Consider the following 144,179-nt stretch of genomic DNA (forward strand, 5'->3'; position numbering starts at 1 on the left):
GTGATTAAAATGTGAGTCATAGGGTCGACTTGATATGCAGCACTGACAAACAGACACTCATCAGTAGCGTGAGCTGCTCATGTGTTTAACAAGACATTAGCTAACATAACTGGCAGCCTACCTGGGAATTTCAGTGATTTAATGCTTTATCTTCAAAGGTGGCATAAATTCCCTCGGGCTGCTGATGTTAATGAATGTGAAAGAGCCAGTGGAAACTAGTGTTGACTTTAATATAGTCTGGTGCGGTTTCTAAAAAGCATCTCAAAGCACTAAATATGTCATGCAACAGCAGCAACACCTCGTTATGCATTGAATGGATTTCACACAGCCCAGCATGCGGGCTCTAATTTAATGCTTTGTGTTTCCTTTCCTGCTGTTAATATAATCTCATTGTTAACTAATTCATTCAGCTGTGATTACTGGAGAGTGTAATTCTGACACAATAACACCCACTTTGCTGCAACGCCTACCTGCAGCATGCCTTCTGGAACATGACACAGTAAATCTAATTATTCAGAGGCCTGTCATTCGATTTTGTGATTTGTCTTCAAGTCAGAACCTTCAAGTTTATATTTCCTGCACATCAAAAAAAAAAAAAAAAAGAGAGAGAAATTTAGTTTACTTGAGGGATTCGATTGCGTGCTGGTCCTCAGCAGGCCAGAGGCCACAACAATAAAGTAGAAGGAAACTGAGCCTGGATTATGTGAGCTGTGGGCCTTTGGATTTACAGCCTGTGCTGGACTTGGCTCCAAAAGCCAAACCATGTGTGCGTCTAAATTATCCTGGTGCTGAAATACTCCAGTGCCTCTTCACCTGCCTTGTGTCACTTTATTTGGATTGAAATGTTTAATCTGGGCAAACAACACAGTCAGTATACAGGAGGAGACTGTAAAACATCGCAGGGATCTTTGGAGGAGCAGGGAGCTGACAAGATGACTTGTCGAAATGTTAGCTGTCTGAATGTTTGGCTTGAATCTTTCAATCATTCTGCTGAATTGACAGTAAAAAGCTAAATTCCTTAGTGTGTCAGGAAGGGCACAGGAGACCAGATACACAATGTCTCTCTAAACCTTACACAGCTCAAAGCCCTGCGTGGCTAGCATCAGAAAACTAGCGCTCCCTACTGGTGCCAAATGTTCTGTGGTGTGATGCAACAAGCCAGCACTCATGCTTGTTTCCCCACATTTGTGTGCCATAGCTTGTTTTTATGCTCGAGTTTATTCAAAACTCTCTGACAAATGACACCTTTATTAGAGTGCATTTGAAGCATATACTAATCTACTGCTACATGCCCTAACGTTCGTAAAAATTATGAGAGGAATAAACAAGGAGCTCTCCATCGCCAAGGAATACCAGAAATATTTCAGTTTTTTCAACAGATTTGATACATATAAATAAAATAAAAAAAAAATGTTTATTTTATTTTCTACTTCTGATAACAGAGGAGCACACCTCAAACTGCTGCAATATCAGTACATGAAGAAAAGATGGAAGGTGTCCAACCACACAGCACAACTTACTGTATAACTTCATTAAAAAAAAAGAATAAAGGAAACTGCTCAGAATGAGATTAACTGTGGCAGACATGCCCAGCCTTAGTCTGCGAAACTTCAAAGACTTCCCTTATGCATGGACATACACGTACACACCCTGGTATATCCATATTGACGTGTTTCATGTCCTTTGATTTATTTATTTTTTAATCTGATTTAGTCATTAATATGGGCTTAAGCTGCCAAGCAGAGTGAGGCTGAGATTAGTCAAAAACCTGAAATGCACAGGGTTCAGTTACACAGCCTGGAGATGAGATTTAGTTTAAACCTTCCTATGTTTAGTTTAGCCAACAGGCGCAGCACGCAGATACCCAAACTAAATGCTTTCCATTTCATGCAGCAGACTTCCTAACATCAAGATATAGTCGTGGTTTCTAACAATGTAAACGGGCTTCAAATTAGATAAAATGTTAAAATTTTGTCTAAAGCAGTTGCTTGTGCTCAGATGAGGACCTGCCTATAGATTTGGAGGCTCAAATCTTTCATGGCGGGAATAAAAATGACAGATTGGTAAAACGCCGAAATTAAATAGAAATTCACTGATTTGCCAAAAGTAATGGTGATGTTAAACTGTGCATTTAGTCTTCTGCTTGTAGCCTACAGTTTTCAATCAGCCAGGTCATAGGTCAGAGATTACAGTGTCAAGGCTCACAGACGGAGCTCGAAGTGGCCCTGCAGCGCACATAAAGGAGGCTGATGAATAACCTGCAGTACATGGAAAAACGGCAGATAAAAGAGCATATCAATTACCAGAAAACAAACAAAGAGCCAGTGACATATGCACACATAATGAAATACAGTGACACGCTGTCCTACACTGCACCTTAATAACCTCGGCTTAATTTACCTACTAGTGATTTGTGTCAGCCTGGCGAGGTGGATAAAATATGGCCTCAACATCAAGCCGTGTAATTCTGCAAGCATCACCATTCTCACTGAGTAAAGTAGTTTTACTCTATAAACTACAACTCAAACGGAAACACCGTCCATTTACGAAGGTGTGCATGCAGCAATCACAAACTCTAACCTACAGGTTGAAAATTACTTAACCACCATGCGCTTCACACGTAAGTGCAATCATTTTAACAATTAGCGCTGGATAGTTACGCACGGCGCAAACCGTTCTCAGAAGTGAGGGCTGAAGTGACAGGGCGGCGTGGTTAAACTTACTAATCGGGGTGCAGTGAGGACGCTGCTCCTCCAGCGAAATAAGGAAGACGTAAATGTGCCACAGTCATCATACAGTGTGCACAGGTGGAACATTTTTAGCAAACATAACTTTAAGGAGGAAATCAGGTTTGCCATTTGGCAACCAAATCAAGCCACATCACAGCGTCAAAGGAAGGAAGGACGCGGCACCCAGGCGACTTGATCCCGCTGTCACTTATATCCTGTAATTAGTCGGAAACACGTCCCCTCGGTTTATTCAAATACAACGCAAACTTGTTACAAATAAAAATCGTGCCAGATCTATACGGTTTTCCGGTTACTCGAGAGCAGGAGAAACAAGTCCCGCTGCGTAAGCCGCAGATTAAACTATTTATTCCGGAAAACCAACGAACAGACAAACAAAAAACATCTACTTACTTTTGACTTCTTCATATGGAATAACAGGAGCAAATCCAGTGTGTCCGAAAGCCTATTTTATTTTACTTCTACGGGGAGGAAAGGGGTTGTCATCATCCTGTGTGCACATATCCAATGCCTAAGTCAGCAGTATCCAAGTGGAGGAGAAAAGGAAAAGCCCAAAAGGAGAAGATCGGCAAAACAACGTGATATTTAACTTTTAAAATGTGCAGCCTCTAGGCTAATAATGTGTGGCATATAGCCCAGCTATCTACAACATAGATCCAGACACTGGGCGCTTGCAGCACAGGAGCAGGACAACGCGCAGAGGGAGGGAGTTAAGCCTTTATAATGATACGTAAAAAAACAGTCCAAGAGCCGCCCTCTGACGAGTTACAGTGTGAAGAGGTGCTCTCCAAACCACTACTGCCACTTTAAACATATCTGCTATGAAAACAGTCTCGGCGCTTCTGTAAGGTGTTTTCCTAATAGTGCGTTTCTTGAGTGCTAAATGGCAATTATTTTACGCTTGAAGCCGTGCTTGGCCTGTTCAGTGTTGATAATATAATGGCAATAGTAATTATTATTTGAATATACGTTTTTTTCTATGCGGTTTTATTACTTAAGCCTACCTCCTGCTCTCGACTATGTCATATGCTATGCAGACGTCGCATCGTTATATATAGCAGACACACGTTTAAGCAATCAGACTGTTAGACTTTAAAGTGAAAGCATGGGCGTTGTAACCAAAAAAAAAATCTCTTTGACATATTAATTCAGTCTTCTCCCTTCTGTGATGAGTGGAGTGACTCAGTTCAAGAATGAGTCAAAGTGTTTGTCATGGGTTCTCTGGAATATTGTCACTGGACTGTGCCAAAAAAAAGTATTTTCTCAAGCAATCAACAGAGTGAGCAATTACGGCATTGCAGCTTTCACTTGGTTTTAGTATGACATGTTTATGACACTGAGGATGGAATTCTAAATAGTTACTGCTGGTACTTTAAAGCAAAGCTTTGTTAGAGTATGTTTCTTTATCTGCCATGCCTATCAAAATGTCAATAGCCAAATGCCTGTGTAGAGATTTATCAGTGAGTCAAACTGAAAGTCTACCTTTTGTTACGTAGATTTTGTCTGATAAGAAACTTATGTGTAAGATTGGTTGTGTAATTAGCAAGGGTGGGATCTTTTGCAAAGTTATTTACATTGTTTTAAGTGTGATTTTAGAATGACCTATTGACATTTAATGCTATTTCCTGTTGGTGTCCTCTGTGATTATTTGAGGGTTTTTTTTTTCCTGGTGGTCATTCAGGACGGTTTTAGTGCTGTGATATTTTTATCCATGACTTCCTTAGCAGTAAACATACAAACAATAACTGTGTGCTGTCCTATTTCAAAAGAGCATTCTTGTCCTGTATTAGGACTGTCTTCTTAAAGCCGACCATTAATTTTCATTTTAGTTTATTTCAAACTGTTATTTTTTCAGTTGTTTTGACAGACTGACAAAAAAGCTTCATGAATCTTCATGAATGCTTTTCTGTCCTCATCTAACAATAAGCAAAATAAGGCTTTTTTCATGGTGGCTTCAGCGCAAACTGTCTTGGATGTCTACTTAGTCCTTGCCAAAAGAAAAGTGCCAAAACCAGTTTAAAAAAACACCAGAGTAATTAAAAAATGTCAGCTAGCCTCGCACACTTTGTTTTTAAACTCCTCAAGACATGACAAAAGTTCAACATAGCACTATTTAATTAGACCTACATGGTGACAGACAAGAAAGTACATAAAACAATAAAACACAGGTTGTTTTAAAAGTTGAAATCAGTTGCCTAATTAAAAATAAAAGTATTCTAAAAAAAAGACTGGACACATGTCCACTGTGGTGCCCTCTAGGACATCTCATTTCAGAGAAATTTACATAAGAAAATATCAGTTAAAAATATGTACTTCTTATTTTAAAATATTTTCCCAGTTGTTTGTTTTCTGCAGTGGAAATGCATTGCTTAAAAAAAATCAAATGAAAAGGAAGGGTATTTCGAGAGGTGAGAAAAACTGTAAATCAGTTCGAGCCTTCATTCTTAACATTTTGGCTAACACTAACAGTCTGTTTAGGTTGCACTGCATTTTCCTTAAATACGTTCATCTAAACGTGTGTCAGAATGTCTATGTGGAGAGATGTTTCACGCATGACAAAGACAGGGAAGACCCTGGGGCAAATGCAGGCACAACGTTTTTCCAAAATAATTGTGATTTAAATGGGATGTAAAAAAGATACCCTGGGGAGATTATGTCTCCTGGTTGGCCTGGAAAATCCTTGCTATCCCCATGGAAGGGCTCTGTTGGAGGAAAGGGAGGCCTAGGCAGCTATGTTTTAAGCCAGTGTGGACATGTGAAAAACTGCACTTCCTCTAATGGCCACTTAAGATGAGCCCAGAAAATGAATCAAGTCCCACAGACTCCTATGTTTAAAATGCCCTACTTCATACGATAAATGTTTGCAGTCTATAAAAGCTACCGTTGGTTATTCCTGGACCAAAAGAAAACAGAAGAAAACAAATCTAGTTTTAGTTGGAACTAACAAGTATCAGTGTTCATGTACTGCACTCTTACAGCATATAAACACATATACAAGCTCCAAAATTTAGCTTTTACCCTTTCATCCAAATATGGTCACTTCTGACGACAAGCAAAAGTTAAGACAATTTTATCTTTAAACGAGCTGGTGTGACAAATTATATTTATTGTGGTCAAAGGAGCTTGCAAAGAAAAGCGTCTGGACTTCTTTAAGTTTACTTAAACTTAAAGAAGTCCAGACGCTTTTCTTTGCAAGCTCCTTTGACTACGATGACCTGGATGACTGAGAACCTTCACAGACATATATTTATTGTGCATAGTGAGAAAGGTCTAATTGAAGCACACAGACTTCTGTCAGTCTGTCGGAGGCATGGTGACTGCCTTCAGGGATAAACAAACTGGTTTGACAGTTCTGGAGAATCTGACAGTTCTTGAGAATCGCATTTAAAGTTTTCAGCCCTTTCACTGCCTGTGTGAGACTTCTGTGCACTGACTGAATGCAGACATATTTCACAGTCAGCTTTCAAAATCTTTTTTAGATGCAGAATGTTAAGTAGCAGAGAGGATTAAAAGGATACGATGGGATCAGTAATCATTGTTGTTTGCTGAATAACCACAAACTCAGCCCGCCTCCTTCTCGTGTTGAATGGCTGTCTGAGAGGCATAATTACATAAGGTGCTTATTTTGCTAATCTGTCTGTGAAATACCATGACTTCATGGATATTTGTCAATAAATGTAATCCACAGTTGCAAGAAACAGGATTTCCTGTATTTATGAAATACAGGAAGTCTTCTGTGGAATGGCTGGACAATCTGGAGACCAGTGTTGGTCAAGTTACTTGAAAAAAGTAATCAGTAACTAATTACTGATTATTTCCCCAAAAAAGTAATCCCGTTACTTTACTGATTACTTATTTTCAAAAGTAATTAATTACTTAGTTACTTAGTTACTTTTTAAAAACACGATTTACAACCTGAATAGGTAATAAAGCGATAGATCTTTCAGCCCAATTCTACTTTTTCTGCATAATCCATCATACAAAATGTAATCAAATGGAAAGGTCCCTTTTTAAAACTTGTTTTGTTAGTTTTAATCTTTTAACTTTATGCATCAAGCAAAAATGTAATTATATGCAACATTCTCTGACTTGAATAAATTAGTTTAACATTTAAACCTATTTTCTGCACATTCCAGCACATAAAATATTTTTTTGTGTGTGTTTACACTCACTCTTTCAAATAGATGCAAGTAAAACACAGCAGAAAATAAATAAAGTCACAGACTAGCGGTCCTGTTGCTCTATTTTCACCTGTAAAGCAGGAGTAGGGTAGGGGGAAGTTTACCCTGGTGCAGGTGAGCCGCAGCGGTCAGTGGAAGAATCCGCGAGTTTCTCCGTAAATTTCCCATTACGTCATAGCGCACTCGGTGCTTGCTTGGAAGTTTAGGGGTTTTTTTCGCTGTAAAAAGAAGTTTTCTTCCCACGCACAATGGACACTAATGTTTTTGTCACTTTTTATGGAATCAAACTCAAAATAAGGTCAGTACTTCCACGCTTTAAACGCTGCATGCTCATACTCTCTCCTGCACTCGATATATGATCCATTGTTGATCTGCACACAGCTGTTGCCACGAACGTCGCGCTTGCTTATGTCACTGTCATGAGACATTCTCGCAAAAAAATCACGGTTTTAGTAACGCAGCAGTAATGCAGCGTTCCTACGGGAAAGTAACGGTAATCTAATTACCGTTTTTGCAATAGTAATCCCTTACTTTACTCGTTACTTGAAAAAAGTAATCGGATTACAGTAACGCGTTACAAGTAACGTTACAAGTAACGCGTTACTGCCCATCTCTGCTGGAGACTGTACTAATTGATTTTTGGTTAATATTGATGGCTACAGGAGCTCACTCTGCAGGTGGGGGGAGAGATATAGGAGAGGGGGAGAATGAACTCAACCTGGGTGTCTATTGTCTTGTGTAGTTTGGGAGATGATTGGATGATGGGGTGGGTGCAGTTTTCTCTGGGGTGGAGTCGGGTGGGCTGCCCCGGACTCTGTGGGGCTGGGCGGTGCTGCTGCTGCGGGCCCCGGTCCGGATGGGCCTGGGCCCCCTTGCCCTGGTGGGTTCCAGAGCGTGGGGGTGCCTACTGGGGTCAGCGGGGGAGCTGGCCCCAGGGAGGGGCCGCTTGCCCCTCCCTTTCTTCCCTCCCCATCCTCAGCTGCCTCCCTATTCCCGTTCCACCACACCCACCCACACACGCAGGGCTTGGGGTGCAGGTATGTCACCAGGGTGCAGGGGAGGCACTCCCCCTCTGTCCCCTTCTGGCCGCCTGTGCCTCAATTTTATTCTGCAACCTAGACATCCACATTACTCACACTCTCACATAACACATACATATAGGGCCTTGGGGGTGGGCACGTTTTACAGCATCCAGAGGATGGTCGTTGTACTCCAACCCACCTCTGGCGCTGGTGCCCTACCCTCAATTTTAAATGCATTTAGACACTGAGGGTTTTCGGGAGGAGCCGTGCTGCTCTCTGAGAGGAAGCTAGTACCATGCTCTCCTGAGTTTTAAATGCACTTTAGAACAGCACACAGCAACACTACATATGAGCGGGCGTAGGGAGGTTTGAGGTCTTCACTCACCCCGGTTCTGTTAGCCGTCAGGGCTGGGGGGCTGGGAGGAGGTGCTGGCCGTCAGACTGGGGTCTGGGATGCGGGGCCTCCCTGCTACTGCAGATAAGGAGGTGGTCCGCTTGCCTCCACCCCAGAGAGAAGGGTTACATCTCCTGGGTCTAGGTGCGGCTTGCCCCTCTGGGGGCGGGGGTACCTGGACCTGGGATATAGAGTATGTTTGGGGAGTGCGACTGTCTGTGCAGTGTCTATTTGTGTCTGTCTACACGTTGGGTGAGTGCCGAGTATTTGGTTGTGCATATGGGGGTGGGAATGCACGTCTGTGTCCGTGTGCGCCTGTTCGTCTGTGTCTATATGTCAGGTTGGGTCCTAGACTCAACCTCTCTGGGTACATCTCAGGCCCTCTAAAGTACAGAGGCCTATCTCCCTTCACCACACTCCCTGCCGGTGGCTGATGCCCTCAGACGTTGGTGTGTTGGTGGTCCTTGTCGTCTGGGGCTGGGTGCTCATGCATGTACCGGCTCACTCCTGGTGGCCGATTGGCGGGGCCGGGCGCCTGTGGCCCGGCTGGGCTCCTTCCGGGGGGTGGGATGCCCTCAGGCCTCTGGCCTCTGGGCCTGAAGCTCGGTCCTCTCTGGCACAGCTGGCTGCCGGCGGAGCCCGCGGGCACGCCACTGCAACCCCCTCTGGCCTCTGCTCCATAGCTGCGGGGTGACCTCTCCTTTGGGGCTATACTCAGCTCTTCCCAGGAGGGTGGCACGGTTCCCCCCCCCTTTGGTGGTCCTCCTCGGGTCCTTGTACTCTGGGGCCTCTAGATATCTGGGGCCTGGATCTCCTCCATACCTGCTTCATACCCTGGTGGACGGGGCTATGGCTCCCCACACTCCCTAGCAGATCGTTACATGGAGAAACCTTTGGAATACAAGCATGCTGATCCACACAGGTATGCACACAGGTGTACACACGGGTGTTCACAGACGCGGACTACACCTTTCTTGGCTGCTGCCTCAAAGCACATTGTGCGCTGTCTATCTTGCGTGCTGCACAATATCGTTTATTATTTAGTATCTACTGTTATCTACTGCTAGCTAGTTTATTGTGATGGTGCTGTTTTTATTATGTTGCTCTTTGTTGTTTGCTTTCTCTTCTGTTTTTTTTTCTCCATACAGGTGATCCAGGTGTTTTGTTTGTTTGTTTGTTTGTTTGTTTTTTCCTTTCTTCCCCCCCTTCTCACCATCTTTTCTCCCCTTTGGTTTTCTTTCTCTCCCTCTCTTTCTTTCATTCTTTCTCCCTGTCCTATCCCCCAGTCACGTCTGTCCCGTTTGTAGCAACCGAAAATAAAATAAATTCATAATTATAATAAAGGTCAATCAAATGGACCAATATGGCAAGGCCATGATGATCCACTTGGTAAAATAAATCCGCTTGGCATCTTTCTTGGCCTTAAGACAACAATTCTGATGGCTAAAGATCCAAACGGGACACAAAAAAAAAAAAAAAAATATTGATGAGGAAAAAAAGCACATAAACACACAGTCCTGCACCGTCATCATGTTGTAGAGTTAATGTACCTGAACCTGAGACTGAATCTTTGCATAAATGTGTCATACAAACCAAATTAATGTGCTAAATGAGGCTCATTTGCTAATTATTCTCTACAAACTTTCTTGAGTTCCATTTCATTTTTTATGATAATTTGGTTTTATCTGAGCTAGTCTCATATCTAGTACCAAGTAACTAGTATCTAGTCAAGAGGCATACAGAATATGTCAGAAAGCAAAAGATCAGAAAAGATCCCAATTTTCATATAAACCTGATTTTGCTGCTACAAAAGTAAAGTGCAAAGCTGCTGTAACATAATTTAATTTATTTACAGGTCTTTAAGATTAGTGTAAAATAGCAAGGGATAGTAAGTAAAAGGGTGTCATGATATAATCCATTAATTTCCACTTTGAAAGTGAAAATTTAGGAGATTAATTTCACTTTTCACAGCAATCTTTTTAATTTTGATAGCAATACTTGTTTTGTTTTACTCAGGTAATGCCTCTAAATACCACTTACTCACAGTTCATTAGTTTTCAAAATTTGAACTCCATCAAATCAAAGATAAGCACTACCAGTGGCTACATTTTTGCGTTCACGCTAGGGGTGCAACAATACTCGTATCGATATTGAACCGTTCGATACAGTGCTTTCGGTTCGGTATGCATATGTATCGAACAATACAAAATTTTTAATTTATTTTATCAACTTTCCTTCTGACGATGCTGTCTGTGTTGAGCGCTCAGTGAATCTGCGCTCCACAGTGCAGCCTAGGCGGAGTAGTCGAACACAGATTCACTGAGCGCAAAGCTAGTTGCAACATGGCAAATTGAACCTCCCCCACCCTAATTCAGATCTGGCGTTTGGAACTATTTTGGTTTTCATGTGACGTATGACCCTGAAGGTAAGCGCGTCATGGACAAAAGTAAAACAGTATGTATGATGTGCCACGCAATGCTCAATTACATTGGTGGGAACTAGTGTGTTAGCGCAGTTAGCTCGTTAACGTGTTGGCCGTCCAGCCCCAGGCACGGGGCAATCCGCGGTAGCTCGTTAACGGAGATTTGCCGTGTTGTGGCGTTAACGTCATTTTAACGAGATTAACGCTGACAGCACTAGTGGGAACACAACGAATATGACTGCACATTTAACCGACATCATCCTAGTGCAAAGACAAGTGGAAGCAGACAAAAACAACAAGCACGCATGCTACAAACTTTACCCGAGTCATTTAGACAGCCGTTAGCACATGATTCTCCTTATGGGGACCTGATATGTTTAATATGCTGCTGAGAATATAGCTCAGAAGAAGCGTACAGTATAGCTTTTATTTTGGAAAGAGACATTTCTCTGTAATAAACTCTCTTTTCCAAAGATGAGTGATTTCTCAATCAGATAGATTTATTTTTTTATTACTTTGTTGTTTCAGCAACATTAAATTTAAAAACTGTACTTATGAGTTAAAATATATATTTATAATTTTACTAAATGACAAATTAAAAAGGCATGAACATTTTTTTTGTATCGAAAAAAAATCGAACCGTGACACCAAAGTATCGAACCGAACCGTGAATTTTGTGGATCGTTGCACCCCTAGTTCACGCTGAATGAAGGAATTTACAAGGTGCACACACGCCACAGATAAATTGTTTGCTAGGAGAGCATTTAAAATGTCAGTGTAAATAACAAGCTTGAGTGCACAGCAAACATAAAACAGTTTCAGAAACAAAATTACATCTGTACCTCAGAAGTTTTCAACCATTCAAACTTCAAAACTCTGTATCGTTCATCAATTTTGACGTTGTTGTTGCAGAGGAAAATATGACCTGTAAGACTACCCATGTTATTTCAAATAAATTTACAATGGGGGAAATAATTATTTGATCACCTGCTGAATTTAAGTCTTCTCACTTACAAAGAAAGAACAGTCTGGAGAGAAACAGAAAATATGAAAGTTGATTTGCATGTCATTGTATGAATTCAGAATTGCCTTAATTCTTTTTGGCGTCGATTGAACAAGCTACTTTTACATGCCGATACAAATCACCCTTCTTTTACAGCTGGTGATAAATTGCATACATTTATCTGATGGATTATGTTCATCATAGTGAACAAAAAGATATCATGTGGAAAGTTTCATACAAGTTTTGGCAGGCAATGCCTCGTATCTTTTGCTTGTAAACTAGTTAGGAGGTGCAAAAAAATGCAGATGATAGCTCTGTACAATTTCCCCCTTACGCCTTAGGCTGTTGTTTGATATTTCTAACAGACAACTGTTTTTCATGTGAATATAAAAACATAATGTTGTGGAGGTAGAGACAGTTAAGGTTACTGACCTCTTTGGGTCATGGTAAGCCATTAGTAAGTGGACCATTGGGTTGAGCTTCTCCTTGCCATATTCTTAAATTTCAAGGATAAACATTTGTGCAGAATCACACTCACATTTTAACAATAATCTGAAGCCCATTAAAGAAGCCAAAAGGAAAAACAAGTTAATTCGAGAGACGTTAACCATTCATTATAAAGTTCTACCACACTAATGATTTGAATGAAACATTTCCTCCTTTCAGTCACTGCTCAGTGATGAAAGAAGTGAATAACACAAATCTCTTTGCCATTTGCAGCCACAGTTTACCTTGCAAGTCTTTTTTTTTTTTTTTAACAATGGCTCAGTAAATTATGTATAAACAGAAATATCAGCAATTCATTGACAAAATGGAAGGGAAAAATGTTTTCCTTCATATAGAGAAGTGAGAACATGCAATCCAAAAAACACTTTCATGTAACATACTTCTGTGATAACAGTAACATGATACATTAAAGGCAGGTTTGTGGTTTATTGAAGCTTAATGTTGGATATTCTCTGGGTTTAACTGTGACATTAGCTAGTCATACATTTCTCAACAGTCCAACGTAACTATATTTTCAGAAATAGTCGAGTAGTTTTCAGAAACCTACACTTTCCTGTCATTTGTTGGGTCGCCACACCTGAATGCATTGCTAAGACATTTTCTAACCCAACCCTGTGTATCCCACCTTCTTTCTTCCTCATACCAGAAGCATGAAATCAAAATATGCTCAAATGACTTCCTCATAGCATAAGCTTCAAATCAAAACATGCTCCACTGATTATTTTGTTACACAGATTACCAGTAGAATGTTTTGTGAGCTAGCACCCACATGAATACTATGTTTTCCTTGATTGCCTTGACTGAAAGTATTTCATAAACATTTGCTCTGCCCACTTCAAAGTTAGCAAAATTGCACACTGCTCAAAATTTTCAGTACTTTTCTCCTCTCCCCAACAAGCCTTTAAGACCTTCTTTGTAGGATGGCTTTCATTATGTCCCCTTAAACTGATCCAGTAATTTGCTGCAAGCTGCCTCCTTTGAATCCAAAGTGGCATTTCACCTACCTCCACTTGAAGAGGAGATCTCCCGAATGTACCTTTGTAGCACCTTTCTACTCTAAGTGAGCAATCAAAGCACTTTTTACTACAAGCCTCACTCACCCAATCACACACATAATCACACATATGCTGTGCAAACACAAATCATAAGAGCTAGGGATTGAATATTGTTCAGCTCTGTCAATAAAGATTTGGCTGCTGATCCATACACAAAACACTCATAAGTCAAAATCAACCTGATTAGGGCAACATATACAGTATTTGTCTCACTGAAGCCATATCAGTTCCTCACCCCATAGCTGTTTAACACCTGATAACACTGGTAGATGACTCACACCTTTTTCCTATAGTTTAGACACGATTGCTCCAAGCTACTCTACCGTCAAAGTGCAGTCCAAGAAAACCCAAAAGCTTTCAAGGTTATATCCATGTAGCTTTAGAACCGTTCCTTCTCTAACTTTCTTATTCAAAAATGACATTGCCTTTTTTCTATTTACAATGTAAAATCTCACTTTTCCCCTCCTTAGTTGATTCTGTCTTGCAACTCTTTTCTATATATTCACCACTTTTTCCCAATTTTAATCTGAATTGTTCTTACACTTAGGAAGCTCATAATTCCACTGACTTCAGTTTGATGCAGTTTTATCATGAAACCTTCTCTCCTAACCCTGACCCTGTTACTTCCAGTGGGTCTCTGCTCACCAAGTCACGATCACTCACAATTCTTGAGACTTTGACTTTGACTATAAATGTAAGCTTTCTTGACGTTTCGACCTGCGTGTCCTTCATATGCCTAAGCATCAGGTCATCCTCCAACATCCAGGGATACTTAGCCTCACCAACTTTGGCTTTGATTTTTTTGTTTTTGTGTGTGTGAAATTTAGCAGCTCCATTATCTTTATCCCACCATCACCTTCCATCCTCACCACAACATGAAGGGATTCCACTTTAGACTTCATCTCACCTTCACAACTCTCACTGTCTAATCCTTCCAAGTTAGCCTCCTCATCCCACATAGCAAGCAAGTCTGGTGTCAAATCGGCACTGCTGGCTGACTTCTGGCATGGTAAGTGGTATGTAGAGTTGGATGTCTCGTGACCACTTTTACGTGGTCTTGGTCTTGTCTTGGTCTCGACGGACTTTGGTCTTGGTCTTGGATCCCTCGGTCTTGTCTTGGTCTCACTGTCTCGGCCTTGCTGTCTCAGATCGACATAGTGGTCGGGAGATTTGGAGTCAACAGTATCCATGACACACAATGTAACGTTCGATAATGTGTCGTGTGCAAAAGCATCAGCTCTAAGAGCCGTGCTTAGAGAGTGCTTTGTAGTGAATCAGAAGAGTCGACTCCCATTGAGCGAGAGCCGGCTCCTCACTTAATTTCCTTTCGCTGCTCAGCTCTCACACAGTGGCTCAGCTATGCTCCAATCCCTCCATATTATAGCCAATCACATGCGAGGATATAGGATAATATCATTATGTGACAAACAGAGAGGGTGAGAGACGCGGCAGTCAAGTGGAGCGTGCATCTGTCCTCTCAGTAAGTGAGTGAGAGAGTAGACAGCGATGAGGAGGGCTGTGCGAGTGCATCTCATAAACACATAAATATGCCTGACACCCGTAAACGAAGCAGCATCTGGCTGCAGTTTAAAGACTTTTTTGTCTCGGTCTCGTCTCAACTTTGTCTTGGTCTTGACTCAGTCTGTCATGGTCTTGGTATTGGTCTCGATACCCTCTGGTCTTGGTATTGTCTTGGTCTTGGTTTAGGCGGTCTTGACTACAAATCTAGGGGTATGTCATCCAGATATGGGCGTAGATGGCACTGTTTATGTGATGGCATGCCACATCTGGCCCGATTGTGGTTTGGTTTATGTGGCCCATGCTCATAGAAAACAGGAAGACCCAAATGCCATGTTGCAATACTATACTGCTATGGTAGCCAACATTTCAAATGCAGGTTTGACAGGTTTGTGAGTGTACACTTTATCCAAAACCTAGTGAGGGTTTACTGTTTACCACTGAGTGGCTGTAGCTCAGGAGGTAGAGCAGGTCACCTACTGATCGGAAGGTTAGTGGTTCTAACTCTGCATGTCAGGAGTGTGAATGTGTATGAATGCAGTGAGGAAGCACTTAGTTAAGAGAAAGTGTGTGATTGGGTGAGTATGACATGTTGTATAGAGCTCTTTGAGTAATCCGGGAAAGCAGAAAAGCTCTATAAAAGAATCAATTCATTCACTGTCTGAACAGAGTTTTGTCATGTTACTTTTGCACTATTATGTTCTGGCGCATGTTGTTATTACATGGCTTGATTAAGGTACATATTAGGCTGACATCTGGGGCCAGAGCTGAAACTGTTCTGGGCCAGCATAGGACCACCAGTGTGTCTGCAACCGGCCTTGTGCTGGCCCATGTGTGGGCCACCTCTGGCCAACCACATCTGGGCCACCAAAGGGCCGTCATTCTTTGCGGTATGTGGGCCATGTGTAAGCACACTGTATGGGCCAGATTCGGGCGATACCAGTTTGGCTATGTGGGATGCTTCTTATTCTTCTGACCTCTCTCCGCCTGCTGCCATTTACTTTCCTCTCTTTCCTTTTCACTACCTCCGTACTTACCTCCATGCTATTGCAGCTATCGGTGTTCCCACCATGGCCTTCATGAAAAAGCAATGAAGAGTATTGCTATTGGATTTATACAGGCACCTTCTGCCCACACTAAATGTATTACTTGACCCAACTGTTGCCAAGTTCAAATATGGAAGTTTTTTTCTGCCAATAAAAAAAAGAATATCCCCCAACTATAAATATATAAGTAAATACATTTGCCAACCATAAGTCACAATTTCAGGTCATATAAATTTTGACTTAATTACCTAAAATTTCCTGTCAGTTTTGATTTAATTTCATAGGATTATGAGTTAATAAGTCTCAGGAACCCTAAAACCTTAAGCCCTAATCTTAACCCCTAATCTCAACCCTTATTTCAGGTTAGTAAGTCAAAATTGCAAGTCACTTCACTTGAAATTTTGGTAAAAACCGAAAATTGAAAGACAATAACCAAAAACTGACTCATGGATGGTGAAAAAAAAAAAAAATCAGTGGCAGACAGAAGCTTCTGTATCCACAGTCTGCAATCCAAAGTCAAAGTCTGTTAATCCATTCAATCCATTTCAGACCAAAATGATCCTAATTACTTGCACCTGTACTTATAAAAGGAGAAAAAACATTTACCTAACAGTAACCAAGCCCTTCAAAGGGGTGGCGCTTATTCCTAGGTTCTACCACTCAAAAAATGACAACTTAGAGGTCTCTTCCGACTTCTGAAGAGAGTCTATGTTAAGTTATTTTTCTTTTTTTTTTTGTCCTGTCAACACATACGCTCGTGTTTAAGTAAATGCCACTTTTTTGCATCTATACATTATTGATTTTTGTCTAGATACAAATGGTATTTTAGGTAAAAAAAAACAAAACAAAAACAAAACCCATCATTGTGGGTGTCCCCCCCCCCCAAATTCTGCAATTCTTTACATGTGGACAAGGAAGCACCGGTTTTTATTTCTGAACTGCAAAGGTGCATGGCTTAATTTCTTTGGATAGAGATTTTTTTTTAAAGTCTAAGAAGTAAAAAAAAATTCCAGCATACTTGTGGATGTAGGCTTAATATATGTAATGTAATTGTGTTTTCAAAAAGTTCTATTGGTCCTTTTAATAGTCAAAACACATCAAAGCAAGATGGTGTGTTATACTGAGTTTATATCTGCTGTAAGATGTGTAGAGTGGAGTTGGGTTGTAACTAAAAAGCTAGCACCCAAAATCCCAACATCCAGCTCTCACACACACACACACGTGTTTTCGTGATATATCAGTACGTATGACAAAAATGTGACAAATGGGAACGTGCCTTTCCGAAGGTCCTAGAGGCATGGGAATCACAAAAAGTTTGACCCATGCTTCCAGGAACACGCCCATCTGTTGAGATTTTGGCTAGGGCTAAATTTTGGTCAAACCTGAATTTAATGCTACTTGTGAGGACACTGTCAGGTTTATGTGACTTATGAGTACCATAAGGTCACACACAGATATTTCACGTTTAGGTGAATTGTGAAGCCCATGGAAACACATAATTTTCAAGTATACATGACTTATAAGGACCAGGTAAGGGTAGGTTCTGTATTTTTAGCTTAGCTCCTTTTGAGATTACAATATAATAGACATGGATGCACAATAGTAATGCTCACCAGTCGGGTAACTTCTGACAGAAATATCAGACATTTATGTGTTAATAAAACAGTAAATCTGAGCTGTGTAAAGACTTAAAAAAAAAAAGACATGGGTCAAATGTGGTCAGTCTACTTTTTAAGTCTTGATATTGTAATGCATTAATTCATTTTGCAGTGAATGTTCATGTGAATAAAAACGTGGAACATTATCTGCCTTTCTTATCATTTAATTGCAAAAAGCACCCAGCATAAACCACAGATTTATGAGTAAGAACAATGCAATACAGAAAACTGCAATACTGACATAACTGTGGAAGTAACAAAGTATCTCTCTTGCTTGTTTCTTTTTTTCTTGCATCTTTCTTTTAATGCTATGATCCTGTTGTGGATGTAGTACCTTATGACAACCCAGTCTCTGCCTTTCAGAGCTGCCGGCTCTGCTTGGAGGCAGCAGTCACATTCCTTTTTACCTGGTACTTTGCAGCTTTTTATGAAGTGAAACGTGCCGCTCAGCAACCTTCACTTCATCATTTGTCCACTTGCTTCTCACCGTCCCAGCTGTCATAAATGGAAACAAAAGAAAATATCTTAATGCAAATACAAGAAAAGATAGAAAATATTCTAGTTTATAATGTGAATACAAAATGTTCTTAAACCTTGCTTTCTACTGGAGCACTTTAAAGGAGCAATAAGCACAATTCATCATACTTAGGTTGAAGGAATTAAAAATGACTATGTGAAGAACTAGAGGTGTAATTACATCTGGAGTACAGCATGAAGTCACAATCCCTCTCTCTGTGTTGATCTCCAGCCATAGACTTTGGTTTGGTTTACAGGCAGTGCAAAACAGCACACCTAGCAGTGAAAAGATATTGCTTATTGCTCCTTTAAGGATGCTTGGAATGAACCATTTGAAGTGCTGTGTTCTGCTGGGAATCAAATAAGATGAAATGATTTATGATAAAAGCTCTCAATAGTGTCATGTCTGAAAACAAACTTGTCCTTTGATCACAAGTATATTCACCTAAAACATTTTGTATTTGGGTGCCTTTACCCCTTCTTGGTGAAGTGTTGCTAATGTTTTTGTTGTCCAGGGTGATTGAGGCAGAGGTGCCCTTCATCTTGTCCAGGGCAGCTGAGTAAAGCGTGTGGCTTGGAACCCCCGGAATACTTGGTCCTTGAGCCTTTGAAAAGTAACAGTGAAATATGAGAATCAATGCATGCAATAGGTATGTTTGCTTTTTTCTCTGCATTGTAGGCAATGTCAGCGTTGGGCAGTGTGTAATTCTACATTAAGGGGCTAAGGGGCGATCGTGGCCCAAGAGTTGTAATCGGAAGGTTGCCGGTTCGAGCCCCGGCTCCGACAGTCTCGGTCGTTGTGTCCTTGGGAAAGACACTTCACCTGTTGCCTACTGGTGGTGGTCAGAGGGCTCGGTGGCGCCAGTGTCCGGCAGTCTCGCCTCTGTCAGTGCGCCCCAGGGTGGCTGTGGCTACAATGTAGCTGCCATCACCAGTGTGTGAATGTCTGTGTGAATGGGTGAATGACTGAATGTGTAAAGCGCTTTGGGGTCCTTAGGGACTAGTAAAGCGCTATACAAATACAGGCCATTTACCATTTGATATGAATATTTTACATGTGAACATAATCTACTAATAATACTCATCACAGTGTGATTGTTTGAAATCGGATAGTGTGTTATTATCATCATGACAAACATCCCTGCTGTTCAGTTTCAATGTAACACACACTAGAGTTGTTGGTTCTACCAATTGAGAAAGGCTAAAAAAAACAAATTCATGTCCTTCACAGCTTAAAACAATCTGAGGACAATGTAACACAAAAACATCAAGTTTAGTAGGAATAAAGATCAAGCTGATGCTTTAAAGGGAAAGTTAGGACTAACAAATGATACACCAATTTCTTTCTCCTAAGATGTTCACAAACAAGTAATGCTAATGTTGAATATGGGAAACTTTAACTCAAACTGATTATTTTAATACAATCAAACGGCATTTCATTTATACACTAGGACCAACTGACACAAATACTAGATACCAAATACAAAAAAATAATGTGTAACCTGTTGGAAGAATGAAGTGGGTATGTCACTCACCAATTGGTCTGAAGGAGGTTGAGACAGGATCTCAGCACTTGGTCTCTGCAACAAAAGACAACAATATAACGTCAGAAACATTCTCTAGTATAAATCCCGACTACTTAATTAACTACAGATCATATTTGTATCAGTGAATATTATTACAGAAGGATCTGACTTCCTTATACCAGATTCTATAGAAACTTAACACTTTACGGTTCTGCTACCCAACAATATGAGGACAGTGTAACACACACTAGAGTTGTTGGTCCTACCACATGAGGAAGGCAACTGAAACACAGTCATGTCCTTCACAGCTTAAAACAATATGAGGACAATGTAACACACACTATAATCACTGGTCCTACCATATGAGGACTTCTACTTAAACACACTCATGTCCTTCACAGCTTAAAACAATATGAGGACATGACGACTGAACACATGTAGAATTCATGTTCCTGACTTCTAACTTGCCCTGCTGTTGTCAATAAAAGCTCTGAACCCAACACTGATGTAAAGCCATCTATTTCCCCAGAAATTAAATCATGTAAACTGATCAGCGGGAGCTTATTTGGACAAAAACATGTGTAAAAGGACAAAAATATCAAATTTAGTCAGAATAAAGATCAAGCTGATGCTTTAAGGGAAAAGTTTGGACTAACAAATGGTATAGACAATTACTTTATCCTAATGCCAATGGTGATTTTGGTTAACTTTAACTCAAACTGATTGTTTTAGTACAATCAAAGTGCATTTCATTTATGCACTAGGCCCAACTGACACATATACTTGATACCAAATACAAAAAAATAATGTGTAACCTGTTGGAAGAATGAAGTGGGTATGTCACTCACCAATTGGTCTGAAGGAGGTTGAGACAGGATCTCAGCACTTGGTCTCTGCAACAAAAGACAACAATATAACGTCAGAAACATTCTCTAGTATAAATCCCGACTATTTAATTAACTACAGATCATATTTGTATCAGTGAACATTGTTACAGAAGGATCTGACTTCCTTATACCAGATTCTATAGAAACTTAACACTGTACGGTTCTGCTACCCAACGATATGAGGACAGTGTAACACACTAGAGTTGTTGGTCCTACCACATGAGGAAGGCAACTGAAACACAGTCATGTCCTTCACAGCTTAAAACAATATGAGGACAATGTAACACACACTATAATCACTGGTCCTACCATATGAGGACTTCTACTTTCCTGTTGGAGGTTGAGACAGGATAGAGGGACAGCAGGGTAGTAGCTCGCACAAATGATTCTATTGATACAACAGGGAAGTGAGATTAATGAACTGAACGCAACAGACTCTTTCAAAATAAAACAGGAAACATGGCATGAAAATACAAATGTGGTAATATACAGCCCTAACATAAACTCCTTAAAACGATATTAATAACGTTAAGCTAAACTCAACTAACCCGCCATTAAACATAAGATACTCAAAAACCTTAGAATAACATCAGAAACGCTGGGCCAGATACCCAGACCGTGAGCAAATAACTATAATATTATTGATTTGTGCTGAATACGAAAACATTAATATTATCATTTAAATCCCCCCAAGCATATCTTGTGTTGAAAAAAAATGTGTGTTGCAGTTAGCTACACTGAGCTTAGACTGACTGTCTCTGCAGTTGAAGATGCAGAGCACATGCAAGGCCGCAGGTACCTTTAACTCCGGTGGGAATTTAAAAACAGTTAAATTTAACTTCTAATATCTATTGTTAAAGATAAATCTTAAGTAATTTTTTAACATTTATCATCATTCACCACTTTCAATTTGTTCAAATCGATTGTGTATTGTTTTAATTCCGTTTAACTAACCTTAATTAGCTTGTTAAACATACAACTTTACCTTGCAAGTGTGCGTCGAAGCATGGATATCAAAGGTAAATACATACGTCAAGATAAATCTCTCCTGAGTGCTGAAGGTCCCGGATGTGCCGTTCACGCAGAGCTCCGGCGAGTTTGTATCTTGCCGTGACCAGCAGCTCTTTGGTTGAGGCTTTCGAACAATCAGATGCATCTTTACTCACTTGTTGACCAATCAGAGACGTCGTTCTATGCTCCACTGACGAAATGCTGTATCCTCTCACCAGCCACGGTCTCTCCTCGTCCATTTAACAACAAAAACACAGCAACACGTGCTGTATTTGAGGTAGGAACACTTGAGAACTGTCACAATGTTTTGCAAACTGCTGTTACAGTTAATTTCGTTCCGTTAATTTGTTTGGTTCCTATTCTTAAGTAACACTTAATACACATGTGGTTAGCTTGCCTGTCTAGTTTAAGTTAGCATGGGCATGTTGTTCACTGATAGAGTAAGGCCAAAATTGTCCTGATATTGTCAGTGTGTTATCATAAACATGTCCTAATTTGTCATGAAAAGAAGAGCAGCACCCCTAGACCCCCAGGTGAAAATACAGATAATAGATAAGCAATTTAAGAAAATAAGTATAATGTGTATAATAAATGATTTTACTGTCACTTTCCTGGGTCTGTTGACCCAGCGTTTTAAGTTTTAGTTTGTTTGGATGTCGATGTTTATTTATAAGTTCTTTAGGTTTGCTAAGTTCATTTGTTTATTAGATTACCCTTGTGATGTCTGTTTTATTGGGAAAGTCCTTGTCCTATATGCAGTGAGTCTAGTTTTGTTTCCCCTTGTCCCAGCTGTTCCTCATCCCCTCATTATCTCTCTGTGTACTTACAGTGGCTTGCAAAAGTATTCGTCCCTCTTTTCCACATTTTGTCACATTACTGCCACAAACACGAATCAATTTTAATGGAATCCAATTGCAGCAAAAGGTGGTCCTACAAAGTATTGACTCAGGGGGCTGAATAATTACGCACACCCCACTTTTCAGTTATTTATTTGTAAAAAATGTTTGGAATCATGTATGATTTTCGTTCCACTTCTCACGTGTACACCACTTTGTATTGGTCTTTCACGTGGAATTTCAATAAAATTGATTCATGTTTGTGGCTGTAATGTGACAAAATGTGGGAAAGTTAAAGGGGGCCGAATACTTTTGCAAGCTACTGTAAGTCCTGTCCTCATTTGTTCAGTGTCAGGTCATCGGTTGTCTTTGGTGCCACGTTTCCATGTTCCAGGTATCTTTGTATCCATGTCAGGTTTCATGGTTTGTTTGTTTTTTAATAAAAAATATTTTCCCCAGGTTAGGTTATTGTTTAGCTTCACCTCTGCCTTTTGTTTTGTAATCTTTTAATTAAATTAAATTAAATTTTATTTATATAGCGCCAAATCACAACAACAATCGCCTGAAGGCGCTTTATATTGTACAGTAGATTGCACAATAATAGATACAGAGAAAAACCCAACAATCATAGGACCACCTATGAGCAAGCGCTTTGGCGACAGTGGGAAGGAAAAAGTCCCTTTTAACAGGAAGAAACCTCCAGCAGAACCAGGCTCAGGGAGGGGCGGGCATCTGCTGTGACCAGTTGGGGTGAGAAAAGGAAGACAGGACAAAGACATGCTGTGGATTAATAACAAGTATGATTCAGTGCAGAGAGGTCTATTAACACATAGTGAGTGAGAAAGGTGACTGGAAAGGAAAAAACTCAGTGCATCATGGGAATCCCCCGGCAGCCTACGTCTACTGCAGCACAACTAAGGGAGGATCCAGGGTCACCTGATCCAGCCCTAACTATATGCTTTAGCAAAAAGGAAAGTTTGAAGCCTAATCTTAAAAGTAGAGATTAATAAACAGCTTGCTTTCTGTTAATATTCAAATTTTCTTTCACGTTCCTTTGTGTCTGCATTTTGGGTCCACTCCTCAAATTCATACATATGCCTAACCGTTTTTCCCCACTCGGCGACACACCCGTCGGGGGTCAAACTCTGGTAATTGGTAATTCTGTTCTCAGACATGTGAAGCTAGAGACACCGGCAACCATAGTCAATTGTCTTCCAGGGGCCAGAGCAGGCGACATTGAAGGAAATTTAAAACTGCTGGCTAAGGATAAATGTAAATTCAGTAAAATCATAATTCACGTCGGCAGTAATGACACCCGGTTACGCCAATTGGAGGTCACTAAAATCAATATCGAATCGGTGTGTAACTTTGCCAAAACAATGTCGGACTCTGTAGTTTTCTCTGGTCCCCTCCCCAATCAGACCAGGAGTGACATGTTTAGCTGCATGTTCTCCTTAAATTGCTGGCTGTCTGAGTGGTGTCCCAGAAACGATGTGGGCTTCATAGATAATTGGCAAACCTTCTGAAGGACACCTGGTCTTGTTAGGAGAGACGGCATCCATCCCACTTTGGATGGAGCAGCTCTCATTTCTAGAAATATGGACAAATTAATTAAACCCCCAAAATATGACTATCCAGAGTTGGGACCAGGAAGCAGAGTTGCAGTCTTACACACCTCTCTGCAGCTTCTCTCCTCCTGTTACCCCCCCCCCCCCCAAAAAAAAAACCCCATCTCCTTTGAGACTGTGTCAGCTCCCAAACAGACAAAAAGCAAAATAAAAACCAGCAATAAACAACTTAAACTTAAAAAAATCACAAAGAAAGAACAGTACAGTATCCACATCTTAACCAAAGAGTAAAACAGTGAAATGTGGATTATTAAATATTAGGTCTCTCTCCTCCAAGTCTCTGTTAGTACATGACTTAATAATTGATCGACAAATCGATTTACTCTGCCTTACAGAAACCTGGTTGCAGCAGGATGATCATGTTAGTTTAAATGAATCAACACCCCCGAGTCATTCTAACTACCAGAAATCTCGAAGCACAGGCCGAGGGGGCAGTGTGGCAGCAATTTTTCACACCAGCCTATTAATTAATGAAAGACCAAGACAGACTTTTAATTCATTTGAAAGCCTGATGTTTAACATTGTCCACCCCAGCTGAAAAAATTTAGAAACCAGTCTTATTTGTTATCATCTATTGTCCACCTGGGCCTTACACAGAGTTTCTCTCTGATTTCTCAGACTTTTTATCTGATTTAGTTCTCAGCTCAGATAAAATAATTATTGTGGGTGATTTTAACATCCATGTAGATGCTAAGAATGACAGCCTCAACATGGCATTTAATCTGTTATTAGACTCAATTGGCTTCTCTCAAAATGTAAAAGAACCCACCCACCACTTTAATCACACTCTAGATCTTGTTTTAACATATGGCATAGAAACTGAACATTTAACATTGTTTCCTGAAAACCCTCTCCTGTCTGATCATTTCCTGATAACATTTACATTTACAATAATTGATTACACAGCAGTGGAGAGTAGACTTTATCACACTAGATGTCTTTCCGAAAGCGTTGTAACTATGTTTAAGAATGTAATCCACCCACTGTTATCATCTTCAATGCCCTGTACCAACACAGAGCAGAGCAGCTATCTGAACGCTACCCCAACAGAGGTCAATTATCTTGTTAATAATAATTTTACCTCCTCACTACGTATGACTCTGGATACTGTAGCTCCTGTGAAAACTAAGGTCTCAGATCAGAAGTACCTGACTCCGTGGTATAATTCTCAAACACGTAGCCTAAAGCAGATGACTCGTAAGCTGGAGAGGAAATGGCGTGTCACAAATTTAGAGGATCATCATAATTGGAGAAATATTTTGCTGATTTATAAGAAAGCCCCCCGCAAAGCCACAACATCTTACTATTCGTCACTGATTGAAGACAATAAGAACAACCCCAGGTTTCTCTTCAGCACTGTAGCCAGGCTGACAAAAAGTCAGAGCTCTTTTGAGCCAACCATCATTAACTAGTAATGACTTCATGAACTTCTTCACAAATAAAATTCTTATCATTAGAGAAAAAATTACCAATAATCATCCCACAGATGTAATATTATCTACAGCTACTTTTAGTACCGTTGATGTTAAGTTAGACTCTTTTTCTCCAATTGATCTTTCTGAGTTAACTTCTATAATTACTTCCTCCAAACCTCCGTGTCTTTTAGACCCCATTCCTACAAAACTGCTCAAAGAAGTCCTGCCATTAATTAATGCTTCAATCTTAAATATGATCAACCTATCTCTAATAATCGGCTATGTACCACAGGCCTTCAAGCTGGCTGTAGTTAAACCTTTACTCAAAAAGCATCTCTAGACCCAGCAGTCTTAGCTAATTATAGGCCAATCTCCAACCTTCCTTTCATATCAAAAATCCTTGAAAGAGTAGTTGTCAAACAGCTAACAGATCATCTGCAGAGGAACGGCTTATTTGAAGAGTTTCAGTCAGGTTTCAGAGCTCATCACAGCACAGAAACCGCTTTAGTGAAGGTTACAAATGATCTTCTTATGGCCTCTGACAGTGGACTCATCTCTGTGCTTGTCCTGCTAGGCCTTAGTGCAGCGTTCGATACTGTTGACCATAATATCCTATTAGAGCGATTAGAGCATGCTGTAGGTATTACAGGTACTGTGCTGCAGTGGTTTGTATCATATCTATCTAATAGACTACAATTTGTTCATGTAAATGGAGAGTCCTCTTCACCCACTAAGGTCAATTATGGAGTTCCACAGGGTTCAGTGCTAGGACCAATTCTATTTACATTATACATGCTTCCCCTAGGCAGTATCATTAGAAGACATAGCATACATTTACACTGCTATGCAGATGACACGCAGCTCTATCTATCCATGAAGCCAGATAACACACACCAATTAGTTAAAGTGCAGGAATGTCTTAAAGACATAAAGACCTGGATGGCCGCTAACTTTCTGCTTCTTAATTCAGATCAAACTGAGGTTATTGTACTCGGCCCTGAAAATCTTAGAAATTCAATTCAATTCAATTCAATTCAATTTTATTTATATAGCGCCAAATCACAACAAAAGTCGCCTCAAGGCGCTTCATAGATACAGAGAAAAACGCAACAAACATATGACCCCCTATGAGCAAGCACTTTGGCGACAGATCAAGAAACCAAGAAATATGGTATCTAACGAGATTCTTACTCTGGATGGCATTACCTTGGCCTCCAGTTATACTGTGAGGAACCCTGGAGTCATTTTTGACCAAGACATGTCCTTCAATGCACATATTAAACAAATATGTAAGACTGCTTTCTTTTGTGCAACATCTCTAAAGTTAGAAATATCCTGTCTCAGAGTGACGCTGAAAAACTAGTTCATGCATTTATTACTTCCAGGCTGGACTACTGTAATTCATTATTATCAGAATGTCCTAAAAACTCCCTGAAAAGCCTTCAGCTAATCCAAAATGCTGCAGCAAGAGTACTGACAGGGACTAGAAAGAGAGAGCAGATTTCTCCTGTTTTGGCTTCCCTTCATTGGCTTCCTGTTAAATCCAGAATTAAATTCAAAATTCTACTCCTCACATACAAGGTCTTAAATAATCAGGCCCCATCTTATCTTAATGACCTTGTAGTACCATATCACCCTATTAGAGCACTTCACTCTCGCACTGCAGGCTTACTTGTTGTTCCTAGAGTATTTAAAAGTAGAATGGGAGGGAGAGCCTTCAGTTTTCAGGCCCCTCTTCTGTGGAACCAGCTTCCAGTTTGGATTCGGGAGACAGACACTATCTCTACTTTCAAGATTAGGCTTAAAACGTTCCTTTTAGCTGAAGCATATAGTTAGGGCTGGACCAGGTGACCCTGAATCCTCCCTTAGTTATGCTGCAATAGACGTAGGCAGCCGGGGATTCCCATGATGCATTGAGTTTTTCCTTTCCAGTCACCTTTATAACTCAGTATGTGTTAATAGACCTCTCTGCATTGAATCATATCTGTTATTAACCTCTGTCTCTCTTCCACAGCATGTCTTTCATCCTGTTTTCCTTCTCTCACCCCAACCGGTCGCAACAGATGGCCGCCCCTCCCTGAGCCTGGTTCTGCTAGAGGTTTCTTCCTGTTAAAAGGGAGTTTTTCCTTCCCACTGTCGCCAAAGCGCTTGCTCATAGGTGGTCATATGATTGTTGGGTTTTTCTCTGTACCTATGAAGCGCCTTGAGGCGACTTTTTTTGTGATTTGGCGCTATATAAATAAAATTGAATTGAAATTGAATTGTACTGCTGCATACTGTGACATTTACAGTTGCTTAGTTAATTAAGTGACTTAATTACTCACTTTTATTTACTAATTGAATTACTAAATGAAGCTGGAATTGTGCATTCTGCAGTTTTTAATAGTGTGTTATTAGTTTTTAAAGAAACAATATGCATTTTATACTATATTGTAAAAAGTATAAGGTAAGTTGAATTTAAAATATAACTAATGAAGTGTTGACTTTTTTCATCAATTCTTGTAGATACACAGAGTCGAGACTGAGCCTGATGATCATACTGAATCAGATGACAGCGGCAGGAATCTCCAAGTTCAACTGCAGATGCAATTATATTAATGCAGATTAATATAAACTCTTCAAGGGTCAAAATCTGCACACACATCATTCTGCATAGTGAAGGTCAGACAATTTGTGCATTGATCTTGAGAAGTAAGACTCATTAATTAATAGTAATATAATTAGACAAATGTTGAAACTTTATATTTCGATACATTTTGTCAACAACAAAAAAAAACCAAGCAGTGCAGGCACTGATAACTGAATCTAAAGACCTTCATTTTTGTCAAGATTTGCCTGATTTAACTGTTGTTACCCTTGCTTATAGCTCACCTTAATATGTATAAAAATGTGAAAAGTTTTTGATGCGTGTTAGAATGATTGTTTAATTGGCAAGGTTTGAACAAACAATTTTCAGAAGCCTCAAAATTCATCTGTTATTATTCCACGAATGATTCAAATAAAGTTCACCTCCATTTCAACATTGAATACGACTGTGGACATAAGAGCTAAAAGGTGCTGTCCACGCATGTGTCCGCTAAGCCCCAGAAGGGTATAACCTGGGTCAAATGTGTTATTGTGTCTGACACACCTACAATATGAGGACTCGCAGAGTGACGTCACTGAAAGTGTGTTTAAAGTGTGTTAAGTTCCAAAACTGGCCAGTAGGGCGTGAAACTGAAAGTGAGCAAAAACGCTAAACACACTTAAACACACTTTTTCATAAAATTGTGATGTTTCAGGACTTTCGAGATTTTTGGTTTGGGAGCATGTTGGGAGCCTCTAGAACACTTTAGAAGGCTCAGAAAAATGAGGACCTCAAAAATGTCCTCATTTTTCTGAGCGTCCTCATTTTGTGAGTGTGTTATCATAAAATTGTCCTAAGATGTCACGAAAACAAGTACACACACACACACACACACACACACACACACACACACACACACACACACACAGCTAAACTGAAACTAGGGCTGCAGACAGTCAATTAGGATTTTCTTAATCCTCAAAAGGAGCTGGTAATAAAGTATACAACACTGTAGGCTGTCTCAAGGAAGCAAAATCGTTGCAGAGCTTTTGCTTTTCAACAGAAGTTGTCCCTAATTTTGTTCCCTGTCTTAGACCCTTAAAAGTCAATAAGATTTGATACATTTTGTACATTTTAATATTGTGCCTTAGAAAATACAGTTTAAAATGGTTACATTACACTCAAATACAGTTTACTTATGTTGGATTATAACCTACTTTCTCTTCTCAGCAGGAAGTGGAACTGCTCATGTGGTAGTAGAGCAACAGGATTAACTGCACAAAAATAAACCACACTATCTTAAGGCAACAACATGCAGAGTTGGCAAAAGTACACACATTTGTGACATAAATAATATTTGTTACACTACGTCTAACACTTCACTTGGACACGTATGTTGTAAAAGAAAAAAACTCTTAAATCTCCGAGTGAAGTTATCACACGTTCTTTTCTCTCCCTATGTAACACAGCAGCTTGCTAATGCTATGTTATGCTAGGCTATGGTGCTATATTAAGCTACAGCAGTTAAACTGTGTGACAAACTGCACAGAATTTTTGTGTGTTCGCTGATATTTAATGAGCTATTACGAACATTACAGTTGAAACTGCCTGCCACTTAAAAAAGCATTACTTTTAAAAATATAAACAATAGAAAGTGTTAGTAGTAAAAATAAAAAAATTGTTATCATAAACATAAACGTTTAAGGAAAGCATGCAAAATTCTACTAAAGTACAGTAATACAGTATTTGTACTTATTTCCTACTTCTTATATCAGGTCCAACTCGGGATCAGTGCCAAATCTTTAACATGTACGGTGACTGAATGAATACATTTTGGCAAACTCCAAAAAAGAGCTGGTTCTCATGAGTTTTAGAAAGATTACACACAGTATAATTATTGATGCTGTGGAAAAAAAGTGTCTGTTAGATTGTTTTCTTCCAGCGCAGCAGTGTAATATTATCCAGATTCAATTCTTTATCACAGTGACAGGAAAAAGCATCTGTAGTTTGTTGTGTTATGTATTATTTGTGTATAACCAGCTACAGCCCAAACTCCACCTGAGAGCAAGAATAATAGCAGGATAGAGAGAGAAAAGAGGAAACGGGAAAGAAAAGAGGAAAGAGAAAATAAAGAGGGCCCAGTGGGACCATGACAGAATTAACCATAACCAGTTAGTTCTGAATAATCAGTATTATGGTATGCAAATTGAGCATATGGAGGTGAGAGTAAAGAAAAAAGAGAACTTTTTTGTTAAGGTTAGTGTTTCTGAGTTTTTGGGTCAAAATGAAATGATTTTGTTTTGATTTTAGGAAGACTTTAAAGATAATCCAGGCTTGTTTGCTTTTAATACATGTGTCAAGTTTTACTAGCTGATTTGTTTTTTCTGGGTGGATGTTATGTACATAAATATAAACACATGTCTAATAGTATTGCCAGTGAAAAAAATGTAAAACAATTAAAAACATTTCTTTCTGTCAGAACTGTTTATTGTAGAGAGGACCCAAAATTCTGGAAGTGAGAACCCAACAATGAAAAGATGAACAAGCCCTTATTTTGGCTTACACAAAAGTCCAAAATTACCAAAAATATTAACAAAAAACAGAATCAACGTTTGCTTTCTCTTTGCAAAAAAACGTCGCTAATCTTTGCTTAAGCTGAACAAGATTGCAATGTTGTAAACAAGGCCATAAACCAATAGATAACATCAAGTGGGCTATCCTCATATTTTATTTTTGCATAGATTTACCACAAATAAATACATATATATATATATATATATATATTTAGGCCATGTATGAAACTACCATTTGACACTCAGACATTATCCTTAGATCAGTTCTGCAGAGGGATTATGGTAAATGCAACAGGGCAGATGGGGTATGTTTCATCCACTGTAGCTAATTTATTGAGATCTTGAACCTTAAGGTCATGAACTTTTCAATTCCGATCCGTTTAAATGATGAGTCCATGCAGGTTAAAGTCACCACCTTTGATTTTAGGTATTTAAAGTCTGAGCTGGGATTGCATACAGATTTGTTTTGTCTGGTTTAAGTTATGACTTCTTTAAAATAATTTTATAAAAAACATTTTGCATTGGATCGTGTTAGCATGAGTGTTCTGCAGTATTATCTTGTATTGTCTTTTACTGATAAAGTGGAAATAATCCTGATTTAGCTTTTTTGTCTAAATCCAACAAGGTTTTACCACTAAAAACCTACGTTGAGAGGAGGCATAATCACATTTCTAAGAAAATAGAAAACGTTAACTGGGTCTGACAGGCAGCTGAGAGCTCAAGTGGGAGCTCCCAGCTGCTGGAGGTACTAAGGTATTTTGTTAAAGGATGTCAGACTTTATAGGATAGTAAACGTGTAGTTACAAAATGATATTCATTCTTACTGAAACCTTTATTTGATCTGCATAAGATGACCCTGTATCCATGATCATATGGCGGAAATAGTTTAGGAAGATGAGGCAAAGAGTGAGAGAAAAGTAGCCAATAAGTGCTCAGCATAAGGCGTTCTCTAAATCATCTTCATAAGGCAGTAAACTGGAAGGTTTTTAAACGGGAGTCCTAAAGTATGACAATGAAAAAGGTTGATTTATTGAATTATTCGATTTTTTGTTAATTTATTTCAGTATGAGAAATCACCATAGACTAAATCGTCAATGCATTTGGTTGATTACTCTTATGTCATTAGGAATGGCCACGCTTCAGTCTGCGGTGACCATGGCTACCACACACCATCACTGGCTCTGCCTCTATGCCCATAACTTCCTGAGAGTAACTTACTTCCCTAACAGCAGGCTGCTGTAAAACACACACACACACACACACACACACACACACACACACACACACACACACACACACACATTTTTGGAAGCTAAGACTGAATGCAGATAACTAATTGTAATAACTGAGACTGTGAGAAAATCAGTTTCGTGGTGTTTACTTTCCCCAAAAGATTGTCATGATATGTTATTGGCTATGACCACATATCGTAACCACATTTCCCTTTTGGTGATTTATGCAGTGCAATGCATAAATCAGAATGCTGAATTTACATAACTTTAAATGACTAGTTGCCCCAAGGAATGAAACTAGTTTGGAAAATTGACCGTAGCCGTTCATATACAGTAAACAAATGCAAATTTGATAATGGGGTATCTGGGCAACAAGGGAAGTTAATTCACATAAAAGAAGTTTCAAATTAATTAACTGACCATAACAAAATGCTGTTTAATCACTCTGAGTCAAAAGCTGGATTGGAAGCAATTGCGACTCGGGTTGTAGAGCACTTTGTCCACTATTTGGAAATTCTAGATAAGGTTGCTCCCCAGGACTGCTTTGGGCCCTGAATGCCACAAGTGCTGACACTTGTGTATAAGTCCATGTGTTAGAAACAAAGTGTTTTGCAGAACCTTGCTAAGACTCAGTGAGAACCATTTCCAGGATAAGCACCTGGAAGGAAGCTGTGATATCATGCTTTTGTGCATGACATCAATCAAATGCAGCTGAGCATTATTATTATTATTATCACTGTTATTATTATTATTATTATTATTATTATTATTGGTGGTGGTGCTTTTGCTGTTGTATTTGTACATTTTTGTATTTTTATTCTATATAATAATGTTTTGGGTCTGAAACTCTACTAGTGGCAAAGTGCATGCCATCATTATCACTTTCTACTTCCTAAGAGCTTCAAACTCGATGACCCAGTGTTGGACCATTTCCAAAAAGGGATCATCCGATTCTAACCGGCTGTCGCAGAGCTTGATTCTTGAGTGTGTGGTGATCAGACGGTCCACACTGTTAGAAGAATGATACACCAGAAGGCATTTCTTTTGTTCGATGATCATTCTCACACTGTTGATAAGCCTTTTTAGTGTGTTATATTAAATGCAATGTTGTTATCCAGAGTGTTGCTAAATCTATGTGGAAATATCAGTGTGAGCAACAGAAAATGCCAGCAGGCTGGTCTCTGATATAAAAAAAGAGAAATCTAAGTATTCTAAGTAACACAGTTTGATGAAACAAAAAGTTATGTCTTGTCCCTTTGTGCTAATTGATGTTATTTGGAGTTCGCTGGATAAGTGGCCAGGAAAATTGATATATTGAGGAGTTGAACACTTGCTTACCAGTGACACTATAGTCATGATCCTGATTATGCATCATCAGTGATTGTATAGTTTCAGAATGTTGTTTTAATTAAGAAGGTGGACTACATATTCAGTGTGAAACATAGTTTCTATCATAAACATGGACGTCATAAAGGATCCCATTGGGAAAATCAATTACTACCACATTCCTTCTGAAGAATTAATTCAAATGTTCTCTCTCTCTCCCTTGTCAAGAATTCCACAACAAAAATAATTCCTTAGAAAAATTTCTTGGAACAGCATCCATATCTGATGCCTTGTAGTCAGTCTGCCAGACAGATCAGCATGTGATGCAGAGCAAAGTAGCGGTTAAATTGAAGGCATTATAGGCATTTCAGTTCTCTGGAGCCAGGAGTGATTAGATAAAGTAGATCACTTTATGAGGCCTAAAATTGGTTTAAATGATTAATGAATCTGGCCTTCATTTTTGATCCCTTCAAAAGCTAAAACATTTTCAGCCGTTTTCTGGTTATGATTAATAGTGATAGAATATGTTGACGATCAAAATGAGAAGAAAACTCAATCAAATTCAGAGACTGTGGATGATCAATGGAGAGTCACACACACAAACACACACACACACACACACACACACACACACACACACACACACACACACACAAAAAAAAAAAAACAAAAAAAACATCAAAACTGCAGAAGGTGTAAAGGTGTAAAAACCCATCACAAATTCGCCTCAGGGGGCTGCACAGACTGTATGTCATACAAAACCCTGCACTGTATGAATGTATGAATGTTTTAGTGTCCTTCAAAGTGCTCTAAGTAACTAAGAATTGAAAAGTGTGGTAAAAAGCTGTCTCTTTTGGTTTGTTTCAAATAATAATAAGGCACCCAAAGCACTTTACAATTCCACTATTCATTCACACACTGGTGGAGGCAAGCTACAGTTGTAGCCACAGCTGCCCTGGGGCAGACTGACAGAAGCAAGGCTGCCATATCGCGCCATCGGCCCCTCAGGCCAAAGCCGGTAGGTGGTAGGTGAAGTGTCTTGCCCAAGGACACAAAACCAGGACGGGGATCGAACTGGGAACCTTTCAATTACAAATGAGCTTCCCAACCCCCTGAGCCACGGTCACCCCAAGTTGTGGATAAAAAAGTTGTGGACTTACAAATCTTAGCTTTCTGGGTTAACTGCTGACTTACCCTAACCCATTTTTTTTGTAGTTTCGCTTCGGTACACTAACACAGGGGGCTTTTAAATCAAACAATGAAGACTGATGACTGAAGGGCAGACTTTCAGTTTTAAATTAAGGAATTTGCTAAAACTAATGCATTAACTATTTACCAATTACAGCTATTTTTATACACAGCAGTGACCATGTCAACATTCTTACTTAAGAAAAAGGATTGAACTGCTGGCCAGTTCAGCGAAACCAAAAGACCTGAAAGATCACAAAAGACAACTGATGAAAATCATCATAAATAAAAAATAAAATGCATTCACAACATGAAATCAAATCAAGAACACTCTGGAGGTAGTATCATTGTCAAATTCTGCAATGAAGACGCCTTCAATGATTTAAGAGAGAGGAAGAACAGGATCGAAGGATGAATTTATGTTCTTTGCTTAGATTCAGCCAGAGGTAAAACCGATTAGTCAACACCTCACAGGAATAGGAAATGATCCAAAGCAAACTGACAAGTTAATGTCCACGGGTTTTAAACTTAAACTGACAACAAATCATTTTCTTCCCAGTATTGGAAATAACCCTTGTACTTCAGTTATGTTAGTCTGTCCAATTATATTTGTGACTCTGAAAATGGAGGACTGTGTATAAAAATGTCTGTAATTCTGAAACAGTTATTGCATTGTTTTTTATTAAAGCCTTGAATTAAACATAAAAATCTGCCCCTCAATCACCACTGTGGTGGTGTACCAATAAAAATCGCTGGTAAGAGTGCATACCATTGCCTTGCTGGTATAGGAAACAAAAAGACAGAGATACACATGAATTAATTTTAATTCATGTGTATCTCTGTCTCTGTCTCTGTTAATTTTAAGATGGTTACTTTTTCTTCACAATTTTTTTATGTGTTTTATAAGAAGTTACATTAACTTGTCACATTTAGTTAAAAATGACCTTACATAGAAAAAAAATTATATGTCATGACCACTGTTACAAACGAGATCATCTGTAGGCTAAATTATTTATGTAAAACTGTGTAAAAAGTGTCAAAGCTTAAATTTTACTGACATCACTCAGAAATCAAGTGTGAAAGTTTGTCTTACTTCATTAAATGTCTGATGCCTCTGCTCCTTTCTCTTTGTGCCCCTTCCTTGCCTCCTGCACTCACACAGTTAGCAGGATGGACTAAACACAAGGAGAGAATTAGAGGAGAGGAATTATGCATAAGCAATTTGGGAATTGACAAAGGAGTAAATACACGGAGGTAGGAGACAACTGTAAATGGGCAAGACCACATTGCCAGGAAACATATGAAGGTAGTCCTTTGCAGTAAAACACATATGAAATTATTTAACAATAAATAAGATAATGTCTTTACATTACTTTAATGATGGTTAAGGAATAAGAAGGTTTACATTTGTTACTTTTCTCAGAAAGGGGCTCTGTTTGTATTTACATTCATCTAATACCATGCTGTTGAGCTCAGCAGTATCAGCCATCAGAAATTTAATATACCAAAATATTTTGCAAATTCCCTGTCAAGGGAAAAAGCGTTCTTGAAAAAACTTAGATCATTCTTTTTTCCTGTAACGTCTACTGCTTGGCAACAACAACAATGCCAGTGGTACATGTTATTGTATGGATTCTGTCTAGGATTTTATGAAAAAGGGACATCTGGTTGCTGCATCTGATATCTCTGGGTTGGTGTTGCTCCTGTATTATCATAATTACGTCCAACATCAACATTGCAACTGACAATCACTTTGTTATTTTCCACATCGCTTTGGAATGTGATGGAAAAAGAGAGAAATGCCCTTTTTTTTATTTAAAATGATCTTCTAGGAAAAATGGCAAGCATTACAAGTGCAGTTTTTACTAATGTATGCGATATAACAAATATACAGTAAATGTAGGTTACCTGCAAGCCAAATATAGGTTACTCATGTTGATTTGCTTGAGATAGTTATCTAACTTCATATCTAATACTAACTGAATGCTCAAAAAAGTACACCTACCTAAATCAACAAAAACTATTGATTAACAGGTAAAGGTGGTTCTTATTTATTTAATTTATCAGAACTTGTATCCTTAACCAATTCTAAGGACAAGTTTTAGGGAACGATTTTAAAGCTGGAATATAAGCCAATATACTGATGCTTGTCAAGACAATGGACCACTTTGATTCTCTACATATGATTACTAATGTCTAATAAATTTAGTCGAGTTGTAATATAATGAATCATTGCTATAATTCGTTTTTTGAATATCTCTCTACCAGGACCAGGATCAGGTTACCTGTTGACTTCTATTAAAAATGATTTCAGCATGAGTGGAGCACTTAAACACAGGATATTAGAGGCCAATTAAAATCCACAATCCAGATCTTTATTGTCAGGCAACAAATCATACAATGGTCATACAAGTGAAACATGAGCAACAAATAAAAAATACACAAATAAAAACTACATCTGAAGGGAAAACAAAATCAAACTACAAAAACAAAAAGATGCAAAACTGGATGGACAGGTTACCTGTAAAGAGTAACAAGGCAACCTGGCAGCTGGAAGAAGGTCAAAGGGTTGAATATATACTGAAGCGAGGATTGTCTGACTAGACATCGTTGTGGCAGAAAACTTTCGGAAATAGAACAAAGTGCGGAAGTAGAGCTGACAGGAATAAAATAAGGTAAGTAGTTCCCAGATTAAACAGGAAATGACAGAACATCAAAACTTCAGAATCGAAATTTTAATGAGCATTTTATTTTTCATGTCTTTTACATTATAGCCATAAGAAAACATGCATTTATTCTAATATTACATTATATTTAGTGCTTTATCTTTTAGTTTTTAGGGGCTTAATGCAATTATGTAAACACTCCAAGTAAACACGAGTATGTTTTACTGTGCTGGGAGTGAAATAAAAAAACATGTAAATAAATTAGCGAGGCATGGTGCATGGGTGACATAGAAACAAGCATGTTATTAATAATGACCAGTTGCAGTCTTTGCAAAATCACTAAGGCTCAGGGAAAACTAATAAATAATGGCTTCCAATCTTCTGGCCTCCATTGGATTAGTTCAGTATGGTGTACCTTAGAGTAAAGCTGTATAAAGTAGCTTAACTAAGGAGAAACTAACCTGCACCATCTTTTGCCCTAAGCCATGATCTGTTGGTCTTGGTTATATTTGCAGATTAATTTCCTTTGGTCTGTGTAGTTAACTTGGGGGTACGAACAAAAAAAGAGTAAAGTTCATCCTACTCGTTTTTGAACATAAACATTGTGTAGACATATTCATGCAGCCTTTGTTATTTTTCTCTCTTTTTTTCTTTTGTTTGAAATAAACTATTCTTAAAAATCTCTGTTCTGAATGTTCTTAATTTTAGGACCTAATAAAACAAAATTATTTGTAAAAAAAAAAGTTTAGAATTTGGTACTTTTTACTGGTACATTTCTTACTTACTTTACAACTTTTTTTTTAACTTCCATGGTGGGATTCAAGCAAAACACACACCCTCCCCTCCCTACATTAAAAAAAAAATTTAAACCCACAAACTAGCACCTGTATCTCACTTTCTTAATGACCCTACTACTAATGCAAGCTTGCATAGAGTAGACAGGCTTAGTTTACTATTCTCCTGCATTTAGGAGACCTTTGAGCTCAGAGATGGCATGCATTCAAGGCAGGTCACGTTTCCAAGGGTTGATAAACCCTGGGGCAGGTAATACCCTGACAGACTTTCTGTAATGCCTCACGTTTGGAACATTGTGGCTGAAGGTGTCTCTTCACATAATGAATGCTCACATCTGTCAATTCAATTCAATCCTGATTAGGATTTGGTAATCATGTTAGCTTTGCGCCAGTGTAGCTGCAAGGGTAGACCACCATTTTAAATATCTATCTGTGCCACTGGCTTATTCCTTGACCAGGTGACTTGCTGACAAACTTGGCACTTTTGCTAGCCACATGGCTTTTACATATGGTACTCACAGTGTGTGACCTGATTTGCACTTGCTATGCCACTGAAGCTGTTGGTAAAACATGTTACACTACTTTTAACACCTGTCTTAGGCTACGTCCACACTAATGCTTTTTTGTTTAAAAAGGCATCGTCTTCTCTCCGTTTTGACCTCCCGTCCACACTGAGATGGCGTTTTCGCTGAAGGAAAACGCAGAAAACGCATATATTTGAAAACAGTGCTTTCGCACTGTGGACAGCAAAAACTGAGACTTTTTGAAAACGATGACACATTTTAGTCATGTGTTGCAGTCATGTGACCAATTAAACTAAGATGGCGGAGGGCATCATACAGCAGTCGTTTTGTTTGCTCTCAATTTTGACAGCCCTATTAAAGATTAATATCAGTTTGTACATGCTCTAGAAAGCTTTTATTCAAATTCTTTAATTCTCACTCACTTGTGCAACTTTGTACTTTTGTGTTACTTGCAGCAGCAAAAAACAAAAAAATACTTGGTGCTTTTCCTCGACATTCTGCCGCAACATTTCAAAGAGCCGGAAAGCAAATAAAAGGCAGACAGAAATGAGGCAGGTCGAATCTTCTTGCGTTTCACGCATGCGCAGTACTGGAACATAAGCGTTTTCGGCCATTGCAATGTGGACGCACAACTCTGTGAAAATGACTGAAAACGAAAACACATTTTCAAATCTATCCGGGCTAATGTGGACGTAGCCTTAGATACCAATGTTCTGAAAGAAGTGACAAATTGCACACCATGAGCTCCCTTTAATTGATCCTACACTAGTAACTGTCATTCATCCCTATTCTCTGTTCATAGTGCTTGGAGCTGGATAATGAGTGTCTGCTTTTTGGAATTTCATTCATTTTACTGAGTGCTATGGATATTTTTTGTAATGCGCCTGATCAGAAATATTAAACATCACACAAAATGTCAGATCTCCAAAAATGTCTTAAACAACACGAGAAAACGATGCAATGCTAGTCCTTACTGTAGAATGTATCATAGGTTGTATTTCTGAAAGAGGAAGAGATTTCAAAGATTCCTGTTCAGACCAGGGAGGGGTGAAGGCAAAACATCAGTCAAAAATAAAATTCAAAGAATTCAGAAATACCAAAACATGAGATGAGAGATGAGATGAGATGAGATAGCCTTTATTTGTCAGTTGCAGGTCTTTTGCCCACAACCGAGATGACAGACCTTGCCGACCGTACATACAATACACAAACATCACATTGGGGAGACAGGTCAGGCTAGGTAGCGAGGAAAAAAACATCGAAATGTGTAACACAAAAGGGTAAAGTGTGTCAATAGCATTCAGAGACCAGTTGATCAAATCCATAATTCTCTTTAGGTTTTAGAAACAGACTGTGAGAGAGTGTTCCAGGGAAAGTAATACAAAAAAACACGAGACTAGACAAGGACATAAGAGCTAAGCAGGAAAGATAAGGGAGAGGAGAGGAGAAAAAGTGCGTCCGCCTCCCTCGAGAGCCAAAAAGAAGTGCAGACACATACTGTAAGTACTCAGGCTTTATGTTTGAATCCACTAAGAAAAAGATTTAAGCATTTAAGCACATGTTTATACTGTGAGACCCTGATGGGAGTCTCTTATGCTGCATAAACCTGCCTTAACCATTGGCTCTAGAAGCTCCCCATGTTTATCTTAAAGCAATTAACCTTTGCCTCAGCAGTTACCCTGTCTCTGTAACTGGGCAGCATGCTGTGAGACAGACATGCATGTAAAAGGTTACTGTAAATGCTGCTACACATATGCAAGTTCAACCCATTTTCTTTGTTTTTAACATTTTAGCATAACATGTTTAATGTCTTTTTTAGCATTTAAAAAAATAATGTAGCATATTTTATTAAAAAGTAGATGCTGTGCAATTATTGCTGTTAACTCTAGTCACTGGCAGTAAAGTCCTGCCAACTGCCAATGGACTCTACATGAGGGAAGTTGACTTTTATCTGGGATAAAAAAATAAATATTTCTGTTTACACATTAATTCTTATAATCCTACTCTGACCTTTGTAGTTGGTGAGTACTGGATGTCTCTCTGTCCCTGGCGCCGATTAAAATATCAACCACTAACTCACAATTAGTTGTGCATATTGAATATTGCACAGGAGGAGTACTGGAATCTTTAACTGTTAATCTGTGCCATTTTCAAGATTTTGAATATTCAGGTTTATTAATTAATTCTATATTCTGCTGTATTCGTCACTAAATATCATCCCCCTAACCTTAGACATGGTTCAGAGGAAATTGATGGATTTCTTTCCAAATATACAACATAAATTGCCCTAATTGACATAATTTGATGTATCATTAGTTCAGGGGATATAAATATTCACACTGACAACAGCAACAATGAAAAGTGATATAAAACAGACAATCCCTTTATTAGAATGTTTTGACTTTAAATAGCATGTGAATGGACCCATTCATACAAAAGGTCACACACTTGATCTAATTGTTTCCAGACGCCTTGATGTCACATTTACAAATGTTCAAAATGTTGCTCTCTCGAATCATTATTGTGTGTTTTATTTGTCTTGTCAAAACAAATACCAACCGATTAATTAACGAGCATTACATCAATGGCATCACAGGTGACATATTTATCAGCGAACTTTCAAAGCACACATTACAAGTACTGTCATCACATGATTAAATGCTGCATAATTTCTCTGATGCAATTTCTCAAATAATTAATTATATTGATTTTGCCAGAAATGTAGATATACATAATCCACCTAAAGTTCCTGGAAGAAACAAAGGAAAGGTAAAGATGGCAGAAATAAAATGCTGCAGACCTTTTATTCAGCTCACAAGTCAATTGGTTTAAGAGTTGGTCAGGTCATGTTCTTCACTGGTACTCATCATACCAAAAGTGCAAACGTTTTTGTGTTTTAATTCGTAGCTTTGGAACTGCTCAAATAAAAATTCAAAGGTTTTTCCTTTGGCTTTATCACCGGTCTGTTACACGTTAACCTTCACATGGTCCTGCTTGGTGCTGTCATAAAAAATCTCAATATATCCCATCATTCTTATTCACATGACACTGCTTCACCTAACCTGAACCCTTTTCCTAACATGATCTAACCTTTTCTTTTTTTTTTAACAAACTAATAAGCTGCACTGATGACATTTACTCTGGATGTCTAGAAACTTCATAGAATTTTTTTTAGAACAGAATTATTTGTAGTCAGTTCACATTTATCTTCCCTGCCTCTGAAACACAGCAAAGAAGTCAGAAACCTTGGCATCATTTTGAACAGTGATCACAGTTTTGATAATAAGGTCTGCTGCCAGAGTCGTTACACGTACATGGAAATTTGAACATGTGCTGAAGTGCTTAACTACTTCATTGGCTCCCAGTTCAAAAAGTTAATTTTAAACTTTATGAACTAAACGTTCGCTGCCTTACTGCTCACTGTCTGCAACCCAGTTAAACAACATCAGGTGTCCCCCAAATTAGAGCTACATGTCATGAGGGTGGTTTCTGTTACTGTGCTCCTATATTTGTAACAAGTTGCCCTCTGACCTGAGGTAAGTTACAGCTGTGCCTGCATTCAAAAAACGACTCAATAAGTCAAAAGCTGAGTGTCTGTGAGTGTGTGTGCATGTGTATGTTAGCTGTTTTAACTATTATAAGATTTATTTTTCAGCTGTCATTATAAACCTATATAGATTTGTGTTTATTTTTACTCTCTGTAATAAGCAGATTGAATTTGAGTATGATGAAATCTGCTACATAACTAAAGTTGCCATTACCATGATTTGGTCAAACATTGCAAACATTTTAGTATTTCTAGTATGTTGTTTGTATGCCCACAATTTTTCCCTTGTTGCTCCTTGTTTGTTGTGTGTCTGAACATCTGGATTGTTTTTTGGACTTTACTTTTGCCATATTTGGATTTGTTTGCCTCCTCTGCCTTCCTGTGTACAGCTTTCTGGATTAAAGATCTGGATTTTTGGGTGTCCTGCTTGTGGGTCTTGTTCCTTCGTGATCATTGTAATTAACTGTTTACTCTTAAAAAGCTATAAAATAATCACTAATATAAAAAACATTAATAAGCAACAACCTCAATCTCAACTCGTCACATTTTAATACAACCTGTGTCAACAAGTTCAAACAAATTGAAACAGTGAAAATGAAGCAGGACACAAACATCAACGATATTGAAAAAAAAACCCCATCCTAATGTTTATAAATGCACTACCTATAAATTGCTACTTTAATTGCAACCATCCATATAATTAATTAATTAAACATAATATAAAAACAAACTAGTAACCAATTAGCACAAATATTGTGTCAGTGTTTGTTTTCGGTAAGTGAGATTAAACTAATTTTATTAATAATGTTAAAGAATCAGCGCCTTTATGTCTCCACTGGGTTTTCAGTCTAAAATCTAGTTTCAGAAGCACGATGACAGTTTAAAGCCGCAGCAGCTTGACCTCTGCCTATTGATGCCAATGTACACTGTAATGTGAATGTGAAATTCTGTAATGTGAAACACTTCTATTTGTTTCAAAGATTCAACTGTTTAGAAATAATTAACCAGATCAACAGAAATGGGGAACTGAAACTGCAGCAGAAAGGTGACACTGTGAAAACACTGTCAGCAGTAGGGATGGGTATCGTTTAGGTTTTATCCGATACCGGTGCCAAACCGGTACTTTTGAAATGGTGCTGGTGCTTAAACGGTACTCAAACCGGTGCTTAAAGAATGGAGAACACCAACTTTGTCCAAAAACCTCTCATGTTCAGCTGTTTTTTTGTAAAAAGATAACAATGTTAGCCTTTTCTGCAGCTATGGGGCATATATGGTATCACTCTTGGCTGGAAGCAGTGCTTAAACAATGGAAAAAACACAAACTTTATCCAAAAACCTCTCATGTTTAGCTGTTTTCCACTTTTTCTTTGGTCATTTTAGCCTTTTTGGCCAGGGTGAAGGGAGTATCTGCCATCAAACAAGAAGACAGCCGCATGTAGCTATGATGATGTTTGCTAGTTCACCTTACATGCATTAATGTAATAACGTGGTTAGCCTACTCAACGTAAATTACACACGAACAACATTACGCTACTCACACAGAGAAGAAGGCTGCTGCTGCCATCATCATCCGTCATCATTTCTGCTACACTGGCAGGGCTAGGGGCCAGGACTCTATTCTTCGGGTTTTTGGGGGATGTTGCTCCGGGTCCGATAACTGGCAACCCACCCGCAGTAGATGTGCACGGTGTGAGGTCTCGCAGCAAGCTATCAAATACGGCGCATTTCTCGGCTTTTAAAAAAAACGCTATGCGTCGCCAGGTGTTTCATCGGATTTGAGGTGTTACTTCCTTTGACAGTATCACAGTATCAGCTTAAAGCACTTGTTGCAGGCTGCTGAGTTTGCATATTTTGCTGTGAAGTACAGCCATACATTTGACCGGTCTTCCTTGGGCATTTTTAATCCGTAGCTCTGCTCTAAAAGAACGTACGTACCTGGACCCGCCTACTATCCTCGGAAATGTAAAATGATTGGCTAGAATCTAAAGTGTATCACAGCTCAGGAAAAAAAAGCACCGAAATAAAGCACCGAAATGTGCGCTGCTTTTCGGTCTGGTTACTACCGTTTATGTCAGAACCGGTGCCATCATGGCACCGGATACCGGTACCCATCCCTAGTCAGCAGTGAGGTTTAAAATGAACCGTAATAGCACTGAAGAAATAAGGCAAGTGTCATGTACACTTATTTTGTCATTGAAAATATTCCATCCAATTAAGACTTCTTTGTTCTAATGGGGCTAACAGGCCAACATTAATGTTGCACACTGAGCTACCACATCATTACATGGTTGCCTCCTACTGGGTGGTCTTGTAAGAAGGGAGGAAGGGGAGGCACTGGAAACATCTAAACCTTTTCAAAACCTTGTTGCAGAAAGGTATATCATAGCATGACTGGTCATGCATGTTTTTGCTTCCATCTTGCACCTTGTCCTGCCAGCTCTTGATACCTCTCTCTTTGTCAGTACCTGAAAAAGATGGGATGAGGTTAGATGATAGAGCTTACTTTATAATTGATTGTCTTTAACACAAGTATTCTGTCATTCACCTGGAATGGTGTTATCCAGTATGAATCCAAAAAATCCGCCGATGAACATATGTGTGGTAAAAAGCACTACAATCAATTGGTCCAGCTCTTTTATTCCTTTAGAGACAAGAACAAACAAAACAAGTCGTTAACCTTTATTAGCCTAAGATAAAAGAACTATAAATCTTGTACAAGATTATCGTTGCGCTTGCCTCTTCCATATGAAGGCAAGGATTCATTCTTTTTAAAACTAAATCAAGGCCTAATCATCCATCCACCCATTTCCTTAACTTCTTATGCAGTTTAGGTCACAAGGGTGCTGGAGCCTATCTCAGCTGCCAGTCCAGCATAGGGCCAACACAGAGAGACAGACAGCATTCACTCTTACTCAGTTTACTGTGTGAGGAAGCCAGAATACCTGGTATGCACTTTTACCACGGTTGCTGAGTTTACCATACACATTTTTTGTGTGGTATTTGTTTGTATTCAAGCACCTTAGAAGCAAACGGGTGAATCCCTATATGTCTGACTGAGATGGATTTGTCTGAGATATTTTATGAGTGGCCTGTAAACTGTTCGTGGTATTTTTTGACAGTTAAAAACTTTCTTTGTTTGAGGTTTTCAAAACATTTGACTTCACATAGACACAAATAAATGAATATACTAAAGTATCTTAACTTGCCCTTCACTGGGAGTTGCACTGTGCTCTTGTTTATATAAAATTTTTAACTGGAGAGTGGATCAACTTGGTGAGGTTATCTGGTTATGGCTTACCGAGAAATGTCTATTTCAAATTAATTAATTGTATTCACACATTAGGCTAAAAACTTGATAGTGCCAAGAGAAAGGATTTTTAAATCTTATCAAACCTTATTAAAACTTAAAAAAAAAATCAAATTTAACAGGATATTTTGTATAAGTAACTTGTATGTTCCCTTGACCACTGAAATCAAAGACAAGCTAGATAATGCTTCCAAATAACTATTCAAATCACTTCCCGGATACAGTTAAAAATGGACTGACTTTTTGAAGGAATCTGGGTCAGTACAGAATGTGATGTCACTAGGTTGTTTGGTTGCTAATAGATTCCCATTAGTTTATGTTAGCTAGTTAGTGACAAAACCAATAACGCCATGGAAAGTGTTTAATTCAATTCAGTTCTATAGAAATAAAACTAAAGTGGCTTCATGGTGCTTTATATTGTAAGGTAAAGACCCTACAACAGAGGTTCTCAAACTTTTAGGGGCCAGGGACCCCATACAGGGGGTAAAATATTTCCAAGGACCCCCTTATAACCCTCATGCTTTGAGATGAGATGCCACTTTAGCTTGGCTGGCTTCATTGCTTCATTTTCTAGCACTTGAAGACACACAATGCATTTTGGTCTTCCATCAACATTCTCGATAAAGCCAAACTCGAGGGGACTGTTGTCATACTCTCTAATTTTAGGTTGTTTGGCTTCTTCATTACTTGATGAAGTGGACAAATATTAGTCCATTGTGCTAATTAGCTCAACCTCAGATGATGCACATGTTTTTAAGTGCCACTATGCGCCAGGTAACACTATGTGTTTTCACAGACCCCCAATCTGCACCTTGCATACCCCTGGAGGTCTGGGGGCCTCAGTTTGATAGCCACTGCCCTATAATAATAGAGAGAAAACCCCAACAATGAAATGAGCAATCACTTTGAGCAATCACTTGGCAACAGTGGGAAGGAAAAACCCCTTTTAACAGGAAGAAAAGTCCAAGAAGGAAGTGGCTGCCTGCCACCACTGGTTGAGTTTAATGAAAGGAAGAGAGAATTTAAAAAAAGCACACTGTGAAAAGAGCCAGCCCATATGGAAAAGAAATAGTAAAAACTTATATGTGATTACTCATGAAAGTGGCCACTTTCATGAGTAAATCATATAAGGCTTACATGATTTACTCATGAAAGTGGCCACTTTCTCATTACTTTCATATATTGTTTTAGTAAGTATCCAAAACATACAAGTTTCATTATATAATTTTTCAAGGGATCTTATATCTGTTTTCACTCTTATATGCTTTTCATACAAGTTTCACACAAGACAGATACAAACTTTATAAGATTTATATATATCTTTTCCATATGGGAGAGATTAAGTAAATCAAGGTAAACTCAAACTTAAAAGTGGTCTGATACTGTCCTTCCTGTGTTTTTTCTTCGTCTGGTGGGTAAACTGAGAGGGGCAATTAGCTAGCAGAGCAGATGTCCACTAGATGTGATCAGTACCATTTTATGCCATAAAATACTTTCTTTACCCAAGCACATCCAAACATAACTAAGTTTCTTAAAGCACGATCAGGAATCCTACCATCCAGTGGCATGTTCATCTATCCATCCATCCCTCCATTCATTTTCTTTCACCTATCAGGAGCAGGGTCATGAGGGCAGAAACCCAAGCAGAGAAGCCAAGACTCACTGTCCTCAGCCTCCTCCTCTGCTTATCCAGGGGAATAACACCAAGACACTTCCAGGCCAGTCAAGAGATGTAATCTCTCCTGTTTGTCCTAAGTCTGCCCTGGGGCCTCCTCTCAGTGGGATATGCCCAGAACACCTCAACCAGGAGACCTAGGAGGCATCCTTATCAGATGTGCAAACCACTTCAGCTCGCTCCTTTTGATGAGCATGTCCACAGAACAAAAAAAATCTCCCTGTGGACATGCTCATGCGTTCTAGGATTATCAGTTATGCTTCAGTTTCCTGTGTGATATATAAGTAGTAAACTCGTTGGATATGCTTAAGAGAAGAAAAACTATTTTATTGCATAAAATAGCACTGATCGCATCTTGTAGACATATATCTGCCAGTTGATTGAACTGCTCAGTCTGTCCACTCAACCTAACAACAAAAATCACACACAGAGGAGACAGTGTCGGACAGTTTGTCTGTGTGGTGAATCAATCGTGAGCCTGACTCAAACAAGCTCTTTTGCACATAGTCCTCATTTATTAAACTGCTCGACAAACTCTAACACTACAGTCAGCAGGAGAATTTTCCCATTACAGTGCAGCTAGCCAACAATAAAGAACAACTTACTGCTTAGGAGACAGAGAGTGAAAGTTGATTGTAAAACAAATTAGTTTTTTAACATAAAAGTTATTGCTACAGCCAGGGGCGATTTAAAAGTGACACCCCTGAGACTGCTTTTTACTTTTAGTTTCCCTGTTTTCTATTGAGTTATCAATTCTGTTACTAGCTAATGCAAGACTATTAGCAGCAACCAACCAACTTAGTGATCTCACATTCTGTACTGGCACAAGATGGTGCTACGCATGCTCTAAAAATTGTAACTCTAAATATTTATTTCTTAAATCAACCTTCACAGATAGTGCTAAATCTTAGAGTATTTTAAAGTAGGGCTCCATGGTTTAATACACATTAATACACAACCACAGCAAAGTGTGTAATAGACAGGCTGGTCCAAATCGAGAAGTGGATATACATGCAGAATTTGCATTACCAACAGGGGGAGATAATATATTTAAAGTCAGGAAGTCAGTAGTGAGCACAAAAAGGTATGATTTACATTCTTGGGTCGTTAATCGACAGAAATGATAAAGCTAGTTGGCTAATATGTATTTACATATGAATAATGTCTGTTTAAATGCATTCCGATGATTATTTCAATGTTAGTTTGAAATAAAATATCTCACTCTGCTGGTTCTGCAGCTTACTGCAACTTTGCATGCGTCTCCATTTCATGCTTTGGAGAGGCAAAGTATAAAATGGTGGACTGGCGTGTCTGTTGCACGTTTTGCCGTGATACTGTCATGTCCACTTTAAGGTGATTGTTTTCTTTATTAACACTTTCCAAAGTCTGCCTTTATAATAATTTTATAGTGGCCAGGAAGTCATGATGATAAAGCCATGATGTAAAATCTGCTTATGTATTAACCACAGTATATGTGACAGTATGTGTGACTGATTACTTCTTTTTGCTGCACTGCCCCATTACACTGGACCTTAGGGTTCCCCTACCTACCAAATCCCATTTTAACTCTTTTGTTATTAAGATTTGTACCATATCAACCGTTATTTATTTTCTTAGGATTGGGGTATAGAGGAAGGACTTCCAGGAAACAGTTTGGAGAAACATGGTGCAGCGGTGCACAAGGAGATGACCTAGAAGGGGACAACGTCAATGTAAAACTAGCTACTATCTGATGCCAATAGTAAAAAAATACATATATTTTTGTAACTGATGAACTGATGTAAATTAATCTTTTACATGGAGACATTTTAAGTGAAGTGGATAATAAGAAACAGAACATGTAATAGCATTCTAAAAGAGCAAATTTGCTGGTAGTTTAATAAAAGCCACATTGTTGACACAAAGTGGTAACATAGGTACAATTTGCCTGTAGCACTTCACAACTGTGATGTCTGTGTTATGTGTGTAAGGTCGGGGGGGGTTACCACTCGCTGCAGGGCAACCTGCTTGCGACAAATAAAGCTGTCATTCATTCAACAGTGTCCTGTGACATCGACAAAAGAGCCACGGATGTTTAGATATATGGATTTGTAAAGGTTTCTGTTGACCAAGGGGCACTGTTTTTAAATCACTAGAGACCACTAAGATACTCTAAAATCCTGAGTCAGAGTTGGCTTTTCATGTGGCATGTGTGACCACGAGCACATGGTGGAATACAGAGGGCCATTCAAAATGGAAATGCCTGCAAGTCCAAGGCCGTGCTTTCATAATCCTTCTCAGGCAATAAACTGCATAATGAAGTTGTACTGAATTGAATCAAGAACTGCAAACAGCGCTGACGTAGTTTGACTCTGAAAAAACTCTTGTTCAAATAACCCATCCCAAAACATATACACACAAAGGAACACACACATATTTCCTGCCCAAAACGGCAGCAGTCAAAAGTTCAAGGCATCCACTGAGTTGATTTTAAATCCAACAGCTTGTACATCGAAAGACGTCGGGATGAGCAAGCGTTTGTTTACAAAGAGCATTGACAGGTTTCCTCTTGTCTGGAGCTATCAGCTAATGTTGAGGCTGGGGACAGACTCTGGAGCAAGAGTGCTTTATCTGAGCTGGGCAGATTACAGCCAGTTACATGGGGGCAAGCCAAGAGGATTGGGAGGTAAGCAGCCTAGACCAGAGAAAACCAGACAAGCCCTCATGCCCAGTATTGCACTCTGGATTAGCACTTTCTTGGGAGACACTAGCATCACATGACACATAGGATCAAGGTCTCATGTCTGCAGAGAAGAACTGTTTAATCTTGAAGATTGCTCGTTTGATGGCGCTTCATAGGAGGTGGTCACAAAGTCTATGAATCAGCTAATCAAAATGTCATCAAAATAATGTACTTATCAGTTGTCAGCCTGTGACGATCTATAACTCTCTTACTTCTAAGATCTCTGACTGATCATATTTATTTCAAATTGTGTAATTTCATCTATTGGATTAATGTTTGGATTGATGACTGCATTAGTGTAAGCTGAGAGTGATCTATCAGTTGCATATGAATGCATATTTTATTATGTTTATGTAATATAGAAAAACATTTAAAGTATTACAAAACAATTTTACCCTATTCACCTTTCGCATTTAACTTTATTGTTATTATTTTCCCCTTTCTGCTTTTTCACTATTGTTTTTCCCTGTTTAGTCATTCCTCTTACCAATAGGCCAATAGGCAATAATGTCAATGAAGATTTTGTGCACACTACATAAACAGAGGTGTAAGTAAACCTAGAGTTATCCATGATTATACCCTTGGAATGTTTTATAGATTTGACCTGTTTCACCTAAGCACTGTGAAACCTTTATAAGAAGTATGTGATGGGCTTACCATATTACAAATACTTATGCAGCTACAGTGCTTTCTTTCTTTAAATTGTTTGCAAAATTGTCAGAGACCTGATTGAAGTGTTCAGTTGGCAATATCTGCAATCAGCAAATTCCAGTATAACATAGAAAAAACTATATTTTTACAAATGAAATCTAGACTAATTGTTAAAAACTAACAAACAAGAAACCCCCAAAAAATATTTCAAGCATTAGGTTCTTTTCTGATGTTTTCTGCAATCTGCACATCCCTAGATGTAGAAGTTTTCCAAAGAAGCTAAAGTCACATATAACCAAGCCAAGCCCTTAAAATTCTATTATCAAAGCTGCTGACAACATCCACAGTTTTACACTTTAAATAAATGTGATTCCAACCCAGCCTCCTTCTTGTGCTAAGAAGAAAAGTCATGCATGGATGTACAAAGAATCAAGCTCAAGAGCCTTATCAGTGCCCCCTACTGGCTGAAATGCTGGTTTTATCCTATTCAACCCATATAAAACCTGCCTTAAAAGACTGGACTCCAAACTGAATGTTTTCTGTCCTAAGTACATAAAGGTAAAACCAAAGATTCCCAAAACACATTTAGTCTAAAAGACAATTTGCCACCTTTAGCCTAAAGACTAAATGTAAAATGTTTGCCATCTGGGCCTGTGGGGTTTTGGAACACCTTGGCATTAGGAGCTTAGGCTGGCAAAACTACTGCATCTTTTCAAGGGTAATCTCTAAGTGTCTGTGGGAACACAGCCTAGAATTCACTGTAAGAGGACTATGTCACTGGATGTTTTATTTTTTTGTCATTGTTTACTGATTTTGTTTTGATTAATAAAAAATAAAATGGTCAAACTTGTGTAATATCTCAAGCAGAAATCTTACAAAAATGTCCCACAGCACAACTATTTGAACAATTATAAATGTTATTAAAGCACCATAGCTTAGTTTCTTCAATTATGCACCAGATGTTTAGAGCACTTTCTATTGTGATTCCTGTTAGATAAAATCATAAAGGAGGTGGTGAAATAAATGATAGATCACACCCAGTGTGGGTACAGACAAAGAGTTTGTCATGGTACAGTGGCTACTGTGTACTGAACTGAGAAGAAAATGACGTGAAACTGCTGCTTTCCAACATTTTTAATGCTCATTGATGCATAGTAACAAACTAGCGCTGTGCCATAACAAACAGACATGGGTTGTGTGGGCTTAAATGGACAAAAGAGCAGGTGCATGTGCCATCTTGTGTATTTTATCGACCTATTCTGTCGATATTATGCAGTGAAATAAATTATTATAAACCAGGCTGAATAAGCTAAAATAGCACAGTGTGTTAGCAAGCTACATTCTTTGCTGTCTCTATAGGTATCAGATATCTTTTGTGCTTGAATTTTTCTCTGCACTCATCATGTGATACCTGGGCATCGTGGTGCCAGAGCTCGGCCATGTACTATGAAACAAGTTCAGCGTACACATGATATTCAATACCTGGCTTCACTTACCCTGCCAATTGTGTTAAGCAGTCACACGAAGGTGGTTATCAGCTCAGTCAGCCCAAGGTTTCCCAATCTAGCTATGCACACATTCACATGAAAGACGTGGCATATGACCAACCAGATGACCATTAGCAACATGGTCAGATTTTTGTTTTATCAACAAAGTGTCTGATTTCACAAACGAAAGGAAAACTATTTAAAATATAAAGACATTAATAACATGATACAGCAGTGACACAGTTGCTGCAGACAATGATATCAGTTGCTTTTAAAACAACTTTAAAAATTTTTGCTATCTATGCATCTGAAACTAATTTCTGGAAAATTGATTGGTCAGTGAGCGGCGATTTTATACGCTACTGAGCTACTGGTGGTGGCCAGAGGGCCCGGTGGCGCCAGTGTCCGGCAGCCTCGCCTCTGTCAGTGCGCCCCAGGGCACCTGTGGCTACACTGTAGCTTGCCATCGCCAGTGTATGAATGTGTGTGTGAATGGGTGAATGACTGAATGTAGTGTGAAGCGCTTTGGGGTCCTTAGGGACTAGAAAAGTGCTATACAAATGCAGGCCATTTACCATTTACCATATAACCTGCTTCCGAGCAGGTTAGTTCTGCAGCTTATAGCTTGATAGGCCCTAACCATACTTTGTACTATTTTGGAGGACTGTACTATGTACAGGATTGATTTTTTTTTTCATGTCCTAAGAATAACATATATACATATACAAATGACAACAGTTTCTCAGTTAATGACTCAGTCAGTCAGGTTGACTGTAGCAAGGTGTACAGAGTATAGACACAGAATCCAAATGTAGGACATAGAAGGCTGACTTCAACAACAAATGGTGAGTCTTTAATATTGGCTATAAACAAAAGTCCAAAGCACGTACAAATTCCAAAGCACATTTCTAGCGTTAACTGAACTTCCAAAACACTACCTAGATCACTTAAATTACACAATTGAAAGCATATGTGTATTGTTTGTGTATTTATACACAGGCACTCATATATATTCAAATAATAAAAAAAAAAAGTTTATTTACCTGTTACTACCACACACCTGTAAGAACCATCGCCTTAGATCGAGAAGCGTGGAAGATAATCGATGGTCAAGCAAGAGAACCTGTGGCACCTACAGCAGCGTACTGGTACCGCCGCTGGTCGCCCGCTAAAGGACAAGACTACCACACACCAAATCCGGTCGTTGGTACTTGCTGGCTTGTGTAGCCACTAGGTAACAAAAGCTCAACACTCCCCCTAGCATCCTGGAGCATTTCTGTTGTGGTTTGTACGTGTTTTGGAGTTTGTATGTGCTATGGAGTTTTTATGTGTTTTGGAGTTCGTACGTGTTTTGGAGTTTGTACGTGCTTTGTCTCTAGGGGCCACCGTAAATATTCTTTTATTTATTCACTCCACATAAAATGTAATAAATAAATCATACAATACAAAAACCAACTATTTACATTTCAACTTTTAACTATTTCAATTTTCAGCTTTTTCCTTTTAAACAAATTTAAAGTGAAACAACACAAAACACTGCAAACCACAACACAATTAAATATAAATATGAAAAAATATGAAAACAAAAAGAAGATGCACATTCTCTGTCATATGGGCCTGCATGAATAAACTTTGAATCCTTTATCTTCCGCAACTGAAAATAGTTGTGGATGATCACTACACCTTTCTAATGTGACGTTGTTGTGCCTGGCGAGTGTAACTACCGCCCCTCCCCCCTCTTCCCAGCGCAAAGCACAAGGCTCGCGTGCGGAGTGAAGCGGAAAAAAAGTGCGAGAGAGAGGGTGAGAGAAAGAAGAAAACCCCGGCTTGCGTCGTTCACTTCAAAGAGTCTGCTCTAAGAGCCGTTTCGTTCTCGACCGACACATCGCTAATTAAGACAAGCAATAAGCAAGAAAACACAGAGCTGCACAGGAGCAACACAACTAATGCTTTAACAATATATACAAAAAGAGTTGATTACATGCAGACTGGAGAGGAACAAGACATGGGTAAAATTAAACACACAGAACTAACACAGGACACAAGAGGGAAAAAAGAAAATAACATAAAATACTAAACAGAGAGAAAAGATGAGTCAAATTAACATGAAAACACAGACAAAGGAGCAGTGTTACTCCAGTGATGTAAAGCAGAGGAGTGAGACAGAAGAAGAAACAATTCAGGAAACAACCACAACAATAAATCACAGAATGAGGCATGAAAACTAGACAGGAACCAGAAAAATAACATAAAAGCTCAGGATACTGAGAAAACAAAGAAATTATGAGCCAAAACAGAAACTTATTATAAGAACATCATGTTATATTGGAATTAGATATCAAAGATTCAACAATATCACAAGGAGTCAAACTCAATATTAAAATAATAAATCCACTCAGTAATCCAGAAATTAAAGTAGTTTAAACTTCACACACAAAAACAATAAAACACAAACAGGCACACAAGCTCAAGGATGAGCTCAAAAAATCTCTATTTTGTCACTATTGGCTGGTTTAGAATACTATTTAGTTAGATTCAACAAACAAATATTTTTTTCTTTTAGTTTACTGGAGTAATTTATGTTCTTTCAACAAAATATTGTGCACTAAAAAAAGGTTTTTGGATTTACTTTAAAAAGTTATGTCAAATAGCTCCACTCAACCTTGGGTGGAAGTAACTCCTAATTTTTATTTAAAAAGTTGAACCGAGTCCTGACGTTAGCCTGCCAAAACGGAGTGTCGTATTGAAAGAACACAAGTGAATCAGGTAAAACCAGCGGTTCCCAAACTTTTTTTGCTGGGCCCCCCTTTGTTTTACAAGAAAAATGTTCGCGCGCCCGGGGGGGCGCGTGCACGCACAAACACATCCTCCAACCACACACACCCATATTTTGCTCCATTGCGGTTTATTTCACACCTCAAAGATTTAGTAAACAATTAAGCAAACACAAGTAATCTGCAATAAATTACAGGTAGTAAGAAAGTAAACTACTAACTCTTTTATGCTAACGTCCGCACCTACACGGGTATTTTTGAAAACGCAGCTGTTTCGTCCACACGTAAATGATGTTTCAAATCACCGAAAACTGAGATTTTTTAAAACTCCTTTTTTGCGTTTACGTGTGGACGAGGAATACAGAGTTCGTCACGCAACGTCAAAGGTATGTGCCTTTTTTCACGTCATGCTGTGCGCCACGTTATTGCTTACATGAGATGAATTGCAGATAGAGACAAAATACTGTTACTGTTAATCTGACTATCTGCAGGTTTTACACCCTTACATACACACACACGCAGTTACTGTCCCTCCATTTACAAAGGCAGAGGCGTCACGGTGTGATTATTTTACGTGTAGTTGTTTTTTCCTGTGTAATAATATTCAACATTGCTATCAATACATTTTTCAATAAATGCCTCTCTGTGCAAAATGGGTTCAAAAACATAAACAGCTGTGGGATACTGTTTGTCGTGGTTTGAACCGAGGGAACAAATCGTGGCAGGATCTGTCTGATATTATTTGTATCCCACTGTAACTTTACTGTATAAAGAGCTAACATCTCCAAAATGACAGGAGTAGTTTAATCATTACAACAAGTGTTTGTGAACTAAAAATCAAGAATGTGGGATACTGTTTGTCCGTGATTTGAAGAGCCCAGCGCTGCTCCCGACGAAGGGAAAAGCAGTTATGCAGGGGAGACCTACCTTGGCACTTGTGCAGGTGAAACCAAAGGGAAGATATGCTTCACCATATTTTCTAGTCTTTGGCTTAGAATGAAGTTGGTTTGGAAACATATTCAGCGATGCTTCATCTCCTGCTTTGCGTTTGTGTGGGCGCCTGTGCCAAGTGTCCAAGCATGTTTTTTTTTTCCCCTTTTCATACCGTGCCCCCATACGTGGGGCGGGCCCCACACTTTGGGAAGCTCTGGAGTAAAACTAAAGTAAACTAAAAAATTAATAAATAAATAATAATTTTAATTTGTTCAGTAAATTCAAGCAAAGAAGACTTTGAGTGTGTTTTCACAGGTTGGATGGTACCACTTGACATTAAAAAAAACCACACACACACTTTTTTGACAGACTATGTTTCACAGTCAATATGTAGATTATTTTAACTGTATTTCTATACTTTGATGCAAATACTGATTTTAAAGCCCTAAAAGTGTGTGTGTGTGTGTGTGTGTGAGTGTTAAAATCACCAGTGTCAATGATGCCAGGATTGGATTGAAACCAGGTGGGTAGAACCAGACCGCTAAAGGTAGAAAAGCCCAGGATGACGAGGTTACGTGAAGAGTTAAGATCCACATACTGGAGAGAAAAAAGAAGACAGGATGGTGTGTGAAATAGGGTGAGAAAGAAAGAGAGAGAGACAGAAATAATGTGATACAAATTTGCTAAAACTGGTTTATTGACTCTCAGATGCAAGCCATTATTTTGTTGATCTGTTTCAGCTAGCTGACATTTCTGCTGTGGAAGTTCACTAAAATGAGATTAGGAATAATCAGGAAAAAAAGAGACCCAAATTCTATTTTGGTATGGGATTCACATTTATTTGGTCATGACAGGTTAACACGGGTCACAGTGAGGTCAGTGTAGATATATATCTATCTGTGTGTGTGTGGATGTATGTATAAGACTATATTACCTGCCTATAATAATGAAACATGATACACAATAGTGTTGCAACAGTACAAAACGAAATAGCTACAAAATATAGCTTGGGAAAACACCATCATTTTTCATCTTTACAAAAACTGATAGAGCAAGTTCTTTAGCCAAAAAATACCATAGAGGAGTGGAACTAATAATACAGTTGTGCAACAGTTCAGTTAAGGTATTTGCATTTCCTGTATTTTCTAGCAAGTACTTCCTTAAACACCCTCCCACTTATGTTTTTCAACAATTAATTAGTCTCAAAGTCGGAGACTTTTATAACAGCTAAAAATTCACAGTGTTTAGTTTCCAGTTGTCATTTAGGCATTAAGAAATATGTTTGTGGTTGAAAAACAAACACTCAAAAACCTTTTTTGGAATATCATTAAATTACTATCTTCTTGTCTGTATGTTTGCCCAATATGTTTGCTGTAATCAAACTGAAATAGCTTGATACGGGAAAGGTGATTACTATTGACCCTCACTCACTCAACCTAACCTTGAAATCACATATTACTGTACTTACATTGAATTTCATGTATTACGGATTACACTTACAGTACGCTAGCAACTGCCAAGCTCAATATCTAACATCAAAGCAGATTTACAATGATGAGACATTTTTGTGCAGCAGATTTCTTAAAGGTTGCTTAAAGTGCCAAATGGTAGACAAGTTAATGACATCAAAATGCAAATAAAGTTTTTATTACACACATGATCTTTATTTTCTGTTTTTGCCTGTATTCTCGATAGATTTAACAACACCGCTCACTGTGGAACCAGTGAGTCCAAGAAAGCCTTAATAGGGATGGTGCTTTGTTTAGCAGTGTTGTTTTATTTGAAGGGGTTAAGGATTAGGGCATCTTATTAAGCTATGCTCTAGTTACTCTGAATTAAAAAAAAAGGTGCACCAAATGAAAGACAAATGCAATTTGATATGCTGTGAAATTAATTGTGTTTACCTGGAGGTTGGATATCCCAACTGCTGCAATCATTCCAAACATAATAAGGAACATGCCCCCAATGACTGGATCTGGGATAGTGATAAAAATTGCTCCAAACTTTCCAAAGATTCCCAGGATGATCATCAGAATTCCAGTAGTCTGGAGGACCAGCCTGCTACCAACCTAACATAAAAACAGAGCACAGGGACTCACTGTAAGGTGTACACAAGAAAACTTAAACCATCATTATTTTTGCAAGGATGTTGGAACAATCTCTGGGGCTCACTGGACATGTGACATGACAACACAGGAAGAGTGGTTAAGCGTTTCGATGCCATAATATTAAATAATAACTATATCTGAAATTGTCCTGTGATAAGACAGGGTGTACATGTTTTTAACAGGTGTGTACATACTAATCGCAAATTTTTTTATTGAAAATACAGTAACCTGCACTTTCAAACAAGACACGAATACAAGTGGATTTAGATTACCATTAACCAATGCACAAACAAACATATATACATAATACATATAAATCCATCTTGAATGTTGTCAGTAGTCAAAAGTAAACTTGGTTTTGGTCCCTTTCAATAATTAGTGAAAATCTCCCAAGGGTGTTCTTTTAAATCTGGTGTGTGGTAGGACTTGACTTAAGCGGTCAAAGAAGTGCAGGAGACTGATGCTGCCCAGTGTAGCAAGTGATTTATTCACCATTTTGTGACCCAAACAATATTTACAAAAAACAAATAAGAAACTCAACTCTATAATTAACTCAGTTCAAATAAACATAACTGAACTTAAATCAACAGAAATTAAGGTCAAACTGCACACAGCTACACTGACCTGAACCTTTCTTCTCAAACACCTGAGTTCTGCTTAAATAGTCCACTTAACCAAACGATTTCTCCTCTGGACTATTCCATTCGGTAGGTAAGATGAACATAATTATATTCAAACCTCTACTACTACTCTTTACTGGCAACATAAACTCTGTGGTGTAATCAATACATATTACAACAATAAATCTATTTCTTCATAAAACCTCTAAAATCAACTTTATTAAATTATAAGAGTTCTTCCCCTCCCGCACTTGGTCTCTTCCTGTGACCTCAGATGAACCCAGAAGCTATAAAGCAGGAAGTAAAACTACATTTCCTCCTTTTGTTTCTGGAAGACAGGTAGGTAAGGTAAGTTCTAAACAATACAAATTAACAGTTGAAATAAAGAACATGTTAACTTAACAAACTTGTAGGAATTGATTTAAACCAAGATGTTATATTATATAATCTGTAAAAGTGCAAAACATAAACAAACCCGGGATAGTAGATGTTTGCCTATTGCAGATTACATGTGAAATATGGTTAAATCAAAACAAGAATGTTAACTAAGAATATGGACAAGTGGTACTCTCACCCACTTTGTCACATGGTGCCTATAGAGTATATTGATGTCATTGTCAAGTTGTTCAAGGAGCAGTTTAAAAATATTTTTGCACGTTGGGACATAGTATATTACCCTGCTGGAAACATCCCATTTAAGATGGGGACCCCATGAAGTCTTTGGTTGGTGTAACCCACTAAAAGTGGTGTAAACCACTTTTATTCCCTGGCTTTTTGTCATCTCTTTTGATTGTTTTAAATGTACACCACTTTGCTCAACAGCTGTTGTTTTAAATGTGCTATATAAGTACATTTGACTTTGACTGACCCGTGTGATTTGAAGTGATGTGTATTCAGAAATACTATTCTGACTAGGTTGTAAAGATTAGTGAGTTACATTTGCCCTCCTATTAACTTCAGGCAGCCTGGCCATTCTCCTCTGACACCTGACATCAACAAGGCCAAGATAAGTACTGTTCAGTAGTAATCCCAGTAGATCATCCATTTCTCAAATACTGAAACCAACAACCATGTAAAAAAAAAAAAAAAAAAAAAACTACTTGAATTACCTTTACCCCTATTCTGATGCTTGATTAGAACTTCTGCAGGCTGGTGAGTGTATATTGGCACTTACAACAGCAATTTACAAAATCTGAGCTTTAACTTCTGCTATGAATCAAAAGAGGGCTGCTTTGACTCTGTATTGAATCTGTATCTGAATTTAAAAAAAATAACAGTGACTGCTCCACCAGTTAAACTGTATATGGTTGTCAGTGTCATGGTCCTGAGTCGTTAGACCCAGCGTTTTGTGTTTACTGTTCCTATTATTGTCCTGTGTTCTAGTATTTATTCTGATTTTGGTATTTTGTTCAACAGTTCTTAATGTTTTGTTATTCCTGCCTGTGTGCTTTCCCGGTGCTGTGTTCGTGTTCCTGAGTTTGTTTGTAAAACAGTTTATGATGCTGCAGCAAGAGTACTGACAGGGACTAGAAGGAGAGAGCATATTTCTCCTGTTTTGGCTTCCCTTCATTGGCTTCCTGTTAAGTCCAGAATTGAATTCAAAATCCTGCTCCTCACATACAAGGTCTTAAATAATCAGGCCCCATCTTATCTTAATGACCTTGTAGTACCATATCACCCTATTAGAGCACTTCGCTCTCGCTCTGCAGGCCTACTTGTTGTTCCTAGAGTATTTAAAAGTAGAATGGGAGGCAGAGCCTTCAGTTTTCAGGCCCCTCTTCTGTGGAACCAGCTTCCAGTTTGGATTCGGGAGACAGAAACTATCTCTACTTTTAAGATTAGGCTTAAAACTTTCCTTTTTGCTAAAGCATATAGTTAGGGCTGGACCAGGTGACCCTGAATCCTCCCTTAGTTATGCTGCAATAGACGTAGGCTGCCGGGGGATTCCCATGATGCATTGAGTTTTTCCTTTCCAGTCACCTTTATAACTCACTATGTATTAATAGACCTCTCTGCATTGAATCATATCTGTTATTAACCTCTGTCTCTCTTCCGCAGCATGTCTTTTATCCTGTCTTCCTTCTCTCACCCCAACCGGTCGCAGCAGATGGCCGCCCCTCCCTGAGCCTGGTTCTGCCGGAGGTTTCTTCCTGTTAAAAGGGAGTTTTTCCTTCCCACTGTCGCCAAAGTGCTTGCTCATAGGGGGTCATATGATTGTTGGGTTTTTCTCTGTATCTATGAAGCGCCTTGAGGCGACTTTTGTTGTGATTTGGCGCTATATAAATAAAATTGAATTGAATGATTTCCTGTTTTACTTTGAAGTTCTGTGTCTTGTCATGCCCATTAGGTTCAGCTGTGTGTTCCTCCTGTGTGTTCTTTCCTGATTACCTTGTGTCTGTACTTATAGTGTGCCTCTACCTATGCACCCTGTGGGTTCGTCTGTGTTATTTTGTGTAATCTGGTGTTCTCAACATCCCTCTGCTCCTCATCCCGTGTGTCTCCGTATATTATGATTTCAGGTTTGGTTTCTAGTTTTCCCAGTTTAGTTTTTGTCTAGCCTGTTCCACATTTCCTGTTTGCCACTTGCCACACTGTAAATAAAATTCCCTCGCATCACCACCGCCGTCTGCAACTTGGGTCCTCCTTCAATACATCACAGGACTGCTGCCCCAGCTGTGACAGTTAAATATTGTTACGATCCAATGTTGTCAGTGTTTTGTTTTAGGCGTGACTGTTATGTGTTTCCTGTTTTACTTTGAAGGTCTGTCTTATCTCAGTGTGTTCAGTTTACGCTTCCTTGTCTCGTCAGTTCTGATTTGCCCCAGCTGTGTTTCCCTCCTGTTGTCCATTCCCTGATTGCTCCCTCTATGTATTTAAGCCCTGTGTTTCAGTTTGTCATTGTCGCGATCTCCCCCTCTCTACTAGCCTCCACCATCCAACAAATAGCGTGAGCTTTTGATTCGTTTTTTTGATAGTGTCTGTGCAGAGTGAGTTGCAAGTTTAACCTCGTGTGTGTGTCTGGCGTTAGTACTTCAATTTTGTAAATAGCTGTAAATAGATTTGTAAAGTAGCATTTTAGATTGAGTATTTTGTTCACCTTGTATATATTGTTCACTGCAGCAGCCTAGTAGGCGTGAGAAGCCATTTTTGTTGATTAAGTTTTCTCCTGTTTTTCATGTAGAAAGTTAGGTAAGTGAATTGTCTTTTGTTTGGTTTTCATTTTGTGTAGGAAAGCGTAGGGACCATTAGGGAGTTTGTTATTTTTGGTACTGCTCACTGCTGAAGAAAATAAATGGCTGCTTAGCACTTTAAAAGATATTGTTGTTTGGGTTCTTGCTTGGGTGGCGTGTGAGTGGGCCAACTTCTTGTTGCGTTCAAGACACGCCTAGACTAAGAACGTAACAATATGTAGTTTAGTCTGCAGCACAAACAGTAAGACTCACAAACAACAACAATGCAATATAACTAAATCATTCATGTCTATAGCCTTCCTCTCCCATTAATTGTATCACAAGACCATAATCTAAAGGTCAAATAAAATCATGTTTCACCCTGCTTGCCCTGCTCACTATCTCTGCTTCCACTGAGTCCATCCAAAAGTTAAAACGGTAGTTATCCACTAAAATACAAATGTATAACTTATAAAAAAAATCTTACTTGTATAATCACAGTTCTACTGAACTATTTCTGTATATAGTATGGATCTGCCAAGGCTGTTAACTGCTCCAACCACCCATCTGTATGGAAAAATATTTACAGATATTTCAGTCACATGGCCATTAATAGTATGTGTTATTATTTTTTTTTTTTTTCAGGCTGTTTCAGTGAATATTTTAGAATATTAAATTAACATCAAACTCTCTTCTTACAACTACAAATATGTAGCTAGTATTTATATTAATGGCTATGTACACATATCACCACCAAAGCTCTCAGACGGATGAATCACCATTGTTTGACATGAATCAACATTATTTGTGCACTGCAAAGTTAATTTAGTTTTCTCTCCTTTCATTTTTTTATGGGGTAGGGGCATCATATGCCCAGATTATACAGGGCACAGGACATCATATTATTGTTAAGTGAGGAATGGATGTTACTTATAGATACTTTAATGACAATAACATCTGTATCCTAAAAATGTTTTATTGCATAATAATAAAATAAAATAAATACAAAATTTAAGAAATCTTTATTGCAGTCACTTATTATTTAAATGTTCAAATTCTTTGTGACAAATTATGCAAGTACACAATAGATACTGTGTGTGTCTCACCAGAGTTAGAGGGGTTAGTTTAGACCAGACAACTTAATGTAGCAACTTCAGTAACAAAACTACAGATAGTACTTCTGAGGAAATTCAGTTATAAATTTGCTCCTCTATGCCTTTAAATGTCTTCATTTACTCAAACGCATGCCAAATTACCACAAAAGCTGATTGACATGTGACTAATTGCACTTCAGAATTTCATAATTTATGTAGTCTTACAGCCATTTTAGGAAACCCATTTTAGGAAACAAAACTGGTGTGAAGACATGTATATTAACATGTTTAACTCTTACCTGGCAATGAATTAAGTGTCTGTAGGTAATGTGAAAGATTTGTTCATTGTAATATATCTGGATGCACACTGTGTCATAGTCCTTCTGTCCTCCTGGTAGTCCTGCCAGTTTTTCTTTCTCTCCAACTTGGCTTCCTCTCATTCCCCTTGACTGTTTGTGTGCGTGTATGTGTGTGGGCGTGCATGTGTGGTAACCACACCTTAATTTCAGAGGCGGAATGCTCTTGTTTTTTGCACTCCAGCCTGGTATACCTACGGTAATCAACTCACCTGCTCCTCATCTGGTGATCAGTTGGCTCCCTTCAAATATGGAGGACATTATTATGCCCCTCTGCAGCCCCTAATCTCTTTGCAGTGGCAGTGCAAGAGTGTTCAGCTGTTGCTAATCAATCACACCTAGTCAGGTGTGGATAAAGGCATACTTGAAGTGGGCTTTCATAAAGGCTCACCAGTCTTTGTCTTAGTGGTACCAGCTATTTTAGCCATCTTCTTATGCAATTTAAAATAAAACCTCTTCTCTGTGGTATTCTGGTATTAGTCTCAATTTTTATGTTGTGGCTTTTGAGCCGAGTCGTAAAATAAATGGGGGCTTGTCCAGGATAGTTTGGACATTTTTGTGGAGACAGAATATCAGTTTTTTGTTTACAGTCGATGCTTGATCGTTTAACTGTTAGTGGTAGATACTCATCCCTGTTCTGTAAATCTGTTCACCTGTGTAAATGTCATCATTCTCTCTTTGGATTTATGCATGTGAGTTGGAGAAAGAAAACTGTTTCACTATCAAGTCTAAAGATGGAGTGGAATCTATCGGCCCATCGGCTTGGATTCTGTATATAGAGACTCTGGATGTCTTCCCTTTTTTGAAAGACACTGTAAATAAATTTTTTCACATCACTGTCAATAAATTCACCAAACTGCATTCTGAGTCTGTGTTTGAGTCCTGCCTGTGTGACAGAATGCTCAAGCCATAAATGGGCTCAGTGGACTCAACTGTGTTCTTGTCGCCGGCTTGTCCAGCTGGCAAAACACAAAGCTCTGCTGCTCCACATATCAACAGAACAAGATATATGGGAAGAGCATGTTTTGAGGGGAGCATATTTTCATAAATTATTGGAAAAAATGAAGTCTGAGCTAGGTGCAAAAGAACTGCCTGCCTCTCTCAATGCATTCATTTCTCTGTCTATCAGGGTGGACTATACAATGCAGAAAAACTCTATTCGCGTGGGACAACTTACGGCCCTGCGCCGTTTCCTTGGAGGAAATGTAGTGTGGAGAACAGTCCAGATCACCGGTTTGAACCACTGGATCTGTCCTATCCGCCTGTCATGGCCTAGCTAATGTCTTCCATAAAGATCTTTCTCTCTCTCCCCCTCATCACAGGCCATATGCCAGGGCAACAGACCTTCTCCCTGGAGCTCCTCTACCCACCAGCAGACTGTACAGTCTGTTCAAGCTGGAACAGGAGGCCATGGAGAAGTACATCACCCTCAGATGCCTGAGTCTCTGACGTGGGAGATTGAGTCCATGATTCGTAATTGGTGGCATATGGTCTGGTTCACTTGCTATTCCAGCACTGACTGGACAATAACCTTCATCCAATGTCTGTTCTGCTGGTCCTCTCTCAAGAAAGATGTCCAGGAATATGTGTCTGCTTGCCAGGTTTGTGCTAAAAATAAGGCTTGCAGCTCTCCACCCACGGGACTTCTCCAATCTTTTCCTACACCTGGGAGGCCTTGCCCTGGCCTTTCCCCGCTCGCCAGATAACATAGTCATCCTTACTATTGTTGACTGCTTTTCTAAAGCAGCCTACTTCATCAGCTTACCCAAACTGTATTCTCACTGGATGCCCAAGTAATGACTCAGCATGAGAATTCTTTGGGACATCTTGTTGGATTGTGGTCCTCAAATTACCTCCTGGGTGTGAAAAGAGTTTTAGTTTTTAGTTTTCTGGGTTTTACCTGCAGACATTATGACCAGGTGGAGAGGATAAACCAGAAGCTGGAGGCCTCCCTCTGATGCACATTGTCCATGAATCCCTCCACCTGGAGCTCCCAGATAGCATGGGAAGAATATTCTCATAACTCCCTGACATCATCAGCAACTAGGCAATCAGCCACCCTTGTTTCCCTCTGTGGAAGGTGAGTGTTCTGTACTGTCTGTGCAACACAATTTCTGCAAATGAGCAGAATAAATGAAGTGCCGATCATTGCAAGACATCCAAGCCCTATTACTTAACAGGTTAAAAGATTTTGGCTTTCCACCAAGCATGTTCTGTTACGGATTCAATCTTGCAGACTCTCCTACTTTCATTGGACCACTTGAGATTTACTCTTTATTTAACCATGAATGTGCATGGAACATGGTCGTCGGAGTCCATGTTTCTTGGATGGTATTACGAGACAGGACATGCCAGGGTTACAAGAGCATTCTAAATTCAGGAAATTTGGATAAAATTCAGGGTCATCTACTAATTGGTTCCATTGTTCCATTTTTCCTTGGGAATAACAAAGAGTTGTCTTGTCACACATGAATTCGTGTGTGTGATTGATAAACCACTTGAGGGTACCAGTTTAGCACACTGGGTTTAATAGGCAAACCATATACTGTAAGGCCCCATGTCTTCCTCCTTGCGTTCCTGTCTTTTCTTTACTATTCTTTTGGACTAAAGGTTTAAAAGTCCCCCAAATGTTTGTTATGTTTTGAATCAAATGAATTAAAAATCTTACAAATTGGCTTCTTCAAGAGATCTACAACCAGATAGGAGATTGTATATACCTTTGTAATGCCCAGTGCAGCAATGTTTTGGCTGTAGGAAGTGGTGCCATTTCCAGTTCCCCACAGAGCAGCAAGTATGCAGCCAATACCCTCTACGGCGATGCCTCGGTTGACAGCATGTATGGGTGGTGGAGGGGCACCAGACAAGCGAGCACAAGCATAGTAGTCACCAATAGATTCCATGGTCGATGCCAAGACCCCGGCCATCATACCCAGCACTGATGACAAACTCACTGTGGGCACACCCCATTGGCCTGTGGATGCAGAGGAGGCATACTTAAGCTTTCCTAAACTATAGGAACAGGAAGACTGAAATCATGTCAGTGGCTACAGTACCTAATAGATGAATCAGTCATTGTCAGTTTTAATAAACATGAAGATTTATTTATTTGCCTGAGTAAAAAATTGTAGTTTGAGTGCCCATTAGTTTAGTTTGATCAAACCATTTTTGTGCTTTTTAATTGTTTAACTTATTTTAACACTCTGGATACTTTAAATCATGTTGGCAATGATGAAACCTGGTCTGTTGGAGCTCACTTGCATTCACATGTCATATTACATTTCATTTAAATTTAATTTTTTAAAGAGAACATTTTCTTAAATGCAAAAAATTATAAACACTTTCAAGTAGAGTCAAACCCAAATAAAATAAGATATATATGTATAAACTAAAGTATCTTTTTTTTTTTTTTTTTATCTTTACTCATTTTGGAAGGTTTTATGAGTTTTTGTACATGTGTTGCAATGCGTTAAAGTGTGCAAGTGAATGAGTGAATGAAGAGACACAAGCATATCAGCATTCTGAAGTTTGCTCTGTGCTTCAATGCAAAGTTTTTGTGCTGTTGAAAACAAGACGTTATGATGCTGTAGACGTTAATTAATATTAACAATAATTCATGGTCCAACCTAAAATCCCTCAGGTCAGTGGAGTTTTACAGGCCCATGTATATTTTTATTGGCTTGTGCAAAAAGCTTTAATATTTATATTTTTAATTATTAATGCAATTTAATTGAGACAGTATTTTATATTACTTTACTTTCAATCAATGTTACGAAAACCTTGAAATACATACCATGCCCCCCTTTAGGTTCACCCCTGTTCGCTTCCATCTAAAATAGGAAAGCTGTCGTCAGCCTTCAGCAAGATGTATAATTTAACCATAGTATCAGACTAAGTCAGCATCTCATCTGCATATTTTAATGTAGCCTTACTTCTGATTTATTTACTAGATTATATTTCTATATTGACTCTTTCCCTAATTGATCTTTTTTACTTAACTTCAGTAATTACTTCCTCTGAATCATCAGCATGTCTTTTAGAGCCCATTCCCACAAGACTACTCAAAGTCCTACCCCAATATCAAAAATTATTGAAAAAGTAGTTGTAAAGAGAACTGAAGAGTTTCAGCCATGAAACAATAGAGAAACAGCATTATTGAAGGTTACAAATGATCTTTTAATGCCCTCTGACAGTGGACTCATCTGTGTGCTTGTCTAATTTCCCCTTGTGGGACAATAAAGAAAATTGAATTGAATTGAATTGTCCTGCTAGACCTCAGTGCACCATTTGATACTGTTCACCTTAATGTTTTATTACAGAGAATTTCCCATGCTTTAGGTATTAGAGGTACTGCAATGCAGTGGTGTGAATCATGTCTATCTAACAGACTTTAATTTGTCCATGTAAATGGCAAGTCCTCTTCACACACAAAGGTTAATTATTGAGTTTCAATGGTTCAGTGCTTGGACCTGTTTACAATGTACACATTTCCATTAGGCAGTATTATTCCATTAGGCATAGCATACTTTTTTTTTTTTAAATACAGAAAAAGTTGGGTATGTAGACTTTATCTATCCACAAAACCAAATGACATACACCAATTAGTTCAACTCCAGGAGTGTCTTAAAGACATAAAGAGTTCTAAGACGTCTAATTTCACTTTACTTCTAAATTCTGATGAAACTAGGGTTATTGTACTTGACCCTAAAAATCTTACAAATATGGTGTCCAACCAGATGCTTACTCTGGATGGCATTACCTCCAGTAACACTGGCAGGAATCCTGGAGTTGTTTTTGACCAAGATATGTGGTTTCTTTCATTTGCGCAACATCTATAATATTTAGAAACATTCTGTCTCAGATACTGAAAAAGTAGTAAATACATGTATTACTTCTAGACTGGACTACTGTCATTTGTTATTATCAGGATGTCTTAAAAGCTGTCAGAGAAGTTTTCAGTTGATCCATAATGCTGCAGCGAGAGTAGTGACAGGGACTAGAAAAAGAGCATATTTCACCCATACTGGCTTCTCTTCATGGGTTCCCTGTTAAATCCAGAATCAAATTTAAAATCCTTGTCATTACATACAACATTGTCACAACTTTAACACAACAGGCACTAAAGCAGGGGTGGGGAACTCCAGGCCTCAGTGGCCGGTGTCCTGCAGGTTTTAGATGTGTCCTTGATCCAACACAGCTGGTTTAAATGACCAGAATACCTCTTCAACATGTCTTGAAGTTCTCCAGAGGCCCGGCAATGAACTAATCACTTCATTCAGATGTGTTGGTCCAGGGTGATATCTAAAATCTGCAGGACACCGGCCCTTGAGGCCTGGAGTTCCCCATCGCTGCACTAGAGGATGCATTTATTTTTAAATCTGGCTCTCCAGTAGACTTTTTTAGCTATTGAAAAGATGATTTTCCCAGCATCTTTGAGAATTTGCAACATAAAACTTTGTTTTCAGTTCCTTGATATTTGGGGAAATCTCTTCCTTTAGCAATCTCCTGAGCAATTTTCCATTGATTAAAGGTATAAAAGGTATATAACTATTTCTACTGTACCAAAATCTTCAGATTATCACCAGCTAAACCCAATAAAACCCAAACATGCTAATTAAACTTATTTAACATTCACTATCTTTATCATTGTCTGCACTATTGCAGTTAATACTGCTTTCAGTCTTCAACTTCTAACATTAAAAACTATCATGTGCTGTCACAATTCTTTGGGTTCACAATAGGACATCAGAGTGAAACTAACAGTTATTTATATGTTATCTTGTTATTATTGTTAATAAACTTACCTGTAACTGACAGCCATTTATTCGCAATAAACTATACCTGTCAAAAACATTGTACAGAAGTTTTCTTTGTTAAAAGGCAAGTGTTTTTCCTGCCATCATTTCAAACAATTTTGTTTATTTGTTTGGCAAGTATCGGCAAGTATTTGCTAATCTGCTCATCTGCCTTCACACACACATCAAGTTGAGTGACATCCCATGGTTAATGCAAAGGGTTTAATATGATGTTGGCCCACCATTTGCAGCTATAACAGCTTCAAGTGTTCCGGGAATTTTTGACATTCTTCCAGAAGTGCATTTGTGAAGTCAGATACTGATGTTGTAAGAGAAGGCCTGGCTCACAGTCTCTGCTCTAATTTATCCCAAAGGTGTCAGGTTGAGGTCAGGACTCATGGACCAACGTACAAATTATTGGACCTTGTCCCCTTCTGTACTTTGCGTTGTGACTGGCTTGGATGCAGCTGTTTGGCCATTGAGACCAATTCCATGACATTCTCTATAAACTGCTCTTCTATATACACTGCACTATTCTGAAGGCCACATGAACTTTGGAGGTCTGTAGTGAGGCCAGAAGGTTGGTGTCATATATACACTATGCACCTCACCTTTGTTATGATACCAGTAGCAGTTGACTGTGGGATAGTTAATAACAAGGAAATTTCAAGCCTGGACTTGTTGCACAGGTCGCATCCTATAACTGTGTCATGCTGGAATTCACTGAGCTCCTGAGAGTGACCCATTCGTTCACAAGAAAAGAAGGAGTAGACGCAGTTTGTACGCTTTTGTGCTTGATTTTACATGCCTATGGCCACGATTGGAATATCTGAACTCAGTAATATGGATACTTTTGTACCATCTGTAAACAGCAGATGATAGGTGCAAACAACTAAAGTCCTACAGCTGACTTTCCCAGCATGTTTATTGAATAAAAAATACTGATATCAAGCTGAACCTGTGAGTTTCCAACAGGGAAATGCATTTTATACCCTTACCTGGACTATATATTGTTCCTGTTACAAAATGATATTGTTTTGCTTTGATCTCCTTTTTGTTTTTGTTTTTAAAAAAGGTCCCTTTCCTCTACAAACATGTGTTTTTTCAAACTACAAAACAGACATTCCGCAGTCAAATCCCACATGACTTCTTACCAGTCAGAGCAAACTGACTGTCAATGGTCAATGGTAACTTTATTGTCCCTAACGGGAAATTGATTTGCAGTATGTCCGCACAAACAAACAAACAGACAACCAACACATCACATACACTCACCAAAATAATATAATATAAGCCTGATAAAACAACCTAGATTTTTCATCAAAAAAGTGCAAAGTGCAATGGCAACAATGACTGTTGGCACAAGGTGTTATGCCCTGAATGATACAGTCAATCAATCTGTCACTCTTCACTTACATACCAAGGTTTTAGCAGATACGCATTAAGCAATCAATCATAAATAAATGTCTGGTTTCATTTCATATCTAATCACGTGTGAATCAGTTAACAGCAATTGTGCAACATTTAACCCTTTAAAGCCGGTCGGAGCAGGCACGCTCCGTTTTGCCTAACTATTTTTAAACCCTGGTAGAACTGCAAACACGTAAGCTAGCGCAATATTTTTTTTTGCATATGAAACCGGAGGAGTTGTACTTACATCTTATGCCATCAGCTTTTCCTAGGTCACGGTTTCCTTCCACATGTAGCTTTGCAAAAATTGCATAAAAAGTGCTTGCAGCAACAAAAACATAATATTGCCGATCCGATCAGCTGTTCGTAACACTTCCTACGCTGGAATAGAACTATCAAATGTCCGCCATTACCTGCCCGAAACAGGAAGTGATGTCATAATCTCGGAAATGTAGTTTTTTACCATCAGGGCCTTGTAAGCCTATACTGGTGTTTTTAAAAGTTATGTTTGACTTTATGACTTTCTGTGTCGTTTCTGGGATGCTTGGGACTCATATTGCACTGCTGGAAATAGTTTATTTTGATGCATGTGCTATTTTTTTTGCAAATTTGCACTATAATATTTATTTTCGTTTTCCTGCAGTATATAAAAATTGGTGTCTTTCAAAAATAAAACTATGAAGACACTCAAAATAAATTTCCTGTGGTGGGAAACTATTTTGTGCAACTTTTTTGTATTTACAGTTTTGAGGGATAAGCCTCTTAAATTTCTGTATTATATGTTAAAAAAAACAAAAACGATTTTACATTTTTTCTGGTTTATTGCACTTTTTTGCAATTTATGTAATTACTATGCACTTAATGCATACATATTATTAAAATTTGGGCTGTAATGGTTGTATTGATGTATAGCAACTTGAAATGCTCCCAAACATGGCACTACAGCATGTAAAAATATAATATAAGCTCTGGCGGACTTGGTTCTATGGTAGGTCTTAAAGGGTTAACTAACCACAGTTTTGCATGTTTATCAAGAGTAGCCTAATGAGAAGCAAGCAAGCCAAATGGTAACATAGCTTCTAAGAATTTTTACTTTATTTGTAATACAGCAATAAATGGCAGATCTTTAGTAATGCAGTTACTACAGGACTTTTGCAACTTTATATGTTTATGAAGCAAAGTAGTTTCCCTAATAAGGGTATTACAACCACTAAAATTAAAGATTTCTGAGGAAAGGTGTTCAAGAAAATTAAAAAAGTAAACAAAAAATATATATATAGTAAAATAAAAGAACTGTTTGAAGTATGATACCTATTCACTTACCAGGGTAAGGCACATGGAACCATGGAGAGTTTGTAACAGCATCCAGGTTTATGTCGGTTCTGGCTGAGAAGCCATACTTATCAGACTTTGAAGGCAGGACATCAAAAATGGTCAGCAAGAAGCAGATAAGCCAGCCACCACACATGCCAAACAAAACCTGGAATTTGTTATCAAAAACAGAAAAACAAAAAATTTAACTAATACAAAAAATGCAAGTCCGAATTTGTTTTCAGTAACACTTTGAGGTGATAAGATGTTACACGTGAATCTATCTTAAAACCAATAAACCAGCCCTTTCCATCCACACCCCTTCGTCGAATGTAAGATGGTGGTGACAGCTTAAGCACGATCACATTATTGATCAATTTGGTAAATGTACTTCTGCAGCTGTCATAAATATGAGCCTGAATACATGTGCATACAGTTTGTCTGGGACTCCAGTGGGGGTTTTTTAATCATCGCATTTGTACAGGGATTACATGGGAGAAAAGAACTGTGCACATGAATGCTTTTATTTAGGACATATCGAGGAAAGTGAAAGCATAACTCATAGTCAGGCAAACATGCAAGCAGAATGAGCTCATTATATTATCTAAATTTCTGCCTTAAAGTCATCATGATACATTGATCTGTAGAATCCATGAATGAAGATAACTGAGTGGGATTCATGGAAAGTTCATGGGTAAACTTGAGATAATTAATTCTAGAAGATTTCAGTTACCAAGTATCATATCCATTATAATGATAGCCTAAAAAATAATATGACTTGACAGAAGATTGTGTGTACTTTTGTTTGTGGGTACACAAGATGTGTACACAATCTTTTCTTAGATAGAAAGAAAAATACCATATTTTATGATAATGAATACTGATGAATAGCTAGAGCAGTTAAGCATTGTTTACTCTAATATCAACAGGCATTTAGATGTTGTTGGTGTTTTCAGACTTTTCTGGAAATATTTCTACCCACCATTTGATGTTTGGCCATTCTTTTAATTCTCTATTTGTAGTAGCTTAAAAAGAAAGCCATGGATGATGCTGTCATCAAAACTTTTTTTTAATTTTCTTTTATCTGCAGCAGAGATGTAGCTGCTGATATGAAACAGATCTCATTCTAGAAAAATGTTTATTGAAAGCATGCCAAGTTTTGATGCTTGTTGTCTTCTTGGGAGCCACAAAAGGATTGTGTTTCAGCTGAGCACAGACACTTTCAAGGTATCCCAATGCATGAACATGAAAGAGGAAAGAACAACAGCTTAAAAAGAAATTACATTATTTTTTTCTTTCTATTTTCAAAACAATTTTTTCAAAAGATTTTTTTCCCAGTGTAATGTTATCAGCACTATAGACTGCCATAATTACCAAATTTCCCCTTGTGGGACAATTAAAGGATTATTCTATTCTATTCTATTCTAATCATGTTTAAAAGTAGAGGCAATATCATCCCTACACAGAGTTAAAAGGCAGATTCAACATACTAGTGTTTAAGAAAAAGTCAAATTGTAAACTTGTTTTCAAACTTGTTTTCAGTATGTTGTCTATTATACAAATAGACAACATTTAGTTTTTTCAAGTCTAACTTGACTGGCAGACTTTGACTTGACTCCACATGATTTCACAACTTATTTTTCATTAAATATTTTATGAAGCAAGGTTAGGATGGTCGAAACAGTTTTTTGGGGTCCCATCACTTAATTTGATCTTTTTTATCACAACGGAAAGCAAGTGAAACATATTAGACTTGGAAATTTTGACAACTCACAGAGAACAGCTTGAAGAGTGGATACTGGAACACCATCCATTTTTTATTCTTGTAAGAAACCATTGGAACATCAACGTTGCTGAGATATTGGGAGAACAGTAGAATCAGACCCACTGTGCTATAGGAAAAAAGAAAATGGGATAAAATGTGTCAATCATAGTAATTTCCCCAAAGGCTTGGCCCTTGCTTCCAGCTATTTGTGGAATTTCTTTTTAGCAGGGCATGGTTCACAGTTACAGGGAGGTCAGGGCAAGTGAAAACATGCCACTTTACACAACAGGCATGGCTGGTACTTGACACCTGAAAATGATATGTTTTTGTAACACTTCAAATGTGATGAAAGATGTCATACTGTGCATGAATACTGGTCAGATAGAAGTAAAGAGGTGATTTACAAATAAGCTGTCCATGTCTGCTTCTACAAGCTGCAGGATATGGACTGACACTTCTATTGATGGATGAGGGCCAGAGAGAGACTGCTGAAGTTATGAAGGATATGACTGATTACTATCCATATATGGCACCAGGAGGTGGATGTGCTCAACCTTTTAAAACCCACAAATATCTCTCTATATAACAGCATTAGTCTGCATTATCTCAAGATAGAAATGTTAAATCAAGACAGATTTCACAGGGTAGCACTAGACAGGGCACAATTCTTAGCTGGAGATGTGGATTAACACAGTCGGCATTTATGTTTTAAAAATAAATGAGGGTAAATTTGTCAATATAGAATTAATGTCATGATGCTTGAGACTGATTGTGGTTTTTGAATTTGACCCCATATTTCAGTCTTGGTTAATGGTTGATTTCTCTCAGTGTCCATTTCAAAGTGTCCGCATTCATGTTTGTCAGGCTCTTTTGGCTTCTTGTTGTTTTATTTGTAGGTTTGCATCATTTGCGTGATTAAATACCAACGGTGAACCAGAAAGCAGAGCCAATGGAAAAGGTAATCAAAAAGTTTCACAGCCTTTATTGGCACACAGAAAAGATGGATATAAGTACACAGGGGTCATGGGAGTTACCAAAGAGGAGGAGACTGGCTTCAGAATGATCAGCTCGGAGGAGAGAGAGGACCTCAAAACAAAACAGCACCCAACTATAAAAGTGCTTTCTAGAACTGGAAGTATCATTTCTACTGGCGGATATGCATTTAAGAGCACGTCTTCCCATGGACTGGTTCTTATGTTGTGCTTTTCTACTCTGCTCTGAGTACTCAAAGCACTATACACTGACTCATTCACCTTCACACCCGTTCATAAAAGAATTCTTTTTGTATGCTTCTTCTACACAAGAGCTTTCTATCTAACATTCACACATTGCATCGGAGAGCAACTTGGGGTTAGTATCTTGCCCAAGGAGCAGGCAGGGATCGAACCACCAACCTCATGATTAGTAGGTGACTTGCTCTCATAGGTAGAGCGGGTCTCTGTTCTTTGCCAGGTATGGCATAGAACAGAAGGAGAGAGTGTTCGCCCTGGAGGCAATAAGATCTACTTTCGCCTGGCCAAATATATCCCATACCTGAGCTTCTACAAAGAGTGCTTCCAGAGAGAAGAGCCCCAGGTTCAGATGGCCTGTAACATGGGTGGCTGTTAAGAGACAGAAAATGCTTGAGTGCTGGTAAGCACTGGTATGCGGCTCATGCTGCACTGCATTTCAGACTCTTCTCATGGATGCACCATTGCACAGAGACATCTGTGCATACCACCTTGGAAAGTGACATCCTCCGAGTCTGAGAGCACTGGTGCAGCATCCTGGACTCCCTTCAGGGGCAGAGAGCTAGCATAGAAGGTGTGGTTATTGTCACCCTCAACTAAAGGTGATACAATGCCCACAGTGAGAAAGAGTACAGAACTGTAACATCATTTTTAACAGTGTGAGTGGCACTATGACAATGACAGATACCATCTTTAAGATCATTTTGAAATGTGTCACAATCAAATGTAGCCACTGGCAAACAAAAAAAAGGAAAAATCAAAGATATTTCCAGCCTGAGGAAAATGTTCTGCTGGTTTGGGGTTAGGAAGCTCCTCTGAAATTTCACAGAGAAACCCAGAGCCTGGATGTTTAACACAGACAGAGCCAGCTGCATCTCTGCACGTACTGTGACCCACCAATCATGTAGATAGGCTAAAATGTGGAGGCCCCCCACTCAGAGGTGAGCTAACGCTCCCTTGGCACATTTAATGGAATTGCAACGAGTGAGAGTCAGCCCGAATGGCAGCAACAGATATTTGCAAGCTACACTCCTGAAAGCACACTTAAGAAACTTGTAAACTTACAGTTATGAACCGTATGTACAAAAAGTGCTCAAATATAAATGTGTGATGCATTTAAATCTGTCTTACATCTAATATTTGATCAAATGTCCTTTAGCAAGTTGCATATTCCACAGATGGTTTTGGTAGCTCTTGCCTGACTTTCAAGCATTGTTCACATTTTTGTAGTTTAAGGTTAAGACTTTGAGAAAGGTGTTGCAAAAGCTTACCATTGCCCTGGTTTATTCATTTCACAACCAGTCCATTACACCAGCTTTAATGTGTGCTTGGGGTCATTGCCCTGTTGTAATACCCAATTGTATCTAAGTTACAACTGATGCTTTCGAGCTATACTGAAGAACTCTGAAGTAGTCTGCCACTGTAATTATTAAGTCCACTGTGTTTTGTACCATTTCCACTGGTACACTGCAGTATGTTGTTATAGCTCTGTGCTTAACAGCTGGTATAGTTTTATTTGGGGTTGAATGCCTGAGCCTCACTCCTCCAACAATACTTGTGGTAACTATGGTCAACTTAATTTCTGTCTAATTTGAACATAAAACCTTTCTTTGCAAGCATTCGCTTCAGAGGAATTATGGAAAGCTCAGTATTACCAAAACATTCAGGTCCATGGTGAGTCTATGTCTTTTGACAGCAACCATAGAGGCAAGTGGCAAGTAAAGCAACGTGTGAATATGGGTTTCCTGTCCAGTTAGAATTATATGCTTTGATATGATAAAGACAGAATTAGGACTGGTAGACACTTCTGATGAGCTTAGAGACTTCTTTCAACATCTTTTCCAACATAAAGCTAATAAGGATTTTAACTCACAGAGCAGCTATTCCCCAGTGGCCTCCAGACTTCTTTCCAGCCTCAGTAAACAGTGACAGACCAATGAGATTGATGGTGGGAGCGATAGCCAGAGGACCAATATATCTCAGCACAAGGCCCACCAGCCCAGATAAGCCTAGTGTGAGCTGAAGGAGAGAGGATACCAGAATGGCTCCCTGGATCTGTGGAAGATGAGACAATAAGGACGTAATGTCATTCCCTATGCCAACATAAAGGTTTCATATCTAAAATTAAATGTTGTGCATCTTTTGCCATTATAATGCTTTCGTTTGACTTTAACCTTTCAAAATTAAGTTTTAGGCCTTTTGCAGAACACAGTTTTAGAACATGAAACTCTAAAAACTGTTCAAGTTAAAAGTCTGAAATTTTCACTGGTTTGACCCAAAATCTGAAATTTGGGACAGATAAAATTGAAACAGACTGTCTATTAGCGATTTAAAAATAGCAGAATTCAAGCAGTTGTGTAATTTGAGCACATGCTAACAAAGAACTTCACATTGACAGCTAGTCACAGTTTCTAAATAGTATGTACTGTGCGGCCTCTGATGAGAAATATCTATCTATCTATCTATCTATCTATCTATCTATCTATCTATCTATCTATCTTTATTAAGCCACGTTTATATAGTGTATTATCTTACTTTTTTTCATTGATTGTACTTATTTGTATTTTTGTATTTCCTTCTGATATCTGTACCCGAGCTGAGGTGATGCAAAAATTTCCCCGTTGTGGGATCAATAAAGTCTTATCTTAATGTAGCTTTTCTCTCGTTGGGTTCTTCACACTGTCCTTTTTCCTTTTTGTCGAGGGACTTAAAATGAATTCAACTTCACATTTAAATGTTAAGTCTTGACAACATATTTTTCACTTCTTTGCTTATTTATACCCCCCCCCCCACACACACACACACACCTTGTTTTTTAACCACACAAGTGAACATACCTCACGCATTCTTGTCATCCAGACCTCATCTGAATTTTCCATTTGTAGTGGACTGGTGCCATTATGAAACTGCACCAATGGTTTCACAGGTGCATTTGGCACAGGACACTGCCACTTGGGTAATGCAAGAATTGCCAGGGTTGGTGTGATGAAACTGAATGTGCCACCCTGGAGGATTGGTAACCTGCAAGTCAATAATTTTAAAGTTAAAGGTCAAAGGTCACTTGACCAAATGATGTAAAGTCTCTTCTGATTACGCTTATCTTTGTATACTCAAAGCAAACCTGAAGATAATTTTTATTAGCAGATTGTTTTCTCCTTAGTCAGAAAACAAAGTATTATTACTAGGTTCTATGGTTTCAAGAGTCTGTTTCAATTGCTACCATTTTGTATGCTGTAATACTTTCTTATGCACTTTTTGCACCAAAATGATACATGATACAATGAAACATTTCTCTTTTTCAAAGGGGAATGAAACCAAAGAAACTTAAAGTACTGAAGTACTTCACTCAAAGTATTTTCTCAAATTCTATTGTTGTATGTTCAAGCTTTTGCCAAACTGTGTAGGAGGAACACTTAACTCTTAGTTAATTGCTCGGGCTTAGTGTTACAATAGTAAGCTTGAGCTTACTTGTGGAGCGCCACGCTGCATTGTGATATATGGCTACACTGCTTCCCACACAAACAAAAGAAAAGTATAAAAATGAGTCTTTCTGTTTCAAAAGGATTATTTTAATCAAATTCAAAATAACTACACTGATTTTACTCTCTCACACAGGTATATACGTATATAGATCAATCTCATGAAACAACAATCCATAAGATTGGCCTAAAAGTTAACTTTAACGTTAAGTGGCAAACAGACATTAATCATGCTGATGTTTTTCTCCACACATAATCATTTAACTGTCAAAATAAATTGCTGCACAGATTAGGCGGATTTATTATTTATAGCTGAGGAGGAACCATGGTTCATTCTTCATTTAGACACTTTAGGAATTGGCAGTTGATTATCACAAATGGAATCCCTTTCCTGATATTTCAAGTTTGTCAAAATATCACATGTGACATTCAATTCATCCTGTCTTCCTCCCTTAGCCCATCAATCATTATCTGACTTGGTGGTATGTGTACCTGTCTGCATAGAGCTTACGACAACCTGTATTGATCAATCGTTTGTTTATTTTCTCAGTTAGTGCTTGTAAAACGTATCTGCAAATGTATAGTATAGTGTACAATCCATTGGTTTTATTATACTGTAATCTGCCAAAGGGTAGTCAAGCTTTGTTATTACAGAGTCCTGTAATGTATATGCTCATAATGAAGAGTGAGAATGCAGTTTGTGTTTAAAACTAATTCAAACATCCAGAGAAAAAATTTCAAACTAAATAAAATACACCCATAGTGTTCATTCTTTAAACAAAGGATTTGGCTGTAGTGCGATATTAATGTTAACCCCTTCTTGGTAGGACTTCCCAGCAAGTCCTGGCAGTAACCTGAAAAGCTCATTTTAAGTTTTCTGTAGCCCGATAATAAAAACTGTCAATGCGTTGGAATCCATTCAATCCTTCAAATCACATTTAAAAACCCACTTGTTTAAGCTAGCCTTTGAAACAAATTCAATTTTAAATTTTTACTCAGTTTGCGTTTGTGCCATGCCACTTATCTGAAACTTTTCCGTAATGATAACTGTATTTTCTTCATCACTCTATTGCTGTAACCCCGCAAATGCGGCTCTTGTGTGAAGCACTTTGATGTACCTTGGTCTTTTAAATGTGCTATAGAAATAAAATTGAAACTTAAACTGAAAAACTAGTGATGGGATTTCCGGCTCTTTTTAGAGAACTGGTTCTTTCGGCTCGGCTCACTAAAAAGAGCCGGCTCTTTCGGCTCCCAACCGGCTCTTCAGGTTGTTTTGTTGCTTTAATTAATTTATTATTAACAACTATATAAAATTATGCACAAAAGGAATTACTAATGTAAAAAAAAACCTGTGGTTTTATATATATATGTTTATATATAAATATATATATAAATATATACGGTGGCCCCTAGAGACAAAGCACGTGCAAACTCCAAAACACACTTCTAGCGTTAACTGAACTTCCAAAACAGAGCTACCTAGATCACTTAAATTACACAATTGAAAGCATGTGTGTATTGTTTGTGTATTTATACACAGGCACTCATATATATTCAAATAATTTTAAAAAATGTTTACCTGTTACTACCACGCACCAAGTCGTTGGTACTTCCTGGCTTGTGTAGCCAGTAGGTAACAAAAGCTCAACACTGCCCCTAGCATCCTGGAGCACTGTGAGTTGTGATTTGTATGTGCTTCGGGGTTTTTTTATTCACTCCACATAAAATGTAATAAATAAATCATATAATACAAAAACCAACTATTCACATTTCAACTTTTAACTATTTCAATTTTCAGCTTTTTCCTTTTAAACAAATTTAAAGTGAAACAACACAAAACACTGCAAACACACAATTAAATATAAATATGAAAAAATATGAAAACAAAAAGAAGATGCACATTCTCTGTCATATGGGCCTGCATGAATAAACTTTCTGAATCCTTTATCATCTGCAACTGAAAATAGTTGTGGGTGATCACTACACCTTTCTAATGTGACGTTGTTGTCCCTGGCTCTCTTTCTCTCTCTTTCCCTTGGGCTCTGTTCTGTGAGTGTAACTACCGCCCCTCCCCCCTCTTCCCAGCACAAAGCACAAGACTCGCGTGCAGAGTGAAGCGGAAAAAAAGTGCGAGAGAAAGGGTGAGAGAAAGAAAAAAAAAAACCACAGCTCCCAATAAAGATCCGGCTTGCGTCGTTCACTTCAAAGAGTCGGCTCTAAGAGCCGTTTCGTTCACGACCGACACATCACTATGAAAAACATCCTCCTTTTCACCCAAGCAGTTTTATTTGATTGCTCTACCAATGGCAATGCTGCTATTTATTTAACAGACTCTTCCTGTTGGATATAAATTTCATATCAGCTAACATTATCTGTTAACTAAGTAGCTACTCTGCTACTGAGGATGCTGCTAAAAGATTTGAGAATGCTACATGTAGGAAACATACCGCCACATTCTTAAAGAAAAAGAATGTGCATGAGAAAACTGGCTCTTATAATAAACTCAGAAAGAAATCGGAATCCAATCAGTGGAGTTCTTGGAAGAAAAGAAACCCCTGGCCTTTGCAAGGTATTGTAACTTTTATATCTAACAGCAAAATAACAAAACATGTAACTATCATTTGCTGTTGTTATTCTTGTTTGTGGATCATAATAATCATAATAAAAAGTGATATGTGTGTCAAAGTGTTGAAAAGTGAAGTTGCTCTCTTTCAGAAAGTGCCCTAGCTAGGCAATTAATTACTACTGACATGAGATGTTCTAGAGATCCCCACAATAAACTAACCCACAGTTTAAGTTCACATGAACCACTGCAGGAGCTGGGCTGTTACTTTAGATCCTTTGTGGATGTGTTTTAGGAAGACTTATATTAATCCTCAAAAATCCTCACTGAACAAAGAAATGCTTCCCCAATATCAGGTGTGCCAAACAAATAAAATGCTCACTCATTCTTAGGTGGGGCATTGTCTCAGTTTGCGCACTGCAAAGCTAGTGCCAAAAGATATTACACAAGTGGAAATTCTTGTGTGAACTCTTGTGTCTTCGTCTGCTTTGGTTCACTGAAATCATAAAAGGGTGTTACCTGTTTCCAACAGTCGTCTGCAGCAGCGTACACAATCCTGACACAAAGAATATGGTGGAGATCAGCTGACTTTTAGCAATGTTGTTGTCCTTTATACAGAGCGGTTCAGCCAAGATCAGTGGAACTGCAATGATGCCACCGAAAGCAAGAATGTAATGCTGCAGAAAGTGGAATAATAGAGAGATTTTAAAGGATTAAACATATTTTCTTTTTATACAGATTAATTTGTGTTTTTATTTTCATAAAACTCCTTTTTATTTGACTTTAATGCTTGCTGTGTTGTTGTTTTTTATTGAAAAACAGTCACAATGTGCAATGACATAGATGAGAATTAATTTCATACCAGACTGTACTGGATGTCATTATCTCAAAATATCTGCGTACAGATCAGATGCTAATGCCAAGTGTAATTGAGGAAATGTCTAAATCTAAAACAGTAATACTGGTTTATCTGATGTTCTCTACTCAGTAAGCAATAAGAGTTTCCCTATATCAGTGTTTCTTTGCTTTAAATCATTATGACAAAGGCTATTTCTTGTGACTCAGAACTAGTGTGGTCAGCTAGAATAATAACAATCTTGTATCTGCTACATCAAAACACAACGGCCTGGCTGGCAGGATATGTTCAGTCTCAGATGTCTCACACTTTAATCTAATTTGAGTGATGCACAGACATATATCTGGACTCACTAAGGCTGCTTCTCAGGCTTCAGCACAACATTATATGTCATTGACAACACCATCGGTGTGGTCAGAGCTAATTCTCCTATCAATACAACCTAGTTTGTCAATGTCGTCCAGAAATGTTAAGTGATTTGTAAAAAAAAAAAAATAATAATAATATGGGTAATGGAGCGGGTATCCTTAGTGTTTCAGCAATGCTGACAAAAGAAGGTAATGCCACAAGTATTGGCAAAAATGTCATATCCTTTTATGTCTTTGCAGCTGACATTCAAGGCTTTACTATACTTCACACAGGGGTGGAAAACACGGGCATTGTTTGTTTTAATCATTTTCCAAACCTGCAACTCCCTTGGACATCAATCAGGGAGATATCAGTTCCATGGCAGTGAGGATTCCTTGTGGAATGAGATAGGCTGGTAGAAGTTACTCTTTCCAGATGTATAAACCTAAAAGATTTTACATTTTGCCCAACATTCATATTTTGTGGTCAATCCTGATCAGTAACATAAATGGCCTTTTGCCATGCCAAGTTAAAAGACACAATAGAACCTTCAGCATCACTTATTAAAAGATTTGAGTGAGTGGTCATATATACATATATGCTAAAATGCTAACAGATTATTTTCAAATAAATACAAATCAATAATATGCTACAGGAGAAAATAAAGTCACCAATATTTTGGTCATTTCAACATGCCAGCCTTGGAGCTTAAATTTAATATATTTTTACAGCATGATCATATTTTCCTTGTCGCTGGTTCAACCAAGGTCACTCAGCCTGAAAGAAAACTGGTATTATTATAACCTTGAAAATATCTAAACTACTAACTTATGACCACACTTTGGATTTTAACCATATTGCAGGTCTTGTAAATAATGTTATTGAATGACTGAAATGCTGTTGCTAATCAGCCATGAAATTAACTCTTGACATTCTAGTCTTTGCTGCATGTCTTACCCACACCCTTGTATGTTATTAATAAAATAAAGTCCCATTTCCAAAAACATTTTGACACGACTTAAAATAGTTTAACTAAAAGTGTAAAGCAAATTACATGTCATATTTAGCTTTCCCTCCGTTTTTACTCAAAATGCCCCTTACTCATTTCTGCTCATGTCTAGAACCGTCTCACACATACAAGCACTCACATGTTAGCGACTTTACACTAAAGTTGCTAACGAGTCACTAAAGAATCAGGGTTAGGGTTACTGACAGACCTTATTGTGAGTAAATACATACTGTTGCCAACATACATTAATTATCACCCCTTTTTAAAGTGAGACATTTTCTTTAACTACATTAATGTCATTTTTTGAATTTTGAATTATTGTTTATTTTTTAGTTTGCAAATGGTGCAACAACAAAAAAGACATTACCATCAACTTGTCAGGATTATGGAAATCTTCTAGTTATAATTTCAACTACATTTACCTCAGCTTTAGTTACACTTCTCTTTCTCTGTATTAAAAAGCTGGAAAACACTGACAAACCCACTTTCCTAACTGTCCAGCACTAAACTGCAGATAAAGGAAGCTGATGGTGCAATATCTATCATTAAGTTACTGAGTTATAGAAGGTTTTTAATTGTCTCAAAAAGAAATTGAGAAGGATGTCAACAGTCACACTTTCACAGTGAATGTATTGGAAAGCAACTTGGGGTTTACTATATTGCCCAAGGATACCTTGGCACGCAGACTTGAGCAGGCTGGCTTGCCCTACCAACCTTTCAATCAGTAGATGACCGGCTCTACCTCCAGAGCTAGCCAATCAAAGATGTTCAATAAATGAAAGCAGAATGTTTTCCTGCAGTAGTAGCAAGGTTAGATACAGTTTTCTGCTGTGACACTGGGCTAAACAAGTCAGCAGATAAATTTACCTGGAAGCCAAGCAAAATGCAGAGGTACCATGGTGGCCTGTCATTAAGGGAGTAAACTAAATCTATTTTTTTTCCTGTTGTCTCTTCTAGGGTTTCCTCTGTGTGAGACTCCCCAGGATCAGCTGTCAGCTGTGGCTGTTCGTCATCTTTGTCCTTTAAGAGAAGCACAGCAAAAGTCATTAGTCATTAATTAGTCATTAATTTAGCAATAATTAGTTTAATCCACTGCAATGCATTTTTTCCTCTGCATCATTTCAGCAACTGTTTGAAATTTTAATTACTTTAAATCCCAATTAATTGTATGCACAAGTTTGAATTTATTTAGGATTTTTTTTAATGTATGTATATATTTGAGCTTGTATGTATGTTTTTACATAAAAGGCCAATATACACTCAAATCTTTTAATAAGTGCTCCTGCAAATTGCTGTGAAAGTGTTACTTTCTCAGCTGGAGTTGTTTGTTTTTTTTTCCTTACAGATGCTGCCTCCAGTTGGAGCTTCTGGTTTTTCTGTAATACTTGTATTCCATTTCCTTAACTGCTTGCAGTAGTATTGTGCTTCCATATTCTGCCAGATGGCATTACTACATGCATGGTAGTAATGTGGCTCTGTGATCCTTTTGCTTTGCCCCTCCTTTGGCAGTTATGAATCCTGAATTTTTGTTTGTCTGTGATTTCCTGGTGAAATGCAATGCCTGTGCTTTGTGGGAAAACTGAGCTCAGGTTCACTGTCTCACTTACCTGTCTCTTTAAGTTGCTTGCCTGCTTACAAAAGACATATTCCCCTTTTACTCAACTGCCTGTCCAGTCTCCACCACTTTCTTCCTCTACTGTCCCTGGGATCCTCTGGCCTGCCAGTAATAGCTCCCCTATCTTATCTGAGTATTTATCTGTTGCTAACAACTTCTTGCAAAACACGACAGAATTATCTGGCCAAACACTGGACTCAAGAGACTCAGCTGCCATACCTATACAGCTTTATCTAAACAAGGTTTGTCTTTGGGCCAACACAAGCATGTGCAACATTTATTCATGGAGCAGCTATAGACCAAATGTGCACCGTAATTGTGACAAGTAATTCTGGCCTCAGTGGCGATCACATGACCTCTCCCACTTCAGTGCCAATTGGTGGGGTCGCTGCAGGGATTGCCATTGCAGTGCCATTCACCATAGCCATTCACCCCACTTCTTCCACAGTGATTGGTATCAATTGTGAGAGCTTAAAAAGTGTTAAAGCTTTCCCTTCCATGAAGTTTTTCTTTGTCTAAAAGAAGAGTAAGACTCTTAGGCCATTTTCTGATTGCTGGGGGTTACCAGAGGTTAAATCAAATCACCAGATTACTTCTGTTCAGTTCAGCTTTTGAGGCACCATAATCTTTTTTACAAAATTAGATCTGTGTAATGCTTATAAACATAAAAGAAAAGGATGAGTGGAAAACTACTTTTACCACTCTTTTGGGACATTTTAAATACTTGGTGATGCCATTTGGTCTTACTAATGCCCTTGCTGGTCTATGTAAAAGCAGAAAAAATGTCCAAACAATAGCATTTCTGCTCCTTCTAAAATTGCATGGACACCCTCCATGCAATTATCAGTGCTTTCTTTTTGCTATTTATTATCAGTAATTTATGAAAAACAATAGTACTCTTACTAAACTGGCCTTTAAGTGATTGGCCCCAGATGGTAAGTTAAACCCATGTGGCTTTTTCTCCCAGCGTCTGTGTGCTGCTGAAAGGAAATATGATGTCGGGAAATGTGAGCTACTGGGAGTGTAATGCTACCATTAGACAAGTGCAAATGCTGGTTGGAGGGGATTGAGCAGCTATTTATCTTCTGGAGAGACCACAAGAATCTCTCTTACTGGACATCTGGTTATGCTATGATGGAGAAAATAGTGTAGGGTCAGAACCCCTGATAGCCTGTCATGAAAATACCCCATACAACGTAATATATAAAGGTGTGGATGCAAGATAAGTGGTGAGAAAAGAAACAAAGGGATCAAAGATTTTAATAATATGACTAAAACCACAGAGAGTGTGACAAGATTGGGCGTCAGCCACAGCCACAGAGCACAGAGAGCCACTGTAAGTTTCCTTCAAATATTTATTTAGTACATTACTACTGTGATTAATGAGGAAACCAACACAGACATGAAAATCCTTCATGACTATTTTAGTTAATGGTAAAGGTGTTAGCTAACTAGCCATAAATACACTGATCAGTGTGCTGCCCTGACATTAGCTTTCGCTCTGAAATTTGACAGACATTCTGTCCATATGTCAGCAGTGTCTTTTTACTCAGTTTGCTCCACTGTTGGCAGTAAAAGAGCATTTTACTTCACCTCAGAGCCCTCATTCTGTATCACAGCATTGTGACTCGAGGGCATCAGTACATCACACGTCACTGTGGAGGCGTGTGGTTTGTGGCTCAGTTCTAGGGGAGGGATGGACCAGTGTGTTCAGTTTTGTGGTGTCGGCTGGAGAAAGAGTGTTTAAAAAGCATTATATAAACTGGATAAACTGTCTGGGTTGTTGCTATAGCGTTCCAAAAACTCCATATGGTAGAAGTGGCGGCTTAGAGCTTAGCCTTTAGGTGGTTGTTAGGAATTGCTTTCTCAACATCCAGCAAATCATCATGGACCGACTGGGACTCTTGCATGAGCATCACTGCTATTGGTTCCTGGAAGGGGAGATGGGGGTGAGAGATTAGCCATTCGCCTACACTAGGAGGCTCCACAATTGAGTAGCCTGGGGGAAGCTTAGCTGTTGAACATGCTGACACTGATGCAGCTTATGGAGGGGTTCCCAGCATAAACAGCAGAGTCAGTTTGGCTGTCATCAGCCAGCAAGTCTCAAGCTGGCCATAATGCTGCCTAAGGATCACCTTGCAGCAGGGAGCTGGCAGGGACCCACAGCTGATGGCCGATCTCAGCCCCAAGGAGGCCCTGTGGTGCATCCCCATTGCAGCCAGTGGAGTCCAACATTTAATCACACTACCACTTCTGATATCTCTCCACGGTCCTGGCATCTAGCGTCTTTGCACCTGCTATCATTAATGGAGGTCCCATTGAGTGCATTGGCATGGACCTCATTGAGCAATTTCACCAGCATCCAAGCGGATAGTGCTTTTTATTATTTCTGGTTGCAACACAATATCCCGAAGCAGTGCCACTGTGCACCATTTCGACAAAGACTCTATTTTTGACTGGTTTTGATCACAGAGTTGCAGTTGTACATAGTAAAAGAAATAACAATACAAAAATTTGCAGTTCTCGTTATATATTTGAGAAAATGTCCATCCTTGAATTTGTGAATATTTTTTCTATAAATTTAAATCACAAGTATGTGAACATTTTTTACACGCAAGCATTTCAAATTACAAGTTCATATTTTTTCTACACATTCTCTCCTTTTATTTTACAAGCTCTCAAATTTACAACATATTTACCCTCATAGTAATGCCAACAGACAGTCAGGTCAAACAAAAGGGGTGCTGAGAGTGAACGGGTCCAACCACCTATGCTGCCAAAGTTTGTTTGGGTTTAGAGAACATTAGTATGGACATATGAGACCTAAAATCCAAAATGAAAAGTGTCATTCACAAAGTCCTATAAAATAATATGAAAACCTGGAGCAGCTCAAACAAGAAATAAACCGCAGTTTAACCTCATTTAACACAAAGCTATAGCGACATTATATTGCCAGATGTATTTGCTCGTCTGGCTTCACAGCTGTATGAACTTGAGTGACGGTGTTAGGCTGTTAGGTTTGTTAGGTTTTGGAGTGTTAGGTTTAGGCTTACAGTCTCCACTCTAATCCATCACAACTATGTTCTGTTGGGTTGACGTCAGGACTCTTTGCAGGCCAGTCAAGTCTTTCCACACTACACCAAACTTGCTCATCCATATCTTTATAGACCTTGCTTTGTGCACTGGTGCAAAGTCATGTTGGAACAGGAAGGGCCATCCCCAAACTGTTCCCACAAAGTTAAGAATATGAAATTTTCCAAAATGTCTTGGTATGCTGAACCATTAAGAGTTCCTTTCATTGGAACTATGGGGCTGAACCCGGCTTTTGAGAAACAACCTAATTCTATAATTTGCCTCCACCAAACTTTATACATGGCACAGTGCAGCCAGATAAGTACAATTCTTCTGGTAACCACCAAAGCTAGACCTGTCCATTGCATTGCCAGATGGAGACGCACAATTTTTACTCCAGAGAACATGTCTCCACAGCTCTAGAGTCTAGTGCCAGTATGCTTTAAACCACTGTGTATGATGCTTTGCATTGCACTTGGTGATGTAAGGCTCAGATGGAACTGCTCTGACAAGGAAATCCATTCCATGAAATTCTCCATGCACCGTTCTTGAGCTAATCTAAAAGCTACATAAAGTTTGGAGGTCTGTAGCAAATGACTCTGAAGTGGTGACCTCTGTCCATTATGCACCTGAGCATCAGCTGACGCTGCTCTGTGATTTAATGTGGAATACCACTTTGTGGATGTTTTTCCCAATCGCTTCCACTCTGTTATAATATTACTAACAGTTGACTGTGGAATAATAGCATGAAAATTCCATGACTGGACTTGTGACACAGGACATCCTACCACAGTATCACACTGTAATTTGTTGAGCCCCTTAGAACGACCCATTCTTTCACAAACATTTCTAGAAGCAGTCTGCATGCCTAGGTACTTGATTTTGGATTAGAATTTCATTTTTTGATAACATTTCACTTGAACTCTCAAAATGAAGTCCATACAGATGTTGGAGCATGTGAAGAAGGCCACCATTAAGTGAAAAAAAACACCATCCTTGATAGCTGATACTGGGAGGTTTGAAAGCCTCACCTTTAAACCACCAGTATACCTCTTGCCATTCTGGCGAGATAGCTTAATTGTTGTCTCATCTTACCCTAAAAATCTTCTCCAGAAAGCACACACTTCAGTTGTGCTTGAAGGTATTTATACTGGAGCAGGGGCTTCATTTTTAGTCTGCATCTTTCCAGTTTAATGATGTTAAACTTTGTAGATCATAGAGCTTCACTGAGTCAAGCTCTAAGAATAACGCTGCCTCCTTAAAATTTTCAAATTGATCTGAGTATTTATTGAACCAGTGAGTTCTTTCAAAGAAATCCTTTTCATGCTTGCAAAGAGAAACTACGAATTCTATTCAATCATGATGCACTAATAAAAAGTTAACAGGCCTTAAACCTGCCAAATCAAAAGACACTTGAGAACCTTCAGCATATTTATTAAAACATCTAAGTGAGTGTATGTATATATATGAGCCTGTGTGTATGTTTTTAACCCTGTATGGTTTAAAGAAATCCAATATAAATTCGAACTTGTCCACCTAATTCTTGTTTTTTTTTAAATGCATAAAAGATGTAGAATTCAAAGAAAGCATTAAAAACCCCAAACTACCATGACATACATGCCCATAATGAGTGTACAGAAATGTCTGACCTTGTATATCATGTTATACAATCTTTCTAGCTTCCTTCTTCTTTTACCAGTCATAGTCCCTTCATTTAGAATCTCATCACTTACACCTTTGCAATTCTGGCCTTATTTCTCTCTTGCTTCCTCCTAGCATGCCTTCCCTCCTTTCTCACCTTTTGTTCTGACAACAGTAGCACAGTTTTCACCCTATTGGGCAACATTATGAGATGAAGTCATTTTGAACCTGGCCCCCGACCAAACAGGTATGGACATGTCATTCATCTCATTCATTATGTCATTCATTATCATCCAGTGATTCGGTCAATATTTTACTTCTAACACCTCTCCTTGTACAACATTCCCGCCCCGTGCGCCAAAAAAAAAGAAAAAAAAGAAAAGAGAGAAAGACAACCCAACCAAAACAACCAAGGACAAAGCAAAGACACTATTGGACACTATTGTTATGGCAGAATCTTCATGAAATCCATCCATCCATCCCTTTGTCAGTGTACTTAATCACTATGTATTAACAGGGTCTATACTATTGCAACAGCATTCTTTCTACATGTTTCACATATTAGAACCAGAAGGTTCTAAAATTCACTAAAGTCTTCATCACTAGGTCCACAGTGGGGAACACAACTGTCTTTGAAACCTGCTGTGTCTCAGAGGTTGTGCTCTGCACTCATGTCTGTGAAGGTTCTCAGTCATCCAGGTCATCGTAGTCAAAGGAGCTTGCAAAGAAAAGCATCTGGACTTCTTTAAGTTGCCTGAAGACGTTTCACCTCTCATCCGAGAAGCTTCTTCAGTTCTAAAGTCAAATGGCGGAGAGTCCCAGATTTAAACCCAGTGGGAATATCCCCCCAAAGAGGGACAAAGGACCCCCTGATGATCCTCTAATCACATGAGCCAAGGTGTGAAAACGGGTGTGGGTCCCAATCAGCCAGGGTTTCGGGTGAGCTCATTGTGAAACCTGGCCCCACCTTATCATGCGATTTCCTGAGATGAGATGGCCCAGGATGTGAGTGGGCATTAAGGCGTCTGGGGAGGGAACTCAAAACTGGATTATAGATGGCAGAGAGTTGGTGTTGTAAACCCCCGCCTCTGTTCAAAGATGGTCGCTCACAGTGGACATAGATGGCTTCTTTCACTCCTCTTTCAAACCATCTGTCCTCTCTGTCCAAATGTGAACATTGGCATCCTCGAAAGAGTGACCTTTATCCTTTAGATCCAAATGGACTGCTGAGTCTTGTCCTGTGGAGGTGGCTCTTCTATGTTGTGCCATGCGCTTGTGAAGTGGCTGTTTGGTCTCTCCAATGTAGAGGTCTGGGCATTCCTCGCTACACTGTACAGCATACACCACATTGTTAAGTCTGTGTTTTGGAGTTTTGTCTTTCGGGTGAACCAGTTTTTGTCTGAGTGTGTTGCTGGGTCTGAAATGCACTGGGATGTCATGCTTGGAGAAAACTCTCCTAAGTTTTTCTGATACACCGGCTACATAGGGGATGACAATGTTGTTGCGTCTGTCTTTCTTATCCTCCCTCGCTGGTGTCTGATCTTCTTTTCTGTGCCTCTTTGCTGACTTTATGAACGCCCAATTAGGATAACCGCATGTTTTGAGTGCTACATATGTGTGTTCCTTCTTTTTCCCTTTAGGCTTAGAGGGAACATGTTCTGCCCGGTGGTGTAGGGTCCTAATTACTCCAAGTTTGTGTTCCAGAGGGTAATGGGAGTCAAAGAGGAGGTACTGGTCCGTGTGTGTGGGCTTCCGGTAAACTTCGATGTTGAGGTTGCCATTCTCTTCAATGTGCACAGCGCAGTCCAGGAAAGGCAAACAGTTGTCCTTTGTGTCTTCCCTGGTGAACTTGATGTTTTTATCCAAGGTGTTAATGTTCGCAGTGAAAGATTCCACTTCTTGTGTCTTGATTTTGACCCAGGAGTCGTCTGCATATCTGTACCAGTGGCTGGGTACTCTTCCTTTGAAAGAGCCAAGAGCCTTCCTTTCCACTTCCTCCATGTAAAGGTTGGCTACAATAGGTGACACAGGGGAGCCCATGGCACAGCCACGTTTTTGTCTGTAGAAGCCTTCGTTGTGTTTGAAGTATGTTGTGGTAAGGCAGAGGTCTAACAGTGTACAAATCTGATCAGGTGTGAAGTTGGTCCTGTCTTCTAAGGAGCTGTCTTCTTGTAGTCGTTTTCTGACAGTCTACACTGCCTCCGTGGTGGGTATGCAAGTGAAGAGAGAGACTACATCAAAGGACACCATGGTTTCATCAGGATCCAGGGTAAGTTTCTGGACCTTGTCGGTGAAGTCAGTGGCGTTCTTGATGTGGTGTGGGGTGCTCCCCACGAGAGGAGCAAGGATGGTAGCAAGGTGTTTTGAAATGTTGTAAGTAGCTGAGTTTATGCTACTGACGTGGGACACCTTCCTTGTGGATTTTAGGAAGTCCGTAAATGCAGGGTATGGCATCCCCTGGGTAAAGGCGGTGATATGTAAGGCGGTCAATGATTTTGTCCTTTTCAAGGTCTTGAAGGCAAGCTATAACTTTCTTTTTTCTTTTTTTTTTATTTGTAGCTGCTTGTGGGGTCTCGCTTTAAGGCTTCGTAGGTATTGTTGTCACTGAGGAGAGTAGTGATCTTTGTATGGTAATCTGTAGTGTTTAGGACCACGGTGTATCTTCCCTTATCAGCTGGTAAAATAGTGATGTTGTGGTCTTTGCTCAGGGAAGCGACGGCCTTCTTTTCTTGTATTGTCAGGTTGGACGGAGGGACTTTGGCACCGGAGAGTCGCTGAGACTTTCATCCTGATTTGCTCTGCTTCTGTCTGTGATAATTTATTAATCCGTATGGCGGTTTCTGTGGCTGTGATGAGGTCCACTATGGGCAACTGTTGCAGAGAAATGGCAAAATTGAGTACTTTGGCTAATACTCTCTTTTCAGGTTCAGTGAGATTCCGGTCTGAAAAGATCTTTACCCATTTCTCCTGTCTTCAGGTGTGTTTTCTTCTCTGAGTTGTGTAGGTTCAGAATGAGGAGTGTGTGTTTTTGAAACTAAGGTGTGAAATTTCCTGTGTTGTCTTTCTTTTCCTTTAGAGCATAGGTGTCAAACTCTGGCTCCCGGGCCACATTTGGCCCGCGAAGCCATACCAAATTACTATTAGAGCTGGCCTACTGGTATTATACAGCTAATATCTATATATATATCGTTTAGTATTAAGCCTTGCTTGTTCCATATTCAGTTTTTCAGCAAAACTTGTTTGAGTCAATAAGAAAAGATTGATTCTTATATCTGGAGGAAGATTTTTTTTCAATAAATATTAATGTTAGCCCGCAACATTGTTCCAGTTTTGAATTTTGGCCCACTGTGTATTTGAGTTTGACACCCCTGCTTTAGAGTGTTGGGCCTGCTGAGCCTTGTCCACAAACTTGTAAACCTCTTCTGAGATTGGAGAGGGTAGAAGGTGTGGAGACACAGAAATTCTTTTATTGCTGCCATATAATCTGCATCATTATAACTGCATTAATAACACTTATCTCTTCAAACAAAGTTGACACCTTGTTGTGTGAATGTCACCATTCCATCAGTCTCAACCACTCAGTTGCAAACCCATCTGTACCACATTTCCTCTCCAGCAAGAAGCATCTTCAGACATTTGCTTCAGTTATTATTTGCTTCCATCTAGTGGCTCTCTTCCTGTAACCCAGCATCTACAGATAACAGAAATACATATGACTGGATGTGGGTAAGCTGTTCACTTCAGGGTCAGCTGAACAAATCTTCAGTTGTTGCTGCATTGTTTTTTATTTGTCTGGGTTTTGAGTTACTGAGTCACTTTAATGTTTAAAATGCTTTTCACTCTACAGACATCTCAATGTGAACTGCCAAAAGTCTATTTGATAATGTTTTTAGGTTTGTTTATTATGTAAGATGCTACTTAATAAAATGACTATACACTACATCCTTTCAAAACTGAGGCAAACAATATGCTACAAAACCATGTCTGGGTTTTGATACCCTCTCCAACCTCCACCCGGAGAGGGTAGAGTGCCCACTCTGGGTTAGGGATGAGTTCCAACCCAAGTAGAGGAGTTTAAGTATCTCAGGGTCTTGTTCGCGAGTGACAGGAGAAGGGAGCGGGAGATAGACAGAAGGATTGGAGAAATTGCGAATACAAGCAGCGGAAATGGGCTTCCTCCCAAGGGTAATTCAGCCATCTGGGAGGGGCTCAGAGTAGAGCCGCTGCTCCTCCACATCGGAAGGAGCCCGTTGAGGTGGTTCAGGCATCTGATAAGGATGCCTCCTGGGCTTCTCTTGAGTGAGGTGTTCTGGGCATGTCCCACCTGGAGGAGGTTCCAGGGCAGACCTATAGGACAAACTGAAGAGATCATATCTTTTATTTGGCTGGCCTGGGGACACCTTGGTGCCAAATAAGCTGGAGGAGGTGGCCGGGGAGAGGGAGGTCTGGGCTTCTCTGCTTAACTTGCTGCCCCCGCGACCTGGCCCCGGATAAGCTGAAGAAGATGGATGGATGGATGATTTTGATATACTGAGTTAGATTTTTCATTCTCCCATTAAAAGTAATCTCAACACTGTTTGATCACATTAACCAGCCAAAAAAAGGCTCATTTTAATACAGCGCCACACCACTTTTGCTCCAGAGCTCTTGGAATACATTAAAATTGGATTTAGAGGACAATAAAACAAGAAGTTAAAGAGACAAATGAACTATTCATAGATAAGCTGATTGTTTATTTAACGTTTAACCTCAACCGTCAAGCTATGTACAGGAGTTGCCTGATGGTCAGGTGATCAAGTTCTGCCAAGTGATCGTGGACTGCTGTTAGCTTCTTCAGCAATGTGCTAGTATTGTCTCAATTGACCGACTAACATTAGCTTTCCTGATTCTTCTTCACCACAGGGGCTTTCTTTACTTGCATCCTTGATCTCATACCTGAGACGAGGCTGTTGCTTTATCCTTAGCTCAGCAGATGCTCAGTTAAAATGCTGTATTCTACCAGAGTTGGCTTATCGTGTCCATGCATCTCACTATTGTTCCCATTGTGCTGGCTGTAGTCTCTGGATCTCTTGCTTTGATTGCACCAGGTGCCAGGTACTTCTCGGTCAGTGTGGATATTGGTCGTCTGTTAATTCATAACTACTCATGGGTTTGGATGCCACAGTACACTTTTGATCAATATGTCCTGGTTCCACAAGAGGACATACTGATGAAAAGTGGCCTTGTTGAGACAGGTGATGTCCGAGCTGTTATTACTTTAGTTGTGTATCTCTTGCTCTTCCAAGGTGTGTGGGGGTGTGTGCATGTGTGTGTGTGTGTTGATTTTCCTTCTCACAAAGTGACTTTGTTGCTCAAATGAAATATCACATAGGATCATAAATGTATTATAAATCCTACAGACTCAAGGGACACAATAATCTTATAGCACTTGTTTTTAGCATGTTTTTGCCAGATAACTATTGTAGAGGTTAAAATTTAAGAGAAAAATATAAGTAGACCTTTCTTCCAAAAAGGCTAAAACAAAACTTTGACAATTGTAGATGCATGTTGTGTACAATGCACTTTAATAAAACTAACTTAAAAGAGAGAAGTAAAATGAAGATGTGATTTTCCCCAAAGGAGGAGGCTTTGATATATAATACAAGGTTAGCTAAATATGATAAATAAGGCCCAGTTTTGCAGATGATGACAGATTCACGTGCTTGCCCATCTGCAGTGGAGTTTGTGTATGTTCTAATTTTCTTTCTTCAGTCAATTGCCATGGGTAGGAAGAGGAAAACATCAGCCTTAAAGTCAGCTGTGTACACTTGAACACCACATGCAGTCTAAACTTTTTTTTTCCCATTTATACACAAACAGCCATGGAGTCCGCTCCACTTACATATCCCTCCTTTTGGGCAACACATGCACCCTTTGTTGATTTCACATTCCAGAGTGGCTTACATTTAGCTCTTAGTGCTGTATTGAAAAAATATCACACTGTAGCTCTTTTTAACTTTAGTCTGCTAATATAAGCAAACATACAACATTGTCAAAATCTTAAGTAGTGACTCTGTGTTATTATATGTTTTCCATTTGTCTTTGTGACAGAGTTGGAGTCTTATGACACCAAAAAAATCAATCAAGATCGGCCGGTGCGCCGAAAGAAGAAAGAAAATCAATCTGGAAACTTTAGAGCAGATAAAGACAACACGTCACTTACCCCAAATGCAGGATTGTCTGTCCCCTGGTCATTGAGTCCAAGCTCTATTGTTTCTTCTGTCGTGAGATGCATTGTGGTAATTCAGGCAAGGTGTTGTAAACTCCGCATAAATACAAAAACACACAAGGTGGGAGTAAATCTCTAACTGAGCACAGAAATAAAAGGGACAACATTAATAACCCATTTCCCTAGTTTCACTAGGAATGCTGACTATCGCAGTCAGAAAGAGAATGGCTTAGTTATTTTGTAATCTCCTCTTTGGCTCTGAAAACTTTCTGGGCTGCTGCTGGGTGAGTGTGAGCTCTAGTTACTCTGACTTTGGGTCATGTGCCTGCTGTTGTGTGATGATGGACCTATTGAGAATAGCGAAGCAAGTTTGTCACATGCATCTTTATTTACACATGAATCATACTGTTATCAAATATTTGCAGGTGAAATATTTAATGAATTTAACAAAGTGGCAGATTTCAGCTTTTGATGTTAATCTTTGGATTGGATCCATGGATACCATGTTTCCACTTGACACATTACAATACCCGACACTAATTGCAACTGTATTAAAATAAATCACAAATCATTGTATTTTGCTTACTGCACTGAGGCAAAAACTTAATTTAAAACAACTTTTGAAACTTACTGTGACGCACAATCATATGGGGAATCTTTCCTTATAAGCAATATAAATTATTTTCTCCTAGAATTGTTTTTTTGTGGTCTATTAATTTGCAACAGCTCAGTGATAAAGAGATTGACCTCGAGTGCTATCATGAGCAAACTAGTTCAAAGACGTTACATAATTATGCATTTTACATCCAACATGGAAAAATTAAGTGCTCACACAACAATAAAGCATTTCAGAAGCTTAAATGCAGATTTCTGCATTTCTCCTATAGAAACCTTGCCTTCTTTAACTAAACACCTTATAACTAGACTTGATTCTGCATTTTGTGGTGTTCCAGTCTTTTTATGATTAAAATGCAACTCATTGTAACAGTGCTTAACAAATTTATTTGACCACCTCTCGTAAAACAAGAAAACTTAAACGTTTTAGAAATCTGTCTAAACCTTCTTTAAAACTAAAACTAATATTGTTATTTATTAGGGAAAACAATAAACTGGAAAATTAATTAATCACCCATAACATTCAACCACTAAAGTTACTTTTTTTTTGCTTTTTGTTATGCAGAAGCCAGACAACACACACCATCCAGCCATCCATCCATCTTCTTCCACTTATCGGGAGCTGGGTCACGGGGGCAGCAGCCTAAGCAGAGAAACCTAGACCTCCCTCTCCCCAGCCACCTCCTCCAGCTTGTCCAGGGTAACACCAAGGGTTTCCCAGGCCAACTAAGAGATATAATCTCACCAGCGTGTCCTGGCTCTACCCTGGGGCCTCATCCCGGTGGGACATACTCGGAACAGAGGCATCCTTGTCAGATGCACGAACCTCCTCAATTGGCTTCTTTCGATGTGGCAGAGCCGCTCTAGAGTACTTTGAGCTCTACTCTGGCAGACTCCCTAATGGAGAGGCCAGCCACCCTTTGGAGAAAGCTAATTCCTGCTGCTTGTATCCATGTCACTACCCAAGGCTTGTGACCATAGATGAGCTTGGGGATGTAAATTGACTGGGAGAGGAGCTTTGCCTTTATGCTCAGCTCTCTCTTCACCACGATGGACTGGTACTATGTCCGTATCACTGCAGCCACAGCACCAGCTCTCGTCTCCCCTTACTCATGAACAAGACACCAAGATACTTAAACTCCTCCACTTGGGGCAGTAGCTCATCCCTGACCCAGAGTGGGCACACCACCCTTTTTTGGTGAGGATCTTGGCCTCCAACCTGGAGGTGCTGATTCTCATTCCGGCCGCATCACATTCGGCTGCGAACCGCTCCAGTACGAGCTGGAGTCCACCACCTGATGAAGCCAACAGAACCACATCATCCACGAAAAACAGAGAGGATATTCAGAGACTGGCCAAGTGGAAGCCTCCCACCACCTAGAAATGCTTTAAAATTGTGCAATAAAAATTGTCACTTATTTTGTTCACAAAAAAATTGTGAACAGAATAAGTTAGTAAATTTGGGAGACAAACATCCTCTCTAATTTTACAAAGCATATATTTACAGCTGGATCAGATGACCCTGCAATAAAAAATATGTGCAGGTTTCTAATTATATTGCCCAAGGGAAGCATTTAGAATATAAAATGCATCGATGTCACCACTGAACCCTGTGGAACCCTGTGACTAACTGTTGTGTGTGAGCAAGACTCTATTTACATGCATATACTGGAATCGATTAGATTGATATGATACAAACCATTGCAGTGCAGTTCCATTAGTACCAATGGTGTTTTAATCTCTGTAATAAAACTCTGTAGTATACTGTGGTCAGCAGTATTGAATGTTGCCTTGAGGTCTAGTAGAACAACCACAGAGATGACTCCACTGCCAGAGGCCATAAGTGATCATTCATATCCTTCACTATTGCTGTTTCTGTGCTATAATATACTATAAATCCTGATTGAATAAACCATTCATTAATGTTGCTGTAATTAATGACATCTGTGGAACTGATGTGAATTTTTTTATGGTTTTTCTAATGGTTAAGATTTTATTGTTGTTGCTAGTTAAACTTGGCTACCTAAGCTTATTCCGATAGTCTGATATGTAGGAATCGATGGTTATAAATATATATTTATAGTTTTATTTGGGGTATAGTTTTTTTACCCCATCTCTCACCCTCTGATAGCTGGGATAGGCTCTAGCTCCCCCATGACCCTGATAAGGGTAAGTGGAAGGGAATGGGGCGGTGAATGGATGTTTTTTGTTGGGTTTTTTAAAATATGTGTAAATCTAGTGTAACAGACTATGTTTTTATTCTTGTTTATTTTTAATTGACAGAATTTTTGTGCTGTTGAAATTTTAGATTATGTCATATTAATGACTGACGTTAAATAGCACTGCTGACCAAAGAGCACAAAATGACTAAGGCTTTTAGTTCTGGCATTTTAAACAGCACATCACAAGAAATTGAAAAATAAGTGTGAAACAACACTCATTTTTTAATTCATAGCTCTATTGGTTAATAAATTAATCCCTTTTTCACAGTATGCAAAACATACTATACAAACTATTTTTTCTCATTTTGGAATGTTATCACTCTATCTGCTGTATCACTTTATATTTTAGCGCATATGCCATTATCTGCCTTGAAGTTTAAGTTGTGGTCTCCAAGTTGCAGCTATTAGAAGTCTGCTTGACAAGAAAAAGTGCAACTGTTTTTATGAAAGGATTTGGTTTAATGTTCTTCTCAGTGTGCACTGCACCATGTTGAGTTGACTGAAAGGAGGTAAAACAGCTTGGGATTGCTGACTTTAACACTTATTTATGGCTTTCTTTATGTAACTACAAAACATACTCAAACAGAGAGACAAAGAGACTCCTTGGTCATGGTTTCTATTTTGCCTAGGTGTTTAAAACTGAATAATGCTTGAATTGTATTCATGTCTGGAGAAATAAGAAGTAACAGTCAGCAGGACAGTTTTAAGGTACTCATTTATTTTCCCTTTGATGCTGGTTTTAGTGCATCTTACTTCTTTGGTATCTCAGCTCACACTTAACAGTGTTGCAAAAAATGTAATAAGCCAAAAGAGCACAACTATCTAATGCTGAAGAAAGTTTAAGGTTGTTTGGAATTGTTTTGATTTTCATAATTTGAATAAAGGATTTTTCATATAGTGTACACACTTGCAGGTTTTATATAAAAATATACTATTAAAATATTTTATATATTGCAGGTAAACATATAGTATAGTTAAAAACATTCTAATGTGAGGACAGTTCTGGCAGACAGCGACGAATGAATGAAACGTGAAAAGAATGGATCAGAGCTTTACTTCAAGGTTTTGATTAACCATGGATCCTTGTGATCCTTGTGCATTCACACAGTAGCTCCATATCCAAGTGAAAACAAGTTACAAGCATGTGCTCCTTACATAGCTAAGGTCAACTCATATAATTTATTAGTGAATATAGTTTTTAAATCCTTGGTGAAAAATCACAGGAAGAAAAGGTGGATAATCTACCAACAAAGCATCCATCAAGAATCACTGTCAGTTAATTTAAGGTAACATAAGGTTACCTTAAATTATAATTTCATTTCTATTATTATTATTTTTCAGTCATCTATTTTCTACATTTACATTTATAGCTGTATAGCTTTATAGCTGGTATTTTTAGATTTGTTTTTATTGATATTTTTTTTGCAAATGCTGCTGCTAGGGAGTTGCTTCTAATTTCGTTGAACATCTGATGTTTAGTGGTTAGCACTGTTCCCTCAAAGCAAGAAGGTCCTGACCAGGGCATGCTCCAGCTTCCTCTTACAGTCTAAACACATGCAGTTAGTAGGTTTAGGTTAATTGGCTAATGATCTAAAATGCTTGTAGATGTGATGTGCTGTTTGTCTCTCTGTGTTACCTGTTCATATCCAGTGTCCCTGAACAAGATAAGCAGTGAAAATCGATGGGTCGACAGTTAAGTTGTTAAGTTGTAGGAAGAAAATTGCCAAGAGCAAACATGGGAACCAGAGTGAAGTTTTAAATTGTTAGTGAAAAAAAAAATAAAGATATGAAAAAAATGGAAGAAAGAATTTTAAAGAAATGACTCAAACAATTAAAATAGTTTTGCTTTCTGTGGCTGTATTTTGACTAAAGATTAACCTACAGATCAGTTTAGCAGAGTAATAAAGCAAAGCTTTATTAAATTATTTATTAATATTATCTACGCTGGGGAGCTGCTAAGATGCTGCTAAAGAACATATGTCAAATTAATAAAGCCAAAAGTCAGAGTATGAATTTGTAGTGTATGGATCGTTAGCCAAATTGGTATTATAGGGTGCAGTGGTAGTGCAAGAAATACAGAAACTGAATTGTTAAATATTAAGAACAACCATAAAGCACCAGATTTGGTCCGGGAACATCACAGGCACAGGGATTACAGCGATTACATTCAGATTTTCACAGATGGGTCTAAGGAGCCACAGACAGCAACAACTGTTATTTCCACATAAGATCATCACTGGGAGAAGAACATCTAATTCAAGTGTATATGTAGAGGATTTGTGTGCAGTGGCTTGAAGGTGTGAGGAATAGTAAGAAGCTAAAATGTAGTGATTCACTCACTGTCAGCATTATTGTCTATTGATACAGGGACAGCAAGCAAGCACCTAGAGATGGTTTACGAATTTTTATCAGATAATTCACGTTTAACTGAACAGGCAAAAAATATCTCATTAATGCGTGTAGAGAAGCAGGGGCTCTAAGAGGAAGGAGCATGTGATCATCAGCAGACTTCAAGCTAGATGCAGTAATTTAAATGGCACGTAAATTGCGTAAGAATGCAACTTAATACTGTAATCAGTGTTAAGAAAGATAAATAGTACAACACGTTTTGATTTCATGCAGGGAAATCGGTGAAGCGAGAAGAGAGCCAAGTAGAGACATGCAAAATTTAGGGCTAGGGGAGGTCAGTTTAAAAAAAATATGATCATGTCTGGAGACTCAGCAGAGAGGACAAGAATTTTATTTACTGTCTTGAAAGCGACCAGAGTTGAATATGTCACTAACAGGATGGTTGATAAAATAGAAATAGATGTACACTGTTAGACATTTTATTGTATTTTTACATTAACTTACTGGCAACACTATTGCCAGTAAGTTACTGTAATTACTGATCTACAGTATCTTTACTGTTGTGATGTTTTACAGTTCAACCACTTTACTGTAAACATATATTACAGTATAACAGCTTTACTGTAAATGTTGTTTGTGGTAATGCAGCTTTACTGTAAACGTGGTTTACAGTTAGAAAGACTTACCGTGATTAAGTTTTATAGTATCACTGTACTGCAATTGTGGTTTATGGTATAACACTGTAATTGTGTACAGTATAATTTGTTTAGACTGTAATTGTGTTTTACAGCATATAAAATAATATTAACATTCATATTCAATATAAGAACATTTACAAAAAACAATATAATTCAATAAAGTAGTCTCAGAATAGTGAATTAAACCAACATTTATTGTTGATAATTTTTTTTTAACAAGAAAAACATTTTTCAACTGAATAAAAACAATGTCAAAATAAATAGAAGCGTACATGAAAACTACACAGTCCTTCACCTTTCTGTGTCTGATTTTTTTAAGGAAAACAGTTTTTCATTCCACTAAAAACAGGACAAACCCACCAGCATGAACATTAGATAAGCTATTACAATTGTAAAACAAAAATTATTTACAAAATGTAATAATTATCAGTGGGTCCCAGGAAATAGAATGTGACATGGGATTTAGATTTCCGTTACCAGGATGGTCGGGTTCAGCGTAGTCTTTATCACCACCTGTCAAAGACACATCATCAATATTCATGTTTGCTCAGGTTATTCACTTGTTCACATCTGTCTGAGATCATTCATACTGTTGTATGGATGTGTGTACAGTATGTATATAATTATCAGCTATGTAAAAGATATTATCATCTCTGTATTCTTACCTAGTTGGAAGTCCTCCATTCAAACTCAGAGAGCCGCTGGAGGAAGGTGGTGATCCGAGGGCTGATGCTTGTAACCTTCCTCTTTACGACACGACCTGTCTTGCGGCTTGTACCAAGTTTTGCAGGGCATTTTGTTCCCATGTCTGGATTGATCCTCACAAAGAACCTTTTAACGGAAAAAAGGCTGCTTTAATTTCAAAATTAAAACATACATTACAGCAATCACCTATATGTTTCTGCAACTGTAGTCAAGCTATCACATATATTTCATTCTTAAATGGTGTAAAGTATTTACCTCTGTATCATCTCCAGTGTGATGGACGCTGACTCCTGATACTCAAGGTTGAAAACGTAGTATGACGCAAAGAAGACAGCAAGGGTGCTGGCAAAGTCATGCATCTGCTCAGGCTCATAAAATACCTTGCCCTCCAAACTGATCATCCAGCGGCTTGCAGACATGAAATTATTCCCTAAAAACAGACAAGAGTCCAATAAGACAATGTGCTCACCCTTACAAATAAGGTTTCCACATGAATGCTGGATAGCAGGCCTCACACTGTACAAAAATAGAATCCACACGGTTTGCTGCTATTTCTCTTATTATTTATTATGTAATGAAAATTATGATCAATTACAGGAAAAAACTGCCTAATGTTTTGGCATTTTGGCCTGTGCTGAAATGTTAGGCTGTTTTTTCCTGTTGGTCATTGTGTATAATAAATAATAAGAGAAACAGCAGCAAACTGTGTGTATTCTATTTTTATACAATATAAAACAGACAAACCCCTGTTACGTAAGTTGTTGTGGGTACAAATACCACAATAATTACATAGATTTTTTACAAAAATATTACAAGAGGATTGAAACTATTTACTTACCAAGCGCTATTACCCTTGGTGTGATGGGTAAGGTCATCTCTCTCTCAACAGACATCTTGGTGGAAAAAGCCATTAAAACACAAAAGGAACTGATTTGAATGATGATACCCAAAATCATTGAAATATTTTTCCTTTGTTTATGTTGACAGTATTGAGAGTGCATGTGTAAAATTTTAAATATAATTACGTCAGCCAAGATGAAGATTGAGTCCTCTTTTTCTTGGAAGTACTTCATCAGAAGAAGGATGGCTGCTGTGGCGATCTGGTTGTGGTTCAGCTTTGCACTGTCGCACTCACGTAGCAGATGTTCAATCTCCTTGTTCCACTGAAGTCTCTGGCTTTGAAAGAAGTTCAAAATTCTCCTTCCTTTCGTAAGAAGGGCTTCACTGAGACGTGTCTCTACCTCAATATCTGTGAGTGTGTGGAAGTGAGTGCAGAGGCCTCTTTTAGTAAAAAGAAATGGCCAATGCTCTTGAACCTCACATAAGGTGGGGGCAGGCCAAGAATTAAGCATGTGCCTCTGGTAAATATAAGTCAAAGACATATAAGTATTTACATCTGTTGTTTCAATTGCTTGAGGACCTGCTGATCTGAAGACAGTTGACATAGTCTGTCTTTTTGTCTCCAAAGTTTCAGTCGTTTCTCCTTCTGGTAGGGTTGTGGGTTGCCAGTTGATGCAACCATAGCTATCAAGTTCAGATCTCCCCCTTTTGATGGCAACATCACCCTCATTGTTTTCCCTGGTAGACCTTTTTCTTGGCTTTTTAAATGGAACCTATGAAACAATAAACCACAGTTGAGATTAGAGCAGGCTAACCTGCATGAGAAACTTCAAAACTGGGTTAGATTGTTTTAGCAGTCTTTAAATTTCCAAAAAAATGTTGTCTACCTTTATTCTCACTAAATATGTCTTTTTACCTGCTGTTTTGTCTTGTCTCTCAAAGAACTCAGGCTACATCACACTGTCAGCGTGGCCAGCAAGGGCAGGAGGACAGCAATTCACCACACTGGGCGGGAAAAGACAGAGAGACAATTGTTAATTTAATGTTGCATTTATTTAACCCTTGAAAAATATATTTACATAAGTAAATAAAAGAAAAAAAACACACAACCCATCTTTTCCAGAATAATTCAACTAATTGCTCTTTTGACCAACCTAACACAGACGTTACATGGTTTTCCTATGAAAAAGACCCTGGAAGACGTTGTATTAAAGGAAAAAAAACATGCTCTCCCCTTCCCACTTAAAAAAATAATAAATATTAAACTTAGGTTGGAGTTCCTCGCGCCACCAACCTAATGTTATATTAACTTTTTAATGTTGTGTACTGCAGCTCACACAAAATTAAATAAAGCAGGCTAACCTACATGAGCAAGCTCAAAACTGGATACGATTGTTTTAGCAGTCTCTAAATTTCCAAAAAAAAAGTTGTCTTTCTTTATTCTCATTAAATGTGTATTTTTACCTGCTGCTTTGTCTTGTCTTTCAAAGAGCTGAAGCTAAATGTCCCACTGTTAGCGTGGCCAGCTTCTCAATAGTCATAGAACAGAAGCGCAGGAGGACAATGCACCACACTCGGCGGGAAAAAGACAAAGACTGTCGTTGCGCCTGTGTTCCTCGCCCCTCCCCGTGGAAAATATATATCTAAATATATATTTAAATAAGAAAAGAAAAAAAACACACACAACCTATTTTTTCCAGAATAATTCAGCTAATGTGCTATTTCGACCAAGCTAACACCGATTTTAAGCCCCCCCCCTCCCCCACACAAAAAATATATATGCTCTTAAAAATTAATAAACGAGTATGTTAGGTAGGAGAGTTCTTTGCATTACCTTATGACGTCCCGTTTGCAGTTTCCACACAGAGGTCCAACAATAACAAGGTGCAAAATCTTTTGTCCTCTCGAGCATATCGTAAGGAAGAGTTAACAAAGTTGGCCTGTCTTTCCTCTCCTGTCAATCACTGGATCACAGGTCATGTCAGTCAGGATATGGAGTGGTGGTTGGTAGAGGTAGGTGGGTGGGCGGGGCCAGCATGCATTCAGTGTGTGTTTCACTAAGTTGGGTTGACTAGTTCCCAGAAGAGTTCTGTACATGTTGCACGTTCAGTAAATGAGCAATTCAGTTACTGCTCGACTGAGAAGCCTCCGCCAAATTATTACAATATTCTCCACTGACTGAAGTTCGCCTTTCTGCGTCTTTTTTAAATAACTTTATTCACTACTTGTCACAAGTACAAAATTACACAAAAACAGACAGCAGCAACAACCTAAGTGAAATCCAACAACAGAATAGTGGCAAGTAAAAAAATTAACAAAAGGAAGTGTGAATCTTGTTCAGGGTTAATCAGAGATAAGTGATGGAGATGCAGCAATGTGAATTCTGCTTTTTTTATTTGTAGTTAACCTTATAGTCTTTACATATGAATGGAAGTCAATTAAGAAAACACAGAATTTTGGGAGAGATTTGGAGAACCTTGCTTTATAAAATTTCCCTACAAGGAGGCCTTTCTGCATTCTTTTCCCTCTCCCCAGGAGCAGCTGTCACTTGAATTGATCTCTATGGCAACGCAGTGGCAAGCACACATTTGCAGCAGCTGTGCATGTGCATACAACTGCATGCAGCAGATTAGATGATCAGAATTCTTGAACCTTTCACACAGGCAAGTCCCCTAAAAAGTCAAAACCATAATACTTTCACTGGTATCATACTGACAAATGGCATAGGTTGGAGGAAAATCTGGAAATGGTTGGCAGTGAAAGAGTTAAAATGTAATGCACTATTGCAACCAACCACTGAAAGAGTAAAAATACACAAACAGTATGATGAACCATTCAAATCACATAATACAGTAGCACTACTGCTAATGTGTTAACGGTAGGTATAACTACTACCGCAATTTTAAAAAATACAGTAAGTAAATGTAAATAACCTTAATATACCCATAATGCAAAGCAAATTACAGTAATTAACTGTAGAAATGTTTTCAGGTAAGTTACTGGGCATTTTGTGGTATTTTACTGTGAAAAATACAGCAAAGGTTAACAGTGTAAGGGACACAAAATTTAGAAAGTAAGATTAATTAATACTCAGTAGTTTTGCCTAGGGAACCGAAAAAGAAGTTTGGAGAGGCAACTAACTAAAATTGTCAAAGATAATGGGAGAGGGTGTCTTTATACATGCTCAGTCATTCAGGTAAGGAAATCCTAAAAACTTTATTGTGTTCACTTGGATGAGTGATGAAACATTTCTCCCACTGAAAACACTATGTCCAGATGAACAGAATCAACCTTTTTGAATATTAGAGGGACTAAATTAATGTGGGGAGTGATTACAGGAATGCCAATGGGCAGCGATCTAGAGAAACCCAAACAAAACTTGCATGATAGTGAGAATTACTGACTGAAGAAATGGTCTAAAACAATTATGGGGAGAGAGCTGATAACTTATCAGTGCCTTTGGAATTCCAAAGGTACAGATTAGACAGTCAAGGGGGGGGTGCATGAACTTTCAGGTTAGACCTTCTGTGCTTCCTCCCCTCAGGTGCTACAAATGTCAGAGATATGAGCATTGCAGTGTGCAAATGGAAGCAGAGGTGCTCTAAGTGTGGGGGTGAGCACAGATATGGAGACTGTGATAATGCAAAAGATAACTGTGGTAGGCAGCACAGGGTGACCTATGGGGGATGTGAGGTTAGGAGAAAAGATATGGAAATAGAAATAGAAGTTAAAGAAGTTCACAGTATAAGTTGCATAGAAGCTGTAAAAAATAAACGAAAAAAGGTTTGTCAAATAGACATATGACTGACAGGAAAGTCATTGTACACTTACATTGCAGAAGATGATTTTGTTGATTGCTTATCTGATAAATTGCATGGACCAACTGAAACACCAAACAGCAAGACAGAAACAGAACAACAGAAAAAAATGTGAATGGATTAGATTAATTTTTTGCATAAAAGACACGCTCTGGGAGTTAATAAGTGAACCAAGGCAGATAAGAAGGCAGGAGGACCAGAAGAGAAGACAATATGATTATTTTAGAGTGGGACACTAAAGGTTTGGAGAAAATTGGAGAATAGTTTAAAGTACATCTGTACAGAGGAAACCTGGTTAAAACGACAAAGGAGAAGATAATGAAGTAGGATGTATAAACTTTGTAAAATGGGGAATTCAGTATAGAGTCTTTGGAAAAGGAACACATAATATACAATAACTAAAATAAAATACATAGAATAGCCACTAACTAAATGCTAACATACAACAACTAACAGTAATAGCTAACACCAAGTTAGCTGTCAAATATTAGGCTAAGAAAGCGTTTGATCCAAAATATTAGTATCATGAAAATGAAACTGGATCTTATTGCTTTGCTGTGAAAGAATTGAGTCAGTCCATGTGTATTTTTTATAAGACAGACCAGGGGCGATTTTAGCCCATTTTTCAAAATGAATCAAAGCAACCCCAAAGATTTCTTACTTTTTTTTTTTTTTTACAATATTTGCTGTGTGTGTGTCACACTACTAAAAATATAAAAAGCATACAGAACTTGGTTGAGACGTAACATTTTAACAACAAAAGTATAGATACCCCCCCCTCCCAAAATGGTTTGTTCCAGCTCGTCTTTCCCCTACTCTGGCTCTAGCACCCTTTCTGCCAGCGCGATGGTGGCTGAGACGCAGCAGAGCGGAGGTGTGAGTGCCTGGCTTAAAACAGGACATATTAGCTGCATTTAACCTTCAGTTACTCTTTATATAGTTAGGTAGGAGTCAGGCCATGTTTCTTTTTAGCTGAAAAACATTACACCCAGTTAACCTGCAGTGTTGAAAACGTGTTTTCCGACGATGTTTGCTAACCTACAATCCATCCTGCTCTGTAGTAAAATCAGTGACATTTGACCGCCCTGTTGCTCCCATTGAAATGTATACAGCCTATTTAAAATCTAAAACTTATAATTGTCCGTAGCCTACTGTTGTTACCACTGTCCTGTTTGAAATGGATACTAACTAGCTAACTGACTGAATGCCCATTAACCTTATAATTCCTGTTGTGTGTGTGTGTACAGAGAGACAGCCAGGTTCATAATGGATATAAGGAAGTTTTTTCAAAAAAAGGAGCCACATTCAGGTAAAAGTGTAAAATCAAATGATCCATTAATCAAGAATAATGTTGGATCAGTGTTTCAATATTTATATCTTTTATTAGATGTTCATGTGGTTTGGTTATTTGCCTTTTGGTTGAAAGTACACTGAAAGAGGACTTTTTGTTAGTGATCTTAATAGAATTTTTTTTCATATTAATTTAATTTTTTCATCTAATTGAATACAATTTATTTGTGTATGATTGTCAGTCCAAAGAGGGAGAGAGGAAAGAGGGGAACGTGAGGAGAAAGTACAAGGTCAGGAAGAACCAGGTAAGAAAACAGACAGGGAACAGTGACAGCCAAAACAGAAACTGTTAAACTGACAAAGAGAAAAAAATCTGATTTTACTCACACAATCTGGAAGTTGTGTTCTCCCTGTATTAAACAGTGAATGAGGCTGATAACAGATTGTTATGTATTTCCTGACATTTGCATCATATCCACACAGCCTGTGCACTTTGTAGCTTTTCTTTGTAGAGCAGCATAAATCATGCTACTCGCATGAATGTAATGCTCTCCATATTTCTGAAAGATGCACCACAGGAAGCAACAGCTATACTAAACCAGTCTGGTTGTCACTTTGTTACAACGCCATCTTTATTACTCCTCTTTTTTTTACAGTTATATTGGAATTGCCATTTTCTGGCAACTGCAATACATCAACAGCCACTTTTGTAAATAAGTCAAGATTGCATCTTGTAACTCTGAGCTGTTGCTGGTTTTCTCTGAGACGGAGATGAACAAAATAATGTTTCAGTTCAATCCTGGTTTCAAAGAGCGGTAGAAAAAATGTCTCAGTTGGCCTTTATGAATATTCCCCGTGAACTGTTTCCAAACATAATATGGTTCATCTACTACTTACAAATACATCAAAAACAAGTTTACTAGCATTTCCACGCCACATTTAAAGAGTCTTTTACTAGTTTGATAAGCATTAAAATTGTTTAACAACACAAAAGTGAAGTAAACCCCATATTCAGCTGTAGGTATGATTTAAATGTGTTTTATTGGAGCACACACAAGAACCACTGCAGCCAAACACAATTTCAAAGAAATGTATGTCTCTTTTTAACTGTTTTGTTTGACCGAAAATCCACTGAAAGTTGTTACTGTGCTGGCTTTATAGACATGTGTACCCGCCTTTAAACGCACATACACTGTATCACCCTGCTGCAGCTGCAGGAACGCCGCATGTCCTCCATTATGAGCTGTGTCAGTTGACTGGTGATCATGGATGTGTAAGATCACCTCATTGTTCTTGTATAAATGCAGCCATGTTCTATGGCAACCTCCAGAATGAGAGAAAATGTTATAACCTGAACCAGGTGCTGTAAAGACACCTGGAGAAAAAAAAAGTAAACTCCTTTAATTTTTTATCATTTTCTGAAGAAGCAGGTTTTACACGTATAAATGCAAGAAACACCTCAGTTGAACACTTGTAATATCTTTAAATCTCTTTCATTTTTTCAAAATTATCGAAAAAGTTTCAGTATTACGAATCTGCAAATGTTATTACTGAATGTAAACATGCATCATCACATGACACATTTTTTTGGCTTTATTTACTTCACTAACACAAAAATGTGAAGAAGAATCTTACCTGTAACTGGGCTGTAGGCATTTCCAATATTTACAAATGTGTAATCGTAGATCATAGTTACGTCTGTGTCAAAGGGCCCAAATGGCGAATCCACTCCAATTCCAACACTGAATATGACCGTGTTTCTCTCTAAGAAAAAAAAAGAAAAAAAAAACATGTTTATTTCAGATATGTGTTAAAGTATGATTCTTCACATCATTTTATTTCTCCAGATGTTGAAAATCACCAAAAAAAACCCAAAAACATCTGCTTCAGCTTTATTCTTTACCGTTTTGTTCCAGCTGAAGGATGTGACTTTCGTCGTTTTCCAGCTTGCTTTCAATGTTCATCATCTTGATTTCCAAAGAATTTAATTTTTCTGTCATGGCATTGGTTTTGATAGTATCCTACTCCACAGCCAGGCCACAAAACAACAAAATCAAAAATAAACTGCTGAGATTCATCTTCCAAATTTCACCACTTGACAGACTTCTGACAAATGATCTGCTTTGGTTGCTTTTATGTCATCTACTCATCCGCTATTAATTATTAACATGTACACGTATACTTTTTTTTTTTTACACATTTTTCTACGTATTTGTTATCTAACTATGTCAACCAAGATCAATGAAAGAAATCAATAAAGAAAGAGCAACACAGCAGTCCTCAACCTTTTTTTGTGTCACGGACCAGTTTAATGTCAGAACCAAACTATGAATGTCACAATTAGGGTTGTCAAAAAAAATTTATACTCGGAGATACTAATCGATACTGGAAAAACCATTACTATCGGATTAGGTACTCACTTGCAACGACATGTTAAAGAATAATATCTGATAATATATAATTGTGGGATATGTGACTATTGACTAAAGGCAATGGTGCTGTTGCATTATTTGATTTAATGTTATAACCATGTTATAACCAACCATGTTATAACCAACCATGTTATAACCATGTTATAACCAACCATGTTATAACCAGCCATGTTATAACCAACCGTGTTATAACCAACCGTGTTATAACCAACCATGTTATAACCGTGTTATAACCAACCGTGTTATAACCAACCATGTTATAACCAACCATGTCATAACCATGTTATAACCAACCATGTTATAACCAACCATGTTATAACCATGTTATAACCAACCGTGTTATAACCAACCATGTTATAACCAACCGTGTTATAACCAACCGTGTTATAACCAACCGTGTTATAACCAACCGTGTTATAACCATGTTATAACCAACCGTGTTATAACCAACCATGTTATAACCATGTTATAACCAACCGTGTTATAACCAACCATGTTATAACCAACCATGTTATAACCAACCGTGTTATAACCAACCATGTTAACCATGTTATAACCAACCATGTTATAACCATGTTATAACCAACCATGTTATAACCAACCATGTTATAACCAACCGTGTTATAACTAACCATGTTATAACCAACCATGTTATAACCAACCATATTATAACCAACCATGTTATAACCATGTTATAACCAACCATGTTAACCATGTTATAACCAACCATGTTAACCATGTTATAACCAACCGTGTTATAACCAACCGTGTTATAACCAACCGTGTTATAACCAACCATGTTATAACCATGTTATAACCAACCGTGTTATAACCAACCGTGTTATAACCAACCATGTTATAACCAACCATGTTATAACCATGTTATAACCAACCGTGTTATAACCAACCATGTTAACATGTTATAACCAACCATGTTATAACCATGTTATAACCAACCGTGTTATAATCAACCATGTTATAACCAACCATGTTATAACCATGTTATAACCATGTTATAACCAACCATGTTATAACCAATCATGTTATAACCAACCATGTTATAACCATGTTATAACCAACCATGTTATAACCAACCATGTTATAAGCAACCATGTTATAAGCAACCATGTTATAACCAACCATGTTATAACCAACCATGTTATAACCAACCATGTTATAACCAACCATCTTATAACCATGTTATAACCAACCATCTTATAACCAACCATGTTATGTTGGGCTTGATGTACCGTGCACTCTCTGATGGTCTGCAGCATTCCCACGTCTAACAGGCAAAGGACGCTTTGGAGCACACTTGTAATTTTACGCTGTCAGAAGATAAACAAATAGAGAATGGTAAATTTACATGAACCTCACTCTAAATGGGTTTATATAAATATCATATCTACTATGGCATTGACAAACCTTAGCAGACTCTTTGGGTCCAGCTTGCACAGTGAAGCATGAACGATTTGCTACTGCACTGGGCATTCCAATGTCCTCCTCAACCCACACAGTGCCGTCTTTTGCTGTGTGGCTCTGGCTGGGCTTCCCAGTACCACGGGGCCTCTTCCGTGGAGGCATGTTGGGTTCTTGTTCCGTCTCCTTTTCAGATTCTTCTGAGGAGGTATCAGTGGCCTGCTGGACAAATGAAACCTCTCCTCCATCAGAATCTGCTTCGTCCATTTCCTGAAGCAAGGCCAAAGCCTGTTGCGTGGAGAGGTTCTTCCTGCGTGGCAGTGATACGGAGGCCATCCTGATGTGCGTTCTCAGAAATACGAACAAGAAATGATTCTCCCGCCTGGGTCGGTCTGCTTTTATGCACAGCACTGTGCTGTAGTCAAGCAATGCCACTTCCTCACATACACAGTGACAATGGAACAATGGAAGATCTGTGCTGAGAGTCAAGGAAGGTGTGAATGTGTGTCTTTTATATTTGCAGATCAGTCAATGTGTGGGATATTTTGTATAGATACGGCAGGCCAAAAAAGTTGTAACACAGAGGTTTGGCCTGACTTGGATCTGAGCAACTCTGAGTGAGCAAATGCAAATGTGCCAGGCCTCAAGGATAATGGGTGGTTTGCACAACAAAAGCTGGAGGAGAAACGAGATGACGACCTGTGAAAATCTCAGCAGGGGTGATTAACACCTCGGGACTTGCACCAGAAAATAAAAAACCCAGTAATTCTAGGGGGTGTTGGGTTTAGGGAAGTTACGCAAATTTGCGCAGGTTTAGTAAACCTAGTGTTAAAGCTGCTATACAGAATCTGCAAAACAAACTGGGTTGAAACATTTTTGACCCTCTTTAACAACATTCCAACATAACATTATAATTGATTGGGGAGATTAAAATTAATGATATATTTTTATGTGGTTCAGCCACAACTCTACTAAAACCTCAGCCAGTAATAGGTAGGCCAACTTTTGGACCATCCAGTTGTCTGTATGACTGCCCCAGTACGTGCGCCACATTTGCGCACTATCAGAAAGTGCCAAACAGCCCTGGTGGAGTGAGGAGCTGCAAAGAGAAGCAGAGTGCTCTGTTTCTAAAAATGTTTTAAGATAGCTTGTTTCAAAGATTCTGTACAGCAGCTTTAAATGTTTTCCAAAAGCACACATACACTTCTCCAAAAGTTGATTCTGTTCATCTGGACGTAGCGTTTTGTGGGAGAAACGTTTCGTCACTCATCAAAGTAACTTCTTCAGTCTCAGCTGACTGCAGGTTTCCCCAATCTTATAAACAGTACATTTGCATAATGACTGAAAACAGCCCACTGAAGGAACAATGGGCTGGGAGGTCCGTTCCTTAATCTTAATCACACATACACTTATCAGTGTTTCTCAAACTTTTTACAGTGTGTACCACCTGATAAAAATGTCAAGCTCTCCTAAGTACCACTATGAAAGCATGAAACTCATACATCTTACAACACAAAATTAGTATTATTAAATTAGTAAAATTAGTATCTGCAGTAAAGATTTTTTCATACATTGTATACATTCTACCCCAGGCAAAGTTGCCTCCATTTTTATATTTTTTTATTAATATTTTATAATAATTTATTTGTAATAATTTATTCTGTTTTGGGAGTATTTTTTATGTATCTGTATTATATTATACATACACATTAAAAATCTCTGTCCAAAAAATGCACTCAGTTTACTTCTTACTCACTATGAGCGTCATTCATTATTCTCCCCCAGTAATTAAGGTTAGGATATGTATTTTTTTTATTCCAATCCATTCTTCTTTTGCAGCATTTAAATAACCTTTATCAGATTTGATGGTTTTGTTACAGACTTTTCAAAAAAGTGTTTTGCTTTTCTTTCACAAATGTGGGATTAAATTGTGTTAAAATGTACAAAGCAGTGATGTCATGTTTTGTGACGAGGACCCAGGCACAGAGAGACTTGATGAATTTAAGAATCTTATGATTTAATAAAGAAATTTGCAGACTTGCACAGAGATGGTAAAATTATGATGACTGATAACGGAGAAGAAGACAACAGACGACGAGGACAGGGAGGAACAGGGGTTTAAATGCACCAAGGAGACAGTCAGAGGGAACTCAGGACAGCTGGAGACATTTAAGGATGCAGGGACTGACAGAGACAGGGAAGAAGTCTCATCGTGACATGTAAAGTTTATCTTGCCTGGCTGGGCAGCTCTCTGGGTGCTCAGCACCCCCAAAGCTCTGATCCTAGAATTGCCCCTGAAACAGACTAATGTCTTTGGTTTATGTGTGTCTTTTTTAGTGAAGGGACATTACACTCCACACCAGTTGGTGGCGATAATGCACAATTTTGCTGTTTGCCAACTGCCAATAAAAATTACTAAGCAGAAGCATAATAGAAACACTGGGTAGAGAATGATAAGACAAAACAATATCAAAATAAAGAACATTATAAGAAACCAAGCGATAGACTTAATTAATCAATTAGTGACTTAATTGATAAATATTGTAAATTATGTGAGAGAATATTGTGTCTTTTTTGATTTGGTATTTTGCATAAGGGATAGGGGAAATGCTAATGCTCACAAGTGGAATGTAAATACTGTCACTGCTACAGTTTCTACCACATTACGGAAAACACATGATGGCCCTGATGATTAAACACAGCTGCTGAAGACGTTATGCTTAAGAGACACTTATCCAGTTTTTTCCTTTCCTTTGTGATTTATGCACAAGCTTTGGCTGAAAATAAGCTCCCAATACTTCCACCACTAATTATACTTTAGTATGTTGCTCTAGGGAGGCATCTTTTTGTACTGAAACCATATTGTTGTTTCATAGAGGATCAAATGTTTACTCTTCCAAATACAGCGCCAAAAAATTTCATGACTGCCATCACAGTGAATGTTTTCTGTTGTTTTCTGCTCAATTAGTCTGTGCTTTCTGACTATAGTAGAATTCAAACATATGAACTGAAATGAAGGGCGGACAGCTGCTGTCCTTTTATGAGGGAACAAGCAATGCAAACGAAAATACCAAGGCAACAAGCTCCAACAACAACAAGCTCTTTACTTCCTAATTTTTGCTGCTACACTAAGGAATTTTTACTGTTCCTCCACTACCTCAACTCATCATCACAAAACCTTATTATTATGTTACGTTGTGTTTTTCTATCATTCTGTCACTTTGTTGCTCTTGTTTGCACATTTGCACGTGCACTTTGTTGTCTGCTGTCTGATAACAAAAAAAAAAAAAAAAAGTCTTCCTTAGATAGTTAGATAGTTTTTTTTTTTGTTTTTTGTTTTTTTTTTTTTGTTAATTTATGTTGTAATTTATGTTAGGTCAGTCTGTCTTGTCTTTGCTAGCCAGCTAACTAGGCCTCTTAGTTAGCTAGTTTAGTGTTTTCTGTTAATTTATGTTGTAAATTTATGTTGCATGTAGCACCTTGGTTCCTGGAGGAACGTTGTTTCGCCTCACTGTGTACTAACTATATATCGTTGAAGTGACAATAAAGCCAACTTGACTTGACTTGACGTGACTCCAGACAAGCCTGTCATTTTCCTTATTTTTGCACATACTAATATGTACAATGGTCGGGGTGTGATCATTTAAACAGTAATTTTTTTTTTATATTATTATAATTTATAATTACTCATCTTATGTATCTTTTTATGTTTTGCTTATGAGTCTTAATCATTTAAATGGCAAAATCACCCAAATGTCCACTATTTCCTCAAAGGCAATTTGGGGGTTACTGCAGGAAGTTGCAGATGTTCTGTGTTTCATGACCAAATGATTTCACACTTTCACACAATATTGAATTAGTGCATCAAACGTAGTTGAGATTAAATGAGTGTGATGTTATTTTTGATTCTATGCATATGATTATCATCATACCGCACCATGTGAATCACTGTACGTTTTTTTCTCATCTCATCCAGCTCCTGACATCATCTTTATTTTGTGTATGTATGCATATATGTCTTGTTTTTGTCTATTATCCACACATAAAAATGATTATGCAGTGTTGAACTTAATCAATTCATTGAATTAGGCAATGTTAGAAATGTACCCACCTTAAAAGGCTTTAATCTCATGTCTGACCACAAGATGGCAGTACAACCTAAGTCAGTCTTTCTTTTTGTTTCTTCTTTTTTCAGTTGTTTTTATGGATTACTTGGAAGATAGCTATTATTTTACATAAATCATACACGTCTACAGCATATTTCCGACCCCAGCCAAGCATCAGAACATTTTATAGCAAACACCTTGGGTAAATAGTTAGGATTTCATAAACAAACTGTAATTGTGAATCTGACTGAACACTAATTTTTGAGTTTTAGAGCACATAACTACAACACATCTGTGCTACTGACTTTTTACAGGTACTTAGAGTAAATCGGTTTACTTTGTGTCCTGTTATTGCTCGCTCTGTTGCTTTTTTTCATTTGTTTTTTCTTCTTAGGTGGACACATTTTAACATTCCCTCCTTGTATCTGTGTTTTTAACAAACAAACTCAATACTGACGCAAACAAGCACATGAGCCATTGGGAACAATCAATTTATCCAATTTAACCCTAACGCTGACATAAACACACAGACATCACATGCACTCCCTGACTCCTATTCTGACCTCTGTGTATGTGAGAGTGTGACTGAGCCACTGGTCAACAAAAAAGGCCTCAGGCCACAGTGAGTTCAGCTGACCCAGTTTACAACGATGTTTTAAGGCATTTAGCAAAGATTATCTTATGCTTATTGCCCTCATGAAATGAGCATTTTAAAGTGAACTTCAGTTCCTCTACTGTTGACACAACATTTTTTAACAAGCAGAACAAGAAAAGCTGTATAAGAATGACACATCAATGATATCGATGTAGGGTCTGTGCCTTACAATGTAAAGCTTTCACGGGCTTCTCATTTTCCTTCTTCCTGATGTTTCTGTCACTTGGTATTGCTAAAACTATGACTACGGCACTAAGTCTGTCTTCCTCTCTTTTTCCACCACTACTATATCCTATTATATATAAATGAGTGACTTCATTACTCTTGTGGCTGTTATGAATTTGAACATTAAGAACCAAAGGTTATTTTTCTTATACCAGAGGTTTTTTTGGGTTTTTTTTTTTTAAACATATTTATGTCTGGCAGGGTGTAACTCCTCAGGTTGCAGAAATTCTTTTTTCCAAAAACATCTTCTTCCAAGAAGCAGTTTTTGAGAAAAGAGGCACTGTTCACTCTGTAGCTGAGGCCTTCAAAATCTTTTATTAGTATTAGTTCATTCGTGCTCTCTGATAAAAAAAAAAAAAAAGTACAGTACACCCTGCATTTCTCATCACAATACATGTAAAGCTCTCCTTACATCCCCTCCTCCTTTCTCAAATTTGATCTTCCTCTTCTCTTGTCTGCACCAAAGCAGTGTTGCACAATCATTACAATTAAATTGCTAAATTCCCTAGGATATAAACTATAGCATTTTAAGTGTGTTCCACTTTTCAATTTTAAACTCTTCTTATCTCCTATTCTTGTGTCTGTTGTTTTTATAATAACACTAAAATTCTTCCTTTTTGTCTCACTGATGCAGTGCTAGCTGTTGCTATCCCTCCTTTGTTCTTATTTCTGAATGAGCATGTTTCCCCCAATGACGACATGCTTTTCCCTCCCACTTAGGCTCTCTGGGGTTTGCTCTCCCTTCCCCCTCTTTCATCCAGCTGCTGTTTTACTGAATGAGCACTGAAATCATCATCATCGTCACAAACCACTGCTGTTGCTATGATATACAGCTACCAGAAACATCCGGTTGTCTCCAGACAATCGCATGTGCACATACACACAAAACTCCGACATGCATGCGCACAGCATCCCTACATTACAGGATTATAGCATTTAATCTGCACAGCAATAGCCCCCAGATGCTGCTGTAATGCTGAACTGCAGAATGAGTGAAAGAGATGGAGGAGAAACGAAAGGAAAAGAAAGCATGAGACAGAAAAAAAGGAGAAATGCCAAGACTCAGTCAGCGATATCATAAAGAAAGACACAGCTATAGTAAGAGATCAAGAGATGCGAACGATGCAAAGACAGCAAGGAGAGACAAGATTAAGAATGGCTGCTTTTTCATTCATAATTTCCTCTTCATTCATTTTGCCTGTTAGCCCCGTGGACAGCCGTGATCACTCGATTATATAAGCAGCGGAAGAAGGGATGAAGAGGCAGAACTGGTAGAAGGGAGGGGCAACAGGAGGTTAAGTCAGGTAAAGGAGGATGGAGATGGTAGAACAAAAATAATCCGATCCTTTCACTACTGGCACATTTACCCTAATGTGCCAATCAGGATGCAGTTCATTTATTGTGATGATGTCTACAGTAATTCAGTGGCATAGTACATGCAGCACCGAAGCTGTTGTCTATATTGTTTGATTGTAGGAGAAATCTGTGTCCATTGTTATATTATGTTAATCTGAAAAAAAACCCCACAAAAATTAGTATTTCAAATAAACGTTTCAAAGCTCAGACTGTAAGATTTAGCTACATGGGTGTATCACAGTAAGGTACCTCTTTCAGATAAAAGGAAACATGCACTTAAGAGGAGTAAAACTGAGAGGATTGAAGAAAAAAAAATGGTACAAACTGCTGCAAAAATTAAGCAAGATTCAGTATACATTTTTGTCCAGATGTCTACTTTTAGAAGTTAAGTTTAGTTTGCTGACAAAGGACAACAAAGGGCAGAAGCAGGAAAATATTATGGCAGTATGGAAGCCTGCAGAGCCATTCTTGAAAGTGTCGACAAGTGCTGTAGTAATGAAAATAAATTTGATTTTTCACTGTATGCATAAACTGTGAAAAACCCAAAGCTGTCTGTCTATATTCCATTAATCTAAAAAATGGTTATCCATTTATTGGATTACTATGGATGTACTTTAGTAATATTCCATAAACATTATTGTGGAACAAATCTGTAACTTCAAAGTGTTATTTATTGACTTTATTGGCTTCATAAATATAGTAGCAGGTCATTATTCTCTGAGTCTCTGGTGCTGTGATGTTTGTAGCCAGGGTATTCAGGTCTGCAACAATTCTATAGCCAGTAAATCTTAAAGACTGCTCATTTAAATGTGTTCCACATTTCCAAATTAAAAGAGCAATCATGACTTGATCAGTGTGTTACATATTTTGCTTACTTATACACACAATACAAACATGATCTTACATCAATGATGAATCATTCCTAAAAGCTTTTCATAACTATTATTTTGACTGATAAAAGTGATATGGTAGCTCACGGAAAAGTGTTTCAAATGCTGACTCCCATAGCTTTATGGATTATGAACTTGACTAATAGTAAGATAAGCAAGTAATATTATATTAATGAATTTTCTTTTTCATTCAGATATAATTACACATGCGTTTGCACATAATGTGAGAAAACAGTACCGTGTTTGGGAACCTATTATCCCAGTGTTTTGTTTTTTGTTTTTGTTTTTGTTTGTTTGTTTTTTAGCAGTGGTGGTGGAGATACAATTTCTCCCAGTCCCATGCGTGTTCACAATGTAATCTAACCTAGTCTTTTGCTATTGTTTAATTTGAAAGATATGTAAAAGAAAATATCCAAAGCAAAATAGATTTGAAAATATCTTCCATGTTTTGACATCATCAGCACATCAGTTTTAAATGGACAAAGACACATCCTAAAAGACAGGCATGGCACTCACACAATCTTGAACTGAAATCTACGGGTGACACCAGAAGATATTAAATATCAATTAAAGTCTCATACACTTTGGCATTACAGCTTTTCTGTCCAGAGCTCCAGGTGAAGATTATTTTGAAAGCGTTATATGTTAGCTAAATGAAGGGTTAAACAGTTTTTGCCTGACTTAACTGGTCGATCTATACATGTCTGAGGACCACTGGAATTAAAGTTATATGTAGATTAAAATAATCAAAAAATACCTGCCAATTTTGTACAAGTGGCCAGATGCATTGTCAAAAAGGCTGCAGGGTGGCAAGAATTGCTTATAGAAGGGATTTATTGGGTATTTTGTTTTGTTGGCCTTGAACTGTGGAATTGTCTATGCCCAAAACTTATTCAGTGAACCATTTTTTTTTCTTTAGGCTTTTTTAAGTCATTTTGGAGATGCAACACATTCTGTTTTAGTGATGATTTGTTCGCTGTGAAGTGCTGCTGTGCCTCGTTTCACAGCACATGTTTGAATTAAGATGACTTGTTTTTTGGTTGACCCAAATAGGGTTTTTTTTTTCTTACCCCTAATAACAAATACACAGCGGCCAGTATCTTATTGCATGTCACCTCCTGTAACCTCACTGGAAAGAGATATGAAACAGAAGAAGAGTTTAATGGTGGGGGAACGAAAGAGAGAATGAAAGAGAGTGAACCAAGGGATGAATCATACTGCGATGACTAACGTCTTGCATAACCTAGTCTAAGAATCCTTATTGCTTGACAGCAAGCGCCCACAAAAAAAAGCTTTTGTAAGCCACCCACTGTGCCCTCCTCTAAATCTACTCCTGTATAAATACTAATAGCATTTATTACCTCATAATACCTGTGTATGTGCATCTTATTATAAGAAGGCTATCACTGTTTAAATGTCATTGTGTTCAGTCAGACATTTATCAGATGAATGACTGAAAAACACAGATGAAAAGTATCTTGTGTGGATGCAATAAAGGCTGTAGCCCAAATGGCACTGAGGTTTGGATTCAGTTAGATGGGGAGGACTTGCACTTTCACTGGGCCTTATCAAAGATATTGGTATTTTTGGACTCTGTCATAGTTCATTTACATAGTTCATTTGATACATTTTAAATGTATCAAATATTGCTTAACTTTCAGGTTGGATACAAGTTTCATTCATGCTTCTCAAATATACACATATATATAAAAGAAACAATATGGTCGTGCCCAAATTCATGGGCTGCATCCTCCTGAGGCCGCATTTGTAGGCCGATTACGTCACAGCGACGCGACGAAGGCTGTCCAAATTCGTAGACTCCTCCAAATGCAGCCGACAAATGTGTCCTCCTTTTCCTCGAATTTGAAGGATGGGTCGGGTGTATCCTTCGTGGCCCACCATATCCCAGAATTCATAGCACCGCTACTAAGTTTTTAATATTACTCTTATTACTCTTTCTGGGTCACAAAATAAACTTTTAACATATTTTCAGGCGAGAATGTAACTGTATAACCTTCAAATATCTGCTCGGTTTATCAAGATATCGCATATTTGCAAAAGTGCTCCGACGTTTTCAGAGACGTCTGTTATCCACCAGCTCGATAGCGAGCCAGGAGCTCGAGGGTCACTAGAGCCGCCGAGAACGGCAAACTCCCATCACATCATTTTCAGATCACCGTGGACTTTCGCTACTCAGGTTAAACGTAATATATAAGTCACTTAGATAACCTAAAAATTGTTTGGCTTTTTCAGTGTTTTATTTGTTCGTGAGTAAATCGGTTTGGCTGAGATTAAAGTTATTAGATTAGATAAAATAAAACTTTATTAATCCCCCGGGTGGTTTTCACACAGCTGAATAAACGTCAAACAGAAAACTGATTAAACAGAAGTGTGAGATGGTCGAGAATTTACACCAGTGTCCTGTTATATTTTAGATAGCAAGGAGCAGACAGTCATTATTTTTGAACATATAGACATACATAGACATATACCTGTCCATACACTAGTGGTCAAAAGTTTTAGAACACCCCAGTTTTTCCAGTTATTTATTGCAATTCAAGTCATTCAAGTCCAATGAATAGCTTGAAATGGTACAAAGGTAAGTGCCAGAACTGCCAGAGGTTAAAAAAGGTAAGGTTACACAAAACTGAAAAATAATGTATGCTTCAGAATTATACAAAAAGGCCTTTTTCAGGGAACATAAAATGGGCAGTGGGCAAGTTACTTTGAAAAAGTCCTTTTGCCAGACCCTGCCTTCGTCATAAATGCTGTTCAGAATTTTTATGGCTGTGGTTAGAATTTCCAAGTGGCCAAGTAGCAAAGGATTTTAGTGGTCTCAAAATATAATTTCTGTTTTTTGCAGATGATGTGGTTCTATTGCCCTCATCAGGTGGTAGCCTCTGACTGGACCATTGCATCATCACAACAGGGCAAGTCAAAGTCCAGATTTCAACCCAAGTTAAACTCTGTCCCAAAAAAAAAGAGCTGTACATAAATGAATGCCTGAAAACGTCAATTGAACTGAAGCAACAATGTAAAGAGGAGGGTGCCAGAATTGCACCACAATGATGTGAGAGACCGATAATGTTATGCAGAAGATAATTACCTGAAGTTATTGCTGTTAAAGGTGATTCAGCAAACTACTGAAACATAGAGGCTACTTTGTTTTTCACACAATCAACTGCGTTTTGGATTAGTTTTTGTTTAATAAACAATGATACTGTGTAATTTTATGGCATATGTTACTGCTGTGTTTAAAGAACAGGGTGTCCTCTCTTTTTGTAAATTGTATCCAGTAGCATACACAGATACAAGTTTATGTAAGGTTGTGTTATGAGTAATTTCTTTGCTGGTTTCCCCTAATTTAAGACGATGGCCTACTTTTGATTGTGACTACACCCCCACCCCCAAACCATCACTACTCACCCCCCAGTCACCTCTCAAACACACACATCCCTTTTACGTCCTCCTGCAGAGCCTTACGAACTTCCCTCATGGATTTTGTTGTTCCATCCAACTAAAAATAAATACCCGATGGGAGAGGATGAATCAGACCACCCCACAACCACCAGCAAACTCTTCCCCCTCCTTTTCTCTTTTTCCCTTCGTCACTTGTACATTATGATGCATTGTGAATAGTGTCTCCTCCCGTTTCTGCAGTCATCCACTTTCTTCTCTCCTTTTGATTCAGGATTTTTATTCTTCCACCCATACATTCTGCACTGTCCCCTCCCTTCTCATTGTTCCCAACATTACTTTTACTCACTGTTCACTCATATTATTTATTTATTTATTTTTAATATCCCTTTAAAATTTGGACTTCCGTATTGTCAAGATTGCTTAGAATGCAATTCTAAATTTATGATTAAACAATCAAATATTCTTGCATTTTTGGTCAAAACATAGTAACAACATGAAAATCCTTAACCCTACATAAATAAAGCTGTTAATCATAATAATATGTGCGAAAAATATGAAAAAGTGAAAAAAGCTGTAAAAAAAATAAGAGCATAAATGCAGAACGCAAAGCAATATTTTTATTTATTCATTTATTCATGCTTAACTACCAGAGTCCTACTTAATCATGCCAATACATAAATGATAAATCAAATTATAGCACTATATCTTAGTAGCTTTAATGCTGACTACCTGGTAAAACTGGCAAACAGGTGTGGATATACACATGGTGAAATTGCTGGCTGTGACAGATTCTGTTTACTTGCATCGAGAAGCTGAGCTGTGTGCAGAATGTTCTTTAGCCTTAATATGCCACTGGAACAGGCAGGAGGATTTCCTGTAAATCTAAAATAAGGATTTGGAATTTCCCTGTTTTGCTACTTAATAAGAGATAAAGGCTACTGTCAAATGCTTCATTAATATGCATGCTTGCTGTGGTAATATATAGGGTATGTTAATGTTAATGTTAATGTTAACTGCCATGCCACTGCTGTCCTCCTAAAGCAACCTTCTTAAGTTCCCTTTCCTTTTTGGATGTAGCAATGTTGTGCTTAAATTCTGCTTCTCCAGATTTTATGGCCACAGCTGAGAAACTCCAGAACCAGTTCAGTAATAAGAGTTTAGATACGTGTTGTTTTAAAGTTGTATGAACTCTTGAGGATGTAAGGAGAATGGCGTTCAATTAAGTTGTCCAAAACTGGCCTTTTCATGCACCTCTACCAAGGTGGTTGAAGGGCAGAGTTTGTAGGAGGCAAATGAAATGAAAGTGAATTTTCCAGACAACTACTTCCTTTGTATTCACATAGACCCAACTAGACATTGCACTGACTTGGGCAGAGCTAAAAAGATAAAGACCATTTAATGTCATATGTCATCATGACTGATTTGTATATTTGCATTTTTCATCTCTTTTGGGTAATGGCAACAAACATTCAGGGCTTCAGTTTAGCAGTTCAGTATTTCATCGCCTGGGAAGTGAATGTGTTGGGCATTATTGTCTGAATTTGGTTTTATTTATTTAATTTTTTGGTATCTGCTCACATTATTTCAATCTGAATTTATGCTTACTGTGTATTAAAGTTTGCTTCCCATCAAACTTTCCCATTGCACAGAACAAAAAACAGCCTCTAAATTTTGCTGGAATATTGCTGACCACAGTGATACACACATGTAAGTGGCAGTACTTGCAGCTAAACCACCTCCCAAATTTCATGACCTCTCACTAGAAATCACATGTATCCATGAAGTAACAGGTGGGTGGTGTTTCTGTTTCCAAAAGCTTCACTAAAAGAGGTGCGACACTGACAAGGGAAACTAATAATAACATATCGCAGCTCCAGTGACATCTCACACTTTTCCAGAGCTGTTAAAGAAGAAAGAAAATGAGAATGCAAGTATAATTAAGCCCTTTCTCATACGCATACACACATGTAAGCTGTAGACTCAAAATGTTGGACTGATGTCTGTCGTATTTTACCCTCCAGAATTTTCACAGGCTTCCTGTTTATACGTATTTCTCCATTTGTATGTTACTGTTTTCCATATGTGCCCATAAATTTATAACTCTAATAAAACCAAGACAAGACTATGATGTAGACAGGGAACATGTGAAACTAATCTGAGTGTCTTATCACAAGTAAGTGGGATTCAGCAGTTTTTGATTGCTGAGTCTAGATCTCATCTACTCCTTGTGAGTAATAAATTAGAAAATGCTTTCATGTGATGTGATGGATGACTGAACGTTTTCAGCAACTCTGTTTCCCACCAAACAGCGCTCCTTTTTTACATTTGACATTTTTTTCACACCAGTGTTTAGCAAAACACAATTGTGACAGAGGACAGAATGAAATGCTTCACTTGGCCTGAAAATTTGCATTGTGTCATCAGTGAATGCTTAGATTTTTATTCATCTGCATTTGGATTTCCTTATATCCTTTTAAACAAATCTTAATTCATTGTTGATGACTAAGGCTACGTCCACACTAATGCATTTTTGTTTGAAAACATGTCGTTTTCGCTGATGGAAAACGCAGCGTTTTGAAAATGCTCTCGAAGACGCCTACATTTGGAAACGGTGCTTTTGCGTCGCAGTGTGGACAGCAAAGACGCAGACTTGCTAAAACGATCACGCGTGTTAGTCATATGATGCAGTCATGTGACCAATTAAACTAAGATAGCGGAGGGCATTATACAGCAGTTGTTTTGTTTGCTCTCAATTTTGACAGCCCTATTAAAGATTAATATCAGTCTGTACATGCTCCAGATAGCTTTTTTTCAAATTCTTTAATTCTCACTCGCTTTTGCAACTTTGTACTTCTGTGTTACTCGCAGCAACAACTCCACCTCATTGTTAGTCCATTTAAAAAACTCGGTGCTTTTCCTCAACATTTTGCCGCGACGTTTCAAAGAGCCGGAAAGTAAATAAGTGGCAGACTTTTTTTTTTCTCCGAACTTTATTTGAAATTATAAAGTGAACAGTCAGTCATTCCAGTTCAGTTTGTACAGTAGATATACAGGGCAAATAAGAGTAACAATAAACAGTACAATGAAATAAGAGGGGTAAATAAATAAAGGAAAGAAAGAAAAAAGAGAGGGATGTGATAGACTTCATAACAACTTTGTACTTGAAAGCTGTATCTGTGACAGCTCATTTGTTAAAAATTTCTGAATGAATTTCAATCAATGATAAACCTTTTTTATTTGAAGTTAATTTAAGAGAGTTTAAGTAATATTCAATTTCAATATGTCTGTGAAGGTTCTCATCCAGGTCATCGTAGTCAAAGGAGCTTGAAAAGAAAAGCGTCTGGACTTCTTTAAGTTGCTTGAAGACGTTTCACCACTCATCCGAGAAGCTTCTTCAGTTCTAAGGTCAAATGGTGGGGAGTCCCAGATTTATGCAAATTCAATTTCAATCAAAAACAAATTAAATGATGGGGTTGAGTTTTGAAATTTACATTTATGTAAATGGAATTTCCCTAATAAGATATAAAGATTGACAATGGCACTTTTTTTTTTCTTTAGTTTCAAAATAAGTGATAATGTTCTTCCCTTCAATTTTGACTTCGTATGTTGTTTTGCACAGTATATGAAATAAGTGGCAGACTAAATGAGGCAGGTCGAATCTTCTTGCGTTTCACGCATGCGCAGTACTGGAACGTAAGCGTTTTCGGCCGTTTCAATGTGTACGCACAACTCTGTGAAAACGACTGAAAACGCTAGTGTGGACGCTTAGCGTTTTCAGACGATAATGCCGTTTTCAAATCTATCCGGTCTAGCCTAAGGATAGGCTCAGCCACCCTTTAGAGCACAGGTGTCAAACTCCAGGCCTCGAGGGCCGGTTTCCTGCAGATTTTAGATGTGTCCTTGATCCAACACAGCTGATTTAAATGGCTAAATTACATGCTCAACATGTCTTGAAGTTCTCCAGAAGCCTGGTAATGAATTAATCATTTGATTCAGGTGTGTTGAACCAGGGTGATATCTAAAACCTGCAGGACACCGGCCCTCGAGGCCTGGAGTTCGGCACCCCTGCTTTAGAGGAAGCTCTTTTCCACCTTTTGCATCCACAATATCGTTCTTTCAGTCACTGTCTAAGGCTTAGAGCTATGGGTGAGGGTAGGAACCCAAATCAGCCACACTCAACTCTCTTTACTACAACAGTTGATTACAGCATCTGCATCCACTCATAAAGGGAGACTTAGGTCAGTGAGTCATTCCTGACCCAGACTTAACCCTTTTCCAGCAAAAGACCATGATCTCAGACTCTAAGATGCTGATCAAGGTTATTATATTAAACTAAAACTAAACTAAAACCGAAAACTAGATTTGAAAAATCCCTTCAGTTAACAAAAATGACAATAAAAACAGACTTTTGAGAATAATTAGTTTGGTTTAAAAAAAATAAAAACTGTTATTACAACTTGCCTGATCAGCATTTATGAATGTGCTTGAGACTTTGGATGTATACAAGACTCTGAGTCAACTGCTTCAAAAAGTTGTGTGTTTTTGTTGTGACACCTCTGCTGATTTTCCTAAATATTTCGTCTGACTTATGCACAACAATATACAACATATACATCAATAATTAAACAGATTTTTAAGTGATAAAAACTAAATTGAAATAAAACATTTCTACCTATAGAACTTATAAACAGAATTAGTGAAAAAAGACCGCCCTATAGGAGTCCAACTCTCACTACCAATGTGTCTGACATACTACATAAAGTGCCAACTCTTAGTATGGTTGTACTAAGACTGAATGGCTAGTGAGCCAATACTGCCAAAATACACAATACTGCATGTCTCAAGAGATGAAATAAAGATTTTCTCCAAGTGCAGAAAAGGCATGGAGACTGGTTAGGCAAATTCCCATCCACCCTCTCACAACTTCAAAAAGATAAAGAACTGGTTCAGTGTTCCATAACTTGGAAAGAAAACATATTGCTCCTCCTGGATGTAAGTCTATGCCAGGTAGATTTCCTCCCATCCTCCTTTATGAAAATGTGTCCACCATTCCAGTCTGCCACCCCAGGTACTGTCCCCAACTTCCATGCAATGCTGTGGAAGCGTATCCATCAAGACAGCTACCTTTTTATGGCTGGGGACTTTGCCTATCTGCATGATCCCTAGAGCTATGCTGTTGGAAGCAACGCCAGGCAGTTGGTATTTGGTGCTGAGCGAGGGGTCAGATTAAGATTGATAAAACATACCTTCTTCACAAAATTGTCAGTTAACTTCAGTGCATAACTGAAGTTATACCAATGGCAGCGTCAGTGCCACATAGAAGAAGTTGTTTTGGTTTTTTCACACAATAAATTCCAATATGCTCCCCATTTATACCAAATTTGTGTTGTTTTCTACTGGCCAATGGCGTTTTGATTTTCACATCCTTGAGAGAACAAAAACATTCACAATGAGGTAATAGTACATGTACATATATGCGTACTGAAGCATATGAAGTATTAATGAGAAACTTAGCACATACATATTGATATGAAAAGTTAAGCACAGTCTGAGGAAACTAAGATGACTTCATGTATAATGTATATGCACATTTTGTTTTCTCATTCTTAAGTCTTACATATACTTTCATGAAGTCACAACAGCATATTTGGAGCCATTACACAGTTATTCATCCTGAACTCACAGCTTGAGGCAGAAAACAGACAGAAAACATGAATTCTTTATGAGCATTCTGAGAGGAATGTTACTTGATGTTTACTGCTAAACATTTTCAAACTACAAATGAGGTTTACTTTCTTTCAAGGAGTTCTTTTTTTTTTTTTTTTTTTTACCAGTTATATGGTTTTAAACTTTTTGTAGTTCTCAAGTTTTGATTATTATTGAAACCTGAAATTTGATTAATATAATTTTTGTATCATTTTTGAGCACATGTAGGTTCAGAAACATTTGCATCTTTATATCTTAAAAGTGTGTCCTTCACCACTGTTTTATTAGTCATTTTGCAGACAAAGTAGCTATCGCAAAAGGCAGAGGGAAATTGTGCAGTGCTACTCCACAACATGCACAAAAAGGTATGCACTTTGTTTAAGGAGATGATAGTAAGTAAATGCAGTACTCAATCTGCTCTCAGTCCATCAGGAGAGGATAGAGCTCTCATATAGCTAGAGATCACATTCTAATAGACAATCAACATTGACATCAAGCTTAATTTGTGTTTATCTCAATTAAATTGGGATTTGACAGATGGAAGAACCCTAAGATTGGGTGCAGCCCAATGTTCCCTCTAAGCTGCGCGCGTGCGCAATTGCGCACTGCTGGCACGGTCTCTGCGCACAGAAAATCTGCGTTGCACAAAAAAAAAAAAAAAAATCTAACCTGAAATTAAAGCTTTAACAATTCTGTTTTGCAGTGTTAGTCAGTAAGTGACTGGCTGCTCCATATGGGATTAGAACGATGCCGCCTTATCCCATAGTCCAGTCAATAATGCAGGCTATGACAGCGTCCTTATGTGCCAACACCGGTGTTTTAACTAGCAAAGCGGCGTGGCTGATGTGGAGTGAAGCCACGTTAATGACAACGTGTACAACCATTGGAGATGTGAGCAGGACAGACGGAACAATTGACAGAAAAAGTGTGGACTTTATACCAGTTTTTAAATTGTGTTGATAGGCCACGTAAAACCAGAGTTATGATAAAAATATATGCAATGTTTGGTTTTCTTCCTGACTACTGTTGTTGTTTATATTTACTGCGGGAAGCAACGTAAAAACTGCGTTTTATAAGGAAAACCTCCAAAGCACTCTCCACCTGTGAGCAAAAACAACACCAAAAACACCCCACCCTTTCCTATTGGTCGAAAAGTGTACCATGTCGACCAATCAAAAAATGATATGGCAACATGGCATTTAGTTGTTTAGGAAGGGGGGAAGTTTTAGGAGTGACGGCGGTGCTTTGAGATGTGAGAGATTTGCGACGTTTAGCGCAAATCTTGTGTAGTTAGTGTGTAGTGTAGTCAGTAGTTTTGTTGTGTGTGTCAGAACAATGAGGCGACTGCTGAATGTTACAGGTGTTACAGGAGTGATACATCTCCTGTTGTCAGGCTTGCGGGTATCAGGCTGTTGTTCTCCTTTATCTCATAGTGGACAGAAATTATTTTTTTGAGTGGCACAAATAATTTGTGTGGCATCAAATTTGATGCAGAACACCTGATTGTTCTGTAAATAGATTGAAATGTTTATTTAAAAAAACGCCTTAGCTGCATTTTTAGGTAAACAGCTGCAAAAAACTTTGTTGTTTGCATAACTCAGTAACTATATAATTAATTGCCCAACATTGGTCATTATATAGTGTATTTTGCAGACAGAGTTACAGACTCTCTCCCAGACCACAGACTCATACTCATAATACCAGTCAGAGTTTTATATATATATAAAAAAAATAAATAAATAAAATAAAATAAAAAAGAAAGTTGTGTTTTCAAAATTGGAGTTCAAGTTATTTTTACTTCCAATAGTGTTAACATACTACACAGGTCATGAACAAGATTTTTATAAAATTTTCATTGTAAGTGGGCTAAAGCAGTTAATTAAAAGTAGTCTAACATAAATGCTGTAATTTGATTATTTTAATAAACCATGTAACTTGGATGGATTCGATGCTGGCGTGACCACAGTGCACATGTCTGCTGTTGCTCACAGTGGTCCAAGGGATCGCTCAGGGAGTTTGTGTGTTCGCTCAGACACGTGAAAAATTAGAGGGAACATTGGTGCAGCCCCTTCACTAAATGCAGAATTAAATCAGATCTACAGTGATAACCCATATTGCTAATCAATTAGTACATTTTTTGTGTTCTGCAGCCTGGTGTTGTTTCCATAATACTATAGACAGTGTTGGGAAGGTTACTTTTAAAATGTATTCCATTACAGAATACAGAATACATGCCCCAAAATGTATTCTGTAACGTATTCCGTTACGTTACTCAATGACAGTAACGTATTCTGAATACTTTGGAATACTTAATATATTATCATGCTTTTTACAACAACCTGAATGTACTATTGCTGTGTGATTTATTACTATTACTGAAGGTCCGCGACTCCGAACTGTAGTAAAGGGACCTCTGACTAATACGGCGGGGTCCCTGTCGGCTCGTAGCCGAAAAATAGCTTTACTTTGTTGTGTGGGTCAACTTTTCTTGCGAGAGACAGAGAGAGGCGTTGAAAGACTGCTGCAACGGAACTTATTGTTTTCGGAGGAAAACACGAACACAGTGTACAGTCGAGTCTTAATAGCTTACTTACAGCTGGGCTCGTCAGGCTCTCTTCTTGGCTACAGTGGTTATTATTATATTTACATGCTTCCAGCTCCCGTTTTTGCCCGATGACAACTCATACCTTTCCACTCCCCTTTTTCTCCCTCCTCGCGCTCACAGACCCATAACGTGTATGGCAGTCCATTCTCCCTGCAACACGGACTACACTGCCCATGATGCTACATTCTTTAGAGCTATGCTTGTAGCATTCTGCCTGTTAGCTTAGCACAACAACAACAACAACGAAAAGGCGCTCTCTCACCCAGGAAACACACAGTCGCAGAGAGAGAAAGAGCGTCGCCCTGTAACCATGGCAACCGTAACGCTGCCGCCTGGAACAACAGAACGTAGCTGTCAAACAAAACCCAAACAGTCCTGACCCGCGACAAAATGAAACAGGAAAGTACCGCAGTGTAATCCATTTATTTCAACAAAGTAACTGTATTCTAAATACCCCCTTTTTAAACGGTAACTGTAACGGAATACAGTTACTCATATTTTGTATTTTAAATACGTAACGGCGGTACATGTATTCCGTTACTCCCCAACACTGACTATAGATATAGATATTTGCTTAGTAAAAAAACAAACATCCATGGACCCACTTACACCCTCAACACATTACATTTCCTTTCTGATGCTTTGTGCTATGTGTTCATGGCACAGAGGTAAAGTTTAGGAGGCAGTACTTAACCATATAGCTTTCAATTTGAGAAGAGCAAGCATAAAGGGAATAATGTTTTTTTAAGTGCCAGGTCATTGTAAATGGAACTTTGCACAGACGGAGTTTGTGAATTTTGTGATATTTATTGAGTTGTCATCTTACTAAATATCTGAAGTCAAAATATGTTTCAAGAACACATTCAAAAACATAACAGATAAGTTAAAAAAGGACATTTTATTGAAAAGACATTTCTATAATTATGTGTGCTTCTGGAAAGTCTGCTTAAATTATTTGACTGAATATGGAAAGAGTAAGTTTGAGAAAGTTTATTTTTCCCAAATTTTACTTAAAAAGCCACATGATGACAGGAGGAAACACCCTGGGTTTGACTCAGGCATGTATATACAAAAAGAATGATCACATCACATAGACTTACCTTAGATTAGTCAGACTGCACAGGAGCTAGAAAATGTTTCCTACTGTTAAACCTTCTGTTCATCAAAGCAGCTGGAGATTTTTCATCCTTTGTTTCTGTCTTACACCCACACAAGTACATACACATGTCAGTAAATTACCTCTGCACCTTGGCTCTCCCCAAAGAACCAGATCATTAAAAATCCATGACCCATTTCCCTCCATTTTTTTAACGAATGGTTGTCAGAACAGAAGGCTGACCTCATAGCCAGAAGGCTAAATTATGTATGTGTGTCTTGAGATGACATCATTCAAGAGTCTACATCACTGGTGATTCCAACTTTACAAGAAACTAAGGGGGTCAAAAAAGGAGTTCTATTGGATATTCTTTTCTGTAGATTACAAGAGAAAAATTGTTAGCTGAAGATTACGTTCAGCTTTATGTGCATTTTAAGTGTACTGCATATATGGTCTGGATCTTGGCAACACATTAAAAAAAGTATAAAACCCTTTAGTCTGTGTTTGATATTCAGCACCTGGATGTGCTGTAACAATTTCATTTCATCCATTCTCTTCTTCCAATTCAGGGCTGTAGGGGAGCTGGAGCCTATCCCACCTACAATAGGGTGAAAGGTAGGGTCCACCTGAAGCTACGTCCACACAAGCCCGGATAGATTTGAAAATGACATTTTCATCTGAAAATGCTCCGTGTCCACGCTAGCATTTTCAGTTGTTTTCACAGAGTTGCGCGTACACATTGAAACGGCCAAACATGCTTACGTTCCAGTACTGCGTGAAACCCAAGAAGCTTTGACCTGCCTCATTTCTGTCTGCCGCTGATTTACTTTACGGTTCTTTGAAACATCGCGGCAAAATGTCGAGGAAAAGCACCAAGTTTTTTTTTTTTGCCTGTCCCGTTTGGTTCTTTTGCCATCAGAATTATTGTCTAAAGGCCAAGAAAGATGCCGAACAGATTTAAATGGTAAATGGCCTGCATTTGTATAGCGCTTTTCTAGTCCCTAAGGACCCCAAAGCGCTTCATACTACATTCAGTCATTCACCCATTCACACACAGGCAATGGCAAGCTACATTGTAGCCACAGCTGCCCTGGGGCGCACTGACAGAGGCGACAGCCTCGCCTCTGTCAGTGAAAAACAGCGAGGCTGACACTGGCGCCACCGGGCCCTCTGACCACCACCAGTAGGCAAACATGGGGTTAGTATCTTGCCCAAGGATATTTGGCATGCAGCCAGGAGACAGCCTGGGATCGAACCACCGACCTTCTGATTAGTGGCTGACCTGCTCTGCCACCTGAGCTACAGCCACCCCGATTTACTTTACCAAATGGACCATCCTGGCCTTGCCATATAGCACCGAGTTTTTTAAATGGACTAACGATGAGGTGGAGTTGTTGCTGCGAGTAACACAAAAGTACAAAGTTGCAAAAGGGAGTGAGAGTTAAAGAATTTGAAGAAAAGCTATCTGAAGCATGTACAAACTGATATTAATCTTTAATAGGGCTGTCAAAATTGAGAGCAAACAAAACAACTGCTGTATAATGCCCTCCGCTATCTTAGTTTAATTGGTCACATGACTGCATCACATGCGTCATCATTTTAGAAAGTCTGCGTTTTTGCTGTCCACACTGCAACGCGAAAGCACCTTTTCCAAATATATGCGTTTTTGAGAGCGTTTTGAAAAAGCTCAATTTTCCTTTAGCGAAAACACATTAGTGTGGATGTAGCCTGAATAGGTCACCAATATGACGGAAGGCTAACACAGATAGACAGAACTATTCACACTCACATTCACACCTAAGAACAATTTAGAAATTCCCATTAACCTAACACCACTGTGCCATGGGTTCCCAAGTTTCACCCATTCTGGCCAAATTAAACATGGAAGAAGTGGAAAACAGGGCTTTGTTATCCTACCCTGGAACACCACCAAGTCATTGGTTCAGGTATGTGGATGACACCTGGGTGAAAATCAAATCTCAGGATGTACCACAATTCACGGATCACATTAAGTGGACCAACACATCAAATTCACCAGGGAGGACATGAAAAATGGCAGGTTAGCCTTCTTAGACTGTGAGATTTAAAAGCTGATGTGTACTGTAAACCTATGCACAAGGATCAGTATTTAAGGTATGACTCTCATCATCCACTGGAGCATAAATTGGGTGTCATCAGGACACTACAACACAGAGCAAACACCATCCCCACAGACACGACTCCGGCCAATTAATAATAATAATAATAATGGACTGGATTTATATAGCGCTTTTCAAGGCACCCAAAGTGCTTTACAATTCCACTATTCATTCACTCTCACATTCACACACTGGTGGAGGCAAGCTACAGTTGTAGCCACAGCTGCCCTGGGGCAGACTGACAGAAGCGAGGCTACCATATCGCACCCACAGGCCAGTGGACACTATGTCAATGATGAGGATGCACACATCCTGGACAGGGAGGAATGCTGGTTTGAGCGCAGAGTCAAGGAGATCATTTACGTGCAAAGGGAAAGACCATCTGTGAATCAAGGGGGGGGGCTAAGGGTACATCTTTCGCCATCTTATTATGCTGTGATTGCAGCCATTCCCCAACTCTCTGTGAATGGTACTCATGGCCATTGATCAGTGGTCTTTGATTAATGGGCTTTCATCAGTGGTTGTTGATCAATGGCCATGACAATTTGCATATTAATGATCAAAGAAACTGACCTCCTAGCCCATTGTTCTTCAGTGGTGCTAGTTTCAGTCATTATGTTGGGGTTGGTGTGACAAAGTGGTTAGGCATGAACGCATTTACCACTTGTCCCTTAACCATATTGATAATTTATTTCTTTGTTATTTTACAGTCAGCCATAATGCTTTAATTTAGACATTGCTGGTGTAACTTCTCTTAACACACACTATCCCGGGTTTTGTTTGTGGTAGCAGTAGTTACATCCTTTACATCCATGCATGTGTTTTAAAGCAAACACTACTAACCATCAGGTCATCTGAATTTTCTTCTGTTTACAGGCAAATGTCTGGTAAATTATGTTTCTTTATGTTGCTTTGGTTATACTTACCATGGTGTCCATGTTGTGTATTCAGGTCCTATATGTAAGACAGGTATATGGGAAGGGCCGCCCACTACTTCCTGTTTATATAGGGTCATGAGGTCAATGATTGTATCACTGGGTGTAACCAAATGGAGGGTTTTTCATTTTGTATAGTATTTTTTGTTTTCTTCAAAGCAGCCTTTTGAGTTATATTGTATGCAATGTTTTACTTTACAAACCATTTAGCTGAGTAAATGAGTTTGTCAGTTTCATGCATGACCTTATTCCTGTTCTTTGTTTAGAATTGTATTGTTTGGTCTGACCTATTTGTTTCAATGGTAGGGACTAACGAGGTCAGGTGTGGGCAAAGTCCTGTATAAAGCAAGTGGGATTTTTGCATGCCTGATTGATTGTTTTATGATAAAATGGAGATGCCAGCAATAAAGTATGCTTAAAAGAACTTCAATCGTCTGCTAATGCTATTTACTTATCACCTTCCTTGCTGCTTAAGTTATGCTACATCACAGTTGGGGAAACCTACAGTCAGCTAAGACTGAAGAAGTCACTTGGATGAGTGACAAAACGTTTCTCCCACTGAAAACGCTCTGTCCAGATGAACAGAATCAACGTTTTGGGATCTACTTACCTGGATGACTGAGCACGCATCAAGACACTAACCCCACTAACGGCATATTTTTGGACTGTAAGAGGAAGCCAGAGTACCTGGAGAGAACCCACACAAACACAGGAAAAACATACAAACAAAAAGGCCACAACCACATAGTGGAGTCAAACTCAAGACCTTTGCACCACTGTGCTGCTGTAGCAATCCCAGTATATGTTATTGTCGTCTGGCATTTTTCTTGTAGTCTCACACCGTTTGTCGTAGACAGACTGTTCATACCTCAAAATGACCGGCTTGATTGTGTGCTGTGTTTTCACACCATTTCTGAAATATTGCACTCACCTCTCTCTTATTGTAGTGGGCACTCACTCTCCCACTCCTTCATACATGTTGAAGATTGTGAGTTCAAGAACAGCATGGGGCATTTCTCATAATGACATTTTTACTATATTTTGCATTACACATTAACACACTTTTCAGATTTTCTTTCTCTGTATAATCTCAAAAAAAACAGAAACACCAACTGTTGTAAAAGAAAATGTCTTGTTTACTCCATACTGCAGAATAGCAACAATCCCACCCCAATTTCTCTAGAAATTGTATTGTCTAGTTTTAGAGTTAGTATTTCATAATACTAAAACGATAGTAACTCAAGCGTGTACACTTGTGGTGATGACCAGTGTAGCTTTCCCCTTTGACTCATCCTCATTGAGCAATGTTACAACCTGGAGGTCACAGTACGTGTTTTCACAACATAACTTTATAATGAGGGTGATTACAGGCGCATTAAAAAGGAAATGATTCACCTGACATGTTTATAGCTGTGTATGTAGTGAATCAGTCTTTCCATCTTTAAATTATTGTTTTTTTCATCATGCGTATTCCAGATCCAGCATGATTCATTGTTCTAAAGCTTTCCTGAGATCACTGCCAAATCTGCATTTACATACCCTATAATTAGATGAGTACAGGAGACTGCTGGATACAGTGGGTGGACTCTGTTATGATTTCTCACCATATCAGCCTGTGGGGATGATTGTTGTAAGCAGCAACATTTCAACCTCTGTAAGATGCTTTTTGTTTCTGGTTTTATTGTCATCCAGACATTAAATCCTGTATTTTACAAAAAGAAAATGATAGAGAAGGTGCACAGGCAGCAAAGAGTTGAAGTCTGACCATTTGTGCATGGTCTTACAACACTTGTCCATAACTCTTATTACTCACCCAGTGACATTATTATTATTTTTCATAGAAATGTGGCATCTGGTATGATCAGTCAAGACAGATTTTGTTTGTGCTGCAGGAGAATATAAGCAGGATATATTTTATGGATGGTTTGGTATCTCTTCCCTTCAGTCACACAGAGAAGCTCACATTATGATTCAAGAACAGAACCACCATCAGTAGTCTTGAACTTCTGTGGAGGAATTTTGAACTGAACTATCCTTTCTTTGTAACATTAATTCTGTTCATTGACATTATTGGGCCTCCATTTATGAAAGCTCTCTTGCAGTCCTGTCACAGAATTTCAATGAACTTAAGTTCTAGACTTAGACTGGGCCTTTACAGCACTTTGATTCTTACCTTTTTTAGAAAATATGTTGTAGATTGCCCTGTCTGCTTGGGATCCTTGTCAAGTTGCATGACCCAAGTTCAGCTAAGCTTTGGCTATCAGACAGCGTCAAATGTGAGGTCATCTGTTTGACAGCAAAAGCTTAGGTGAAATTGGGTATACGAAGGAATTTAGTGATACCAAGGTGCTCAGGTTCTGTGGCAGCAAAACAAGCCTAAACCATCACACTTGCACCACTGTGTTGGCAGTTGGTATAAAGTGTTTTTTTTTCTTTCTGATATGCTGATTAATTGTCCCGGTTATAGGCATTATGGCCTAATATCTAAACTTTGGTGTTGTCTGTCGAAGGGGACATTGCTCCAGAAGTCTTGTCGTGCGTTCAGATACAACTTTGCAACCTTGAGCTGTGCTGCTCTTCTTTTTTTGAGTGAACAGACTTTCTCTTGGAAACCCTTCTGAACAATCTATACTTGTTCAGTTTTTCTTTTGTCTTTTTCTAATCCGTTTCTAGTAAGATGCTGCTGCTATTATCATGCTTAACAACACTAAACCACGAGCATTGTTGCTAGCACTATTGCACGTTTCACTTTGCTATTCTTGTTCTCTTTTTTCAATGTGTTGTTTGTTGTGTGGACATGCTGCAAATCAATAAAGTTAAAGTTACCAAGTTACCAGATTGTGCCACTGTGTTAACACAGATCTGAATGCTGTAGAATACCAAAGTTTCAAATTTTATCCTTTTATAAAAGTATGTAACGCATGCTGATAATCAGTTAGTCAAGTGTACTTGATCCAGAGAGCCAAATAGTGGCAGTGAACATAAGCATTCATAGGAGTTTCCAGCTGCAGTCTCCCGACACATAAAACATGCACATATTTTTTTTATTAATCCTTTTTTATTTCTAAAGCTAGTCTGATTCAGTGTATTATGCAACTTCCTATAAACTCATGATATTCTACAGTTGAAGTTTTTTTTTTTAGAGATTTTCAGAGATAAACATTTTTAGACTAGAAATATTTCAACAAAAAGCTTTGTTGAAAAATGGGATAAAGTGCATTAGTTCTCCTCGGTTTTCCTACAAAATGAGACCACACACCAGCAAAATACTTTCAGACTGCAGCAGCATGGTGTCAAGAGCTGAGAGGCCAATACTGATTGTTTCCAAATCCTCAAGCTGAAGCCAGGTAATGCAGTGTTTAGACAGAAATACTACATTTAATATCTTTTTGTCTACAAATCATTAGGAATCACTCTCACCCTCCAGATAATTTCCTCTTTTTCCAGTAATTGCTGCTGATGTCATTAAAAACTTTTAAGAAAAAACAGCAAAGCATGGAAGATTTCAGATACATGGAAACATGCGCCGTATTAGAAATGATTTTACAAAGAGAGCTTTTTTTTTTGTGAACCCCTCTCGTGAAAGGCCAATGCATTACGTAGCTGATCTGTAGAAAACACATAATTTCCCTGGTTTGTTGCACAGCATTGGCGACATGCCTGCTTACACTGCATCAATATTTCAGCCTTCGCTTCCGCTCATCAGTGATGGCATGTTGAGTCAGATGTTTGAATTTAAGAGTTTTAGATCATTTCGCATGGGCTGAGAGAAAGGTTTAAAAAGGGAAGGGAAGGCATAACAGACATGCTATTATTTCTATCCTTACTCTCAGCTTAATACCATAAAAATGTGACTGCAAAATCTTAGTACATACAATAAACAGATCAAAGATTCTGTGGCCTGTGTGTGGAAGAGCTCTAAAACCGGGCCTTTCTATGAGTTATGACATTCTTATTAAAGGATGCCAGGAAGCCTGAGTTTAACATTACAGCCCTGAATAACAGTCTTCCACTGCTAAGTAGGGATTAATCTCCTGAGTGTTAAAGAGATGAATGACAGTGTCCAAATAGATGATATAGGCACTTTTCTCCTCTTGTGTGAAGTAGTCAAGTTCAGGGTGAAGCTCTGATCAGTTGATGGTATATTTGAATAATTTATGCTTTGATAAAATATGTAATTGTACTTCTAAATTATTAATTTGAGGGGACAGAGTAATGATTTTTCATGAGATCATCATTATCACACGTTACCATTCGGTTTCTGTGTGGTCGTCAATCTCAAAAGGGTTCAGAGGCCCAAGGACCTCTAATCTGCTGCTTATGAGTTGTGTGTGAGTTATGTGGGCACCGCTCCCCAGTCAATGATGACCTTTTGAACTTCCTATTAAGATGAGGTCAAACTGCTCAGTGTTTACCAGGATACACAAGAATTCTTGCAACATAAAAGGTCTGCAGGGAATTCCACAAACAGTCCATTTCAAATGAGAGCTGTTGTGCCTGAAAGGGCCAAGCATGTGACCCCTAGCTCATAGGTTAGACAAATAAAGCTTAATGGCAGACGATAGGAGCAAGAATGTCCGCTTTGAAACCACTTTGTTCAGGACAGTTCAAACGACTGCTTTTTAAGCCTTTGTTTTCCTCTTATGGTCTAGTTGTTTGTTCTTTTCTCTGGTCATCAGCTACTGAAAGTACGATCTGTTTTGAATTAAGTTGTTTTTTTTTTTTCTAAAAATGTGGTTCAATAAAATTTTATATTCAATTTGTTAATTCATTAAAAACATTAAACTGGCAAATACCAGCTTTGAATTAGCTTCAGCTAAAGCACACTGTATTTGAATAATAATAATGAATAGTTTTTAAAATATACACAATTATGCAAATATAGCAAGTTCTCTGTTGAATAATTTTTTATTTTCATTTTTTAACTGAGACTGGAGAAAAATGACTATATATAGGCCACACATGCACAATAAAACATGCTTCACTTTAGTAATAACTCGTTGCTGAATAGAAGTGTTTGTTGAGCTGTCATGTGAAATGCTGTGGTTAAACTTGGCTTCGTTTCTGTATCTCATGACCTCCTTTGAGGGCAGGCAGTCTAAGCTGACAGAGGCTGAGAACCAGGGAAACCCTGCAACACAAACTGCACATGCTTCTGACTGAGGACCAACTAACACGTTATGTTAGTGCCGTCTGAAGCCTAGAAATTTCCAAAGCAAGAACCCAGATTTACATGGACATTACTGTCAGGATGTGATAGTGGACTGTTGACTAACCACCAGGGTGAGAGGCAGAGTAGGGTAAAGTGTTGACCATCAGCCACTGAGCCCTGTTCACATGATGATCTTGGATCAGATATGTTTAAGATACATCCAGCTTACAAACATACAATTGAATATGGTTAAATCAAGCTCAAATTAAATATACTATTTTTTCAGAAATGACTCTCAAAATGTACATGTATATGTGCACAAAATAAGTATTACCATGACAATTTGTGTTTTCAGCAAGTTACAAGCTAGAACTAAGTTTATCCAGAACAAATGTACAGCCTTAGATTAATACAGTTTGTTTTTTCCAGAAGTTTCAAACGGTCCTTGTAATTGAAATGTGATATCTAAACATGGAAGGAAAAATTAAGACTTCACCAAACTTTGCACCACGTTTTTTGGCCCATCAGCAAGAGTGACAAGACAGGGACTTATATCCAGATTTCAGGGTTAAATTAAAATGCTATAATAGTGTAGGAAAATGGGTTTTAAGGCTGTAGTTTTAGAGTTCAACATAGAGTTGTTTGTTTTCTGTAAGCAATCCCTCTTTACAATTCTGTTAATTGAACAGTTAAACAGCAACTGTTACATTAAAGAAAGATATGTGAACTTTTATTCAGTTTTCCTCTGCTTCCTGAGCACTGATGACAGCAGAGTTCATTTCACACAGTCTATTGTTGCTGCCATTGGTGTCAAGCCCTGGCGGGTTACGCAACCCACATACATCCAACTGTTTGACTGGCAGAACGGATGTGGCGGCTCCTCTTAGCCAGGTCTTGGCATTCTCCTGTTACTGAGTGTGCAGGCAGACAGGTCCTTGTGTGTATCCCTTACACTTGTTTAGGCAGGCAGGAAGTTCCTGTTGACATGAATGAACTGGCCTTTCAATAATTCAGGAGGAGCTTAGGGGAGAATGGCTGTCTCTCTCTGACAGCCATTAGCTCAGCAACTGTCTTGCTTAGGCTGGCCTGGAGAGTCTGTGTGCATGTGTGTATGTGCCATTAAGAGAAAGAAAGAGGATGAGGAAACAGTGTTTGTTTTATGTTAAGTGGTTGCATTACAGTGTGTGTGAGTGTGTGTGTGTGTGTGTGTGTGTACACGCACGGATAATGGTGTAGATGTGTCTCTTCTTAACATCCCTATGTGAACCATAAAATAAAGTAACAGTAAACAACAGTTAATAATATGCATATACATAATTTTATCTTTGTCAGTCCCACCTTATGTCTCCTTGAAATGGAAACATGCAAGTACTCTGACCTAGACTTCCATGGAGCAATCCAAAAATAGCACGATCTGGAGGAGCACAAGAACACAACACTCAAGAACTGAAATCGAGTAAGGGTTTTATATTTTATGGATATGGCTCACATGACTGGACCTACATGTTTCTAATGACCCTAGGTATTTGTCCACTTGCTTGTTCCTTATGACATTTGACTTCTAATAATAATAATAATAATAATAATAATAATAATAATAATAAACTTTATTTATACAGCACACTAAAAAACCAAGGGTATACCAAGGTGCTTGACAAAAAAAGAAAAAAGAAAAAGAAGAAAAAGAAAAAAAGAAAAAGGAGATGGGGGGGGGAAAGGAGAAAGGACCTGGCATGTATCAATTATAAAACCATGACAATCATAATACATAAAAGTAGTTAACAAAGCATAATGGATAAAAATGTATCTTCGCACACTAAATATTAGCTAGGTGGAAAAGCAAGATTAAATAAATAAGTCTTCAGCCGTGATTTAAACAATGGCATAGAGTCAGACGCCCGGATAGCAACAGGAAGATTGTTCCATAAGACTGGGGCAGCTACAGCAAACGCGCGGCCGCCGTGAGACTTCAGCCGAGAACGAGATTGCTCCAGAAGAAGTTGGGTAGCAGATCTAAGTGCTCTGACAAGAGTGTGTAACCTAAGAAGCTCATTGAGGTAGCTCGGCACCAAATTATTGATAATTCTGTACGTGAAAAGTAGTATTTTAAATTGAATACGGTATTTAACTGGCAGCCAGTGCAAGCCAGCAAGAACAGGAGTGATGGAGGAAAATTTCCTGCTACCTGTCAAAAGGCGTGCCACCGCATTCTGGACAGTCTGCAATCTAAGGAGAAGGGAGGAGGAAAGGCCAATGTAAAGAGAGTTGCAGTAGTCCAACCTGGAAGTCACGAATGCGTGAATAAGTTTTTCCAGGTCATTATGCGGACTATAGCGCTTAGCCTTAGAAATGAGGCGCAGCTGATTAAAACTAGACCTCACAACAGCAGACACTTGCTTGTCAAATTTAAACAAGCTATCCAGTAATATGCCCAAATTACTGGCATAATCAGAAGAGGAGCTAGTAAAAGGCATCAGAGCAGCACACAATTGGTCGCGGGGGATTTTACTATCGAACACCACGATCTCCATTTTCTTTTCGTTCAGGACAAGAGAATTACTCTTGAACCAATCTTTAACCTCACGCATGCATTCACGAAAATAGTGAAAAGACATCAGGATCATCAGTAATCTCAAAATAAATCTGTATATCATCAGCATAGCAATGAAAGGCAATATTATACTTCTCAAAAATACTTCTCATAAAACCATCATTACATTTTTGTGTTGTCAACACTAAGCACTCTAGTTAGTTAGTAAGTTACTTAGGAAGGAAAGTAGATAGATAGGTGAGCTAATCTTATGCTAGATTTTCTGGTATTCTTGGGCAACATCTTGCTCTGAAGCTCAAGCCAGCTCTATGTTGTTCATGTTGCATGTTAACTCTGGACTTTTTACAACTTACTTATGCCAAGAATGTTAATTGTAGCACCTTCAATGTGTCAAGAGGCAAAAATGTAGGCTCCTCTATGAGTTGTGTAAGTTAAATCACATATGAGAATACCCGTTCATTTTCCAGGTTGGGTGGATGTTATCATGGTTCTCACAATAATTTGTGAGAACTACAGTGTACTGAATTATTAAAACTGGCACTTTAAACTTAAACCTTTTCTTCATAAATCACAATCTGCTGTCACATTTTGTCTACCAAATTATACATCAAACACACCATCATCGCAACAGTGCTATTGTAAATGCTTCTTGTTATCTCAGTAGACTAAACAAGCCAGACTACAAAAACCTGTTTGACCATAAAACCCCAGTGCACAGACTCTCCCCTCCCCTCAGTACAGCATTCACACTACACTGGGCTCCACTCTTCAGCAACTCTTTTGAAGTCATCCCCCGCAGCTCTCCACCATTAGACACCCTTCCATCTGCCACAGCTACTTCATTATCAGCCTACTGCTGCTGCCATAATCGGAAAGAGAACAGCATGCCAGTGTAGGAATGCTGCTTCCTGAACTGAACCCCGCTCATTCCCAGTCCAGCAATTAGCTGTGAGCCCTTACTGACATGAAATATTCCAATAACTTGTTCCTCCTCACTTCTCACAAGATTATTTAGTTTTACAAGATGGCCCACAATTGCACATAGGCTCCAAAGAAAACATTTTGTTTGACTTGTTTGTTTTTGATTTTGACCATGAGTAACCACAAAAGTTAGCCATCTACAATGGCCATTTTCCTAACTGCACCTTGGGTAGTCACCAACTGACCTATAACTCTGTATATTTGTTCATTTACTCACACATGTAAGGCTCATTTGTTGGAAATTCAACTACAGTGGTAACAGAGCATTCCAGTTTGACTTTCAGTTGTATTTCTTGGAGCCAGAGGACATCAAAAAGAAGCTAAATCAAATAAAAAGACCTGAAACCGGATATACTCTGAAGCCTAAAAGACAGTGTACCTTGTGAAACTGACAATGTTCCTGTGCTCTCTGCTGGGGTGAACTTGTAATATTAAAAGGAAGGCTTTCTTGGAACATACATTTACACACCTGAACCTTTCCCGAATGAAAGTTTTTATTTTCCAATGAATCATCTTGATGTTTCAAGTGAGCACTCCCCATTAAAGCACACACAACATCTGTTTCTAGACCAAAAAAAGAATTAGTATGCCATTTAGCATTGCCATTCAATATACTGTTCCTGTCTTTTTGTGTTTTATATGAAGGACTGTAAACATACAGATAGCCTGTGGCTTTGTGGTTCCCCTCTCCTCTACCTAATTTAGTGACTTCCTTTCAAAGTGGCAGTAAAATGAGCTGTATTCCTCATTATCCCTCTGGTTTTTTGTAGCGCCAGACAGCAAGATCAAGTTTAGGTCAGCCAGGTTCTTGTTTGCATGTGATTGGGGGGCCTGTTTCTGCTGCTGCTCCAGACACTTAATGTAAATGTTACACAGATATGAGCTGATTAGTGAATGATCACATGCTGAGATGCTTTGAAGTTGCTTTAAAATGTGAACAGTACACAAGATTTGTATAAGGAAACGATGAGAGTTGATTTTCTATAACTGTA

At 38.5% G+C, this 144,179-nt stretch overlaps 4 protein-coding genes across 4 annotated transcripts in view; all 4 read right to left on the minus strand.

Annotated features, from left to right (window-relative positions):
* The window catches only part of kitlga (kit ligand a), a 26,909-nt gene extending 23,451 nt beyond the window's left edge, over positions 1–3,458 (minus strand). The window contains exon 1 of the mRNA XM_084934241.1: positions 3,141–3,458. Coding sequence (XP_084790367.1) covers positions 3,141–3,155 — 15 coding nt within the window. The 5' untranslated portion in view covers positions 3,156–3,458. The remainder of the gene's footprint in view (positions 1–3,140) is intronic.
* Positions 3,459–18,128: 14,670 nt separating this feature from the next.
* LOC146383087 (uncharacterized) lies at positions 18,129–21,638 on the minus strand. Its single transcript, XM_084936771.1, has 6 exons — positions 21,514–21,638; positions 20,792–20,870; positions 20,357–20,488; positions 19,605–19,649; positions 18,545–18,674; positions 18,129–18,345 (listed from the first exon to the last, which is right to left on the minus strand). Exons 1-6 carry the CDS (start codon positions 21,636–21,638, stop codon positions 18,155–18,157), a joined length of 702 nt encoding a protein of 233 aa, XP_084792897.1. The 3' UTR covers positions 18,129–18,154.
* Positions 21,639–39,362: 17,724 nt separating this feature from the next.
* On the minus strand, positions 39,363–95,272 carry LOC146383088 (solute carrier family 23 member 2). The gene is made up of 12 exons (XM_084934242.1): positions 94,978–95,272; positions 83,315–83,467; positions 80,754–80,911; positions 77,030–77,213; positions 76,066–76,247; positions 72,973–73,090; positions 71,211–71,367; positions 65,403–65,656; positions 57,242–57,406; positions 55,826–55,934; positions 44,334–44,429; positions 39,363–44,253 (listed from the first exon to the last, which is right to left on the minus strand). Exons 1-12 carry the CDS (start codon positions 95,047–95,049, stop codon positions 44,084–44,086), a joined length of 1,818 nt encoding a protein of 605 aa, XP_084790368.1. The 5' UTR covers positions 95,050–95,272; the 3' UTR covers positions 39,363–44,083.
* Positions 95,273–101,042: 5,770 nt separating this feature from the next.
* LOC146383089 (uncharacterized) lies at positions 101,043–103,433 on the minus strand. Its single transcript, XM_084934243.1, has 5 exons — positions 103,329–103,433; positions 102,411–103,185; positions 101,828–102,002; positions 101,533–101,698; positions 101,043–101,380 (listed from the first exon to the last, which is right to left on the minus strand). Exons 2-4 carry the CDS (start codon positions 103,015–103,017, stop codon positions 101,533–101,535), a joined length of 948 nt encoding a protein of 315 aa, XP_084790369.1. The 5' UTR covers positions 103,018–103,185; positions 103,329–103,433; the 3' UTR covers positions 101,043–101,380.
* Between the last annotated feature and the right edge of the window lie 40,746 nt (positions 103,434–144,179).

This window comes from Perissodus microlepis, chromosome 7, assembly GCF_051167445.1.
Source record: "Perissodus microlepis isolate ML-2025 ecotype Zambia chromosome 7, ASM5116744v1, whole genome shotgun sequence".
NCBI classification, from domain to species: domain Eukaryota; kingdom Metazoa; phylum Chordata; class Actinopteri; order Cichliformes; family Cichlidae; genus Perissodus; species Perissodus microlepis.

Excerpts from the sequence above, each read along its gene's own strand:
- LOC146383087 (XM_084936771.1), bottom strand. The coding sequence starts at position 21,638 with ATGCATCTGATTGTTCGAAAGCCTCAACCAAAGAGCTGCTGGTCACGG. Across the intron at positions 20,871-21,513 it reads CAGGAGAGATTTATCTTGAC|AATCATTTGTGCGAGCTACT; the intron begins GTATGTATTTAC and ends TTGTATCAATAG. Across the intron at positions 18,675-19,604 it reads AACCTCCTTCAGACCAATTG|GCTCAAGGACCAAGTATTCC; the intron begins GTGAGTGACATA and ends TACTTTTCAAAG.
- LOC146383089 (XM_084934243.1), bottom strand. The coding sequence starts at position 103,017 with ATGTCAACTGTCTTCAGATCAGCAGGTCCTCAAGCAATTGAAACAACA. Across the intron at positions 102,003-102,410 it reads ACCAAGGGTAATAGCGCTTG|GGAATAATTTCATGTCTGCA; the intron begins GTAAGTAAATAG and ends GTCTGTTTTTAG. Across the intron at positions 101,699-101,827 it reads ACACTGGAGATGATACAGAG|GTTCTTTGTGAGGATCAATC; the intron begins GTAAATACTTTA and ends TTCCGTTAAAAG.
- LOC146383088 (XM_084934242.1), bottom strand. The coding sequence starts at position 95,049 with ATGCATCTCACGACAGAAGAAACAATAGAGCTTGGACTCAATGACCAG. Across the intron at positions 65,657-71,210 it reads GTTCCATGTGCCTTACCCTG|GCCAATGGGGTGTGCCCACA; the intron begins GTAAGTGAATAG and ends CTGCATCCACAG. Across the intron at positions 55,935-57,241 it reads TTGGGATATCCAACCTCCAG|TATGTGGATCTTAACTCTTC; the intron begins GTAAACACAATT and ends TTTTCTCTCCAG.